General features: G+C 47.6%; 5 protein-coding genes across 7 annotated transcripts; 3 read left to right on the top strand and 2 right to left on the bottom strand.

The window, feature by feature from the left end:
* The first annotated feature begins 63,915 nt into the window (after positions 1-63,915).
* TARS3 (threonyl-tRNA synthetase 3) lies at positions 63,916-78,846 on the top strand. Of its 2 annotated transcripts, XM_081965024.1 has the most exons (19): positions 63,921-64,240; positions 64,700-64,786; positions 65,847-66,028; positions 66,895-67,018; positions 67,693-67,814; positions 68,432-68,549; positions 69,377-69,441; positions 69,659-69,737; positions 70,608-70,754; positions 71,098-71,196; positions 72,356-72,522; positions 72,703-72,865; positions 73,507-73,644; positions 73,724-73,801; positions 74,333-74,433; positions 75,229-75,333; positions 75,430-75,502; positions 76,154-76,268; positions 77,398-78,846. In XM_081965024.1, exons 1-19 carry the CDS (start codon positions 64,019-64,021, stop codon positions 77,544-77,546), a joined length of 2,334 nt encoding a protein of 777 aa, XP_081821150.1. In that variant the 5' UTR covers positions 63,921-64,018; the 3' UTR covers positions 77,547-78,846. The 2 variants fall into 2 exon arrangements, 1 of the variants encoding a protein (XP_081821150.1); XR_014176376.1 differs by lacking the exon at positions 75,430-75,502 and having other exon boundaries at positions 63,916-64,240; positions 75,229-75,381; positions 77,398-77,532.
* Positions 78,847-79,242: 396 nt separating this feature from the next.
* Positions 79,243-84,699, bottom strand: TM2D3 (TM2 domain containing 3). The gene is made up of 6 exons (XM_081965013.1): positions 84,546-84,699; positions 83,187-83,282; positions 81,667-81,824; positions 80,456-80,630; positions 80,075-80,150; positions 79,243-79,552 (listed from the first exon to the last, which is right to left on the bottom strand). Exons 1-6 carry the CDS (start codon positions 84,637-84,639, stop codon positions 79,387-79,389), a joined length of 765 nt encoding a protein of 254 aa, XP_081821139.1. The 5' UTR covers positions 84,640-84,699; the 3' UTR covers positions 79,243-79,386.
* Positions 84,700-85,235: 536 nt separating this feature from the next.
* On the top strand, positions 85,236-93,609 carry MAPDA (N6-Methyl-AMP deaminase). The gene is made up of 10 exons (XM_081965012.1): positions 85,236-85,419; positions 86,303-86,433; positions 87,199-87,259; positions 87,772-87,859; positions 88,064-88,145; positions 89,134-89,260; positions 89,375-89,455; positions 89,953-90,091; positions 91,617-91,717; positions 92,482-93,609. The coding sequence occupies exons 1-10, from the start codon at positions 85,360-85,362 to the stop codon at positions 92,680-92,682; spliced, it is 1,071 nt and encodes a 356-aa protein (XP_081821138.1). The 5' UTR covers positions 85,236-85,359; the 3' UTR covers positions 92,683-93,609.
* A 2,825-nt stretch (positions 93,610-96,434) lies between these two features.
* On the bottom strand, positions 96,435-103,693 carry LARP6 (La ribonucleoprotein 6, translational regulator). Its single transcript, XM_081965258.1, has 3 exons — positions 103,504-103,693; positions 100,095-100,284; positions 96,435-98,822 (listed from the first exon to the last, which is right to left on the bottom strand). Exons 1-3 carry the CDS (start codon positions 103,653-103,655, stop codon positions 97,761-97,763), a joined length of 1,404 nt encoding a protein of 467 aa, XP_081821384.1. The 5' UTR covers positions 103,656-103,693; the 3' UTR covers positions 96,435-97,760.
* A 912-nt stretch (positions 103,694-104,605) lies between these two features.
* On the top strand, positions 104,606-127,965 carry LRRC49 (leucine rich repeat containing 49). Of its 2 annotated transcripts, none has more exons than XM_081964699.1 (17): positions 104,606-104,725; positions 105,542-105,604; positions 106,082-106,169; positions 106,376-106,567; positions 107,006-107,096; positions 107,709-107,912; positions 108,903-108,969; positions 110,058-110,201; positions 111,379-111,440; positions 115,042-115,189; positions 116,884-116,967; positions 117,223-117,380; positions 122,618-122,846; positions 123,312-123,497; positions 125,702-125,811; positions 126,588-126,741; positions 127,190-127,965. In XM_081964699.1, the coding sequence occupies exons 1-17, from the start codon at positions 104,669-104,671 to the stop codon at positions 127,394-127,396; spliced, it is 2,244 nt and encodes a 747-aa protein (XP_081820825.1). In that variant the 5' UTR covers positions 104,606-104,668; the 3' UTR covers positions 127,397-127,965. The 2 variants fall into 2 exon arrangements, with proteins under 2 accessions (XP_081820825.1, XP_081820824.1); XM_081964698.1 differs by having other exon boundaries at positions 106,373-106,567.
* Positions 127,966-140,525: the final 12,560 nt, after the last annotated feature.

The following is a 140,525-nucleotide window of genomic DNA, read 5'->3' as shown; positions in this document are numbered from 1 at the left end:
CTTTCCCTTCCTCCCTCCCTCCTTCCTTCCTCCCCTCCCTCTGGTGCATGCATACACTTTCTTCTCATTTTACAAAATAAATAGAACCACGTTGATTCCCGATCGCCCCTTCCCCAGGCTTTGCGCCCCCCCCCCCAAAAAAAAGGAAGGGGGAAAACGGCAGCCTGGACACGACGCCCTTGGCCAAGCAAGCTTCCAATGACTTCCCCCTCCCTCCCCCCCCCGCCGGTCCCCAGACCCACCTGGGCTCCGCTGGGGTCGCCCCCCCTCTCCTCCCGGGCGCTTTGGTTCCGGCCGCGGAGCTGGCACGGACTGGGGCAGAGAGTTTCCTGGAACGGGCGAGCCTATCAACGGCCACGGGGAGGTGGGGGGAGTGAGAGGAGAGGCTGGGCAGGCATGGCAGGGAAGGCTGGCAGGAGCGGAGCCCGAGCGCTTGGCCCGCCCGTCCGCCCCCTCTGCCGGCCAGCCTCGGCCAAACTTCGCCTCCGCCGGAGCTGCCCTTGCAAACTGCGCTTCCCCTAACCAGGATGGGCAGAGGAAGCAGCCACAGTTGGCAGTTGGAAGAACTAAACCCAAACCTCCCAGTTAGTTTAGCTTCCTTTAGTCCTCCACCTTGGAGCCCCACGTTTCCGTTGTTAAGTGAGACGGTGGTCCAAAGGATTTTGCCCCCCTTTAACAGCCTTCCCTGCCACGGTTCTTAAGTGAATCTCTGCAGCTGTTAAAATGAGTAACGCGGCTGTTGAGTGAATCTCGCTCTCCCCCCCATTGAGTTCACCTGCCAGAAGGTCGCTAAAGGGGACCACGTGACCCCCGGGACGACTGTGGCCGTCATAAATATGAATCCGTCGCCAAGCGGTTTGAATTTCAACCACGGGACTGACCGCAGGGATGCAGGAACGGTCATAAATGTGAAAAATGGCCACAGGTCACTTTTTTTCGGTGCCGTTGTAACTTCGGACGGTCACTCAATGAATTTTCTGTACTTTCTTAAAGTTCCCAATGCCTTCCTGCTTCTTCAGTCTCCCCCCCCCGCTCCCCCCCTCCCCCAGGCCTTAACAACAGAAGTCTCAGAAACAAGACGCTGTTTTGCAGTTGCAAACTACAACTTCCTTTCCAAGGAAGCCTGAATAATGGTTTTCTGCCAGCCCTCCTTCCCCAACATCCCCCCCCCCAGCTCTCCAGGGTGGCTCTTAAGGCCCCAAACTCTTCCCTGCCCCATAGCCCCAACCGCCTTTCCCTTCTAGCTCTGATGATGTTCCCCAGATGGGTCAGGAAAGGTCTGCAAGAACCCCCCCCCCCCCAGCTCAGAGAGTGACAAGGGCCCCACAGTCCTCCCCTCCACACACCCTTTTAGCACTGAATACATCAACCAGCCCACAGTTTCACGCTGCCCCCAAATCCAAATTAAGAGATGGGCTCTTTTGCAAAGCCTTGGCAGCCAAAAGCCCAAAACACTGACCTGGCCCAACTCGAAAGGCCTCCTGGGCAAACCCCGTGGGGAAGAAGAGGCCAGTTGTGATTAATATAAGAGTTGCCAGGCTGTTCATCACACCGAACTCAATAGGCCTAACTTTCAAATAATCCTGCAGAGATCGTCTTGCGGCTAAATTACCCATTCCGGGAGCAAATTTAGGTCATGCTAAATTAAAGCAGACCCAGCAGCTTTTCTTCTGTTATTACAATTGCTGGAGTTTTAGTCACATACCAGGATTTTCCCCCACCCCTCCTCTTGTGAGCCCTGAGAAATAAAGGCTTGGATGGAAAGGAAAGGAAAATAATAATAATGCTTGAACACATGAAAAATGCCAAATACCACCTTTCCCCCCCATAAGAAGGCTCTACCTGGAATGTCTACCTGACTCCCTTGTTACATCCTCTAACCCTCACAGCTTCCACCTCAAGCTGTCTACCGTGGACCTCCCCCATTTCCTAAGGGGGCCGTAAAGGGGGCATGCATAAGTGCACCAGCTGCCTTCCCTCCCTGTCCTACTGTCCTCATTTATTTGTATTTGTTTCTTTCATTTATATCAGGGGTGAAATTCATTTTTTTTACTACCTGGTTCTATGGGCGTGGCAGGGGAAGGATTCTGCAAAATCCCCATTCCCTCCACACTCCAGGGGAAGTATACGGCAAAATCCCCATTATCCTCCCATTCCAAGGATACTGCAAAATCTCCATTCCCTCCCCATTCGGGGGCCAGCCAGAGGTGGTATTTGCCAATTCTCTGAACTACTCAAAACTTCCGCTACCGCTTCTCCAGAACCTGTCGGAAGCTGCTGAATTTCTCCCCTGATTTATATCCATCTTTATATTTATACCTGCTATCTTGTACATGTTTGACAAACTAATAAATACAAATACAAAGTAGGGTAATACTGCCACGTTATTAGATAGATAAAGGTAGTCCTAGACTTAAAACAGTTCATTGGGGACCCGTTTGAAGTTAGAACAGCATTGAATTTTGGCATAGCTTTATATGCAATGCCAGACCCTGTTTAATCCATAATGTGAACAAAAGCCTGCAAACTTTCTGCCTCCATTGTTTGCATCGGCCGGCTGTGTGTGAGTTGCCGGGAAGGAAAGGGCTGGGACCACAACAGGAAACCTGTGCTGGAGCTCGGGAAGTACGAGAGGCCCCTGGGTTCAAAACCTTTGCAGAATTCACTTTATTTTCCAGGAGTGTTCCGATACGAGAATGGACACTCCTGATTTAAAAACACAAGCCAGCACAGCTGGAGCTGTATATATTTCATGGTATCTTGTGCTGGCCCAACATGTTTAGCTAACGGCCTTTATTTATTTATCCGGGTCTGTTTCTGTTTCCAAAAATGATAAATTTTGGGAGAAACAACATGTTTCCATTTTGTTCTTGTTTTTATAGTCTTTGGAGGAGAGCGTTAGACGGGCCTTAAAGCAAGCGTTTTTTCAACCATGCTAACGGGGGAATTCTGAGAGTCGAAATCCACCCATTTTAAAGTTTGCAGACTGGGGGATTCTGGGAGTCAACGTTCATCTCTTAAGAGTTTGCTGGCTAGGGAATTCTGGGAATTGAAGTCCATGCATCTTAAAGCATGCCTGGCTGAGGAATTCTGGGAGCTGAAGTCGACCAACAAAACTGAGTTTGTTTTCAATGCAGGCTGATTGCTGCGTCGCACCGCACCCTCATCCGTGGTGTATTTTAATCACGGCTTGCTATACTGAATCAACCTGGACAAACTCATCAAATACTCTGAAACTAGGCTCCTTTTTACGACCTATCTTGAGCCACAAATGAGTCAGCTCTTATCTGAGCAGGATATTTGAACTCGGCTCATTTGCCCAGACCCAAAGACCTGGGAGGTTTGAATGCCATTAAGATGATTTCCAAAACTCGAATATAATGGCCCAGTATTGCGTTCTGTTCCTTCGATATTCCTGATTGGCCTCTCCTCATCCACGGTGACCTCAGCTTGCAGTAAGTCCCATCTCTCCCACCTGCTTTGGACCAGATGCCTTCAGAGCCGGTCTTAACATTTGGCTCTTCTTCTGAATTAAAGGCCTCTCTGGGGCTCAGAGTAACGTAACCGGATCGCCTTCTGTTCCACGGTATCAGGTTCCGGGGTTTAATATTTGATGCAGCCTCCTTTGCAAGAGAAGCCACCGGCAATGCCTTGAAACTCAAAGCATCCAAGAAACAATTCATGCAAGAGCGGCTCCAACTTGCAAAACTTTCTCCCCCGAAAACAAACTTTGCAGCCTCTTCCAGAATTGTTATCCCTAAAAGAAGTTCTCTTCCATTCTTCAATTGTGATTATCGGGCTTTTTTCTTTCTTTCTTTTTTAAAGATAGGTCAGCCATTTTCCTACTGCCGCGCAGGCGAAACTATGGCACGCGTGCCCAAAGTGACATGCGAAGCCATGTCGCCCAGCACGCACGCGCTTGCCTGTTTGTCTTCCGGGATTCTGGCTTGCATGTGCACGCAATGATCAGCTGTCCTTCGTGCGCACAGCAGTGCCGAAAACCAGCCTGCGCATGAGTGCTGGCCAGCTGATTGTCGGGTACACATGTGCACCAGAAGACAAACATTTGGCTTTTCCGGAGCGTGATCCCTTCGCACATGCGGCAGTGCAGAAAACCGGCCTGCGCATGCACACCGGTCAGCTGATTGTTGGGCACACATGTGTGCTATAGCCCAGAAGTTTGGCTTTTCCGGAGCGCGGCCCCGATAAGCGCGCATGCAAGCATGCAACATTTCCACTCGGTGCCAAAAAGGTTTGCCATTACTGTCCTAGTGGCTCTAAACAACGTCATTTTTTGGAATGCATTGAAAAAATCTTAGAATTCAGTTTTTTTTAAAAAAATTAACAGTTAAATGGAAATGTTTGGGGCCACTCCTAAAATGTTCCCAGGAAGAATGAGCTCCAGGGCCAGCAGGAGTGGTCTCCATACTGAGGCTGTGCTATCAAAATTAAAATCAGCAGCTCATGTTAATGAGAGATCTGCAAAAGATCTCTAGGGTGGTGGGGCAGAGACCCTCCAAGTCATCCAGCAAGAAGTTTTCTCCTTTCATCCGGGCTAAGCTACGTTAAGACTGTAATTCCATGTTTTTAAATGTTAGCAGCTCTAAGATGGGTGGACTTCAACTCCCAGAATTCTAGCAGCCACTGAGAAGGCGGCATCTACTCCAGGGATGTCCAACCTTGGCAACTTTTTAAAGGTTTGTGGACTTCAACTCCCAGAATGCTCCCATCTTTTGGGAGATGGCTGGATGGGAAATTCTGGGAGTTGAGGTCCACCCACCTTCAAGGTTGAGAAACTCCTCTCTCATGTTTTGTGTTTCCTCTAGGTGTGCTGTATTTGTCTACCCTGGTGGTTCGTGCTTTCTCAATCCCGGTTGGCCATGGATTCTGCTATACAGATTCAGCCCAATGTTGGTTTCCCGAGCCGATCGTGGTGGAACCAAACAATGGCTTAGCGGGAGGCCTTCGTTCAGCCCTTCATACTTTGCAATAGCCAAGTTCCTCCTGGAGCTGCAATTATCTTTATTCCACAAGGCAAACGCTGTATGTTCCCCCTGTAATAGTAAGGAAGGACAGGATCACTGGAGGAAGGAAATTTTTTTAAAAAAAATTTTTTTGCAGAGCCACCAGGATCTCAGCGGATCATTTGAGCTTTCTCTGGCAGGGAAGAAAATCTCGCTGAAGCTGCAGCGTGGTGTGCTACTTTTCGTCCTTGCTTTGCAGACGCAGCACAAATGTAATTTAGCGTTTAAAGCTCTGCTCCTATTAAGAACGGCTGTAATCGTCTGAGCAATTGATAAGATGGAAGCAATTTTCTGGATCCTGAACCCATTTTTTGCAGGCCAAACAGTTGAGCTTCGATGCTCAGAATCTCCACCTGGAAGGATCTTAAGGCAGGTAAAGGTAAAGGTTCCCCTCGCACGTCTGTGCTAGTCATTCCCGACTTTAGGGGGCAGTGTTCATCTCTGTTTCAAAGCCGAAGAGCCAGCACTGTCCGAAGACGTCTCCGTGGCCATGTGGCCGGCATGACTCCATGCACAGAACGCTGTTCCCTTCCCACCAAAGGTGGTTCCTATTTTTCTACTTGCATTTTTACATGCTTTTGAACTGCTAGCTTGGCAGAAGCTGGGACAAGTAACAGGAGCTCACTCCATTACGCGGCACCAGTGATTCAAACTACCGACCTTTCTGATCGGCAAGCTCAGCGTCTTAGCCACTGAGCCACCGCGTCCCTGCATCCACACAAAAGGGACATCCCATTTTCCTCCCTCCAGGAAAATTACAGGTAGCTCTCGCTGGGCCCTCTCTAACAAAATGAAATTCGGTGTAAGGTTTTGCACTTAGGGAAGAAAAACCAAATGTGCAGGTACAAACCAGGTGAAACTTGGCCCAACAGCGGTAATTGCGAGGGGGATCCTGGAGTCCTAGTGGACGATGATTTAAATACGAGCCAGCCGTGTGCTGCAGCTGTCAAAAAAGCCAATACAATCCCAAGTAGTAGCAACAGAAGGATAGAATCAAGATCACGAGACGTGGTACTACCACTTTATATTGCCTTGGTAAGACCAGACTTGGAATACTGCCTCCAATTTTGAACGATCATTAAATAAATGGTCATAAGTCAAGGAATTCCTGTACAGGATGCTCAGTGAGTTTGGGAGGGGGCATGTTATTGTTTCAAACCAGAAATGAAAAGAAGCGAAGTGACCTCAAACCAGGAATGATGGTTATAGCTATTCAAATGGATGGAAGTTCGCCTGCAATTTACAGCTTCGACTTTGTTCCCAAACAATTCAGAAATCACAGCTCAAGGACCAGCAACCTTGAAATCTAGCCCTTAAGGGGTGGGTGGGAAGGCAGAGGAGACCCTATTAAGCTTAGGTGTGTTGAATACGTTATCTCCCTGTCCTCGGTGGGGAAGGGCCGCACCCGAGCAAAGGAACATTTGCCCACAATTGTGCAATTTTTAGAAGGGTAAAGTGGCTGTTTCCTCTGGAATTTTGTCTCCACCCTCGCTGCAAAACCACCTCTGTCGTGGTGGCAATTTAGCTCCAGAAAACAGTCCAGACCCTGCTGCCTCCGGGCTGAAAGAACCAGAAGCTTCTTTTGATGGCCGTGGTCTTCCTTTGACTTCTTTTAAAGCCCTGGCAGAAGGCAAAAGGGGAAACCATGCAACCGCAACGACCAAGGAAATAATTTCCGTTGGTTTTTCAAGCCGTTTGACTTCAAATGCCAACCTTCTCGCAGCTTTTTTCAAGGGGCCTAAAAGGTTATTTGTGCATTGTTGGGTCAATTTGACACTGATCGCAGGCTTGGGGTTAAGAATGTGGGGGAAACTGAATTCTTTAGAGTTGGGCAATAATAGGATAGTCTTCCAATTTTGCATTTGATTTCATTTATTTATTTATTGCCTGTTTCTCTGTCCTGCCCAATTCACTCTTGTCCCTGCTTCTAAAGTCACTTTCCTCACAGATTCCAAAACTGAATGGCCGTGGAATTGGATTTCAGGGTGGGTAAAATCCATTTGTAACCGACGGCTTTTTTGGACAACAAGGGTGTAAGACAGGGGTGTCCAAACTTGGGAACTTTAAGACTTGTGGACTTCAACTCCCAGAATTCCCCAGCCAGCATGGCTGGCTGGGGAATTCTGGAAGTTGAAGTCCACAAGTCTTAAAGTTCCCAAGTTTGGACACCCCTGGTGTAAGAGATCAGGGACTCGTAGCAAAAAGAAACATTGAAAAAAGTGAGGATGATCAATAAATGCTCAGGTGTAAAACTAAAGCATCTGGAAAACTTTCTTTCTTTCTTTCTTCTCTTTGGCAAAGAAGTAAGATAAACAAGAAAAGAGTGCAAAAATGGAATAAATGCCATAAATAGTGAATCCATGGAAGAACAAGTAATCATATCTCAGACTCTTGGTGGTGTAGATGTAACAGAAACATCTGTCTACTTTCCATGTAAGAAGGAAGGAGAAATGTCCTGTTGGTGAGAACGGTTGATCAGTGGAAGGCTTGCTTTCAGAAGTTGTGGGAGCTTCATCACTGTAAGTTTTAAGAAAAGAATGGGCATTGGTCTGAAATGGCACAGGGTCTCCTGCCTGAGCAGAGGTTGGACTAGAAGACCTCCCTGGCCCCTTCCGGCTCATGTTATTCTGTTTCTTTTAATTCCCAGAATACAGTATTTATGCTAGCCTCACCTACGGATCAGGTTTTGGGTTTTACAGAAAAGTTCTTCACGTGGGATTCCAATCATGCCAAAAATATCAAATCCGTTTCCACATACTAATTTTTTACTGAGTTCAACGTTTTTCAGCCCTGGTGTCTGAGATATTTTATTATCCTGCTGCTCTCATCAGAAAGCCATGAAAATGGGACTCTTTCCAAATAGGCCTTCTCCAGAAACGGCCCATTCTGGACAAAGGGGCATCCAGTCTCTTCTTGAAAGCCTCCAGAGATGGAGAACCCACAAACTTCTAGAGACGAGTCATCCTCCCAAGGGTTCTGTCAGGAAATCCCCCCTTCATTCCAGCTTGGATCTCTCGTCCACGTCTTCCTAGGTTGGCTGGGCCTGGCTGCTGCTACCCCAACCCAACGGTTAGAGCCACCGAGGTGAGCTCTGCGGGCCTCCAGGCTTCCCACCTGCTTGCAGATCCTGTGCTTGGGAAAGGAAGCTCTCCCCTCTCTGCCCCCTCTTTCCTCTCCGTAGGCACTGCGGATGGGGCCAATCTGCTGAGTGGGCACAACGTGTGTTCCCTTCTAAGAACCTGCCTCTCTTTCCTGGGCCGGTGCCATAAGCACAAGCACCAGGCTTCGCTCTCTCTCTCTCCCCGAAGATCGTCAGCCTTTCTCTGTCTCCCAACCAATCTGTATTTGCTACTCGGATCTCTGGCTGATGTCAGAGAAAGGTCTGCCTTGGGCTGCACGTTCCTGCATCTTTCTGACCATTTAGGCTTTTATTAAGGGTTTCTCCTCCTTACTTACTGGCTGGTGCCATCACTCACAACCACCCAAGGTTGCTGGCAGCCAGCATTTACGTTTAGGATAGGACAGGACAGGGAATAGGAATAAGAGTAGGAATAGGAATAGGGTAGGATAGAATTGAATTCCAAATGAATAGAATAGAACAGAACAGAGGATAGGATAGAGAATAAGATAGGATAGAATAGAATAGAGTAGGAGTAAAAGTAGAAGAAGAAGCAGAAACAGAAATAGAAATATGAAGTAATAGGAAAAGAATGCAGAATAGGATAGGATAGGATAGGATAACAGAGTTGGAAGGGACCTTGGAGGTCTTCTAGTCCAACCCCCTGCCTGGACAGGAAACCCTATACCATTTCAGACAAATGACATCTTCTTAAAGACTTCCAGTGTTGGGGCATTCACAACTTCTGGAGGCAAGTTGTCCCACTGATTAATTGTCCTCACTGTCAGTGAAGCTGGACTCACTTAATGACTGTTACTCACTTAACAACTGCATTGGTTCTCTTAACAACTGTGGCAAGCAAGGTAGTGAAACCGGGCAAAACCCACTTAATAAATGTCTCACTTCAGCAACAGAAAGTTTGGGCTCAAATGTGGCCATAAGTCGAGGACTATCTGTATTAAATGTGTTTGCTGCCCATCAGGGAACTCAGATCAACTTACCACTGTTATTTTAATCTCACCCGACCTACTAACACAGACCAGTGCGCCCATCCTCAGCTTGGGGAGTGCTCATTCACACACCGGTTGGTCCTGACCCAAAGCCCCAGCACCTAACCATGACCCCCTTCACTGACTGCCCAGTTGACTCCCTCCTGCTTATGAAGTCACCTTGGGAAGAACTTAGGAGGAACTTAAGAAGAACTTAGGAGGAACTTAGGAGGAATTTATGAAGTGCCACCTTAGGGCTCTTGAAGAAGACAGGAGGAAAACAGCTTCACCTTCCTCTGCAAATTTTGAATGGTGGCCCTGCATAGTAAGGGGCAAACTTTCTTGAAGGATGAAGGAATGCTGCTGACAAAATCTGGACAAACGGCTCATTTGAAGGAGCCTGGTGCAATCTGGAAACACTCTGGGATCTGGTGGTTCTTTTCCAGCCAAAAATATGTCAGGAATGCCTTCTTGTTAAGCCAGAAGCTTCAATGGCTTGCCCTGGGTGAACACACGTGGTTGACATAAGCCTCCTTCTATCTCTGTTTGGTTTTCATTTGCACACATGACTAATTCTTATCTCTGGCCCCAGCAATTGTGTTTCCTCCTCAGACAGACTGCTGAAGGGAAGGAAGGAAGGAAGAGAGAAAGAAAGAAAGAAAGAAAAAGAGAGAGAGAAAGGAAAGAAAGGAAAGAGCCAAAGAGAGAGAAAGAAAGAAAGAAAGAAAGAAAGAAAGAGGGAGAAAGGAAAGAAAGAAAGAAAGAAAGAAAGAGAAAAAAGAAAGAAAAAGAGAGAGAGAGAAAGGAAAGAAAGAGAGAGAAAAAGAAAGGAAAGAAAGGGAAAGAAAGGAAAGAAAAAGAAAGAAAATAAATAGAGAGAAAGGAAAGAGAAAGAAAGAGAGAGAGAGAGAGAGAGAAAGGAAAGAAAGAAGAAAAGAAAGAAAAGAAAAAGAGAAGGAAAGAAAGAAAGAAAGAGGAGCACAGACTGTGAAAACCGTTCTCTCTGGTTCCAAGAGTTTGCAAACCAACACACTGTTGAATTCTGCTGCATTTTGGTGCAAAATATACAGGCTGGTTATTGTGGGGCTGGTTCTGTTTCATAAATCAAGTTCTGGGAAAGGGCTGTTGGGGGATCTACCTCTCTGTCATGCATGTTATACAAATATAAACCCACTTTTGGACTCTTGAGTTCATCTGTTTTGGCCTCCCTCCATCTCAAGCATGTTGGTTTAAGCAAAGATTTGGCAAGCCTCCCTCCCCCAGCGCCCCCCTGGCCCCCTCCCACTTTTGTGCGTGTGACTTTTCTGTTTGAAGTCTCCCCACCTCCACCCCCCAAACTGCCGGCCAGGGCTTAAGCCCCGTGGAATTTAAAATAACTTTGGAAGATCAAGGACGTGGAGGAGGGGAGCTACAGGAAGAGAAATGAATGACTCTGGATCGCTATCAATGGATTTGAAACGGCAGGCAAAGTTTTATGAGTTTTACATCTATCAGCATAGAGTTGGGGGGGGAGGGGACTTCATAGAAAATAGAAATGGCTTTTGAAAGAGAAAGCCAAACATGGAGACACCGACTACATAAATCTAGGATACTTATTTTTTCCACCACTACCCAGATCAAAAGCAGTGGTCATCAGGAATCGCTGCTTTTCATCTAGCTGGATAAACTCCTGTCTGTGTCTGACAAAGTGCCATTTTTCAATCGCCAGAGTAGTTTTGAATTTTCTGATTCTTCCATTTCATTTAAATAGGAGCCAGCCGTGGGCAGCAGCTGCCAAAAAAGCCAACCCAGTTCTAGGCGGCATCAACAGAGGGATAGAATCAAGATCACGTGAAGGGTTAATACGACTTTATAAGGCCTTGGTAAGGCCACACTTGGAATACGGCATTCAGTTTTGAATGCTCCAACACTGGAAGTTTTTAAGAAGAGATTGGATAACCATTTGTCTGAAGTGGTATAGGGCCTCCTGCCTAGGTAGGGGGTTGGACTAGAAGACCTCCAAGGTCCCTTCCAGCTCTGTTATTCTATCTATCAGGGCATAAAACCAGAGATCCAAGGCAATACGAAGAGTGAGACTCTAAAGGAGCATTTTCCTGGTAAACTCCAACTGGGAGTCGTAGATGATAGCAAAGAGAAAGACAAGGGAAAAAAGGTGGATTCATTCACAGGAGATGCTAAACCAATGCTAAATCTGAACCCAGCTTAAGAAAAGAAAGCTGGAGTGTTTATTCTGCAGGCTACACCGATCAAGATCAAACCAGTCGTCAGAAGAACTTTGAAGGTTCTCAGAACTTGTAGTCAATCACACACAACAATCATTATGAAGCCACGGATGTTAGTTTTGGGTGAATATGAGAAAGGAAATGGATAATGCAAATATTGAAGCATTTGACCTGTGCTTAAAATTTGAACAATTCAGCCAATGATTGCCAGGGGTCCTTTACTCGGGGCAGTGTCCCAAAGGTTGTAGGCCATGAGAAGATACAAGGCCCATCATGGCACTCAAATTTCAGTGGGTCCCTCAAACATCAACTCTTGTACACTTTCTCAGATATCTTAGGCCAGATATGGGGGGACAGCACAATCCCCACCCCCTTGTCCAGCAAGGGTGTCCAATCTTGATGAATTTAAGAGTTGTGGACTTCAACTCCACAGATGTCTACGGAAATCCTCAGTCAACCAGGGTTTCCCAGCCAGCCATGCTCCATCGGCACCAGTGATGGTTGCTTATGTGGACAACATGCAAAGAAGCCTGGGTGTCTGCAGAGTGATCTGCTTTGATCCACCAGCTCCTATCATGGCTTCTCTTCTTATTTGAACCAGACACAAATAGTTTGGCTTTCATCAAGCAGGGAAGGCCAGCAGGGACCTTATCACCTTATCGAAGCATCTCTCCTCCCCTTTTCATTGTCCTCCCCTCCCCAAACCCTCCTTTTCCTCCAGGACACTTCAAAGGAGAAGCCAACATGGAGACCGACCCCAGCCAAGCCCACCGATCAGATAAAATCACCCGGGCAAAGGCCAAACGTATCAGCCCCACGTTGCCTCTCTTCTCGGTCTGGCCGGGCCCAATCGGTGCTATAAATCTACATCAAGGCAGGGAGCTGTGGCTTCGGCGTTTTGTGGCGGCTATTTATAGGTCCGAGGGAGGGGAGGAGAATTGTAAAACCCAACAGAGAAGTGCACAGCCAGAGCACAGAGGCACCGTGCGTAATTGATTTCCCCGACAGGACGAGGATGCTTTGGGATGCCAAAAACTGAACATCCTTCCTCCTAAACATTGTTGAGATGACACCCAGGCCGGGCATTCCCAACAAGGTGGGAAGTGACAGGATGCAATTTCAAGGGCTTCTGCCTCACGGGGGAGTCCTCTTCCTTAAGCCCCTCCCAATGCCTGGGGCCACCACGCCTCTTCCTCCAGGAAATTCGGGGATCTCAATCAATCAGAATAGAGCTGGAAGGGACCTTGGTGGTCTTCTAGTCCAACCCAAGCAGGAGACCTTTTTGGGGCCAAGTCCCCAAAGCAAGCAAGCGCACACAGTCCCAAGATGCAATGTAAAGGCCCCTGTGCATGTGCTCCGTCCCCCCCCCCCCACTTTTGCCTTCCAGGTTGGAGCAGTCTTTCCAGGGGGAAAAGGGGCGTGGGAGGGGGCTCACACAGCACCCCTGTATGCCATTTTGGCTTTCAGGTTGGGGCAGGCGGCCTTCCGGACCCAAAATGGGGCATGGGGGAGCGCATGTGCAGGGGGGGGTGCTCACATTGCATTTTGGGGGTTTGTATGCACGGCAGAGACCCGAAAACCAGCTGGTGAGGACAATTAATCAGTGGAACTGCTTGCCTCCAGGAATTGTGGGTGCTCAATCATGGGAGGTTTTTAAGAAGAGCCTGGACAGCCACTTGTTTGGAATGGAATAGGGTCTCCTGCTTGAACAAGGGGTTGGACTAGGTGACCTCCAAGGTCCCTTCCGACTCTATTCTGATTGATCCCTCCATCTTATTCTCTTAAAAACATACAATTCTGCATCTTCCAGAACCCTGCAGAACCAAACTTCCTTCTCCGACAAGACTGGAAGCTACAAAGGCAGTCCTCAACGTACCACCGCTCGTCTACCCCCCAAAGTCACAACAGCACTGGAGAAAGTGGCTTATGACAACTGCGCATCACTTGCAACCTTCCCATATTGAAAACGTTAATAGCAATTAGATAAAAGGGTACAAACTGAAGGTTAAAAGAAAGAAGAAGAAAGGGAGAGAAAGGTCTGAGATCTTCACAGGGACTTCCTCAGAAGATGCACAGAAACTCTCAAGAGACTCAGGAGGATGACAGAAACTGCCCTTCTTCTCATGACATGTCCCAGGAGCTTTGCACGCTGTCACGGCATAGATCTGTTTTTTTTTTCTTGCAAGCCATCAGCACAAAGTTGAAATTTTTTCCCCCTGACAATCCATGTTAGGAAGGTTAGTTACAGCTGTGAGTCAAAAAAAAGAGGAGAAGGAGAAGGAGAAGGAGAAGGAGAAGAAGAAGAAGAAGAAGAAGAAGAAGAAGAAGAAGAAGAAGAAGAAGAAGAAGAAGAAGAAGAAGAGAGACTGGGGTTTGGGTGACTTCATGGACACATATCCATATGCATGCAAAATCTGGGGCAATGCTAGAGAAATTGTTCACCTCTGTCTTGTCTCTGGGATGGTTCAAATCTACCTCCCTCCAAATCAGAACTCAGCACTCAATTCAGTCTATTGACTTCAGCTTCCACTAAAATCCTCCGGTCAAGCAAAGGGCAGGAAAAGAGAAAGAAAAGTTGACTGACCAACCGAAGACCGGAAGGGACACATCCAAGCAACATTCAAAGCAGGACACCCAAGAGTCCCCACTCATCCCTTTTTGGATGCAGGTAAGTGCAAGGTGCATCCAGAGGCTTGGAGAGGGTGAAAAAGAGGTCTACTTGAAGTTTGGGAAGACCTGGTTAGACTTCCGGAGCCCAGGAGGGCAAAAACACCCACCCACCCCTGCTGTGGTCCAGGAGGCTGACTAGGCCACACCCACCATGGCCACACCCACCATGGCCACGCCCACCCAGCAGCCGGGCAGAGAACCCCTTGCTAAAAATTTTGAGGCCCACCCCAATCCTACCTTTTCTTCAGCAGAAGATGGAGATGGTTTGCTCCTGCAAGCCATTGCTCCCAGCTACACTCCACAGTTGTTGGCAAAATGAGATGCAGCTTCTACCTTCACCCACTCCCCAAAGTGGATCCTAGGTTTGCACCGATGAACTCCTGAATAATACACGGCCCTGCTTCCTCATAGGCACTGCTGCTAAAGAGGCAATGGGGCAGATGCTGGAGAAGTCACAGCTCTTGTCTTGCTCATGCAACGCCCATCTAAGCCCAAAGGACTCAAGAAAAGGAGTAAATTTAGTTCCCCATCCACTCAGCCATCCTCTCTGAGCTGCTACCATATAGGAAGAAGCCTGCTGGGTTGAACCAATGGTGGATCTGGCCCAGCATGGGTGTCCCACAGTAGCCAATTCATCTAATGCATCTAAGAAACTTCCATGTGGCCAACTCCGTGCATCTAAGAAGCTTCCATGTGGCCAATTCCATGCATCTAAGAAGCTTCCATGTGGCCAACTCCATGCATCTAAGAAGCTCCTGAACAGGACTATTCTTAGTTCTGGTCTATTTCACAGGTATGGATATTTGGTATAAATAGTAACTCTAGTTTAGCCCCTTCCGTGCATTTGTCTAGTTCTCTGTTGAAGCAACCAAAATTAAGAGACTGATACTCCCTCTGGGCAAGCAGCAATCTTGAGCTCTTAGCTTTCATTCAGGACAAAGACAAGTTGGCATGTATCTCCTCGGATTAAGTCCTCGGATATAAACCCCGCGAGCCATTCTTGCCCTGATCTTTCAGAGCTAATATCCTTTTTCTCCAGTTCTGAGTTTCTCTCCTTCCATAGGAAGAACAGGACGTTAGGGCTGTTTGTCCAGTCCTGGTACATCCCAAAATCCAGTGACATCACGGCTTTCTTAACCTGAGCACAATGGGAATATATCAGCAAGGACAATTTCCCATCCCTTGCCCTGGCTCCATACAGCAGAACAGTTCATCCGTTCTTCCAAAATCATGATTGCTGCTCCCGATTCATGAGACGACCGGAGAAATCATCAAACAAGATACTTCGCAGAGACTTTGGGCTCTGAAAAAGTCTTTGCAGAGAATTCTGCAAAGAATTCTTGACAAAGAGGACATCCGAGATAGGAGAACAGAAATGCAAATTTATTATAAACAGACTCGGCTATAAAATCGGAGGCCGCACGAATTTTTCAAATAAAGTAAATAAGAATAAATACTAAGCACCAGTTGCGACATCAGGAACTTGATCAGAGTCGATTTAGGGTTGGTGTGCATAGCAAAAACCTGCCAAACTTGTATTTCTTTTGTATTTAAAGGTGAGGAGCCACAGACTTAGGACTGCACTCCATCCATACACACACACACACACACACAGCCATACTTGGAACAAGTATTCCCATTCTGCCAGATATAATGTTGCCTTTTTCTATTTACAAAGTGATTCTTAAATTGGTGCTGAAAACAAGTCATTCATTATTCTGATTCAGAATAGAGCTGGAAGGGACTTTAGAGGTCTTCTAGCCCCCCCCCTCAATTCTAGGCAGGAAAGAACAGTCTACTGGGATGGTGGACAATGGAAGTGAAAAGATACAGGTGTCAGGTTTCCTAAAAATGCCCTAATTGATTCATGTGTATCAAGCCAAGTTTCAATAAAAAAAACTAGTCATTTATTAGGAGCACCATTAGGCAAGGTCTTTCTGCAGCTGGCCAGCTTTGTCTGAGTTATAGCTGAACTTTACCCCTGTTCCTTCCCTCCCCTCAGTCTGTGTCATGAATCACGTTCCCCAATGAGGTGCACCCCTCCCAAGCCTGCTGCAGCAATCTGAGATCCGACTTTAGCTGAAAGTATGCATGGAATGCGCTCCTCCCCTTCTCTCACTATGGCAACGTTAGGAGTTGACAACAGGTATGGAACTGCTCAGGTGAGGCGATGACTCAGCAGAGCTAACAAGGTGGCTGGGACCCAGGTGAGCTGTAAGGTTTCAGGACCCTGGAGAGCTCCAGGGGTGCCACAGAGTTGCTCCAGCACCTCCCTTTTTATAGCAGCATCTTTCCAGATGATTTGGACCAGGGCTCTCAATAGGTCCCTAAATACTGACAGTGGCTTGATTGACTGTTGTCGCTTATATAGCTGCCCGTCTCACACATATGGCCTACAACCATGATGGCGAACCTATGGCACGCGTGCCCAAAGTGGCACGCAGAGCCCTGCCGCCTGGCCTGTGCGGCGTCACCCATTTCTCTTCCAGGTCAGCTGGCCTTCGTGAATGCGTCAGTGCCAGAAACTGGAACAGCTGGTCTTCTTTTTTCTGGCATAAGCATCTCCGCTGGCCAGCTGATCATCGCGAACGCAAGCATGCCAGTAACCGGAAGACTATCTGGCTGGCGCGCATGTGTGCGTCGGAAACCAGAAGTTCATTTTCCGGTCCGTGCCTGCTCCCTGGGCAGCTTCTCTTCCGGGTTGCAGCCCAGCAGGCAAGTGGATGCTCGCACACTCCCCTTTTTGCCCATCACTGGCCTACAAGATTATGACCTTGTGAGATGGGGGAGGGGAGGGGGAAGAGCCACAAAGGCCAAATGGTGGGACAAGAGACAGATGAGACCACAGACAGAATGTGGCTATGGCAAACAACTGTGAAGGGACCCTCTCTAGTTTCTTTGACTCTATGGGTGGGGAGGGGTGTGTGAAAAAGAGAGATTCTTTCAAGCTTGCAAGATTCTGTGTATGTAAGCTTACAACAAACCAGAACTAGTTGGCCTCAATGGGCTTCTGATCTGGATTCCCTCCCTAAACGTGACCCTCCCAGATGCCACGGAGATGCTTCATGACCATGAATGGAGGGTTGGTCATGCCTGCTGAGCATCCTTGAAGAAAAACCAGTCCAGGGAGCTGCCATGAAGGCCACTCAGAAAGACCGAGCACCAGATCGGCCTGTTCCATCCGTCATGGGAGAACAATGGCCATTTGTCCGCCTGGCTCCCCTGACAGATGGGTGATGTGTCATCCCAGCCTCCTCTTGTTTTAAGAATGACTCATTTTTTTATCCCGGGCCCGTCCTCCTCCCTTTGCTCGCTCATCCCTCCTTTTCCTGAGGACTCATCAGATTCTCTGATACTGTGCTTAAAGCTAGCCTTTCCAGGATGTGCTATATTGTTCTTTGTTGTGCAACACGCGCACACAAATACACAAACACACACACACACTCACCCGCAAGTGCCTCATTTATTTCTGCATCTTTTTAAGCCGGCCTGTTTTTTTTTGTCAAAAACCAAAGCATCTATTTTTAGACAACCCCACTTAGCTGCTAGCAAAGCCGTGGGAATCACGAGTCCTGGTGGGCCTTGGCGTGTGTGTGTGTGTGTGTGTGCGTGTGCGTGTGTGTGCGTGTGTGTGCGTGTGTGTGCGTGTGTGTGTAGTTCTGGGCCACTGGGCTACTTTTGAGTCTCTCCAGAGTTGGGGGAGGAGGTGTGGAGAGAATGCAGAAAAACAGAAAGGGCTCCCCAAGGTGATCTTGCATGATTTACCCCCTGCCCCATCTGGGAGCTGGACGGTTGAGTATGCCAGCCTCTGTTGAGGGATTGGCAAGTTTCCCTTCTACGTTACGTGTGCTGCCAGAAAATGCTTCTGTGTCAGGGGCTTCTGTTGTGTTCCACACTCATTTTCTGGGCAGCGTGTTTTATTATTATTATTTTTTGAAAAGTCCCCCCCCCAACCTCTCTTACATCATTAATCTTACAGTATGTCATCTGGGTACAATCTTTGTGTCATCATATCTAACATCATCTTTAATCTATTCTTATCTTACCTTTACCTTTACATTTCCATGGTCTTTTAATTCAACCCCTCCCCTATAATTCTACATTCTTTTCCAAATGATTCAATCTTCTGTTTCTTTTTTGCCTCTGTATGGATTTTCTATCCAGTGATAAAAACATCCCCATCTCTTATCATGCTCTGATTCTTCCTTCTCTGCCAACGTTAATCTGTTCATTTCTGGGCAGGATCTTTGAGGAAATCAGAACTTGCTTCCCCTCTTCCTGGTCACATGGAGGGACGCCTGTTTTCCACCCCAGATCTCATCCTTTCTTTAAAAATCAAGTTTTCTTTTTATTTTTTTGCACCCTGGATCTCATCCTGACCTGACATCTCCTTGCAATGGTGCACTAAGCAGGAACAGCCTTGGCCGCTACAATGTGGAATGGAAGATGGACTATTGGCTCTCAGAAGTCACGAGGTGCCCCAACGGTGACCCTAGCCTACAATTCCCCCCCTCCCCACCCCACATTCCACACTAATCGAGGCCGACCCACTCCCCTGCGATGGCAAAAGAGCCAGGCTGGGTGTTTCTTTTCCCTGAAGGAAGCAGAGTAAGATTAATGGAGTGTCAACCTCAAGGAAGATGCTCTATGTTAGCAAATGCTCTGCAGTGTCAGCAAATCCGTGATTTATTGCAGCTCCCGTCTTCAGGAGTTTGGGGTTTGGGGGAAATATCCGTTTGGATATGTGGTGTGTGTGTTTGTGTGAGTGGGCATAGGGGGAAATGATACACAACCTAATGAAAATATTGGTCAACTTATGACTACAGTTGAGGCCAGAATGATTGCCATAGGTCAGGTGTTAAGTGAGTCACACCAGGGGTGAAATCCAGCAGGTTCTGACAGGTTCTGGAGAACCGGTAGAGGAAATTTTGAGTAGTTTGGAGAACTGGCAAATACCACCTCTTGCTGGCCCCAGGAGTGGGGAGGGAATGGAGATTTTGCAGCATCCTTTCCCCTGCCACACCCACCAAGCCACGCCCGCAGAACCGGTAGTAAAAAAAACGGAATTTCACCACTGGGTCACACCTGCCGGATTTTATGTCCTTTTTTGTGGCAGCTGTTAAGCGAATGCTGCAGTCGTTAAGTGAACCTATTTTCCACAATTGGGGTGTGGGTTTTTTGCTTGTGATCGTGGGATCCTGGCCATAAATGCAGAGGAAGATCCAGGAGGCGAAGAGGACTAAATCCTGGGGGAAGACATTTTCTCCAGAAGGATCTTCGCTTCCTCTTCTAATTACCCGGAGTGTCGCCTATCTCATTATTTGCAGCGACTCCTCCCTTCCCGGCAAGAGACAGGATGTCGATACTCGGGACAGCTGCACAGCTTCCTCAAAGACAACTTTTTAAAAAGCCATTTAAAAACTGGCTTTGCCCATTAAGCTCCAGGAATACGAGGCCATCCAAGACACCTGGCAGGGCAGGGCAAAGCAGGGCTGCTTGGGAGAAGAGGCCCAGCAGAGAAGGAAGAGCAAAAGGCCCCGCAGAAGGCATGGCGGAGACTCTGGCACCCACCGCTGTTGTGGCCTGCCAGTGGCCAGCAGAGCTGGCAGCAGAGTCGGATAGTGAGGAGGTTGGGGGGAAACAGGGGCCAGTCCTGGAGTCTGGGGAAGGCTCTGAGGAGGGCTCTGTGTCGGAGGCAGAGGCCAAGGCCGTCTGACAGTTATCAGCTGCCTTCAGAGTCAGACATCAGTGAGGCAGAAGAACAGCTGGAGCCTGTTCCCAGTATGCACATGCACAGAGTTGCCAGATGAAGGGAACAGCTAAAAAGCAAGGGTTGATTTGGGAGTAAGGACACAGGTGGATGGTGAATGGCCCCTCCCAGAGGAAATAAAAGAGGAGCGAAAGAGGAGTGGAGTTTGCAGGAGACAATTAGTTCACTTAATTGGTTCCTGACTCTCCAAGACTCCTTGCAAAGTTTTGCAGATCTCGGCCTGTCAGCTCTCCAAGCCAGATAAGGTCTGTGACTGTAAATCCTCCCTCGAAAGACTTTGTTGGATGGGAATGAGCAGAATTCATTAATAAAAGGGTTTTTTGTCGGGACAAGCAGTTTGCTTCATGCTCTGAACAACCGCCCTGCAAACTGGAGCAAAAATCCAGCCAGACGTGCTCGAGTCCTTCCTCTCTGCCCTCCTGCCCCGGGTTCGACTTGACTTCCACCCCGAGGCATTCCAGAAAGGCAGCTCTTCTTAGCATCTTTGCAAAGGAACAATATTCAGGAAAGCTGTTTTTGGTTACTATTGTTTGGCTGCTCTTGACTAAAGGCAAGAGGAAGGAAGTCCCTGCTCTTTGAAAAAAAAGAAACCTGGGCAAATGTCCGGCTACAGCCAGCTGCATGTCTTTGCTTTGTGGGGGAGGCTGGGTCCCCCCCCGCCCCAGCATCACCAGAGTTCTGCTTGTTCTTCTGCCCTCCCAAAGACCAGCTCCCTCCTTTCCTCGGCCCTCCAATTTCTCTTTCCAATCCACACAACTAAACCTTTTTTTGTGTGGGCAAAACAATTGCAAAGGGGACCAGTTAGGCCTGGTGGTTGAGACATCAGGCTAGAAAGAGGGAGGGTGTGAATTCTAGTCACACTATGAAAGCCGGCTGTGTGCGTTTGGGCCAATCCCCAGGAGATCGGGAGTTCTAGTCCCGCCTTAACCAGGACAGTTAGCCTGATTGGACTTTGGGCCAATCCCCAGGAGACTCTGAATTCTAGTCCCGCCTTAGCCATGAAAGTTGGATGGGTGCGTTTGGGCCAATCCCCAGGAGATCGGGAGTTCTAGTCCCGCTTTAGGAATGAAAATCCGCAGGTGTCTTTGGGAAAGTCCCTCTCTTTCTCAGCCCAACCCACCTCACAGAGTTGTTGTTGTTGTCGTGGGGAAAAGAGGAGGAGGAGGAAAGGAATATTGTGTGTATTCACTGCCTTGAGTTATTTGTAAAAACAACAACAACAATAAAGGCGGGATACAAATAAAAAATAAAAATTATCTCTTGCTTTTAGTTCTTTTGCTTTGCTCCCCAATCAGCAGTCTGTGGTGGGGCTCCCCCTCCTGGCCAGATGGTGCAGGTGCCATTCTCCCTTTATTCATGCCTCTGGGAATGGACACACACACACACACACACACACACACACACACACGAAATGGAGCAATGCTCTTTTGCCTTCTTGGTCAGAGGATGAAACTTCACACTTGGACTAACTTTCAGCCAGGTTTCCTAGTTGCTTGGGAGGAACAGATGGGCTGCTTTGCAATCCCCTTCCCCCCAAAACGCCAGGATGTACATTTTCTTTGGGTTGCCCAATGCTTCGTTGAAGCCAACGGATGCCCAACAACTTACCCATTGCAAATATATATATATATATCTTACTCTACTGAGCAGCTACCACACGGAGCCAACCAAATTTGCTTTCTCTTTGGGTTTGCATCCCCTGCTCGCTCGCTTCCTATCCGGAGCAGACCAAGCGAGAGAGTCTGAAGCGGCTTGCTGCCCCCAGGCGTACTGAGATGGCAACTCTACAACTCCCGCTTTGACTGGTCCTGCTTTGGAAAGGCTCCTCTGCAGTTGTGTGCCCGAGAGAAAGCGTGTGTTTGTTTGTGCAGCATCCGCTCTGCAATGGGGATTTCCCTGGTGGGGGAGGACGGAGCCAATCACCCCACATTCAACAATCTAGAGGGGACACCAAGGGAGAGAAACCCCTGTCGCCTTTGTGGTTCAGTTCATTGCAACCAAAACGAATACTCAGCAAGGAGGGGGGGGGGGAAGGATTTTGCAAAACTAAGAAAGGTCTATGATGCTGATGACAAAGATTCCCGTGAGAAAAAGTTTTCCCTTTGTTGAAAAGTTCTTTTTTTCTGTGGGGCGGGGGGGGGGAGTAACCTATGTTTCCTAGGGCTGTGTGAGTATTAACACACACTCACACACCTCACAGAAGTAGATAAGTTGGCTGAAAACAGACAGGATCTCTTTGTCAGCTGCTAAAAGTACAAAGAATGCTTAAGCGCATCAGCTTAAGGGGGAAAAAACAAGACAAGAACATATGACTTAATCAGAAGCTGTGCCCTGGAATAACAGAGAAAGGGGGAGGGAGGGAGGGAGGGAAGGAGAGAGAGAAGAGAGAAAGAGACACAGAGAGAAGGAGTGAGGAAGAGAGAGAGAGAGAGAGAGGGAGAGATGGCAAAGAACGTGGTTAGAATTTAAACGTAATAACCGCAAACAATGTTGGTATCCTAGCCTGCTAGAGAAAGAGGCCCATTTCAATGGTGGTCAAAGGGGGAAAAAACCACCTGCCACAGATTCAGAGACGAAGCCCACAAGCAGTGGCTTCCTCCCCCTGTGGCTCCCCTGCGCAAACAGGGAATCTTGTGCTGGAAGCATCTCCAAGTCACCTTCACAGCTTCTCCCACCCAAAACCAACCAGTAGGTCTGGAATGTTTTCCTGGCCAACTGGCAGTGTGCTAAGACACACATGGCTGTGTTTTTCAGCACTGATCTGGCACGCCTCCCGTTCTCCGGCTTTCCAAATATTTCTCCAATGCTTGTATGTGTGTGCGTGTGTGTGTATGCATGTCCTATGCGTGTGTTTCAAAAACACAAACTTTCTCTTATTTTTCTTTTCTGTGGGGAGGACCGTACAAACAAACCAGCCCTATTTTTTCCCAGCAGAGTTTGGAAACAGAACCCCAAATCCCTCCCGACAGAACTTAACTACTTACAGAGGTTTTAGCCACTCCAAACCAAGATCCGAACTCAGGCATAAAGGAGGCCTGAAACCCAACGGTTGTTGAGAAAGGCCTTCCGTTTAGTCCACCAGGGGAGAAAGCTATATATCTACATTATATTTCTTCCTGGCCTGGAATTCACTTCCTTTATTGTGCAGTTGGTCTGGTCAAGTGTGCCTACTATCTGGTTGCATAACAGGGGGCTTGAGATAAGACCCACTGCACCCACACCCCAAATTCACATCTAGACGTCTGATAGAGAGAGAGGTGGAAATTCTGAGTAGTTCAGAGAGCCTGCAAATTGGCTGGCCACGCCCCTGCCGCCTCCCAGCGGATCTTCTTTTGTTGCCCTGAAAGCAGGTTAATGGGGTGGGGAAGGAATGGGCATTTTGCAGTATCCTTCCCCCGCCACACCCACAAAGCCACACCACACTCACAAAGCCACGCCCACAGAACCAGTAGTGAGAAATTTTGAATCCCACCACTGGATGGAGATTTGGGATGTTCCTAAGAAAACGGTCGTAGTAGAGGGCATAGTGGTGGCATTCAGCCAGTTTGGCTTGGTTTAGGTGAACCGGTCGTGGCGACCTGCAGGTGGGCCACCCACCCGTCCTGGCGCTATGCTGTTCTATTTAGCCACGTTTTCTAAGCCGCACATATGCGTACAAGCCCTGCGCATGAGGGAGGCACATTGCACGGAAGGCTGCGCACGTGCGTAGAAGGAGCGCACTCATATTTTTGGTGCAGGGTGAACCGGTGGTTAAATTATGTGAAACTCATCTCTGTAGAGGAAATCTAAAGCCCGCGCATGTTCTTTCTTTCCATGCTCAGCCAAGACGTTCGTGGTGGGCTTCATGTCCACATGAAAAGGAAGAACATCTCAGAAGGGGTTGAATAGCTAATGAGACCTTCCTAACAACCATGAAGGAATCCCAGAGCTCCCTCTGCAGGTGCCACGTGGAAAGGCATGTCTGGGCCAAACCTAGGACCTCTCCCTCCAAGGTTGAAGAAGCCGTTAAGAAAAAAAATCTTGGAAGAAGACAACGGCAAGCTGCTTTGATGTCAACGCCAAGAACACGGCACAGAGGTAATGCCCGGGAAGTTGAGTTCATCTCGAGGTCTTTAGCTCTGAATATCAAATGAGTATTAACAGGAAACCAAGATAAAAGGCAGAGAAGTTTCCATCTCCTTCTTGAGATGTTCAAAAGGAAACAATGATGACGACCATTATGCGCCCCAGGTGAAGAAGTCATGGGTTGGAGCCATAAACAACACCCCAGTCAAGGAACTACCAACTCAGACAATTAAACAGTAGACAGCAGCCTGATCCACGAATGACTAAGATCACTTCCACCAACATTGACAGGGCAGGCTACTTGTCTATCAACAGAGAGCAAACCCCACTCCCTTACAGTGCTGATGGTGTTGCCTAGTGTGGTAATGAGACGTCTGCAAGAAAACAAGCAAGCTCAGAGAACACCAAGTTCCGGTTAAGATGATTTATTGCTCCTGCCTATTCACAAGAGTCTACTCAACTCATGGTCAGCACTAAATTGGTGCTAAAGATAAAGGTTCCCCTCGCACATACGTGCTAGTCATTCCCAACTCTAAGGGGCGGTGCTCATCTCTGTTTCAAAACCGAACAGCCAGCGCTGTCCGAAGACGTCTCCGTGGTCATGTGGCTGGCATGACTAAACACTGAAGGCGCACCGAACGCTGTCACCTTCCCACCAAAGGTGGTTCCTATTTTTCTACTTGCATTTTTTACATGCTTTCGAAGTGCTAGGTTGGCAGAAGCTGGGAACAAGTTAGGGGAGCTCACTCCATTATGCGGCGCTAGGGATTTGAACTGCTGAACTGCCGACCTTTCTGATGGACAAGCTCAGCGTCTTAGCCCCTGAGCCACCGCGTCCCTTTATTGGTGCTAGAGAAGAACTAATGGAATTCAAGAGACTATTTGTGGGAATATAATGACTCTAGGTCAGGGGTGTCCAAACTTGGCAACTTTAAGACTTGTGGACTTCAACTCCCAGAATTCTGGGAGTTGAAGTCCACAAGTCTTAAAGTTGCCAAGTTTGGACACCCCTGCTCTAGGTTGATGACTCGTTTGACTCTACCTCCTTTTTTCCTACAATGTAATTCGGGCTCAGTTAAAAATGCTGAAAGAAGCTGAATCCGTAGAGTCTGGATTCAGATGCAGTTACTCAACCTAGAAGCCCTCCCGTTTAATGCAAAAATGCTTCCTTTCTCCATCAAAGACTCATTTTTCCTCGATCCGACCCCTGGCTGGCCTTTGGCAACCAGTCGCGTTCCTGGCCCCTGCCTCTGCTCGTTTGTCGTTTTTGATGTAATGCTTTTTTAAACCCAGGTGATTATTTCACAGTTAGAAGAAAGGATGTTACAGTTTAGGATTTGACACACACCTTTTAATTAACGCACAGGGTGGTACCGAAGACACCCCTGGGATCTTCTAGCAGGGCCAGGATCATAGGAGACCTCCGTATTTAGAGCAGACACGAATGTGCAACGCTCCACATTCCTCTTTCTAAGCAGCATCAATGGATTGAAGGGAAAGGGCTGGGAAAACAGCTCCCGTCCCACTGAAAAAAAAAGCACTCTGTTATATTTAAACAAGCTCCGTGATTCACAGATGTGATGCGCTCATTAAATTAATACCAGGCTTCGCACTTTTAAGCTTTGTTAAAACACAGGAATTGTCTGGTTTCATACAGTTCACTGAGAGGCATGGATTAAGTACAGGCAGTGCTCAATTTACGAACACAACTCAACCCCAAATTTCTGGTGCTAAGCAAGACAGTTTTGCCCTGTTTTATGACTGCTAAGTGAATCACTGTATTTGTTAAATTGGGAAGACGGTTGTTACTTCTCTCCTGACTCTGCTTGGCAGAAGGTCACCAATGGGGATCCCATGACCATGAGATACTGCAATGGTTGTAAGTATGAGAAAACAGCCATAAGTCACATTTTCTCAGTGCCGTTGTAACTTCAAACAGTCACAAACTGTTATAAGTCGGAGACTACCTGTACTGCTTCTCGAAAGATAGCCAAACCATTGGAAGCCCACCATAAGTCCTACTATCAATCACAATAAAGCTGGAAGGGACCTTGGAGGTCTTCTAGTCCACCCTCCTGCTCAAACAGAAGACACTCCACTTATATTAGAGAGATTGTGGCTACAAGATTGGGATGGACAACACTAGCAGTGACAGGAATCCCACCACTCCTTGACTCAGTCTTCTGAATTCAACAGCATCTCTCTGCCATGTTCCCTTGTTGAAGTTGCTCCTTCTACAATGAAGATATGCACCTCATGCTTGCACCTTCTGGCTGTTTGGGGACAATGTCTTTTGAAGCCCCCACTTTTGGTGCAGGTTATTTCAGAGTGTCTGAAAGAACTTCAGGTTCAGGTCAACTGGTGTTCCTGATCTACAGCACCTTCACCTATTGAGAAGGTGTGTTGATTTGGACCACACGTTGGTTAGATTTCACACCTGACCTGACGGTTGAGCTCTGCATTCCAAAACTATGACCAATTAAAGCAGAATCCGTCTTCATTTAGAGATACTACTACTTAAACGTGTTATTCAAATCTTCAATTGAACAGAGAGAGAGCTTGTGGCCAGCTCCATCAGCAAGTACATTGCTAACTTCTATAATTATCGTGGGAATATCAGTTGGAGCCTTCTCTCCGTTGGATATTCTCAAAATACATTAAACCTTTGCTGTTAATGAATAGCTCGGCCGAAGGATGGGTGTTGAAGCAGGTTTTGGGAAGTCATTGTGCGAAATGACTTCAAATATGACCCCTCCCCAACCCCCAAAACCAATATCTCATCTCCTCCTTCACATTCAGATGGCCAAAGCGGACTTAAAAACAAGAATTTTTTTTAAAAAACCTGCATGACTTCTGGTTGTTAACCGACGTTAAATATTTCTGATGTTCCTTAAATTTCCACCCATCCATATTTCATGCGCTTCCTTGTACTCTGTCACCCTTTGAGTCTACTTCTTGGGCTTGCGTAACAGATTGGCACTGTGCCACCTTTGCCTGGCTGAAAAATGGAAGTGGCAGGTAGGAGAATTCAGGTCTGCAGGATTTTCTGCAAGAGGCAGGGAAGATAACGAAGTTTTAAAGCCATTCTTGCAAAATGAAGCAAAAACGACCTATCAGAATCAAGGGCCTTGAATAGGCTCAAGCAGGTTGGTAACAGCGGCGTGCTTCCCATTAAGTTATGTTTTCAATTTTTAATTACTCCAGGGGAAGGATACTGCAAAATCCCCATTCCCTCCCCACTCCAGGGGAAGGATACTGCAAAATCTCCATTCCCTCCCCCCTCCAGGGGAAGGATACTGCAAAATCTCCATTCCCTCCCCCCTCCAGGGGAAGGATACTGCAAAATCTCCATTCCCTCCCCCCTCCAGGGGAAGGATACTGCAAAATCCCCATTCCCTCCCCACTCCAGGGGAAGGATACGCAAAATCCCCATTCCCTCCCCACTCCAAGGGAAGGATACTGCAAAATCTCCATTCCCTCCCCCCTCCAGGGGAAGGATACTGCAAAATCTCCATTCCCTCCCCCCTCCAGGGGAAGGATACTGCAAAATCCCCATTCCCTCCCCACTCCAGGGGAAGGATACTGCAAAATCCCCATTCCCTCCCCACTCCAGGGGAAGGATACTGCAAAATCTCCATTCCCTCCCCCCTCCAGGGGAAGGATACTGCAAAATCCCCATTCCCTCCCCACTCCAGGGGAAGGATACTGCAAAATCCCCATTCCCTCCCCACTCCAGGGGAAGGATACTGCAAAATCCCCATTCCCTCCCCACTCCAAGGGAAGGATACTGCAAAATCCCCATTCCCTCCCCACTCTGGGGCGAGACAGAAGTGGTATTTGCTGGTTCTCCAAACTACTCCAACTTTCAGCTACCAGAAAGTTGGAGTAGAACCTGTCAGAACCTGCTGGATTTCACCCCTGATGCAGAGGTTGGACAACATCTGGTTCCACTTACTCAGAAACAAATTCCAGAAGCGGTTTTGACCTGAAAAGACAATTGTGGTTCCCTGAACTAATAGATTTAGTCATGATGTTTACTGCTTGGCAAGAGGTTGCCTGACAGTCCAGGAATAGCAAAAGAAGCTTCTTGAATCCTTCTGCCCCTCCAGTTATCGCTGGTGGCTATTTCTCTTGCTGCCCCCCCGCCCCCGAATCCATCCAGGCCTTTTAGAGATGAGAGAGCCAGGCTGTTCTCATTGCCTGCCTTGATGACTAATTTCAGATGTTTGTGATCGCTGAGCCAAAGTTCAGAAGAGAACATGGCGGCCTTGTAGGCATCACAACAGCTACTGGGCTTCCAGCTAGGAAAGCCAGCAGCGAGCCTGACGAGGGCAAAACACTACAGGAGATGGACTCAAGGGACGGGACTTGCTCAGCAGAAGAGAGAGATGGATGGGGTGGCTGTGTCGTTGATTTGTTCCAGCCAGTGAATCTCATCACAGTTGACAGGATGGCAAAGTTTGGGAGGCATCTCTCTTCCAAAGGACAACGATCAGGAAGAATCAACATCAACGTTTTCAGAAAAGAGGACAAGAACTGGGCGCGTGACATGGAGGAGATCATGGGGCGGGAGAAAGCAGGAGGGGACGGAAATCACAGGCCAGTCGGACGTGAGACATGTGCTACTTATCTCTCCCACCCTCATGCTGAGAAACTGCAAGAGCTGGTGGGATTCATTGCAACGGTTGATGCATTCAATGACCTCCATAGCTCTCTCCTTCCTTCCTTCCTTCCTTCCTTCCTTCCTTCCTTCCTTCCTTCCTTCCTTCCTTCCTTCCTTCTACCCATCCATCCATTCAATTTTCACGAAGTCTACCTCTGCTGGTCCCACTGAAACCATCCTAAGCACAGGGAGATGGCAGAACTATGCTCCAAAGATTCCCAGTTCAACGTGTTCCTTCCAGTCTTGGAAATAAGGCATTAAAGGGAGAACTATTCCAATAGGTTACCCAACATTCCCTTAGCCTTTTCCTTCCTTTCATGGGGGAAGAAAGCTGCAAAGTTGTCTTTCAAAGAAGTCCAGAATCAATGGTGAAAACTATGGCCCAATCTCTTTGGACTCAGCTCCTCCTGGCTTTGAAAGCCACGCCGAAAAGCAAGTTTTGTTGATGTTTCCAGTCTTCACTTGACCCATACACACATCCATACGCAACCATAAACGCCAAACAGGAGTCTAGAATTGATACATCTAAAGATCTTCCCCAAACACCTCACTGACCTTGGCTGATCTCAAAAACTAATTCAGCACAGACAGCCCTGGTACGCATTGAGTGCTGAGCACCCAGGAGGGGAAAAAAACAGTTACAGCACAGACTGGGAGGCTGAGAGAACATCTAAAAAATGGGATGGCAAACCCCCTTGGGATTGATGTCAAGAAAACTGCAAGGAGGTGGCCATGAAATTGCAGAAACTGAGCTCAAAACTAATAGCACTTAGACTTATATACTGCTTTACAGGGCTTCACAGCCCTCTCTAAGAGGTTTACAGAGTCAGCCTCTTGCCCCCCCAACAATCTGGGTCCTCATTTTACCCACCTCGGAAGGATGGAAGGCTGAATCAGCCTTGAGCCTGGTGAGATTCGATCTGCCAAACTGCTGGCAGCCGGTGATCAGCAGAAGCCGCCTGCAGTATTGCACTCTAACCACTGTGCCAATAGATAGGAAATGAGACCTTTCTCAAGAGGGTAGAGAACAAGCCCTGGAGAGATGAGCCAATAGGTGTCCTGTTTCAGGGGTGAAATTCAGCAGGTTCTGACCAGTTCTGGAGAACCGGTAGCGGAAACTTTGAGTAGTTTGGAGAACCGGCAAATGCCACCTCTGGCTGGCCCCGCCCCCATCTGTTCTCTGCCTCCCGAGTCCCAGCTGAATGGGAGGAAAGGGGGATTTTGCAATATCCTTCCCCTACCACTCCCATCAAGCCACACCCACAGAACCGGTAGTAAATAAATTTGAATTTCACCACTCCATTGAACCTGACTTTTCTGCAACACGCGACAATCTAGCCAAAGTAATTCCAGGAGAGACGGACATATGCATGCTTCCTCCACATGGTTGGTAAAAATATGATCTGTCCTTCTTCTTCGGTGGGATGTTACTTACACCGCCAGCCAGAAAAGGGACAGGGAAGGGCACGGCAAGAAAAGCAACCTTGACTTAGCTGGTGTGTCACATTTTGACACTGCCCTCGGTTCCTGATGCACAACCTGTGCAGGAGAGATTTCAGTTGGGATCCTGGTGGATTCCTGCTGAGATGAAGGACCACTTCAGGAGGACAGGATGTGGTCCTAAAGAGGCTTCGGGTAGGGTAGGGACACCCAGATCCCCAGCTGCTCAAGAAGCCAGCAGATTCCCTAGAAATGTTTGGTTGCCCAAAATACAGAAACGGAGCCAAAAAGCTAAATCTATGCACCTTAGGAAAGGATCGGAAGGTGAGCCATTTGAAAAAGCCCCAAGGTAGTTTTCATTAAAGTCTTCCATCCTGGCACATGAGATTGCAGCCCCATTTTTAATTCCTACTTTGGGACGGTTTCCCTTCCCTAGAAGCCTCGTTGAGGTATGGATGTTTTGAAGGCTCTGTTTTTTTTCCCTGGCAGGGGGAGAGAAATGGTCGGCTTTTCTGCTGGAATACCGAAAACAGCGATGCCCAGATTTCGAATTCTGGAACAGGCTTGGTGGAGGATTTCCAAAAAAGAAACAAACAAAAAAACACCACCCATCTTGGCATCCTGCAGCCTAGAAAAGGAGAGCTTAGCTTTCATTTTCTTCCTCCTGGAGTTATTCCAGCACAGAAGTTTTTTGTTGTTGTTGTTTGTTTTAATTTCCTTGGAGCAGGTAGAAAATTCCACCGCTGGAAAATTGCATATGGATCCCATGTTGTATTGCTTCTTTGTAAAAAGAAAAAAAAGGAAAAAGGATCCTATAGAACATCGATCCTCAAACTACGGCCCACGGGCTGGATTCAGCTCATCCAATGCAAAGTGTCCGGCCCGTGGAGTGGTGGGATTCAGCCCGGCCCCTCACCCCACCCCTCACCATCGGCCTTATCTTCTAGTGAGCATCCCCTGCAGCTGCCCTTCTGGTTAGTAATTTCACCGGTTGAGCTGATCACACCATGGCTGCTGAAGGTAGGGCTGAAGGGTGCAGGGGAAGGCCAGCTGACTGAGGGGTGATCTCGCCAATGCAGCTGCGCGATCCAGGGTCGGAGGGTGAGTAGGGGAGAGGCTGCTGCTGGCTTGAAAAACAGCTCTGCTGCCAGCTTGTACAATGGTGCTTAAAAAGTATTTAAAAACACTTTAAAATCCTTTAAAAACACTTTAAAAGCAGCCTTTGAGGATGTTTTTCGCAGCCATATGACCCAGGGCAGGTGGGTGAGTAGGGGAGGGACATATACAGCAAGGACAAAGGCAAAATGGACTGCTAAATTGGCCACACCCATCCAGTCACATGACCACCTAGCCACACCCACCCAGCCAGTCCAACGCCCCAACAGTCTGAAGGACCGTGAATCGGCCCCCTATTTAAAAAGTTTGAGGACCCCTGCTATAGAACAACAGAGCAGGGGTGCCCAATGATGGCCTCTTTTATAACCTAGGGACTTCAACTCCCAGAATTCCTCTGCCATGGCTGGTGGGGAATTCTGGGAGTCGAAGTCCACAAGTCATAAAGCCCCCCCCCCCCCCCGGCAATAGAGCATTCATTTCTCACATGGTTGAAAGAAACAGTGAAGATATTTATAGCTAAACTTGCAGAGATCATTCCAGTCAGTTCAGCGGTTCCTCCTTAAATCTTGACACGAGGATCAGCTTACAGCCTGCAGTTTTTTAGAGATCCACATTTTTCTGGATCTCAAAAAACGCTGCAGCTGCTGTTTCTTAGTTCAGGAACCGCAACTAAGAATTAAGACATTTTAACCGGTGCGACGTATCTCTGGGTTCATACAACTTTGTCCATCGCTGAAAGGGTTAATATAGATCCTACTAAAACCCGAATGGGATTTTTTTTTTAATTTCAACAGTTCTTTGATCTCAAATTCGTCTGCATACAAGGGACACAAGAGACTTTTGAAGAAAAGGTGTTCTTTTCCAAGGAAACCAAACTACAGAAATCTGTAAACAAAGCCACTCAAGCAGGAAGGGATTTATCCTACGTTTCCTGGTATTTCTCCAGCTAAACCCAAACATTTTGCCTGTGCGAGGAAGAGATAAAAGAGTGCAACCCCCCCCCAACAAGAAAACAAGAAATGCCATTTATTACGGGCACAAGGCAGGACCACACGTAAGAACTTTCTCTGCGATGCCAGGAAACTCCAATAACCCTCTATTCTTTTAAATAACATTTGCTCTCTTAGCCAAGTAATGTTTGAATCAGCATTCCCGGCCCACATAAAAGAGATTAAGTTGTATTTTTAGCCACCTGGTCATGAAAACCGAAATTTGATTTATTGATCTTTATACCTAAACTCCAGGGAGCGAGCAGAGAGAGAGAGAGAGAGAGAGAAAGAGAGCAGATCCATCACTTAAACAAACAAGTGGGAATAGAACCACTCCATTAAAACAAATAAATACTTCTGCTTTTATAGACCACTTAATTTTAGAGCTCCCAAACAGCTTGCGTGCATCAAAGTCTCCTTTTAAAGGACAACTGTGTTTTTTGCTTCCTTTTTTCTTTTTGACCCGCAAGGACAGTTTTATAATTTTGTCTTGTTCTCAAGCATGTTCTGCACATTTTCTCTTCCCCATAAACCTGCCAGGACGCATGAAAATAAATCCCAATTTGTTCCTTCTAATAAAACAGAGAAGCGGCGTGTCGCTTCCCATCCAGGAAAGGAGGCCTGGGAGAAAAGGACAGGAGAAGAGAATTCAAGGACTCTGCACAGCCTCTTTCGGGAACTACTAACAATATGCTACGGCATGAAGTCTGAATGAATTTTCTGCTCCGTTTCCTGAGCGAAGACCCTCCTTGCCCTGCCAGGATTTCCTGCTGGATTCCCCACATCCATTCCACCTTCTCCATCCTGGCTGTTGCAGCTTTTCGGAGTGAAAGAAGGGAGCTGTCCAGCCATGTCAGCAGGACTAACATCTGGAAAGTCAAGACTTGTGAGTCCATCAACAGTTTCCAAGAAGTAATTGAGGTTGTCAGCCCCCGTCCCTACCTCCGGCCGTTTAGCCTCAGATCTTTATCAACCTGGATGTTCTCCTGCCTAAGGCTGATGGAAGCTCTACGCCGTTGCCTCTGGAGAACATCAAACTAGACCAAACATATGGATGAGTCATGACGTTCTCCTCCAAGACGCATGCCTTATCTCCTTCCCCTTTCTCATTTTGCTCTACCCCCCTCCTTCTTTTTGTTACTAAGGGGTAGGATAGCAGTCTCAGAAGTCATGGCTCTTTGACAACTGGCTGCCTTATCCTTCAGAACCAGGATAGGAGTCAAGAAGATTGAGTTTAATGGAGGAGAAAATGCGAGGAGCGAGCTGCCAGTTTCAACGGAGCATCTTGGGTCAGAAATTACGAAGATGAGCATTATAGCAAGCCACGAAGCTCAGGTGGAGGCTGTAATGTTGTCAGGAGCAGCTGTGAGTAGGAGGAACAGGGATGGATGGATGGATGGATGGATGGATGGATGGATGGATGAATGGACACCAAGGTTAAAAATATCAGAGTGTTATGCCGGTCAAACAGATTTCTTTCAAACTGGAAATGGGATAAAACTAGGATAGAAAAAAGTTCACCTTTTCCTTTCCAGCATTGTAGGATCGTCCTCTGAGTGGTGGGGTGGCCTAGAGGTGGAGCTCTCGCCTCACAATCAGGAGGCCATGAGTTCGATCCTAGGTAGAGGCTGATATTTCTCTGGGCACAATAAGAAAACATCTACTGAATAAAACTCTGCACTGGCGACAGGGCAGGGCATCCGGCCAGTAAACACTCAGCTCCACTCAGTTGCCCACCCTGCAAGGGATTATGGGGTCATTTAAAGAAGATGATTGTAGGATCTTGTGACCCACCTTCATACTTAGGGGTAGGAAGCACCCTATGGCTTGGTTTGACTTTCCCCATAATTCAGTCTGCTCTAGGAAAGGTCATTATTTAGGGCCGTGGTGGCGAATATATGGCATGCGTGCCAAAGGTGGCACGCGGAGTCATTTGTTAGGGCACACAAGACGTGCTGGCCAGCTGACTTTGGCCTTCATTTTCGGCCATTTTTCGCCCTTCAGGGAAGCCTCCGGAGGGCGAAAAACAACCCAATGCGCAAACCGGAAGTTCGGGAACTTCAGGGAAGCCTCCTGAAGCCTCCGGAGGGCGAAAAACTGCCCTACTCAGCAACAACCCAGAGGAGTAAGGTTATATGATAGCAGAGCTCCAACATTTGAGGGGCTGCCACAAAGAAGAGGAGGACAACCTATTCTCCAAAGCACCAGAAGGCAGGACAGAAACAACGGATGGAAACTAATCAAGGAGAGAAGCAACCTGGAATTAAAGAGAAACTTCCTAACAGTGAGAAGAATTAACCAGTGGAACAGAAGTGGCCTCCAGAAGTTGTGGGTGCTTCATCACTGGAGGTTTTGAAGAAGAGACTGGACAGTCACTTTTCTGAAGTGGTAGAGGGTCTCCTGCTTGAGCAGGGGGCTGGACTAGAAGACCTCCAAGGTCCCTTCCAGCTCTATTCTGATTGATTGATTGACCTGTAAGGAAAGGTCCAAAGAAGAGAGGGTCAACCTGGTCTCCAAAGCATCAGAAAGCAGGACAAGAAGCAATGGGTGGAAACTAAGCAAGGAGAGAAGCAACCTAGAGCTAAGGAGGAACTTCCTGACAGTGAGAACAATCAATCAGTGGAAGGGTTTGTCTTCAGAGGTGGTGGAGGCTCCATCACTGGAGGCTTTGAAGAAGACATTGGGCAGCCATTTGTCTGGAATGGGAGAGGGTCTCTTGCGTGACACCCTGCCCAGATCTTCCAGGATGGCAGAAAATGGTCAAAACAGACTTGCCCAGCCATCAGCTCTTGGCTAAGAGAAGATTCCTCCAGGACCTGCAACACAAGAAAGCACCAGCTTTGCAATCTTCATGTAGCCTGGTGCTATCAAACCACCTTCTCCAGAACCTGAAATGGACCCATAACTTTAAGCAGACACATTTATTCATGGATCTGACCAATAACTTGCAGAATTAACTGCTAAGTCCCCACAGTTTGCAAAAACCAAAACTACACACCTCATTTCCATCCTTCCACCAGCGATAAAACAAATGGGGCCAGCAGCAACCTTTTGCCCTCCCTTAAATCAGGTTCAGGAGTTTAATCGGAGGCAGATGGAGCTGAAAATAAACTATCCAGGTTTATAATTCACAACAACATATTTGTCCAGGCAGTCACCAAGGAAGAAAAAAAAATCCCTCTCCCTCTTTCTAACAGCGAGATCGTATTTTTAGACTTTTAAAATGTGCCACTGAATTCTAATTAACAGCAAAGCACCGAATAACTGAAGTTAAAGCCTGCGCTTATTTAAAACCTGAAGAATTTTTAAAAAAAGAGCAAGATGGCTTTGTTTAAAACTTGAGGGTCCTTTGAAATTTATTAACTCTTCACAAAGTTTTCCTTGGGGATTTTTGGAGGAGGGACGGAGGGCAAAATTTCCCATTGAAAGAAAGTCCAAATCATTCATTGTTATCTGCTAGATAATTTGAAAGATTATATCTGGGGAGCTTAATGGATGCTCATCATTAGTTGCACAGATACCCCAAAGAGTGAAGAATTTTCCTATTCTGAGGCAGATGCACTTGGCCGGAATTAGATGGGTGGAAATGCCAGCGTGGCAGAGGAAGATTGGACCATGGGATGGACTTGTGGGTGTGGGGACAAGATCGTGAACTTTCAGCTGGGTGGAAAACCCAGGAAACTTTCAGGTTCAGGTTTCCCACAGATGTACCAACATGTCTCTCTTAATAAATTGGAACTTTGAGGAATGCTCTGCCTTGGACTCTGATTTAATTCTGGATGATATTTCGAACACTGACAAACAGACTCCAGAATTTAACTCAAACACTCTTGGCTGTCTATCGTGAAGAAGCTATTTTACGAATTTAGCAGGAGTTCTTTGAAAACCCAACATAGACTTCGACCATACAGTTATTACTGTATGTTTCAAAAAGCAAAACTCTTAACAATAGGATACCTTCCTAAAGATTTCAGCAGTCGGTCAGTAGCAGTGACTAAGAAAAGGGGGTTATTTCTATTTCACTAGTTATTATTTCTTAATTAAATTTATTGGATGTGCATTTTACCATAGGGTAACTCTGGAGCTAGGCAGCCAATAAATTGTTGATGATGATGATGATGATGATGATGATGATATAATCCCAAAACAGCTGGAGCATCATTTGAACACCATTGGCATTGACAAAATCCCCATCAGTCAATTGCAAAAGGAAGCTTAACCTGGGACAGCTTATGTCCTATGTCAAAACCTTTAACCCCATCAAACAACACTGTGTACCTATCCCAGGTTCCTCTGGAAGGCCTCAAGCGGTGAATAAAAATGCCAAATCCAGTCTAAGCATCTGGATGACTGTGCCATAATAATAATACATCTGGAACCCTGCTTGAACACCATCGGAATTGACAAAACCACCACTAGTCAATTACAAAAGGCAGCTTGATTTGCAACAACTCACATCCTGCAGTGGAACCTCTAACACCATCAAGCCAGAACATCTGCCTATCCCAGGTTCTTGGGAAGAATTAAACAGCTGGATAAAAATGCCAGATCCAGTTTAAACATCTGTCTGATTGTGCAACCAACAATAATACAATCAATTTAAAAGGGCCTGTATATTGTCCACACATTCATATTTGCTCACAACAAGACGTACAACTTCTCCTAACCACTCCCTGCAAGTAGAAAAGTAGACCTTCAAGAAAGCCATGCTGATTTTCCATGGACAGTGATTTCTTTTCCCTTCTTTCTCTCTCTAGCGGGAAACAATTCAGACCTGACTTTCTCTCCCTGCGAGCGGCGAGGATCGTCCAGAAATAGCTTTCGCACCTCGCATTGCTAGTGTGCAGGCACATCAGGAGCGCACGGCTGCCCCCCCCCTCCATTCAGTCAGGCTGCCCTGGGCGCCTGCGCGGCTCCCCACCTCGACCGACCGACCGAGATCCAGCTGCCGCTCTGCACAGATCGGACCTCAGAGGGGAGGGAGACAGAAACAACCAGATACTTACATTGAACTCACAGAAATCGAGGCTGTCGAGACTTTTGCTCCGATGGATGCGGCCCTTTATCCTTCTTAAGGAAGGCTTCCCCTGGCTGATGCTACAGTTCGAACCACTGGGGTTTTCGGAAGAGGGGGCGACCCTGGAAAGAGAGAGAGAGAGAAAAAAGGGGGGACTGCATTTTAGGCTGGTTTTCCCTTTTTTTTTTAGAAAAAAAACCCCAGAAACCTCCACGCACTGCGAGGATTGGAAAAAAGTCTCAGGGCTTTTGCATCTGAAACTGAGCCTAAATAACCAGGAAGTGGAAAACAATGAATTTATTTACGAATAAATACGTTTTCTTTCTCTTTATCCCAAGTGGGTATACCTGCCATTTGTGTGTAAATTTCTGCTGGATTTTGGAGCAGGCCCCCAAGTTATGACAGGATGAAATCACTTGCTCAGTAATGCCATGTTTCCCCGAAAATAAGACCGCGTCTTATTTTCTTTTGAACCCCCCCCCCCAAAATAAACGCTTGGCCTTATTTTTGGGGAGGTCTTATTATTTTTGAGGTGCAGGAGGAGGCGAGCGTGGTCACCTCATGGCTGCTGCTGTGTTGCAATATTTTCAGGGAAGGGCTTATTTTAGCACAAGCGCTCAAAAGCCCGATTGGTCTTATTATCCGGGGAGGTCTTATTTTCAGGGAAACAGGGCATGGACGAGAACAAAAAATATTGCCAACCTAATGCATATAGAAACAAGCAGGCTGTCTCCTTTTTGGCTTTTTTTGTGTGAAGTGTAAGAAAAATGATATGATGATGGATGGGTTTGATGCTTAGGAAAAATAATAATTAGATCGTAAACAAAGGGAAGATGTTGTAACCCTAGAGTAAGAGATTAGTTTAAATTTGCAAAGGTTGTAAAAGAAAATTGGAAGTCTTCCCCTATCCTTCCTTCTTTCCTTCCTTCCTTCCTTCCTTCCTTCCTTCCTTCCTTCCTTCCTTCCTTCCTTCTTTCCTTCCTTCCTTCCATTTACTTTGAGAACTATGCAATCCTATTATGTAGCTACCTTTCTTATACCGTATGCAAAACGCGTAGTCCACTGATTGATTCACCCAGTTAAGCTTGAGTTACTCATTCATCCATTATACATGTAATCTGTTCTACATTATTGAGTTTTATTACGTACTGATCATTGACGGCAATCAAGATTTTTCTTCTTATCCCTTGCAAAACTGTGCTGGATGCAAATCTCTTTCCTACATTATGCGGGAGGTTTTCCCCTGGCTTCCCCATCTGTAGACTGTCATCGTATAATCATTTATAGATATATGATTTAAAAGAAGTAAGTAAATGCTTCAACAATGCATCAAGGAGGGTTCAGAACCATATGGCGGGACAAGATAGAATACAGCAAGTAAGAACTTGCAACCATCGGTGAAGAGCCCATCTGTGGGAGAAGAAGTGGCAGAACCTGGGGGTGGCATCAAAAGAGGGTTCGGTCTAGAATCCCCACGTGGCCACAAGCAAACTAAATCCAGCCTTTCTTGACTTCCATTGACCCTTAAATAACTCCAAGCAGGTGCTAACCGTGTGTGTGTGTGTGTTTCCTGACAACATTACTACTGGTTCGGTGCCTGAAAATTTTTGCGTGCGCATGCTTACTTCACTCATGCGCCCACCAGTGCACATTTGCACTTTAAAAGGTCTGTGCATGAGCACACCATTAAAAAACAAATTTTTAAAAATATTTCCTCAATGAAGGTTGTTTTGCGCACGTGCAGAACAGAAAATAAAGATGGTGGCACCCAGGATAGAACCGGTCCGGTCACGTGTCTGGCCGAGTTACTACCTAGTCAGCTGAACCGGTCCGTACTGGTAGGAGCCGACCTCTGGTGCTAACCGTTAGTTGGGAAGATTCCTGCGTGGAGGCAATAAATCCGTTTCATTGGACCTTCACCTGTAGATCTGATCTTTCGTGCCCAACCCCATCCATGTTTATGAAGTTCCTCCACCAGACCCATTTTACACATCCATAAACATAAACTGCTAGTAGGAAGCCCGGATTTACAACCTCTCTGAAAGAAATTGTTGCTCCGGTCCCACCGGCCAAAGCACTTTAATGCCACCCTAGAGGGAAGTTAATAGGGTGATTGATATCCTTTTAGAGACATTGCTTGTATCCTTCATAAAGAGTCTCGTTTTATTCATGCCAACCTTCTGGCAAGGAACAAGGGGAATTTTTTTTTAAAAAGGCACCACACGAATTACAGGAGGAGGGAGGGGAGGACATAGCTTAAGCTTCACTTAAATGTTAAGCATTCAATTAAAAGAGCGAAACCCAATTCTTTCCTAGAAGTCAAGAAGTTCAGGTTGATAACAAAACTCTTGGGAAAACCCGAAGGCAAGAGTGTATGTCTTCGTTGCCCATCACTTCTTGTTACATTCCCAGGAATGGTGGAGAGAAGGTTGTATGTTACGCTATCCAAAGGTTATCGTTGTAAAAGCCACCAGGATGATGGAGAATCCAGTTTAGCAGGTATGATTTTATAGTTCTACCTTCTAGGAAGCACCAGGAGGGAAGGCAGATGCTACCATGACTGACCCTGAATGCACTCTGAGGACTAAAAATGACGGACAGCTATTTGCAAGCAAAGGGGGGGGGTCTTTCAGAGCCAACAGAGGTCAAACCAAGTCGTTCCAGTGATACATTTGTCTCTGCTGTGGCGGAAAATCATCTTAAGTCAACTTGAGAAAGCACTGGACCATAAAACCAAAGGAGAATCTTGGCATTGGCCATGTGATTGGGTGGCCATGGCTATGTGGTCCTGTGTCTGGGGGTGGTGGTGTCAAAAGACAGAAACTCACTTTAACATGTCCTGCTGGAGCAGGGGGTTGGACTAGATGACCTCCAGGTCCCTTCCAGCCCTGGAGTGCTGTGCTGTTTCAAGGCATCCTCTGAAGCTGCGTCTAGTGCCAGTTTTGTGGTCCTTCCTTCCTCTCTTTCCCTCCCTCCCTCCCTCTCTCTCTTTCTTTCTTTCGTTCTCCCTTTCCTCCCTTTCTTTCTTTCTCCCTTCCCTCCCTTTTTTCTCCCATCCCTCCCTCCCTCTTTCTTTATTTTTCTCTTTTTTCTTTCTTTCTTTCTTTCTTTCTTTCTTTCTTTCTTTCTTTCTTTCTTTCTTTCTTCCCTCTTTTTCTCCCATCCCCTCCCTCCCTTTCTTTCTTTTTCTCTTTCTTTCTCCCTTCCCTCCCGTTTTTCTCCCATCCCTCTTTCTTTCTTTCTTTCTTTTTTCTCCCTTCCCTCCCTTTTTTCTCCCATCCCTTCCTCTTTCTTTTTCTTTCTTTCTTCCCTCCCTCTTTTTTCTCCCATCCCTCTTTCTTTCTTTCTTTCTTTCTTTCTTTCTTTCTTTCTTTCTTTCTTTCTTTCTCAGCAAACCCCCCCCCCTCTATCTATCTCACAGCTGAGCCACGTGATCCTCAGAAACTTTTTTTTTTACTACCGGTTCGCAGAGCCAAGGACAATCATTCCTCCAGGTTCAGGAGGATTTCACCCGTGGTGTAATCCTGTAGACCAGTTTTTCTCAATGTTAGCAACTGGATGATGAATGAACTTCAACTCCCAGAATCCCCCAGGCACTGTAGACCTTAGGAGGGCATCCCAGGATCAAGAGACACTTGCTGTTCCTCTCTCCTGCAGGTGGTCCTCCTTTCACCAATGGTGGAATATTCCATCACGCCATCCCACCATGGGGCACCAATGACGGGGAGAACAGAAGGTGGGATAGACTGGCCACGTTTTTCAATCTGTATCTCTAAATGTTCTGCCAATGTATCCCAGACTAAAGAACCTACTATAACCCATTTTCCCCAAAGGTCATTGTTACCTCATTCGAGAGACAGAAAGTGGGAATTTCAAAGAAGTCAAGGGGAAGGAAGAAGCTATTTTGGCACCATTTGAGGGGGGGCTTCAGAAATTGTGGGCTCTTCCATCGCAGGTGCCCCCTCCCCAAACGGCTCCGTCTCTTGCACAATACAGAATTCAGAACGTGGAAGCCTCATATAGCTGAATTCTAAAATGTGTTACTTGTAATAACACTCAGAATTCAGAGGTCATCAAGCTGTTTGACCATTGTGAGGTTTAAGGGGATAATTTCTTGAAAAATTTGAAGAGGCAACTTTAATGAAGCCAAGATGATGGCTGATAGAGAATGGGGGACTTGGGATCCTTCACTCTGATTCCCCCAAGAAAAAGATGGTGGATTTTCCAACCACTCAACGGAGAAGGTTCCATCATTGCTTTTCATTATCATGAGAACCTGGTCGTGCTCCCATCAAAAAACAAAAGGGGCACCATTCTCAATGCATTCCCATGGCAGTTCCTTTCTTCAGCATGGTGGAGATTAAGGAAGAGGAGTAGGGAGGGTTATGGCCTGGGCATCTGTCTAAGTGTCTCTACTATGGTGCTTCTCAACCTTGGCCATGTGAAGCTGGGTGAACTTCAACTCCCAGAAGTCCCCAGCTCGTTGAAGTCCACACATCTTCAAGCCTGCTGGCTGAGGAATTCTGGGAGCCGAAGTTCATCCATCTTCAAGTGTCCACAGCTTTAGTGGATCCTTCATTGAGCAGAGAGGCCAATTAGATGACTTCTCAGATCCCTTGCAGCTGGTCCTGTATGTTTCTATGATTTTCTGGCCAATCACACAGCTGCCCGGAGGGATTCCTCCACTGTGGCTAGCCTCAGCGGTCAAGCAGGACGCAATATCTCCCCAGCAAGACGAGCTCCCTGAGGCCAGGAGAATTCTTATTGGATCGCTTTGCCTGTCCAACAGTCTAATTTTAGCGTTTTGCTTCCATAATCCTCTCTGTTTAATCCCTTCTATTTCCACTGTACAGTCTGCAGAGGTGTCACTTCTACAGCTTGGAGCAAAAGACAAGAGTCATCAGAGATTTGCACAAATCCTTAAAATCTTTGGAAAAACAACACACCAGAGCAGGAAACTTCCAAAAGACGTGCGGTAGATTGCTACAGCCTAAATATTGGGGGAGGCAGGTGGGAATATTGGAAAAAACGGCTAGGAAAACGGAATGTCCCATTCAGGAAAGAAAAACAGCTGGATGGAAAAATAACATCTTCCCACCTTTTCTTAGAGGCCAATCAATCAATCAGAATATAGCTGGAAGGGACCCCGGAGGTCTTCTAGTGCAGCCCTCTGATCAAGCAGGAGACCCATTTCCGACAAATGATTGTCCAATCTCTTCTTAAAAGGCTCCAGTGTTCAAGCATAAATAACCTCTGGAGGCAACTTCTGTTCCACTGGTTAATTGTCCTCACTTAGGAAGTTTCTCCTTCATTCCAGGTTGCTTCTCTCCTTGCTTAGTTTCCATCCATTGTTTCTTGCTTTGCCTTCTGGTTTTTTGGTAAATAAGTTGACCCCCTCCTCTTTGCGGCAGCCCTTCAAAAACTGGAATACTGCTATCATGTCACTCCCGAGTCCTTCTTTTCTCTAAACTAAGTAAAGGTTCCCCTCGCACAGATGTGCTAGTCGTTCCCCACTCTAGAGGGCGGTGCTCATCTCCGTTACAAAGCCAAAGAGCCAGCGCTGTCTGAAGACGTCTCTGTGTTCATGTGGCCGGCATGTCTAAATGCCGAAGGGGCACAGAACAATGTTCCCTTCCCGCCAAAGGTGGTTCCTATTTTTCTACTTGCATTTTTTATGTGCTTTCGAACTGCTAGGTTGGCAGAAGCTGGGACAAGTCACGGGAGCTCACTCCATTACACGGTGCTAGGGATTTGAACCGGCAAACTGCCGACCTTTCTGATCGACAAGCTCAGTGTCAGCCACTGAGCCACCACATCCCTCTCTAAACTAGCCATACCTAATTCCCGCAACTGTTCTTCATATGTCAAGGCCTTTAATCATCTTAGATCCTCCCTCTCTTTCCTACCGCAAAAGGGGGAAAAAAAGAACATGCAAAACTCAGAAGAAGAGTATCATTAACAAGTTCACTCCCTGTGCCAAGAATTAATACCGGTTGTTCGTTCCCCAACCATCCAAGGTCGAACCGAAGAGAGAAGCCCAAATTAAAAGACTAATTGCTTGGTAAATAAATGACTGACCTGGGAGAAGCTCAAAGTGCGTATCATAGATGACACTTATTGAAATCTCAAACCAAATGTTCCATAATGGAGGTGTAATTAATGGAAGGCATGTGCCAAGAACCTTACGTTTCACTCAGAGATGACACGCTTTCAGGGACACACACATGGCAGGAGAACGATTACACCAGCATTTCTCAACATTCGCAATGTGTCTAATTCAAGTATTGAAGTCCACACACTTGAAGGTGTGTGGACTTCAATTCTTGAATGAGACACATTGGGACTGAAATACCCATTGTGGATGGGCAGCGTGGTCTCCGAGCAAAGCCAGGTCAACTGGAGTTGCCATTCACACCCTACCTGGAGGACGGCAAGCAGGAGAACAATATTTCTAACCCAGAGCCAAGTTTCGTATCAATGGGATAGGAAATGCGGTCCAGCTTCTGCGGGAACCTGGGATGAGGTACAACCGCTTACTGAAGCCAAGGATGCAGAGGTGGAGATGGGTCTGGAAGCCAAACCCCAGTTAGGAAAGGCTGGAGAAGACAAGGTGAAGAGGAGACAGGACCATCATTTTTCATCATCTGAAAGGCTGCTGGGCAGGAGATGGCACAGATGTGCTCTCTGCTGGGGTAGAACAGCCCACCTGGCCTCTTTTCATTGTCAGTGAGTGGGGAGGGTGAGATTTAACAAAAAACACAAAGTCATCTACCACAATCACTTAAGCTGGGAGGTTGGGCTTCTAAGATTCTGTGACAAAGTCCAAAGAAATGAAGGGATCTAGTCATTCTAAGAGTAAGATGGGCTGTATCTAAATTAGATGATGATAGCTTGATAACTGGATGGATGGATGGATAGATAGAAAAGGTAGGTAGGTACGTACATACATACATACATACATACATACATACATACATACATACATACATACAGTATATACTTACATACAGTATATACTTACATACATACACATACATATCATTCCAGGAAAAATCCTTTTCCTCATTCCTACCAAATCATCATTTTTAAAAAGATTTCTACCTTACCACAAATGGTGCCTCCTGCTCGATTTAAAACAGCAGCACCCCTGGATTTTCTCTACTAGACAAGCCCTATATCCCCATCCAAGAACAAACCACAGCTTCCAATTCTGGTTTGTTAAGAAGGGAGATAGCTTATGGTTCAGATAATATGATAAATGAACCACAACAGAGGCCATCCTGGATTGTCCTCTAACCAGATAAGAGAAGCGATATGAGAAAGACTGCTCAAAAGCATATTTGGTTCATGCTACGGTTGAGAAAAATGTAAGCCTTCTCTACAGTTCTGGTGGAATGTTTTTAGCAATATTGAGTTGCATGTTCTGATAACATAACACATACACTATATTGCCAAAAGTATTCGCTCACCTGCCTTTCCTCGCATATGAACTGACTGTCAGTGACATCCCATTCCTAATCCATGGGGTTCAATATGACGTCGGTCCACCCTTGGCAGCTATAACAGCTTCAACTCTTCTGGGAAGGCTGTCCACAAGGTTCAGGGGTGTGTTGATGGGAATCTTTGACCATTCTTCCAGAAGCGAAATTTGTGAGGTCACACACTGATGTTGGATGAGTTTACGTGGCCTACCACTTCGTGGCTGAGTTGCTGTCGTTCCCAAACACTTCCACGTTCTTATAATAGAGCGGACAGTTGACTGTGGAATATTTAGGAGCGAGGAAATTTCACGACTGGATTTGTTGCACAGGTGGCGTCCTATCACAGTTCCACGCTGGACTTCACTGAGCTCCTGAGAGCGACCCATCCTTTCACCAATGTGCGTAAAAACAGTCTGCATGCCTAGGTACTTGATTTTATACCCCTGTGGCCATGGGAGTGATTGGAACACCTGATTCTGATCATTTGGATGGGTGAGCGAATACGTTTGGCAATATAGTGTATTTCTGCCATCTAGGATGCTTGCTTAGAACAAGTCCCTATTTAGGATTCACTTCAGGATTTCAGGTTAGCTGAGATCCATCTGACGATGCTAAGATAACCCAGTCTTGAACCTTCTCCTACAACAGTAAGTCCTAGAGATGCCAATATAAAACTCCTAAACAGGCCTGGCATTAGAGACTCAAATTGGACTAAAACTCCCAGGATTCCTTCATGAAAACTCAGTGTCCCTGGCAATTCTGAGAGACAGAACCCCCAAACATCTGAAAATGTTCAGTTGTGGAAGGTCCATCTAACCGACATCATTTGCTTTGGTTTTAACTTAAGAAGATGCTGAGAACTCCTTCCTTTGGGAAGTATAAAAGCTGAAACACTGGTGCTTCCTACTGTTATGGGCTACAAGAACTCACGGAGATGTATCTTTGCCTCTTGAAGACCTTTAAACTGGTGGCAATTCCATGATATGAAAACTGTCCCCCAGAATCCATTTGGAGACATTATTCCATTTATTTGGTTCTTCAATGGCTTTCTTTGGGCCACAGTTTTGACCCTGGCAGCCCACATGAGAAATGAGATTTTCCCATGCAACGTGAGAGAGAGTGACCCTCAAGACAAAACCCCATCACCCACAGATTAACAGGATTTCCAATGTCCCAGTGGAGAAGCTGTGCTTAGCTTGGAGGAAATTAGATGAACAGATGTTCCACAGGGGAGCCCAAACTGTAGCTGCCACCTTCATTCAACTGGATTCAAAAGGATTATCTGGCCCCCAAAAAAGCCTAAGTATTTTAAATCTTTGTTTTTAATTTTATTGTGTGACTTATTTTACTAGCGCTCACATTTGGAGGAACTGGGGAATAGCCAGCAAATCAAAGGGCTGATCTTCCTCCTGGGTTTTCCTATCCCAATCATATCACATTGCTCATAAAACTCAAAAACAACCATCACACGCTAAATCTTCCATCAGGAACTACATTTGTAATTTTAAAAGTCGGCCATCTCTTTTTTTAAAAAATAAAAAAAAACATTTTATTGGTGTGTTCCGAGGGCATTTTGAAGATAAATAAAGCTTTCACTGTCCATTTTTTAAAAAATCTAAGCCCTGGAGATTTTACGTTGATCAATTCTTGCTGTTCCACAAAAATGCCACTTAAATTAGTCCTAATAAACATAAGACACCATGAAGCCTCTTATCCCCTGGGCAGTATCTGTTCTACTGGTTTTGAGGATAATTGGGCTTTTAAAAGAAACAGTCGTACAGAGAAAAATGACATGAACAACCACAAGGCAGGATGAGTGAGAAAAATGACCAAACAGGCAATCATATATTGTATATATGTACATATTGTATGATAGATAGATAGATAGATAGATAGATAGATAGATAGATAGATAGATAGATAGATAAAGATAGATAGATAGATAGATAGATAGATAGATAGATAGATAGATAGATAGATAGATAGGTAGATAGATAGATACATACGATACATAGATATAGATATAGATAGATAGATAGATGGATGGATGGATATAGATAGATAGATATAGATAGATATAGATAGATGATATAGATAGATGAGAGAGAGAGAATGGAGAGAGAGAGAGAGATAAATGATAGAGAGATATAGATATAAATACAGAGATAGATGGACGGATGGATGGATGGATGGATGGATGGATAGATAGATAGAGATAGAGGGAGAGAGAGAGAGAGAGAGACTCATGTGAAATAAATCCATCAAATTTTGACCCAACAACACTAAAAACACATTTGATTCAAAAAGACATCTTGTTGAATTTAGGGAGTATTTTGAATTCTCTTTCTCACTGCAGATATAAGGACCAATTTCCGTGCCATCCTTTGATGGACTTTTTAAACACAGGTAGTAAACAGGATATAATTTAATGAAGCACACCTGACCCTTCTTAGCAACAACACATCAATTCCAGCACACCACATCAATGCAAGAACTGAGAAGGAACATTTCTCTAGTGCCTCTTTCCTAAATTCTCACCCTCCAGGAAACCACAGCACAAAGCTACAGCCTGACCTGAAAATTCCCCCAAAGATGACAAACTCCGAAAAAAAATCACCAAATTCTGAATCTATTTAATGCTCATTTTCTCCTCCCCCCCCCCATTAGCATTTAAGCCTTTTCTCAAGCACAAGAGATGAGAAGACATTGATCTGGGGCGAAATCAAGTTGTTGTCTCAATTCTCCAGCACATTTCAAGCAACAATTACAATATTTTAGCACGCCTTGCTGATCCCTTTTCATGGGAAGAACCACCCCAATTCTTCAGTTGACAAAAGGGTTGTCCAACCTTGGCAACTTGAAGACCCATGGACTTCAACTCCCAGAATTCCCCAGCCAGCCATGCTGGGAGTTGAAGTCCACAAGTCTTAAAGACCTCCCTGATCAAGACCACAGAGACGCCTTAAGGAGGGATTTCCTGAAAGATTCCTTACCTGCACAGCCCATTGATTCCCATCCTCCTGAAATCATTTAACTGGGTTGCTAGAAAGTAAAAAATAAAAATAAACAAAGCCAGGCCTGGAGGAGTGAGGAGGGGAGACTGCCAGGAAGAAGAGGAGGAGAAAGTGGCTTGCGTGTCCAAAGATAATTAGTGCAGTCCATAATTTGGGCCACATAGAAGGAGAAGGAAATACAAAGTATGATCCCGGCCTCTGAGTTGTTCATAAATAGAACCAAGGCAGGATATAAATTAATTAAATAAGAGGGGCTCCAGGGGGCTTTCTCTTTCACTCATCCTCAGTAGGAAGAAGAAAGGAGAGGTATTGTCCAATCACTAGGCCTCTGAAGAAGGAGAAAGGAAGGAAGAAGGTGCTACCAACACCTGGATTGTCAACATTTCTCTGGTTTTTAAAAAAAATCCTCCTCCGTCATCCTGGGCACCACCAAACCCACCCTGCACTGCTTGAGGGGGGGGGGGCAACCTCAGCTGCAGCCCCTTCCTGCAAAGCTCAAAGGCCCATCTAAATGAGTGGGATGTTTTCCCTTCTTTCTACAAAGAGAGAGAGAGAAGAAAGAAAAATCTGGCCCTGATCTTGCATTGGTCTGCTGGGAAAGTCTTCTGCAAAGGAGGAAGTGGGCAGAAGGACACCTGGCTTGGGCCACTGGGACCATCCTCCTCCCTCGGCTCCTTCACCTGAGACTGATTGGCCAAGAATTGGAGTGGGCCCTGCACTTCCATGCCCTTCTTTTGCAAGACAGCAAGCTAAGGTAGTTACAGCCACCCTTCCTGGGTGCCCTTGGCATTTCCACCACTCTGGGACCTCCGTCATGCCCAAGGAGCGCAGGGGCTGCCTGGTGAGGAGCTGCAAAGAGCCAACCGGCCTGCCCAGCAGCTGGACCCTGGAGGAGGAGGAGGAGGAGGAGGAGGAGGAGGAGGAGAGGAGAGTCCCCCTTGGTTCCAGCCAGGCTTTGGAAGTGAAAGGGCCCGCCTGGGCCTTCCCGGGCACCGAGCTCCGCATCCTCCCCGTCGCCCCGCGGCAGCTCCGATGCAAACCGCGCCGCCTCGGGAGATGGTCGGAGGGGTCGGCCGGGCGAGAGAGGCAGCATCGCACCGGGCCCGTAGGGGAAGAGGGGAGGGGTCCCGGTGCGGCCGTGGTAAAAGATGCTCCGCGCCTGCATCTCTGGCCCCGGAGCACCGGCTGCGGGGAGAGGGAAGGGAAGGCAGGCAAGGCGCCGGTGCATGCACCCAGCCATCCGAGCACGGGAGCCGCGGGGCCTCTCTGCAACCTCCCTCCCCTCCCCCAGCGTCCCCGGGGGCTGCGAGCGGCGAGGTGGGAGCGCGCATCGCGGCGCTGCAGGCGGGCTTTGCGGGAGAAAGGGAGGCCAGGCAAGGCGGGGAGAGCGGAGGTCAGCAGGCGGGTCCTGCCCCCCCCGCCGCCCAGACGTAGCGGGCGCCCCCCCCTTCCACCTCCTCCTGCCTGCCTCCCTCCCGGGTCGCCCGCAGCCTCCTCCTCCTCCTCTTCCTCCTGCTTGGCGGCCGGTGCTGGGCCGACTCACCAGAGCTTCCTCCTTAAGGGCATGAAGCTGCCCCGGTTGGAGGCGGTCACCCCGATGGCCATCTGCAAGACCGTCAGGTACTTCTGGTACTTCATCGTGCCGCCGCCTCCGCCTCCGCCGCCTCCTCCGCCGCCACCGCCGCCGCCGTCGCCCCCCCGGTCCCCGCTGCGTCCCCGCCGCCGCCAGAGCCGCTCCAGCCGCTGCATGCAACCATCAAGGGCTGATTTCCAGGCATCCGCCGCCCGCCCGCCCGCCCGCCCTGCGTCGCGCGCCTCCCTCCCTCCCCCGCCCCGCCCGCCCGGAGCCCCCCTCCCCCCCTCCTCCTCGCTCCGCTCCGCTCCGCCGCCGCCGATGCCGCCCTCCGCGCTCCCACCTTGCCCGCCCGGGCTGGGATTCCGCTTCCTGCTGGGGCATCCACACGTGCCCTGCGCGTGGCAGGTGGGAAGGGGACGGCCCGGATGCGCCCGGGCTGGCTGGCTCCTAGCCGGGGCTTCTGCTGGGCTTCGGGTCCTCCTCTTCTGGCCAGGGGGACCTCCGGGGTCTGCTTGCCTGCTGGGTGAGTTGGGTGGGTGGGCTTCCGGGCTCGTCTTCCACGGGGGGGGGGAAGGGGCCCTGGGCTTGGGGGTCCAGAAGGCACAGCCATCCTGGGTCTCCCCATCCTGCGTGAGGAGGGGGCTCCGGACCAAACGGTTGGGTGGGTTCTAAGCCTTGTAGGCTGTAATGCCCATCTCCAGAGAAGAACTGGGTGTTGATTCAGCCTTTGCCATCAGACCAACAATGGAGCCGTAAACAACAAGGAGGAAACCATTGGCAAGGCAAGGCGCTGTATCAACAGAGACCAAGCCCCCTCCCTCTTCTAGCACTGATGGTGTTCCCCAGTTGGGTCCTGAAACGTCTGCAAGAAAAGAACAAGCCACAGTTCGGCCTAGAGCTACAGAGATTCTCGTCCGCTGGTACCATTTTCAGAACCATGGACAGATCCGGAAATCGGGACTCTTGAAGTGTCTTCAAGTGATAAGGAATCTGGGGCTCCAATCAATAGAAGATCTTCCAGAAATGAGAACGTTGGAGGCCATCAACAAGACAACTCTCAAGGACATCCATGGACCATCTGAACAAGGCCCATCTAATGCGCATGGGAACGGAATCCTTCCAGAAACCAATCCCTATGCTCTTCTCAGTGAGAGGCTGGGTAGAACATCCAGGAGATGTATGCCATGGGTAGTTGGTTTGGGCAACTGGTTTGGGCATAGAAGCAGGTGGATAAAAACAATAGGTGATTCTAGACTTTAGATTCTTCTTTGGGTCTTCAACTCCCAGAATTCCCCACTCATCTTCAAGCTGCCAAAGTTGAAAAAGGTGGAACCCAGATATTCTTTCTGCATCTCTAGTAAGAGAAATGAGCCACAGGATGGCAGATGTGACCCTTGGCTTGCTTTTCCTTATGGCTACCTGAGCTGAACCACCTTGTCTTGCCTGGGACTGGGGGGAGCTGAAGTCACATGGGCAGAACACAATGGAGAAGACAATTTCAGAGGCTCAGACCAGGTCACGAAAACCTGAGTGTACGTCCACACTCGAAATGACTTAGCATCACCTTCCCCGGTGAGAAAACGTGAAGGGGCTTTTACGCTCTTTGAGGTCAACGCAGGATCGCAAGATGTTACTCAACTCACATTTCACACCCTTCGTTGCATCCGAACCAAAAAACAGATGTCAGAAGCAGGGGTGTTTTTTTTGTCCACCTCGGCATAATTCAGAGGCAGTGAGCTGTGATGCTCCTATATTATGAAGACTCTAATCGGTGCAGTCAGCATGGCTAATAGCCAAGGAGGACGAACGCCGTAGTGCAAGACACATCTGGCAAGACAATGCTGTCTTGCCGTGTGGACACAGCATATTTTTAATTCTCCTCTTTGCTCATCTCCATAGCTGCATACTCCCCCCAGTCCTTCAACCAAGGACCTCATCTCTCTCCCACATCTGCAGTATCCCACACCCTCATCGTTCAGGCTATTTCCCCCCAGGCTGGATTCTCCCCTTCTAAAACAGAGTCCCGGGAGAGTGACCAGAACCTGGAGTCCTTGCCCTTCGCCCCTTTCCAGCCCTGTCCTCAAAATGCTAATCTCATTAGGTAGGGCCCAGAATAGCCCCCTCTCCTTCTAGTCTGCTCATCACCCTCCACTGCCCTGAGTCTATGGGGGGTGGGGGTTGGAGAGCAGAGACTCTTGTGGGACCCAAGAACACCAAATTCAACATCAATGGGGGAGCTGGGATACCAACCAGGTCCTTGGTGGGTCATAATCATATCAGATCCTCAACAATACAAGCAAAACAGCCAGGATAAGGCGAGTGGATAAGACGACTGATCCAGCCCTAGAACAATCAATAAATATATACCGTATTTTTCGGAGTAAAAGACACACCAAGATTTTGAAGAGGTAAATTTTTTAAAAAAGCTTTTGCACTCTGCAGGCCTCCCAAACCCTCTGCACGCCTCATTTTTTGTGAAAAATGGGGCATGAAGAGAGTTTGAGAGGCTTGTAGAGTGCTCCTGGGGGCTGTGGGCGGTGGAAAAACGAGCAAAAAACAGCCCATTTTTTGCAAAAAAACAGGGCAGGCATAGGCTTTGGGAGGCTTGTAGAGTGCTCCTGGGAGCTGGGGGGGGGGGGCAAAAAACGGCCCATTTTATCACTTGCTTTTGCCCTCTCCAGCTCCCAGGAGGACTTTACAGGCCTCCCAAACCTTCTGCATGTCCACTTTTGTGAAAGGGGGGGGGGGGGTTGGGAGGCCAAAAACTCTGTATTCAGTATATATAATGCACCCAGATTTTCACCCTCTTTTTTTCGGGAAAAAGGTGCGTCTTATACTCCAAAAAATACAGTATATCAGCTGCAACAACCCAGGAATTGGAGTAGAGTTGAAAAATACTACAAGCTTCTATTATGCTACCTATACAAGAGACACTAATCTACTAACGGTCAAGGCAAATTGACGCTAGGTAGGAGTCAACAGAATTCACGAGGGGGTAGGGGTGGACTTAGGTCTCTTGTGAGGAAGTAAGGGCTGCAAACTAATGACGTGTTTGACCCCACCCTCAGGCCCAGCCTGGTCATCCCTTACAATAAAGCTCCATTATCCATCCCCGCAGCCACCCATAATAACTTCCTTGCACTTTCAATAACCTCTTGGTTTTATGCTGGGTTTTAGAAGGCCAACAAGGACAGCTCTCAACTCTGAGAGGGAGGGGGAACACAGCGCAGGTTCACCGGTTCACCACATCTAAGCAAACTCCACTATGGCTCAGACTCAGAGGTGTTGGGTAAATGCAGCCAAAAAGGGCTTGAGGAATAAGTTGTGCATCCTTCCAAAACTGATGCAGGAGGACTTCTCATCTCCTGTGTGAACACCTATCGGCTCTCCGTGAAAGCAACCCAACTTTTTAAGATTTCTGCAACTTTCCCCGCTGCGGAAAGATGCGGCCGCTTTAAGAGCTTGACTCATCGTGGGAGCTGACCTTCTGGGGGTTTTATGTTCCATGACATTTTACGTTTTATTCTGCATTTTACTGCTAGGGACCTCAAGTCTTACTAGGCAGGAATCTGCTAAACAAGGGAATCATTGTATGGATTGTTGAAATGCATTTTGATGAGCAGCACAATGGAAGCACAATTCTGGCATTTCTTCTGTTCTAAGCCACAATTTCAAAGGCGCAAGGCCTCGGGGCTCTCTCTTTCTCCATCTCACTGGCAAATGTTATTCTAGGAATCAGAATTGCTACCTCTGGAGCTGAGGTGGGAAAAAGACTCTCAGCCTTTTTTAGTTTGGATTCAGGTGAGATGTTCCTCTCTTTTCCGACCGCAAGCGCTGAGCAAAAAACAGAGAGAGCGCCGGCGTGATTTCCAAAGAAACCTTGAATGCTCCCCGGAGTTCTCGGGCGTTGTCGCCATGAAAGAAAGCATCTTTCGCAGCTGGGCTGCCATCCAACGGAGAGTTCTGATTTCTCAGGGAATCAATGGGTCTCAGGTAGACATTTGCCGGAGTCTGCAGAGAGGCATCCAAAGTGTCAAGGTGAGCCAAAAAAAACGCAGCAGGGCCAACGGCGCTGAACGAGACGGAACAAAACTACTTGGAATTTCAGGCCCCAAACAGTGGATGGAGGTTCTTAGCATTGGCAGGGAATCCCCCGTTCTGCATCAAAAGTCAGGTTCTACATTTAGGCAAGAAAAAGGAAATGCACAGGTACAGTATAGGTGGTACCTGGCTCAATAGTAGTAACTGTGAAAGGCATCTTGGAGTCCTAGTGGACAACCATTTAAATAGGAGCCAGCCATGTGCCGCAGCTGCCAAAAAAGCCCACACAGTTCTAGGCTGCATCAACAGAGGGATAGAATCAAGATCACGTGAAGAGTTAATACCACTTTATAATGCCTTGGTAAGGCCACACTTGGAATTCTGCATTCAGTTCTGGTCGCCACGATGTAAAAAAGATGTGGAGACTCATTACTCATGACTGCATTTCTATATATCAACTTGTTCCAAAATGCACAACAGAATTTCATGCTCCTTCAACTCTAGGTGAATTTCTCCTGCAGTTAGAAAAAAAAATCTGCTCCTCAATGAGAATGAGTACCTTGAAACAATGGTCCTCTGAAGCTGTTACAGGATTTAGGCTTTTTTGGGGGGGGGAGATGGTGTGAGTCACAGGACTGGGCTTTCTGTGCGCTTCTCTGTTTAGAAAAGGAGAATAAGCAGGAGGAGCATAGAACCAATGACGGACTTTGACTGCAAGAAGCAAAAAAAAAAACAAAAATTGCCGAAAGGAAGAACAAAAATAGATCTGTAGATTTCTCTCCCATCATTGCAACTGCAGGTGGGTTGAACTGGCAGCCAGCAAGGAAGCAGCAGCTCCTGCCAGTTGTTTTAATGCAATGACCGAGATTGGTTGCAATGACAAACATCCCAGTGTTTGGCTTCGTACAGCCTTGGCCTTCCAGTAAATGCACCTGACACAGCTTGTGCTCCAGATGTTCTTAAGGACCATTGCTTTTTCCATGATTGCACGTGCCAAAGATCAAAATACAAAGATGTCTAAAAAAAAATTTTCCCTTACACCAAAATTGCAGGAATTTGGGTAGATTTGGATAGGCCAGAGGCTGGCTAAAATCCTTCAGGGGCAATGCCACATGCAAAGTTTATTTTGCTACGGACTCACTTTGCTAAAACACACACACACACACACACACACACACACTGTAACCCAGGGCTCACAGCAAAAAAAGCCCCTTGCAGAGATAATGGCATCTTTTTTAAAAAAATTAAAATAAATCTGAGTTGTTGGGCATCACGGTTCTTGCAGCCTGATGTTCAGGAAAGAGCAGTAGACGATGTTTGAATGTCAACTTCTGTGCCAAGCTGTCATTAATTGAGGATGATGCTACTAGACGCCCTGACAGGATTGTTGTCGGGACTCAAAAAATAAATTTTTAAAAGCTCACAGTTATTATTATTATTTTCTTCAGTGGAATTTGCCAAGCAAGGGAAGCCACGAGGTTCTGTTTTGAGGTGAGAGAACCCAAAGCAGCAGAACCGGGATCCTTCAAGTCTTCTGGCAACTTCTCTGCCATTGTGCCTGCTCTGTAGGAGAGCACCGTGGTTTATAGCACATGTGTGTTGAGGTTAATAAACTGAGCTCCTGTAAAGCTCTCCAGAAAAAAAAGTTATTTGAGTTGCTTTTACGTGAAGGGTCAATTTCATCAGGCTGGACACACAGCAGCCTGGTGTTGGGTTTTTTTGGCAAAGGTTGATTCCTCCCAAGGTAATTGTTGAAGTGATTTACAGATCCCTAGTCCCACTTAAGATCTTTGGCAGCGTTTAAATCATCGTAAAGTCAGGACAATAAAAAAATAGTCAGTTCTGAGTGCTAACCGGCTTTGGCTTGAAGCTGGAGCATTTGGAAACGCATCGTATTTCTAAACACACGTATATCGGTCATCCAAACCTTTATGTTACTTTACAAGAATCCTGAATATTCTGCAGATGACCTAACTAACAGATGCAATCCATTTATTTTTTTAAACTTAAGCTGTTCTCGCCTCGGCTTTGCTGAACAGAGCTGATGGAGTTTGTAGTCCAAGAAACCCCAAACCCATAAATGACAGAGGGTTTATGAAGCCAGCCTAACACGGTGGGTTTAGTTTGAGGTGGAAATGGGTGTTCTCACCAAGACTTCCTGATACAGTAAAACGCACATGATTATGTCCAAAAACCCTCTTTTTATTTCAAAGGCTGTGAATTATATTCATCCACAGCCCGTAATGAGTCCAAAATAGTTTGTAAAGAGTCCTACAGCAGGCTGCCAAAGTCCTTCGGGATAAGGCTGATAAGCACCCACCTTTATCTTCTTTGAAAACGCTGCCAAAGACTAAATTAGCAGTTAGCTTGGCAAGACCACATGGAGCAAAGAATCCAAATGTATTTTCAGAAGATAAACTGACCAGCATGAACCAAGTTGCTTCCTGCACAGGCTCATGGGCCTTTGCTCCTCCTTTATGTCCTATGGGAGGGGCCAATCACCTCCAAGCCTTACTCCAGAGTTGTCCCTTCTGTTTTAACTGTTCTTGCCTTCTGGAAGCTCTGCGCATGTGCACACTGGCAACAGGGGGAGCCTGTTCCTCTGCCTCGCTTCTGTCTGACTTTGGAGGCTCCGGAGGCAGCACATAACTCCCAGATGGCCCTGGCCCCCTCTCTGCCTCCGACGCAGAGCCCTCATCCGAGCCTTCCCCAGACTCTAGGACTGGCTCATGTTCCTCCCCAACCTCCTCACTGTCCGAATCTGCCGCCAGCTCCTCTGGCTGCCGGAAGACTACAACACTGGGAATATACCAGATGGAGCCAAAGACAACAAAGAAAACACAGGTTTGAAAGAGAGGATTGATGACTTTTGGGGAGGGTGGCCCTTAGGCAAGACTTATGTGTCTGAAATACAGAATCCCCCTTGACCTATGACCACAATTGGAACTGCACTTAGGCGATGTAGTCATTAAGTGAACTGTGACTGAATTTTGATCATGCGACAGGCGCTGCCATGGTTTTAAGTCTCAGGACCAGTCATAAGTCACTGTCACAATTTCGATCAGTTGCTAAACCAACAGTTGTCAATGGAGGTCTATCTGTATTGTACATTATGATGGAATTTAGCTCCACTTGATCTGAACGAGCATCTTTTTGAGATGAAATAAATTTCAGGATATCCCAATCACCCGAATCCTATTGAGGTTTTCTATCACTTGGGAAAGCAATCCATTTATGTGGGTGGAAGTCCAACAGGTGTAGTTCAAGGAGAAGAAGGGGTGTTTTCTTCAGAGAAGGAGCAAGGTCTCCCAACTCACCTTCAAATGGTTACCGGCGAGTTGGTTAATTACGTTAATACAGTACCATCTAGTGGCCAAATCCAACCAAATTCAGAGACATGGGGATCCTGGTTGGCTGATCAACCTCTTTAGAGAAGAAGCCAATGACCAACACAAGACAATGGCAAGTAACTGAGCAACAGTAGATCTGATCTCTTGCTGGAGAAGAAGCAGAAGCAGGATCTCCATCCTTCTCAAAAGAAACCCTTAAGCATTAGGCTGGGGACCCGGAGCCGTAAGGTAGCAGATGCTTGGCCTCCTCCATCATCCAGAAGACCCCAATAAGTTATAACCATTGCTTGTCTGAAAGGATATCATGGCTGAAGGAAGAAGAGCCATCTCAGCTTCTTCTGTGATTGTGACCGGTTCCCTGCTCCAGCCGTTGCTGTTTTCGTCCCTCTCTGTCCCTTTTTCATTTCACATTTCGCATCCTATTGAACGGTGGGCCAGAAGGCATCAACGTTATCTTTCTGCATGAGCTCCATGCGTCGAAAAAGCTGTTATCAATAATAACGGGGACAATAATGCACGGGCCATTGTGTTGACTCAGCTCCCAGTGACGCATCTGTTGTGCTTTCTTGGCAAGGATGTGGAGATCGTTTGTCATTGTCTTGCATAAAGGTGTTTTTGAGTTCCTGGTGTAGATGGCAGCGGTTCGATTCCTTGGTCGTCACCCATCCAAGCTCCAACCCAGTCCAACCCTGCTTAGCTTTGGGGGAATCAACGAATGACATTTGGTTGGTGTTGTCTAGAGAGAGGATGTCTGCTGGTTGCAAGAAAAACAGAGCGATGCATAGTAGCGCGATCCCTTGGGCTGGGAATAATGGGAGTTGACTCGCTAAATCTTATTTATTTTCACCATGGTTGGTTGAATAAGCCATAATGGCTGAGGTCAGACAGAACGCTAAGCCACACATGCATGATTTAGGGTTAAAAAAAGACCGGTTTTGCACTGTCAAAATTAAACCCAGGATATTTGGTTTAAAATAGTAGTGGAACCTGGTTAATATGGCAAACAGCAAAAAAAAGGCAACCTTAAACTAGGTAAACAGATGAATTTTCAGAGACAGTTTTAATAAGTAAAAAAAGGGCCCCATTATTTGGTAAACAGAGTAGATATTATGATTAACATTTGCTTTGCGTGTTCTTTTTTCATTTGCAGTTTCTTGAGGATTTCTTGCAGATTCCTTCCTACTGATCCCAGTCTCGGCATAGTTATATTTATAGACCACATCGGTTGCTTTTAATTGGCCAGCCAGTTGACAAGAGAAACTGTTACCTTGGTTTTTCCGTACGGCGTGAATTTATGCAGGCAGCATATCTGCCCAGCTTCGGGTTATGGTTTGACATTATAAATTATACGAGTCCCTTTCCTTTCGTGCCTTTCCTGGAGGAAATTCTTCCTCTTTGTCAGGAGTCGCCAGCCAGATCCAGATGACCAATATCTCAATATCTGGAACTTTCTCTCTTGTCCTGGTGGACCATGGGAGTCTCTCCAATGACCCGTTGGGCCAGTGAAGCAATGGCTAACCCTTTTGTGGTTGGGTGCCAAGATTGTGAGGGCACACACACACCGGCACCCATAATGCAAAGCACGGCCCCACCTGCAAATGAGGGCACAATCCCCCCCCCCAACGTTCCCCCTCACTACTCACCTCCCAGCTGAGCTTAGTATTTTCTCGTGGGAGGGGGGGCAGCGGGGAAGGCCGTTTTCACCCTTCCCAGGCTCCAGGAAAGCCTCTGTTGGGCCTGTTTTTCACCCTCCCCAGGCTCCGAAGGCTTTCCTGAAGCCCTGGAGGGTGAAAATGGCCTCTCCTGGGCCCCCGGAAGCCAGAAATGAGTTGTTTCCGAACTTCTGGTTGGCCCGTTGGGCCTGTTTTTCGCCCTCCCCCGGCCCTCCAGAAGGCTGAAAGTCAACTGGCTGGCACAGGTATGCGCGCTGGGGCTGACAGCTCACGTGCTGGCAAAATATGTCTCCGTGTGCCACCTGTTTATGTGTGCCATAGATTTGCCATTACAGGGCTAGTGTTTCTCAATTGTGGCCACTTTAATGTGTGGACTTCAACTCCCAGAATTCCCCAGAGAGGACCGCCAGAGGTTCACTAGTTAAAAAGGGCATTGCCTTTGATAGCTTCCATGGCAACACAATTTCCTGAAGCAGCACTAACTCTGCTTCTGTATTCCCACCGGTCCTTCTTCAAAATGGTGTGGTGGACTCACAATTGGGAGGCTGTGAGATCGATCCTAGGTAGAGGCAGATATTTCCCTCTCTGGGCACAATGAGAATATATCTTCCGAATATAACTCCTCATTGGCAACAGTAAAGGCATCCGGCCACTAAACACTCAACTCCATTCGGTTGCCCACGACTCCACCCCACAAGGGGTTATAAGGTCGTTAAACGGAGATGATGATTCTGCAAAGCAACTTGCTGGCCCAAAGCTCATCTCTTCCCCATCTTCTCTTTTGCCTGCAAGGGATGTGGGGCAGGGATGGGGAAAAATGCCTCCTGTCTGCTGAACATTAAAATGCATTTTACAATTGTTCAAAGTGGAAAAATCGGAGGGGGGGAAAATAATAATAATCCAGCTTTTAACCTGTGTTTGGTGAAGGGATGGTTTAACGGGTCCTCCAGGAAAGAGTTTCCTTCCACATCGCTGGTTTCGCTGGGATCGTGGTTGTCCATTTCTGAAGCTCTTCTCATTTTGAGGCTCTCAGGCGTGTCCTCCAAGGAAGTCTGGGAGAAGCCACCTGGAGTGGGAGAAATTAAATTGTAATTCTGCCTCTGGAGGCCTCCGAGTTGAGCTCACAATAAGAAATAGGGTGCTTTTCCACAAGAAATGTAGAATTTTCTAAAGAAAAATAAGAATTAGGGGCAACACGATAGCAGTCTTCCAGTATTTGAAGGGCTGCCACAAAGATTATTCTCCAAAAGTACCTGAAGGCAGGTTGTTGAAAAGATTGATTTGCCACCATGGCAACCTAGCTGCAAATTGACAGCTGATAACCTCTTTGAAATATTAAGAACTGGCCAATGTATTAGAACCAGATGACTCTTGCCTTCTCTTCCAGAAAGGCTGAGAAATAAAATGGATGGATGGAGGATGGGTGGATAGATAGAAAATGCAGATAGATAGATAGATAGATAGATAGATAGATAGATAGATAGATGATAGATAGATAGATGATAGATAGATAGATAGATAGATAGATAGATAGATAGATAGATAGATATAGAGATAGATAGATGATATAGATAGAAGAGAGAGAGAGAATGGATAGACAGATAAATGATAAAGAGATATAGATAGATGATATAAATGATTGATAGAGAGAAAAAGAAAGAGAATGGATAGATAGATAAATGATAGTTAGATGACATAGATAGATAGATATGGATAGAGAGATGATAGCTAGATTTGATAGATAGATAGATAGATAGATAGATAGATAGATAGATAGATACAGACAGACAGACAGCTAAGTAGGTAGGTAGGTAGGCAGGCGCTCTCCGTGTTTCTTCCCAAGAGCCCCCCCCCCCCCAAGAGCGAGTCCCACCTGGCAGAGTGAGAGTAATTCCTAATTATAGACTGGAGGGGCGTGAGAAGGCAGCGCTGCTGATCAGCCTCCTGGCACGTTTCCAAGTGAGCGAGAGGGGCACTTACCTTGAGCGTCAAGGAGAACCGAGAGCAGCCGGTGAGGGCAGACCTCCTCTAGGACGGAGCAGAAAGCGGCCAAGGCCCCGGGACCTTTGCAGCTGAGCTTCTCCAGCAACGAGGCTGCCTGCTCCTTGCAGGAGACCACGTCCCGGTATTCCTGCCAGGAAAGGACCTCCTTGCCAACCAGAAGGGACAGCACTTTCTCTACGTCCAACTCCTTCGCAATCCTCTCCCGCTGGTTGCTTAGGATGTTGTCGAGCCAGCGATTCCAATCCCGCCTCTCCTTCTTCTCCGGGTGTGCGGAGTTATTATAAAACCAAGGCCGGGCCGGCAAACCAAACATCTTTGCTGTGCTAAAAATAAGGAGGAGGAGGAAAAAGAAGAGAGTCTTAAATCTGCCTCATCGTTGGCTGAGCTGTTTTTTCCAGCAGGCGGGCGATTCACGAGAGTTAGCCTACCGGGCGAGCAGGAGCCCCTGGCCGACCGTCTCCCGGCCCGTTTACCACCCCGTGCCAAGGGACGACACACACGCCCGGTGGAAGACCCCTAAGAGGATTACTGATGCTCATTAACCCTCTGGGAGCACCGAAAGCCATGGCCACCGGCCTCATGAGGAGACGCAACAGCGGCACTGAGTTATGGTGTGGTGTGTAAGGCCACACATTTAACAGGTTAGCAGAGTTGGAAGGGACCTTGCAGGTCATCTAGTCCAACCCCCTGCCCAAGCAGGAGTCCCTACATCTGCTTCTACCTAGGATCGAACTCACAACCTCCTGATTGCGAGTCAAGAGCTCCACCTCTAGGCCACAGCCGCCGCCAGTTTTGGGCACCACGCTATAAAAAAGGGTGCTGAGACTCTAGAAAGAGTGCAGAGAAGAACAACCAGGGTGATGAGGGGATTGGAGGCTAAAACATACAATGAACTGGTGCAGGAACTGGGCTTGGCTAGTCTAGCAAAGAGAAGGGGAGACAGGAGAGCAGTTTTCCAATAGTTGAGGGGCTGCCCCAGAGAGGAAGGGGTCAAACTATTCTCCAAGGCACCCAAAGGCCAGAGAAGGAATAATGGGTAGAAACAGACCAAGGAGAGATTCAACCTGGAAATAAGGAGGAATTTTCCGACCGGGAGAACAATCAACCCATGGGACAGAAGTTGCCTTCAGAAGTTGTGGAAGCTTCATCCATGGAGGCTTTTAAGAAGAGACTGGACTGCCATCTGTCAGGAAAGGTGTTGGGCCTCTTGCTTGGCAGGGGGGGTTGGACTAGATGACCAATAGGTTCCCTTCCAACTCTGTTAATCTGCTATTTGGGACTTTTAGGAGTGGCATCCCAGCAGAGGCACCTTTGTCTGGAATTCAAGTTTATTGCAAAGCCCCTATGATTACCTGAACAGGTGTGAAAGCACAAGAGAAGGACGCAGCCTCTGTAGATGCCTCCCAATTGCCCAGAATCCAAGCTACGTCCTTGACTTACAGTTTAGTGACTGTTCAAAATTACAGCAGCACTGAAAGATGGGACTTATGAGACGTATTTCACAGTTGTAAGACGAGGACTAGCTGTATAATTCAATTTGCAATTCAGAGCTGCTATACATTCTTTCAGAGTCTATTTATTCATTTATTTATCTATGAAGGCATTGTGTTTAGCCCATTTACAGCACGGAAAAGCGTGTTTAGCTCTCCTCCACGGCTCTTCTCTTCTTCCAAAGCCAAAGGGGAAAATTTGAAGAGGAAACTTGACATTTCTAACAATGAGCCCTCGGGAGTCCTTAACATTAAGCATGTTGTTCCTTGCCGGGTGGAATGAAGGGGCTCTCGTGAAAACAGACTTTATAAATACTACCTACTTAACGAATTAGGATTAAAGGGGAGAGAATCGCACCATTCCTGTCAGGAGTAATTATGCACCCAGCAAACACATTTGCAAAAGCTACCGTCCGGAGGTATAAAGGCCTACGAAGGAAAACAAGGTTTGTGCTATGTTTTTTTACAAAATGACACCCCTCTGTCCCCCTCAAAGAGGCTGACTTTGGTCAGATTTCCCTCCTAGGCTTCTGGTCTTTTTCACATAAAACACACTTACATACACAAACACACACAAACACACGCGTTGCAGCCTCAGCTTCCCTTCAAAAGAATGTCTGCATTCTCCTTTGCAAGGCCCTGCTGGTTTAATGCAGTGTTGGTTCTTCGGATGAGTGGACTTCAACTCCCAGAATTCATAGCTGTGGCTAGCTGGGGAATTCTGGGAGTTGAAGTCCACCCATCCGAAGAAAGCCCCCAAGGTTGACAAACTCTGTGCTTTCAATTCGGAGGGGAGTGTGTGAGAGAGAGAGGCTTTTCCTTGCAGGCCCCCTTTGTGCTTTAGGTTTTTTTAAATGGGGCTTTAATTGCTTTAATTTTTTTCCTGCTGGTGTGCGCGATTTTGCACCCTGTGGAGTTTTGCCTCATCGGGCTGTTTTCCCACGCTTACTATTCCCCCCCCCTCCCTTTTGATAATCCCCCCTCGTCTGGGAGGAGGGGGGCAGGGGGGGGGCGGAGAATCCTTCATCTCAGAAGACGAGAAACACGGGAAGGCATACAAATGAAACTCCTGAGGCCTCTCCCAGCTAAGGGAGACTTAGGAATGGGCCACCTTGTCATCATAACGTCCTTATCCGTAGTGTGATTTTTGTAATTGGGGCTTAGGTTCTTGTGCGTTGTTGTTTTGACGTCACCTATGGTTTTGTGGGGCTGCCCAGGGTCGCCGGGGGGGGGGGTTGGCATCAGAACGGGATGAATAATAAACCTGAGGCTAATGGTCATAACCTCCCCCTCCTCTTTCCTTGTCTACAACCCACACAGACAACTGCTGCTTGGAAAGGAATCCCAGAATCCCAGAGTCGGAAGGGACCTTGGAGGTCTTGTAGTCCAACCCAGGAAAACCCAGACCATTCCAGACAAATGGCTGTCCAACCTCTTCTTAAAAACCTCCAGTGTTGGAGCATTTACAACTTCTGGAGGCAAGTCGTTCCACTCATTAATTGTTCTGACTGTCAGGCAATTCCTCCACTGTTTTAGGTTAAAAGTCTGTGGAGATTCTCAGTCCTCCAGGCCCTGATCGTCCCAAAGGTGCTTTTTTCAGGAGGCAACCGGACTTTCTTGTTTTTTCTTTGGAAGACGTTTCGCTTCTCATCCAAGAAGCTTCTTCAGCTCTGACAGGATTGCTTCGTTTCCTTAGGTTGCTTCTTGCTCTCAGGGGGCTTGGAGAATAGGAAAGGAAGGAAAGAGAGAGAGGGGAAGGAGGGAAGGAAGGAGAGAGAGAAAGGAAGGAAGGAAGGAGAGAGCTAGAGAGGGAGAGAAGGAAGGAAAGAAGGAGGGAGGGAGGGAGGTGGGAGAGCCAGGAGAGCCCCCCCCCCCCCAAATTATATCCACAGGGTCACCTGAGGTCCCCAAATTTCCCACAGGAATTGTACCCCGACATGCTTCTCCTTCACATCTCTGGGAGGCAGGGAGGGAGGGAGGGAGGAGAGGGTCCAGAGTCAAGATGGCTGCCAGGGAAGCCCCTTCCATCTGGTGAGGGAGGCCCATCCAAAGGGGCGGGGCTCCAGGGACACGCCCCCTCGTGGTCTGCCGGCGCCCCGCCCACTTTCTCCGCTAAGAGATACATTGTTGCGATCCCATTGCTGCGGCTTCCTTCCTTCCTTTTTTCCTTTTGTCTTTTTCTTTCTCTTCTTCCTTCCTTCTCTCCCTTCCTTTCCTCCCTCCCTCCCTTCCTGGAGGCGGCGGCGGAGAGGAGGGGTCTCCTCTGCCTCCGCCCGGCCTGGCCCTCCTCCTTATCCGGCGGGGCGATGGCGGCCGGGGCGGCGGCGGCGGCGGAGGGTCGCCTGGCCCGGCAGGAGCGCGAGATGCGGGGCTTGGCGGCCGAGGTGGCGCGGCTGAAGGAGGCCTCTGCCTGGGCGTCCCCCGAGCGGCCGGGCCCGGAGCTGCGGGCGCTGCGGGAGGAGAACGAGAAGCTGCGCTACCGCCTCCTCCACCTCCGCCGCAGCCTGGCCGCCGAGCGGGCCCGCCAGGTGAGTGAGACCCCCGCGGCTTCCTTCGGCCCGCTCCCACCTTTCCCCGGGCTGGAGGGGGCACGGACTGCATGTCCCATCGTCCCCAGCACCCCAAGGGTATGGGCAATGCGTCTCCCACCATTCCCCGGCCTAGACAGGCACAGACTGCAGGTCCCATCGTCCCCAGCCCCTTCGGAGGAATGAGCAGTGCATCTCCCACCATTCCCCAGCCTTGATAGGCACAGACTGCAAGTCCCATCGTCCCCAACCCCTCAAGCGTATGGGTAATGTGCCTCCCGCAATCCCCCGGCCCAAAGAGGGACAGACTGCAAGTCCCATTATCCCCAGTCCCTTGGGGGAAATGGACAATGCGTCTCTCACCATTCCCCAACCTAGACAGACATAGACTGCAGGTCCCATCGTCCCCAGCCCCTCAGGGGAATGGACAATGCATCCAATTAATTTCATTTTGACCAGGACTTTCTGGAGACTGAAGACGCCCCAAGGAAGCAGGAAAGGGAGAAGACAACGGAGCCCCCAGCTACAGTTGGGGGCCCACCAGAAGTAGGTGGTCTTTCTGGGGGGGCTGCATTTTCCTGGGGTGGGGGTTCAGATTGATGAGCTTGAAGGACCCATCATCTCACATTTGTCCCTGCTGGGACAGGTGAAGTACCTCTGTCCATATATTGATTCAAAAAAGAAGCAGCCAATTTCTCTCCCATTGGTTGCCTGACCCTCCTTTTAAACATGAGGAGGGGGTCTTTCAGTGCCCCCCCCCCAATCTGTATGGTGGAGGTGGCCCAGCCCTCTCCAAGTTGGTGGGTGGTCCACATTGTGCCAATCTTCTTTAGAATACGATAGGATAGAGAATAAGAATAGAATAGAATAAGGAATTAGAATAGAATAAAGAAACAAATAAAAACAAATAAACAAATAAAACAATATAAATTGTAAAGATAGAAGCAACATGGTTATAGTCATAAGTGGGAAGAGATGGAAGGAAGGAAGAGAAGAATAATAGTAATACATTCTTGATAAATTATTGACAGTGTTGTGGGAATTAGTTGTTAAGCAGAGTGATGGCATTTGGGGAAAAACTGTCCTTGTGTCCAGTTGTTCTGGTGTGCAGTGCTCTATAGCATCATTTTGAGGGTAGGAGTTGAAACAATTTATGTCCAGGATGCGAGGGGTCTGTAGATATATTCACAGCCCTCTTTTTGACTCGTGCAGTGTACGGGTCCTCATTGGAAGGCAGGTTGGTAGCCATTGTTTTTTCTGCAGTTGTAATTATCCGTTGAAGTCTCTGTCTGTCTTGTTGGGTTGCAGAGCCAAACCAGACAGTTATGGAGGTGCAGAGGACAGACTCAAACATTCCGCTGTAGAATCAGCAGCTCCTTGGGCAGTTTGAGCTTCCTGAGTTGGCGCAGAAAGAACATTCTTTGTTGTGCTTTTTTGGTGACGTTTTTGATGTTAGGTGTCCATTTTAAGCCTTGAGATATGATAGAACCTAGAAACAAGGACAGGTCCTTGGCACCAAAGCGTGAGTGTAACACAGGTGTTCCTCTCAGATGGTACCTGGCTGCAGGTAAGTCCTGCCAGGTGCCCTTTTTAACTGTTCCTCCAGGGTCCGACCTTCATCCGGAGCAGACTAGAGCTCTACAAAGAGCTGAAAAAGAAGAGCGATGCATTTCTCCGCTCCAGAACATCTGGCCAAAGTCAGACGATCCAAATCACGCTTTCCGACGGGAAGGTGACGGGCGGACAGGCCTGGAAGACGACCCCCTACCAGGTGGCTGTCGACCTCAGGTAACCTTTGACATTTCTGAGAGTGCAGTCCGGTTCTGCTTTTGTAGCTAAAACCAGGATGGCTGAAATTATAAATCTCTCTGCTTGATTGGAAATAAACGTGACAATTTGGGTCTTTTCTATCTGTGATCTACAGCTGGCTTGAAATTTTAGGAAGACGGTGAGCAGAGGTAGGACCACAGGTGAAAAAAAGACCACAAATGAATCTTGAACACTTTAAATAAAACAAATGTATAACCTAAAACAACTGATCAGTGGAACAACTTGCCTCCAGGAGTTGTGAATGCTCCAACACTGGAAGTTTTTAAGAAGATGTTGGATAGCCATTTGTCTGAAGTGGTGTAGGATTTCCTGCCTAAGCAAGGGGTTGGACTAGAAGACCTCCAAGGCCCCTTCCAACTCTGTTATTCCATTCTATTCTCCTCTCCTGTCTTCTACTCTACTCTGCTCCTTATTCTCTTCCCTTCTACTCTACTCTACTCTACTCTACTCATGCTATCTACTCCTTATTCTATTCTATTCTATTCTATTCTATTCTAAAAAGTTACCTGGAAGAAGTGTGTCTCAACCTTGGGTGCTTGCAGAGGGGTGGACGTCAACTCCCAGAATCCTCCAGCTAGCTGGCTGGGGAATTCTGGAAGTTGTGTCCACCCCTCTGCAAGCACCCAAGGTTGAGACACACAAGCAAGGGATGGGCATTGTAACTCATTTATATTTTTACGCTTCTTGTCTTATCCCTTTCTCTGAAACTGCAGAATTAAAGGCCCAGTTTAAAAGAGATTACCTTGAGACATATCTGAAGGGGATTGTTGGGTTATGTGGACTGTGCAGAAGCTAAATCTTTGGCCTATCTCCACTGTCCGCAGCCGGGGAGTTGCTGACAATGTCATCATTGCCAGAGTGAATGGGGAATTGTGGGACCTTGACCGGCCGATGGAAGGAGATTCCACCTTGGAACTGCTGACTTTTGAGAACGAAGATGCTCAGGCGGTAAGTGGACGGTCCCCCATTTTCCCTGCAAAGCATTTGAAAGGCAGAAGCTCGGATGAAAGAGGACAAGCCGTTAAAAAGGCTGCTCCATCTTGGCTATGCGAAACGGGCTAGCTTTCCCGATGGATGTGAGGAACTTCCTTATTCTGAGAATAGATGCTGATGCTACAGGATTTGTGCTGATGTCCCATGTTTCATTTTAGCAGCCCAAGTAACAACTGGAAAATTTAAGATAACATAACATGGGAATTGATTTATATCAATAGGAATAAACTATAATATGGTATATGTTAGATAAATGGTGAATTTGTATATGTAGAGGACCTACATATGTTTATGTGGTGTAAATTTGGAGGTGATGACCATTGAAGAGCTGCATGCAATGAAATTTCATTTTTAATGAATGCCAATTATTGTATAAAGTGACAATAAAGTTATTCTATTCTTATTCTCTGTTCTTATTCTATTCTATATTCCATTCTATTCATATATTTTTATACGGTCTATTTTTCCCTCTCTGAGCATCTTGGGTTAATGTTAATCTTACATTGTTAACCGTAGTTCAATAAAAACAAAAGAATCAACTAACTTCCCTGGCAGTTGGATTTATACAAACCAGTCGCCCCAATTTTGGACTTTCATTGCTGTGGGTCCTTCCTCTCCCCTTTCTCTAGGTTTATTGGCATTCCAGTGCCCACATTCTTGGTGAAGCCATGGAAAATTATTACGGGGGATGCTTATGTTATGGACCCCCCATTGAAAACGGCTTCTATTACGACATGCATATGGAAAACAGGTACATTCTGCCAGCTAGTGGGGTGCATAAAATGTTCCATTAAAATAGAACAAAAATATTTATCATGTTTCATCCACAGTGTCCAAAGCGGCTTGCAATAATCAAGGATGCTTTGGCTAAATTTAAAAAACTATTTTTTTTTTGACCTGGGGTCGAGGGACGCGGTGGCTCAGTGGCTGAGACGCTGAGCTTGTTGACCACAAAGGTTGGCAGTTCGGCGGTTCGAATCCTTAGCACCATGTAACGGAGTGAGCTCCCATTACATGTCCCAGCTTCTGCCAACCTAGCAGCTCGAAAGCACGTAAAAATGCAAGTAGGAAAATAGGAACCACCTTTGGTGGGAAGAGAAGTGTTTCGTGCACCTTCCGCGTTGAGTCATGCCGGCCACATGACCACGGAGACGTCTTCGGACAGAACTGGCTCTTCAGCTTTGAAACGGAGATGAGCACCGCCCCCTAGAGTCAGGAACGACTAGCACGCATGTGCAAGGGGAACCTTTACCTTTACACCTGGGGTAAAGGGATGTAGGACTCACCTGTGGTGTGAAGGTGACCAGGGCTTCATTTTATTGGAGCTGCAGCTGGACCTACTGATTTAGAATTCTTATTTTTTTCCAGAGGGGTTTCCAGTACAGAGTTACTGACTCTGGAGAGCATTTGCAAAAGCATCATGAAGGAAAAGCAGCCGTTTGAAAGGCTCGAAGTCCGAAAAGAAGATTTGCTAGAAATGTTTAAAGTAAGTCCTGAAGTTCTCAAAGGGACCTTTGAGGTCTTCTAGTCCAACCCCCTGCTCGAACAGGAGACCCCATATCATTTCAGACAGATGGTTGTCCAGTCTGATTTTTGAAAACTCCCAAGGATGGGGCACCCACAACGTCTGAAGGCAACTTCTGTTCCATTGTTTGATTGCTGTCACCATTGGGAAATTTCTCCTTAGTTCTAGGTTGCTTCTCTCCTTGATTAATTCATTATTCTCTATTCGGTTTTGTGCTCCTGCAGGGATAATAAGGCAAAACCTCTCTTTTTATCAACATCCTGCTTAGTTATTTTCAACGATTTTCGGAGGACATGTATTTTAGTGTATAATTTCATTAGTGCTAGGTAAATAAATATATTATTTTTGCAATAGGACTGTTCAGATTATACCACATTTGAATCATTTCGTTCTTGTCAATAATATATAATCACACTCATTTTTCTCTTGTCGATCCCGATCGCAATTGTCTTTTATTCCCTTTTTTGTTATGTAGCTGGCCATTGACTGAATAAATGAATACAATAAAAATATCCCTTTAATAATAATTCAGAGCTTCTCCAAAAAGATTCATAGAATTTCTGGGAGCAGGAAATTATCCTGGTTCAAATTCTGGGAACTGTTAACAGAATCACATTTTTTCCTAGTTGATACCTCTAAAAATGCAGGAATTCTAGATCTCCAATTTTCCAACCAACATTGGCCAGGAGTCCTGGTGTGAAGCAGCGAAAGATAGAGAACGTGGGCTCCAAAAAAGGCTAAGTCTCAATATATTTATTTTGCCAATTTTCTTTATCTACTCTGCACAGTACAACACGTTTAAATGCCGGATCCTGAATGAGAAAATTCACACGCCGACCACAACTGTATACAGGTAACCAGATGGATTTGATTTTCTGTGCTAAAATAATAGTTTCTCTTCTCTTAACTAGAGAGGAGAAGCACGTGAGGCTAATGTTGGTTTAAGTTTAAGGAACTTAGGTTGTTGCTGTGGAAGTTTAGAAATGTTTCAGTGTAAGCACGTTTATTCGTGGTGAGCGAAGTGGCTAATAACTCAAACACAGTTAACTATTTCCATGTTCCTCTAATAGGTGTGGTCCCTTGATTGATTTATGCAGAGGCCCTCATGTGAGGCACACTGGGAAAATAAAGGCCTTAAAGATAATTAAGGTAAGAAAGATTTTCTTTAGTAGAAATGCAATGGTCAGGATAAAATTCCAGACCCAATTCAAAGCATTCGTCGTAACCAATAGAGCTGTGTTTGTCAACCTTAGGAACTTGAAGAGATGTGTAGACTTCAACTCCCGGAATTCCTCAGCCAGCCTGAGGAATATAAATATAGTGATATATAAGGTAAAAGTTCCCCTCGCACATATGTGCTGGTCGTTCCTGACTCTAGGGGGCGGTGCTCATCTCCGTTCCAAAGCTGAAGAGCTAGCACGGTCTGAAGATGTCTCCGTGGTCATGTGGCCGACATGACTCAACACCAAAGGTGCAGGGAACGCTGTTCCCTTCCCACCAAAGGGGGTTTCTATTTTTCTACTTGCATTTTTACATGCTTTCGAACTGCTCGTTTGGCAGAAGCTGGGACAAGGAACGGGAGCTCACTCCATTGCACGGTGCTAGGGATTCAAAGCACCGAACGGCCGAGCTTTCTGATCGACAAGCTCAGCATCTTAGCCACTGAGCCACTGTGTCCCTGATATATAAGTAGGGTGTATCAAAAACGAAGAGTACGTGTTGAGTTTTATCAAGAAACCCTGGGCCGCTTCTGATAACTTTTGTTCCTGGGAAGGATCCAGATGACTGTGTCTCAATCCTGGTAAATTTAAGATGCTTGGACTTCAACTCAGCTGGGTGGGGAATTCTGGGACTTGGAGTCCACACATCTTAAAGCCACCGAGGTCGGGAAACACTGGCTCGGATGATCAGGGAAGCATAATAGTGCATTTATTTCTCAGACTCTTAAATCATCTCTCCATTCCCCACTTTTTGGTGAATTTTGTTTTTTTGTTTTGTGCCATTGTTTTGCATTATTAGAATTCGTCGACCTATTGGGAGGGGAAGTCCAACATGGAAACCTTGCAACGGATCTACGGAATCTCTTTCCCAGAGGCCAGAATGATGAAGGAGTGGGAAAAATTCCAGGAGGAAGCCAAAAAACGAGATCACAGGAAAATTGGCAAGGTGGGCTTTGGACTTGGAGGGAGAAACTCAGAGTGAAGCTTCTTAGGGGGCCTGAAAACCTTTGGATTTATGATGGCCTAGAGGTCCCTGTAGGGTAGGTTGGGATCCTGTGCAAGAACATTCAGGGGGCTGCTGTGCATCTGTTGTTACATTTGAGAATTACACAACTTCACCCTGTCAAGGTTGACTGTGGTGCGTTTGGTGCTCTCTGGGCTGGCCCAACTAGGTAACATCTTCAGTGCTAGGAAGGAGTAGGCTTTGCAAGAAAAGGTCAACCCTGAGCTACGCCTATTCCTTCTCTTGGTAAGGCTGACTCTTCTTTTCACTTTGGGTGACTCTACAGGAACAAGAGCTCTTCTTTTTCCATGACCTGAGCCCTGGAAGCTGTTTCTTTCTTCCCCGTGGAGCCTTTATTTACAACACGCTCGTGGATTTCATCAAAGTAAGTGCAGCTACACAGCGGTGTTTCTAAACCTTGAGAACTTTAAGATGTGTGGACTTCAGCTCTCAGAATTCCCCAACCATTTATAGAGAGGCCATAACCTCACATTGCTTACATGAATCTCAGGGTGCCTGGGGTTTTGGAACCCAACAATGATTACGTGCAAAAATGAAGTTATGTATAAACGAGACATGCTTTTTGTTCTGACCTGGGCTTCCCAGGGGCATGAAGCAAAGTCTTTGTCCTGACAAAAACCCCTTTGATTAATCTGCTGTGAATTCTGCACATTCACATCCAGCAAAGTCTTTCGAGGGAGGATTTACAGTCACAGACCTTATCTGGCTTGGAGAGCTGACAGGCCGAGATCTGCAAAACTTGGCAAGGAGTCTCGGAGAGTCACAAACCAACTAAGCGAACTAATTGTCTCCTGCAAACTCCACTCCCCTTTCGCTCCTCTTTTATTCCCTCTGGGTGGGGCCACTCATCGTCCACCTGTGGCCTTACTCCCAAGTTCTTTAGCTGTTCCCTTCGTCTGGCAACTCTGCGCATTCACACTTGGGGAACAGGCTCCAGCTGTTCTTCTGCCTCACTGATGTCTGACTCTGAAGGCAGCTGATAACTGTCAGATGGCCCTGGCCCCCTCTCTGCCTCCGACACAGAGCCATCATCAGAGCCTTCCCCAGACTCCAGGACTGGCCCAGGTTCCTCCCCAACCTCCTCACTGTCTGAATCTTCTGACAGCTCTGCTGGCTGCTGGTGGGCCACAACACTTTTTGGTCTGATTTGGTCCTTCCCATCTGCCAAATCTAGCATAAATCACGTGAATTTTTAAGGGCCTCAGATCAAAGGCGGTCAGCATGTATTTTGTCCCATCACCTGTTCACCACCTGTGCCAGGATGGAGTCTGGAGTCCCAGGAGGAAGGGAGGGGCTGCTTTCCAGAGGGCAAAGAGGCAACCCAGCTTGGAAAGTCTGATGGGCAGGAAGACAGCTAAGACTGTCCCTCCCAAGCAGTTCACAAAGCGTATCTAATTCATTCTGCATAGTTGCTTTAGTCTGGCAAGATTCTGTCCGTAGGATCAATAAGTCAACTACTCAGCAGTATCTCCGTGTGTCGTACTTGTGTTTTGGGGGGGCTGACACCACCTTATCCTATACAGGAAGAGTATCAGAGACGGAACTTCGTGGAAGTCGTTTCACCCAATATCTACAACAGTAAACTTTGGGAAACCTCGGGCCACTGGCAGCATTACAGTGAGAACATGTTCTCTTTCGAGGCGGAAAAAGAAATCTTTGCCCTGAAGCCGATGAACTGTCCCGGACACTGGTGAGGGTCCCTGTCTCTCTTTTCTCAGCAGGTTGTGGAATTAAGCCCTTAACGTGAGGCTCCTTTGACCCCCGGGATTACATGTCGAAATCCTACAGGGAAAAACGGGGTCATGGGATCTCCATAAGTGGAGGTGAACATTGTTGCTCGATCTAGCAGACTTCTCCCCATCTCTGCCAGCCTGATGTTTGCCCATCGTCCTCGGTCTTGGAGGGAGATGCCTCTGAGACTGGCTGATTTTGGGGTACTTCACCGCAACGAGCTTTCGGGGACCCTCAGTGGTCTGACGCGAGTCCGACGCTTCCAACAAGATGACGCTCATCTCTTCTGCACGATGGAGCAGGTAGGACACCTCACTTGGGTTGTTGCACTGCAGGGAACTAAGGGAGGGAGTGTTGCGACTAAGGCTTCCCAAGAGCAGGAAGCAAACTCCTGGTCCCGACAAAACCCCCTTTTATGAATGGGCTGTGAATTCTGCTCATTCACACCCAGCAAAGTCTTTCAAGGGAGGATTTACAGTCACAGACCTTATCTGGCTTGGAGAGCTGCCAGGCTGATATCTGCAGACCTTGGCCAGGAGTCTCGGAGAATCACGAACCAATTAAGCGAACTGATTGTCTCCTGCAAACTCCACTCCCCTTTCGCTCCTCTTTTATTCCCTCTGGGAGGGGCCATTCATCGTCCACCTGTGGCCTTCCTCCCAAGTTGACCCCTCTTCTTCAGCTGTTCCCTTCATCTGGCAACTCTACACATGCGCACACTGGGAACAGGCTCCAGCTGTTCTCTCCCTCCAACACAGAGCCCTCCCCAGAGCCTTCCCCAGACTCCAGGACTGGCCCAGGTTCCTCCCCAACCCTCCTCTCTGTCCGAATCTGCTGCCAGCTCTGCTGGCCACTGGTGGGCCACAACAGGGATATTGTTTTTAGGGAAATACCAGCTCCTTTCACCTTTGAAGTTCCTGCTGATGGATGTCTTCACTTTCAGATCAAGGAGGAGATGAAAGGATGTCTGGATTTCCTGCAGTCCGTCTATGCTGTTTTTGGTTTCACCTTCCAGCTGCATCTTTCCACAAGACCCAACAACTTCCTAGGGGAGAAGGAGATCTGGGACCAGGCAGAGAAGGTGAGGGTGGCAAGGTGTGTGGAGCGGGGCAGAACACAGAGGGGATTTTAACTGCAATTCTTCTTCTTTCTGACTTCAGCAACTCCAGAACAGCTTGGATGACTTTGGGGAACCTTGGAAACTCAATCCAGGTGACGGGGCATTTTATGGGCCCAAGGTTAGTGAGAGGCTCTGGGTTCGAGCCAAAATCTTGCCCGGGAACGCAAACTCCATTCTGCACAGGTAGTCCTCAATTTATTATCAGCATTGGTACCAGAACCTCAGTCGTTAAGCAGTGAGTCACGTCTAATTTTACCACTTTTTGCACTGAGGTTAAGCTCCCTGTTGTGGTTTTTTTCTGGGTCATCAATGCCTTAGATTTTTTATTTCCTTTTAAGGTTTAAAAAGATGCATGCTCTCTTCTTTGGTGATCACAAGATATAGGTTCATAATGTCAGACAAGTTGGGCATCATACAAGATAGATAGATAGATGATAGATAGATAGATAGATAGATAGATAGATAGATAGATAGATAGATAGAATGGATAGATGGACAGATATGAGATAGATAGATGATAGATATAAATAGAGATAGATAGATAGATAGATGATAGATAGATAGATAGATAGATAGATAGATAGATAGATAGATAGATAGATAGATAGATAGATGATAGATAGATAAAGTATTATTGTGTCTTTTGCAGATCGATATTACAATCAAAGATGCTATCGGCCGGTACCACCAGTGTGCTACGATCCAGCTTGACTTCCAGCTACCCGTCCGGTTTAATTTGACTTACGTTGGGTAAGTGTCCACAACCCAAGGTTGTGACCCAGAGAAAACGGGGGAGTTTTGGAAGGAAAAGGCTGTGACCAAAGAGGCTAAAAACAGGGAGGAATGGCAAGGTGATGGAGCAAAGGTGGTAGCCACGAGGTGAGGAGGAATTAAACCAGTTCAGATGCTCAATCTGCACTCAGGCAGTTCCTGAATGTCCTTCAATCCAACTGTGTTGCCAGAAGGATTAGAGAAACATTTGGTATTTTGTATTTGAGCGTGGAGAGACTGTGGGGTCCTTGGTGCTCTCTGAGCTTAGTGGTTTCTTGCAGACGTTTCATGATCCAACTAGGCAACATCATCAGTGCTTAAAGGGTGTGTGGAGAGGAGGAGGAGGACTGCATGGTCCTTGATCCTCTCTGAGCTTGGTGGTTTTCTTGCAGACGTTTCATGACCCAACAAGGGAATGTCATCAGTGCTAGCTGAAAGAAGGAATGTTGCATTGTGCAAAGATGAAGGAGGATAGGAGCAATAGAAACATCAGTGCTTAGAGAAGGCATCTCCAATCTTGGCAACTTTAAGCCTGGCGGGCTAACTCCCAGAATTATGGGAGTTGAAATCCACCAGCCTTAAAGTTGCCAAGGTTGGGGAGCCCTGGCTCTCCAACACATTTGATGACGGCTTCCTTAAAAGCTCTCTCAGGGGCAAGGAATAACCAGAACCTTCGCCTTATTGGGCACGTTGCACGACAGAAAACGATGAAACCCAAATTAGAAGGACAGCAAAAAACGAAGTTGAAAAGTTCTCGTTTGTTTCGCTTTTCAGCAAAGACGGCAACGACAAGACGAGGCCTGTAATCATCCATCGAGCGATTCTGGGCTCTGTGGAGAGGATGGTGGCTATCCTGGCAGAAAACTACAGTGGCAAATGGTGGGCATCTGATCCTAGGAGAAAAAAGGCTCCCTGTAGGTTGTCACGGTGAGGTTTAAAAACGGTTAACCTCGGCCCGTTCCTTTTCCCGTCCAGGCCTTTTTGGCTCTCCCCTCGGCAAGTCATGCTGGTTCCTGTTGGACCTACCTGTGAGGAATATGCCCAGCAGGTGAGAGCAGAGATGATCCATAGAAAGGAAGAGCAGGGCAGGTAGAGGGCTGCGAGGAGGGAAAACGCCCCATTTTGATGCTTCAAAATGTTGTTGTGGATATTTCAATTGTGGGTGCTCCAATTTGAAAGTGTTTAAGAAGAGATTAAGGGACGCGGTGGCTCGGGCTGACGCTGAGCTTGTTGATCAGAAAGATTGGCAGTTCGGCGGTTCGAATCCCTAGCGCTGCGTAACGAAGTGAGCTCCCGTGATTTGTCCCATCTTCTACCAACCTAAAAAAAATGCAAGTAGAAAAATAGGGACCTCCTTTGGTGGGAAGGGTACAGCGTTTTGTGCGCCTTCGGCGTTGAATCATGCCAGCCACATGACCACGGAGACATCTTCGGACAGCGCTGACTCTTCGGCTTTGAAACGGACATGAGCATCGCCCCCTAGAGTTGGAAACGACTAGCACGTATGTACGAGGGGAACTTTTACGAAGAGATTGGGCAACCATTTTTGTGAAATGCTATAGGGTTTCCTACGTGAGCAGGGGTTAGACTAGAAGACCTCCAAGGTCCCTTTCAACTCCGTGGTTCTGTTGCTTTTTTAATCTCTATTCTATACCCTTATTCTGCAAGGGCTATAAAAACAGCATTTCTTCATGCTTAGGTCTGCAACGAGGCTTGTGAAGCTGGGCTTATGGCGGATGTTGACTTAGATCAGAGCTGCACGTTGAATAAGAAGATAAGAAATGCACAGCTGGCTCAGTATAACTTCATTTTTGGTACCTATGCTATTTTTTAAAAAAAATTAAACTGGCTCTCCCATGTCCCGGGTCTCCTGATTGAGCGTGGTAGAATTGTTTAATCATTGGAGGGGCTGGGAATAACCTTACAGGGTTAGGAGAAGTGATGAGAATAAATGTTATTCCCACTACATAAGAGCCTTTTTGCCAAGTTAATAGAAAAAAGAATTGCCATAAATATTTCTTCTAACCATATAGACCGGGGGTGTGGCAACTTTAAGACTTGTGGACTTCAACTCCCAGAATTCTCCAGCCAGCATAGCTTAAAGCAGGGGTGTCCAAACTTGGGAACTTTAAGACTTGTGGACTTCAACTCCCAGAATTCTCCAGCCAGCATAGCTTAAAGCAGGGGTGTCCAAACTTGGGAACTTTAAGACTTGTGGACTTCAACTCCCAGAATTCTCCAGCCAGCATAGCTTAAAGCAGGGGTGTCCAAACTTGGGAACTTCAACTCCCAGAATTCTGGGAGTTGAAGTCCACAAGTCTTAAAGTTCCCAAGTTTGGACACCCCTGGCTTAAAGTCTTAGCTTCCACAAGTCTTAAAAGTTGCCAAGTTTGGACATCCCTGATATAGGCAGTTCTCTGCTTCAGCTGGGAATTATCATCTTAAGTTATGTCAGTCGTTAAGCAAGTCATCACATGACCAGCCTAATTTTATAACTTTTGGGGCAGTGTTATGAAAGCAAATAATAGTTAAGTAAACCCATTTTTATTTTAAATAAAGGCTAGTTTCCAGCAAAAAAAATAAAATAAATACTGTTAAGTTTTGCTCCTGTGACTATCGGCCACTACAAATGGCCATCGAGGCTAAATTCACGGAGAAGTTTTGGTTTATGGCCTAGCAACCAAACTAGATCACAAATGGGGGTGGCACCTTTCTTGAAGTCTGTAATTTTGGCCACTAAGTGAGCGGTTGTTAAGTCAAGGACTTATCTATAAATGAGAACTCTAAATTTAGATTTGTACAACTTGAAATTTCCTTAAAGGTCAATTCTTTGAAATAACGCTTGATGGTGTAATCTTTTAAACGCTTACTTGGCGCTATCGGGGTTTCTAAGGAATTAACCCTCCTTTGAGGCACAGTTGCCCTAACCTTGTTTCCTTGCAGTGGTTGGAGAGAAGGAAAAAGCAGGCAACGCCATCAACGTCCGAACCCGGGACAACAAAATTCACGGAGAAGTTTCGGTTCCTTTGGCCCTCCAGAAACTACAGAAGCTGAAAGCCTCGCGTACTTTACACGCAGAGGAAGAATTCTAGTTCATCGCCAACAAAGAACCAAGAAAAATTCCAGAAAGGTGGAACTGTAACCTTGGATTTACTTGCCGTTATCCAGGGTTGTGGCGTTTCCAGTCGCCCAAGGATGGTGGGTGCCGGTTGCAAAGCTGAAACTACTTCTGGATTCTTTTGACTGTTTGCGTGCATGTTTTGTTTTTAAAAGGAAAAGAGAGCCCCAGAGATAATGGCTTGGATCTCATAGAGCAAAAGGTCTCCAAACTCAGCCACTTTTTAAGATTTGTGGACTTCCACTCCCAGGGGGGCTGGCTGGGGAATTCTGGGTGTCGAAGTCCGCAAATCTTAAAAAGTGGCTAAATTTGGAGACCCCTGTCATAGAGCATGAGAGATGCCTTTTGTGGACATTTATTTGTAAGTGTGGTTGCTGCTATTGATGGGCGAGGGAGCAGGTTATCCTCCCTTCCCACGAACAGAAATATTTCCACTCTTGAGAAGCCGCCTTTTATAGGCAACTTCATAAAATCATGTCCGTTTACCTGATGATATACGATAAGCAGAGTACAAGGTAGAATATACAGAATGAAAGGCAGAGTGATTAAGCACCAGGCTAGAAACAAGGAGACAGTGAGTTCTAATCCTTCCCTAGGCATGGAGCCAGGAGGGGGACTTAGAGCCAGCCACTTTCTCTCAGCCCTAGGAAAGCAGCAAGAGCAAACAATTTCTGAAAATCTTAGAAAACTGCTGGGTCATGTCCTGGCACATGACAGGAATCAACACTGACCCGAAGGCACCATCATATCCAGAGGCAGGGAAAGAATACTGCAAAATAATCTCCATTCCCTCCCCACTCCTGGGGCAGGCACAGGTTGTATTTGCCGGTTCTCCGAACTACTCAAAATTTCCACTATCTGTTCTCCAGAACCCTCAAGTTCAAATTCTAAATTGTTCCTACAAGGATGTTGTTGCAAAATAGGCCAACTTCCACCTTCATATCTTATTATTATTAATTTTGGAGGGATGCTATCTGTGAGGAAGCTGTTCTGTCCAAATGAGTTTATCAATTTTGCCATCTCTTTGGAGAGCTTGCAAGTACGTTCCTGATGATGCCTTACTTACACTTTGCTTTCTTGCCGGGAACGGGGTGGGGGGGAAGCAGATTTGTGTCTTCCTGGATTGGTTATCTCACTGGAGTGTTTCTAAGAAAGCCGCAGAAGATTCTCCAAAGCTGGAGCTTTTGAATTGAGGGACGGCATACGTAGAGCGCTTTGCCTCTTTGGCTGAATAAAACAAACATTTCATCCTGGTAACCGTCTCAACCAGCCTCTTTCTTTGGGAAATTACAATTTATCATATCGCACGTTCACATCACATTTCGATTTAAAAAAAAAACCTTACAAGAGATAAAAATATAAATTATTATAAATATATGTCCAGATAACATTTTTTTGCTTCATTTCTCGCACCAGGAAATCAGCAAAGCCTCTACTATGGGCTGTATTTTGGCATTGTCACTCTGCGCTCTATAATAAATAATCTTAAATAGCCAACTCCATCCTTAACACCTGTAGTAGGCACGATTATGATATAACACCAATGCTTTGTGCTAACCTAAATTTGTTCAATGCAGCAAGGAAATAGTTCTGTAGGCTTTGTTTTTTCATAAAACAAAACAAAACAAAGGTGATGCCCAAAACAGAAAGAAATCTACACCAGCCAAGCATTCCACAAGTCATTTTATTTTACCTTAAAATAAAGGCAGGCCGAGTACAGATACTGTACATTAAACAGACGTGCAAGTGATTCCAGAGAGATCCAAGTCCGAACTGTGAATTTCTCAGGGTGATCCACCCAATTGTTGCGATGCTTAGATGTAGAGTGAACCATCTGTGGGACCCACGTACCCGACTCCAATCAGGAGCACATCTATCAGTGTCCAGATCCCCAGGCCGCCAAAACTGAAGAGTTTGCCCAGCCCCTCCCGCCACTGTCCCAGGTAGAACCGGTCTGCGCCAAAGCCACCGAGCGTGATGCTGAAAGACGACACGGGAAAGGATTAGAGACTGCCCCGGGACGGTTGGTTTTTGCAGCAAAAGTGAATAAATGTTATTGCAAAAAACAAGGACTCTGCAAATCCTAAGTGGGTTGTTCTAGAACAATGCGCTGAAAGAACTCATCCTGCCAGTTTGGCGGGTTAAAAATTGAGAGAAAGTTTGCTTACTTAACACGTAGATTACAATTTCTTCCCAGCAGCCTGAATTTGAAATATAGACAGATAGATGTAACATTTTTTGCTGATAAATAAATGGGAGACTAGTATAGATCTATTTCAAGCTATTTATCTCTCATCAGCTAGCCATACCCTTACTGGGATTTGAACTTGGGCTATTTTACATGTTAGGCAGTTATATTAACCTTTAAGCCACAAGCTCTCCTCCTTTATCAGCTGAGCCAGGGGAATGATTAGGTGTTTTGTCAAAGCACCTGGTATATATATTTAAAGCACTATCCAAGTATTATCCAGAGTGTCCAGGGGTTAGTGCTTCTTATCCTACCTTAAGGCCAAGGCTGTTGACCATTTGTAGCCTCCGGTCCAGTTGCAATAGAGCATCTTGGGAAAAGTACGATTTCCTTTAAAAAAAAACAACAGATGTAAAAATCTTGAAAGTGCGATTGCAAAGATGGATGCGGACAAGAAAAACAAGGCACAGCCTTAAAATTGTTGTCACTGCAAAGTTGTCATTGCAACAAGAGAGACATTATAAGCCTGGTATTTGGGGCACAGAGGAAAAAACCATCAGCTGCTGACTTTCAGAAAAAATAAAATAAGCTCATGATTTCTTTCAGAATACAAAGCTAAAGATTTACAAGGCAGACTTCCGGGAACTGCAGGAAAAGAGGACAGGTTACCCAAGCTGGCGAGATGGCTGGCTTACCTAGACAGTGGATGTGGTCCCTCACGGTGCAATTGGCCGTGTAGCGCTCCCGAGGGCAGGAGACTGTCTTGCAGTTGGTAGGATTGGAGCAAAGGTAGTTGGAGGGTGGCAGCTGCCAGCAAAATTGGCAAGTCATGTTAATCAAGAAAGTCTTCTGAGGGTGGTTATTTTGATCCTGCAAAGGAAGCAGTGAAGGTCATCCTCCTCCTGAGTGTGATTCACAGCTAAGATCAGTGCTTCTCAATTTCATCAAGAGGTTTGGACTTCAACTCCCAGAGTCCCCCAGAGAGCATGGTTGGCTAGGGAATTCTGGAAATCAAAGTCCACATATCTTAAAAGTTGTCAAGGTTGAAAAATTGAGATTAAAGGTAATATGTTTTTGCTCACTTGCTGTTTCATCTCTTCAGCTGTCAACAGCAGACTTCAGCCCTAGCATTTAGGACATGATAACGAAGAAAAGGGAATAGGAGAGCATAAAATTATAATAGGGTTTGCGGGAATATCATCCCGAAAATACACCAGTTCAGAGTTGAAAAGAGATAACCACAGTAACAGAAAAGGAAAGGAAGAGAGGAGAGGAGAAGAGAAGGAAGAAAGGAGAGGAAGGAGGGAAGGGATAGAAAGAGAAGAGAGAATGCAGGAGGAGGAAGAGAGGAGTAGGGGAGAGGCATAAGGCAAGGGAAGGAGGTAAGGGAAAGGCGGAAGGAAGGAAGTAAAGAAGGGAGGGAGGATGAAAATAAAATAAAAAAATAGGGTGGTGATGATACAAAATAGGTGTATGGGATGGTAACCAAAGCAAGCCAGGATGTGTATTTTAACCTTACATGTAAAAACAAATATGTAAAAGTGATAAAGATAAATAAGAATAACTATGTGAACATATAACTGTAACTATATGTTAGAATAAAAACAAAACTAAAAAAATAACAGATTTCAACCCTAATAGAAATTGAAGCTATTTAATAAAAAAAAATCATTTAAATAAGTGGGATGTTTCTGCTAGTTGAGAATTCTGCAATTGTTCTTTTTCAAGTAAACCGTTCCCGTCTCCAGCAGGGAAACACTGCTTCAAATCAGAAGAGCAAAGTAATTGTTAGTGTTCAGTTTTTCTGGAATAGACTAAAATAATTACTTATTCCTACACGAAGTAAACACCAGGGACTATTTTCATGCCATGCCTGTTTGTTTATAAAGAAAGCTTTTTAACTTACAACACAATGGACTTGGGGTTTGGCTTCACATTCAAACGCAACCGATTTGCCATAGATGCAAGAATAGTTTGTTCTGCAAGTCGTGCATTCCGGAGGCAGCCGGCTACAAATCCCATTACTGGGGCATCGGGTCACATAAGTTGGAATGGAGGTGCCCTCTGCAGAAATAAAACATAGTTTTAAAAAAATGTTTCAGTATCTTCCTTACGGAACAATGGCTCAGTGGCTACGATGCTGAGCTTTTCAATCAGAAAGATCGGTAGTTTGGCGGTTCGAATCCCTAGTGCCGTCTAACGGAGTGAGCTCCCGTTACTTGTCCCAGCTTCTGCCAACCTAGCAGTTCGAAAGCAGGTAAAAAATGCAAGTAGAAAAATAGGAACCACCTTTGGTGGGAAGGGAACAGCGTTCCATGCGCCTTTGGTGTTTAGTCCTGCGGTCACATGACCATGGAGACGTCTTCGGACAGCGCTGGCTCTTCTTGGGCTTTGAAATGGAGATGAGCACTGCCCCCTAGAGTCAGGAACGACTAGCACATATGTGCGAGGGGAACCTTTACCTATCTTCCCTAAAATAACATATATGAAACTTCTTTTGAGTCCTCGGGAATTCCATTACCATTTTCTGACCACGTATTTATAACTCTTGGTTTAGCAATTCTACAAGTAGCTTACTCCTAGGAGTACTCACTCTGAGGGAGATGGGAGGTTAAGAAACATGAAATATAAACAAATAGTTAAGTGATATAGCATGGTCCTGAATTGGTTTTTCTTGGAGGTCAGTAGCTCCCCCCCCGGGGGGGGGGGGGAGAGAGATACTGGGCGAATTCTGCTTCCCTGCTATGATATGTAACCAAATTTTAGACATTTTTACAATGCTGCGGGGTAGATAAAAATAGATTTTTTTAATTCAAAAATTGAATTTTAAAAATTTAAATCTGATTTTTATCACATTTAATAAAATGCTTTTGGAGTAAAAATCTAATGATATTTTTCTATTTAAGATACATTAAGAATGTAGTTTATTCAGCATGAAATGGAGCTTAGCTATGTAGCGTGAGGAGGCTGTATATTCTGCAACATTGGGACTGTCGGTGAGTCAATAGCAGGTCAGAGGAGGAGGAGCTGCTGTGGGACAGAGGTGACAGCTGCTCTTTAAAAATTATGATTTAAACCGAGTTGATTTAAATCAACCCTTTTTACTAGTGATTTACATTGTGATTTGAATCGACTTGATTTAAATCAAATCCACCCTGCAATGCCGTGACTTTCCTCCAGAGGAAATGATGATTTTCACCTGGAAAACATCAGTGACCGACTCGCTTTAGTAGAGAAAAGCGGAGTGTGACTTTCAATATTAAAACCAGCAAAATAAACGAGCGGAGAGAAAGTAGCAGATTGGATTAAGCTGATCTCCTGAACTCTTATTACCCAGGGACATTTTTAAAAAATGTTTCGCTGGAATGTTTCAGAAAGCGAAAACTCTTCCGAAACCAAGCGATGGGATTGTAACACATGACCTACCTGGCACTTGGGATGCTGGGATGTGGGTGCTGGAAGGGAGCCCCGCCATCTTTGAGAGCGAAGCCTGTGAGTGGGAATGTTCCAAGCTCAGCGACCCTAGAAAAGCAGAGAGAGAGGACCTGAGACACAGGCAGACTAGGCCTGTGCAGGACGGTCTTTAGCTAGAATTTAGGGCAATTCAGGGTGAAATCCACTGGGACCCCACAAAAAGGAGACTTACAGGTAGTCCTTGACATACGACCACAATGGAGGCCAAAATTTCTGTTGTTAAGTGAGATATTGGTTAAGTGAGCTTTGTCCCATTGTACCACCTTTCTTGCCACCGTCGTTAAGGAAATAACTGCTGTTCTTAAGTTAATAACACCGTTGTTAATAGAATTCTTGATTGGCCAAGTGTGATTGGACACACAAGGAATTTGTCTTCGGCGCAGAAGCTCTCTGCGACCAGCAAAGTTGTTAAGTGAATCTTAACTACTCTGCTGGTCAGAAGGTCGCCAAAGAGGATCCCGTGACCCCTGGGGACACTGCAACCGTCATAAATACGAGTCGGTGGCCAAGCATCCAAATTTTGATCTGGATTCTGAGGCTGCAACGGTCGCAAGTCTGAAAAATGACCCCAAGTCCCTATTTTTAAGTGTTGTTGTAACTTCAAGTGGTCACCAAAAGGACCGTTTTAAGTTGAGGGTTCTCTGCTTGTACAGAGCTCAGCCTAAAGAGCAGCACTGGGACACTCGGCTGTCCTTGGCCCCGTGTTTACATTTTTATCCCCCCCCCCCCCCCCTTCAGTGGCTAAGACATTGGGCTTGTTGATCAGAAAGGCCGGCAGTTCGATCCTAGTACAGGTCCCCTGCGTGGGCAGGAGGTTGGGCTAGATGACCTCCAAGGTCCCTTCCCACTCTTGTTCATGCTGTTTATGCTTTCAGCCCATTCTGCACCACCCGACGACCCCTTCGCTGGTTTCCTTGAACCCAGAACCTTTTTTTCCAGTCCGGGACCCCCAAAGGCCGGGGAAGAATTGTCCCAGAGTCCTTCCTCCAGAGAAGCCCCCCCGCCCCCCCTGTGGGGCTCCAACAGCCCCTCCCCCATGGCAGAAGCCCACCTACTCAATTCAGAAGCAACTGGGGGGGATGAAAGCCTCCTTGAAACATGTGCAGAGTGCACTCCCCAGCCCACATTACGAGTCCCCCCCATATACCCCAGAGGGGCTCCTGGGACCCTCGAGCCCCCCATAAGTGCCCCCTTCTCCTGTGGCCCCTCCCCATAAGTGCCCCCCCAGGAGTCTGTCCTGATTAGCCTAATTAATGAAGGGAAAGGAGGGGAAAGAAGTCCCTCCGAGCGCCCCCCGTCCCCATTTCTCACCCCGGCCGGAGAGGACGTAGAGCTGCGAGAGGAAAACGGCGACACAACAGAGCCGCTTCAGCGCCCGCAGCGCAGCCATCCCCGCCGCCGCCATCTTGCCCTCATCCGGGGACAGGGCCCGACTCCGCCCCCCCCTCCCCTCTCCACGGAAACGGCCGAGGAAGAGGCGGAGCAGCGAGGCAAGCCGCGGCTCTGCGCCTGCGCGGGAAGAGAAGGAGAAGAGCTTCTGGGCCTGTTGGCCGTCCTTTCTTAGTCCTCGGCGATCGTTTTCGGTCGCCCCCGCCAGGGCCGGAGGGGCATCGACGTGTCCTGGCAGAAGGCGACTCAGTCAAGCCTGAACCGTCTGTTGCTGCGGTGGCGCGATAAACCAACTTGGTTAATGCAACCTGGTTTGGGAGTTTTTCCCCTTGTGCAAAAAAATTAAACCTGGCTCGGGAGTGTGCAAAAGGAGCTTGTGTACTTATGGTCCAGTGCTTCCCAAAAGGGGGTTACGGGCATTTCCCCCAGTAGGCGAGGCGCCGGGTCGTGTGAACCCAGCAGTCTCAATCCCCAGCCTTGCCCCGTTGCCCGCCGAGGCTCCCTGGCTTTGGGGGTGGGGGGCGTCCCTGCAGCCTTTCCCTTCACCCTCCAACGGCATTGCACGGCGGTTCCCATCCTCCCCAGCCAGCCGCCGAGATAAAAGAGCCTGCTGGCTGGGGAGGATGGGAGGCGGACTCTCCCCGGGGCGGCTGCTTGCAGAGAAGCGGCACCCGAGCTCCGCCCGCGAGAGGCGGGCAGCGCCCTCTGTCCCGCCCCGGGAAAGCAGCTGCGGGCGATGGCGGAGGCGGCTGCAACCAGGCGGGCGCCCCGCTTCTTCCAGCGGCTGCCCAAAGTGGTGAGAGCCGGCCGGGGGCATCCCTGGAGTTCAAGCTGCGGGTGGCGGGTCAGGAGTCTCCAGGGAAGGGGAAGGAGCTGGGGGAGACCCCAGCCGAGGCTCCCTTGCCCCCGCTGGGCTGGACAGGCAGCTGAGCCTCCAGCTGCTTGCAATGTGGGGGGCACCCAGTGGCCATCGGGAGGGTCTTCGGGTTGAGAATGGTTCAGAACCTGGCAGGTCCAAAGCCAATCTTTTAATTGAAGGACTTTTTGAATCAATATTGGCTCTTTGCTTTTACTATGAATTGCTTATGTTACTGAAAGGACCCCTGAAGGATTCGAGCATACACAGAGTGTAAACCTTCGTGCTGTGATAGACTGCTAGAAATCATTTATTAAGGACTACGCTTTGTTATTGGCTTCTGCTTATATTATTGTAGGCTGTCAGAAATGAGTTGCTTTCTAGCCTAGCAAATGGTAACCTCCATGCCTGGACGGCGTTACTGCAAATGTTATCTCACTGCTGTGTCTCAGCTTCTATTCTTGGTTTCAAAGCTAGGGACGTTCTTGAAAACATAGAAGAAATTGTTACATGGGAATATCAGGCCCCATAGATAAAGGAACCAAACTAGGGAGTTTTCCTGGCTCATAAACCCTTAAAGCGCTTTTAGATGAATGGACTGCCATTCCCAGAATTTCCCCAGCCGGCTGGGGGGTTCTGGGAGTTGCAGTCCATACATCCAAGAGTCAACAAGTTTGAGAAACACGGTGCTCAAAAGTTCACTGGGAATAGAATTAAATGCTTTTTTTTAGGGAAAAGCTCAGCCCGGGGGACTCCCGAGGGGGCAAATTCTCTTCCCAGGACGCTTCCAAGGAGACAAATCCCCTTTCTTTTTCCGTTTTAGGAGCTCCACGCCCACTTAAATGGCTCCATCAGCGCTGGAACCATTAAGAAGCTGATGGCGCAAAACCCCCACCTTCGGATCGGAGAGGAAATGGTCGTGATTGACAAGGGGGAGAAAAGGACTCTGGAAGAGTAAGTCCTGCTTCAGGGGCACCTTGGAGACCACATAGCTGGTCCTCAACTTAATGACCACATTTGGGACGAGAAGTTCCATTCCCAAGCAAGATGGTTGTTAAGTGAGTCTTGCCGTTTTTTGCCACAGTTTGTTAGTAAGTGAATCACAGAGTTATTAAGCGAATCCAGCTTCCTCCCCCCCCCCCCCCTTGATTTTGCTTCTCCGGGGCCGGCCAGGACGGTCACAAAAACGATCATAGGACACCACAATGCTGCAACAGTCATAAATGCAGATCGTCCTCGACTTACAACAGTTCGTTTAGTGACCGTTCAAAGTTACCGCGGCAAGCACTGAAAAAGGCGACTGGTGGCTGTTTTTCACCCTTAACAACCACTGCAGCATCCCCCAGCGTTCTGTGATTAAAATTCAGACGCTTGGCAACTGACTCGTACTTATGATGGTCGCAGTGTCCTGGGGTCCTGTGATCCCCTTTTGCGACCTTCTGGCAGGCAAAGTCAATGGGGAATCCGGATTCACTTAAGAACCTTGTCGCTAACTTACCAACCACAGTGATTCACATAGCAACAGTGCCAAGAAAGGTCTTAAAATGGAGCAAAAACTCACTTAACAAACTGCCTTGCTTAAGAACAGAAATATCTTGGGCTCAATTGTGGCCATAAGTCGAAGACGGCTGTATATGCTGGTTGCTGTATATTTCCCAGCTTCTACCTGTTGCTGTGGCTCTTGTTACACACCATTCTTACACACGTTTGTCCATGCAGATGTTTCCAGATGTTCCAGTTCATACACCAGATGACCAGCAGACCCGAAGATATATTAATGGTAAGCTATTTTGAACCCAGATCCCGGGGCCTTTTAAAAGGCTCCTTTGCTGTTCCATCATTTGCTTTGGTGGGGGAATGTCTATTTCGTTTTGGATATTGTGTTTATTACATTGCACCCTTTGACTATCACTAAGTTTTGTACCTGAGGATTCTTGACGAATGTATCTTTTCATGCCTTTTATGTCCACTGAGAGCATCTGCACCAAAGACAAATCACACTTGGCCAATAAATTAGTCTAGTCTACTCTAGTCTAGTCCAGTCTATTCTCTATTCTCTACTCTATATTCTATTCTCTATTCTCTATTCTATTCTGCATTCTATTCTATTCTCCTATTCTATTCTATTATGTATTCTATTCTATTCTATTATGTATTCTATTCTATTCTATTCTCTATTGTATTCTATATTCTCTATTCTATTTCTGTTATATTGGTTGGGATACTCGAAAGAGCTGGTAAAGGAGATGTGGTAGCCTTCTTCGAATCCATCCCTGGCCTATTTTTATTTAGGTAACCAAAGATGTTATTCGAGAATTTGCTGCAGATGGAGTCAAGTATCTCGAATTAAGGAGCACGCCCAGGGAGGAGAAAAGCTCAGGTAACTCCCCTCTCTGCTTCTCCAAGTCTCCTCCTCTTCCTGAGATGTCCTCTCAGCTGGTTTTGAAGGAAACCATCTCCAGATGATTGCTGAGATGGCCGGTAGCCCTATTATACCTCCAAACAAGCTGGCTAAGAAAAAAAAAAACTCCAATGTCTTCCTTGTTTGCAGCTGGAAATGATCCCTGTTTTCCTTCATTTGCAGGCATGACCAAACGGACCTACGTGGAAGCTGTCCTTGAGGGCATCAAGCAGAGTCAGGAAGAGGGACTGGATATAGATGTGAGGTACGTTAGATCCTCCATGATTCTGCGTTCTCAAGAGGCCAGCTTCATGTTGCAAAATTGCGTGTTTGGGGCTTTGAGTGAAATCCAGGATGTGTTTTTTTCAGTGACTTCGGCTAAATCGTAGCTTACCACACATAATGCCAGTTTGTAACACCCAATTCCCAGCGGAGACTGGATGGAACCCAAGAGACATTCCCCCTATTTTTTTTCCAGTGGGGAAATCCTCATATTGCTTTTCATCCCCATTTCCTTTTAAAAAAAAATCCCGTTTAACTATTTATCGTATGTCCAAAACACATTCGAAGGCCCTTAGCCTCTGAAATATTCAGAAATCAATTAAAAATTTTAAATTTAAGACTGTTGTGGCCCGCCAGCTGAGCTGGCAGCAGAGTCGGGCAGTGAGGAGGTTGGGGAGGGACGTGGGCCAGTCCTGGAGTCTGGGGAAGGCTCTGATGAGGGCTCTGTGTCGGAGGCAGAGAGGGGGCCAGGACCGTATGTCAGTTCTCAGCTGCCTTCGGAGTCAGAGATAAGTGAGGCAGACGAACAGCTGGAGCCTGTTCCCAGTATGCGCATGCACAGAGTTGCCAGACGAAGGGAACAGCTAAGGAACAAGGGTCGACTTGGGAGTAAGGCCACAGGTGGAGGATGAATGGCCCCTCCCAGAGGAAATAAAAGAGAAGCGAAAGGGGAGTGGAGTTTGCAGGAGACAATTAGTCCATTCCTGCATTCTTGCCAAGTATTGTGGCGTCTGAAAGATCTCGGCCTGGCCACTCTCCAAACCTGATCAAGGTCGGTAATGGTGAACTACCTTGAAAGACTGTGGGAGAAGAAAGACTTTGCTGGGGAGGAATTCACTGTCAATGAAATAGAAGGGGTTTATCAGGACGAGGACTCCGCTGGGGAAGCCTCGGTCAGAACAAAAACTTCCCCGCTTCCTTGGTGCTATTCCTGGCTTTCCAAGTTCCCAGGGAGTTTTTATACGTTCCAGGTTTCTGGTCTCGGTGGACAGAAGCAAGGGGGTAGCTGCTGCGAAGGAAACCGTGAAGTTGGCGGGGGATTTTTTGCTCTCCACCGATGGTGTGGTCCTTGGTCTGGACCTCAGTGGAAATCCCAAAGTAAGATTTCTCAGAAAGTAAAATCTTAAGTGATGGGTGGGGTGTTTTTTTTGATGGATCTGTCAGATCATTATTTCATGGGGCTGCACTTGCTATCCTTTTTCTATCTTAAAGGCGGGGCGGGGCCAGGACTTCTTGGAGCCTCTTCTGGAAGCCAAGAAAGCTGGTTTGAAGCTGTCGTTGCATCTCTCAGAGGTAACGCTTGGATGCTGGCCGAGCATCCTTCTGCGTTTGTGGCGAGAAGGTTCATTAAATGGGTTTGAGCACTGATCACCTTGGACCGGTCGCCCCGAGCGAGCTCTGCACTTGGTTGGCTCACATCTGTACATGGAGAGAGGTCACCAGGGCATCTTCTAGATCAGGGGTCACCAACCTTTCGGACCTCAGGGAACACTCAATGCATAATTTTAAATCCCGCGGACCACTAATATGATCTGCCTAATGACCGGCTGGGCCCCGGATCTCCAGTTGGTGACTGCTATTCTAGTTGGTGGACTACATTGAGAAGTAGAAGATCTCGAAGAAGGCAAAGGAGTAAGTCACACAGTGCCTGATGATGTTACCTAGCTGGGTCATGAAACGTCTGCAAGACGACAACCAAGCTCAGAGAGCACCAAGAACCAAAAGCCTTCTAGCACCGATGATGTTGCCTAGCTGGGTCATAAAACCTCCCCACACGTCTTTATTTCCAGATCCCAAAACAGGAGGATGAAACTCGGCTGCTTCTGGGTCTTTCTCCAGACCGAATCGGACACGGGACGTTTCTTCAAACACCAGAATTGGCCACGCAGGATCTGGTGGATCTCGTGAGGCGAAACAGGATCCCTCTAGGCAAGGAAAGACTAGGGGCGGAAGCTGGGCGATGGGTGGTGGGTTGGCTGGGTGGGGATGATGGAACTGCATTCCACTATTTCTATTGGGGATAATTACGGGGAATTATGAGGAAAACAAATTCAATGCTTAATACTACATGTAATAACTGCAGCAAGAATCATATACGCACAAAACTGGAAAAACAAAAGTACACCAACAGAAGAAAATGTGATAAAAAAAAGTATTAGAATGCGCTAAAATGGACAGATTTACAAAAGAAATAAAAAATGAAGAATCTGAGTGCTACTTAGTATGGAATTTATGGAACAAATGGCTAGAGGAAAGATGTAAAGAATAAGAAAGCATTAAAGGGGGAAAAATTTAGAAATTAGAAAACGATCATAAAACTGCATAATTAATAAGGGGAAAATGTAAGATAGATTGTATATAAAATAGTACAGAATAATAGTTATGAGAGGAATATATGTACATAGAATGATATAAGATGTATAGAACTACGTACATTGAAAGAGTAATATGTACAGAAGAAATATAAGCATAAATTACCGTATGAATAGATGAAAAATGTGTGTGTGTGTATATATATTTGGAAAAGACCCGAATACAACAAAACCAGCATACCTACACCCGTGAAAATCTACGAAAACATTTATATATATATATATGTATGTATGTATGTATGTATGTATGTATGTATGTATGTATGTATGTATGTATTAGTGTTACAACCCCTGGTATGCCTAAATATGGGAGGAAGGTCACTACTCCCTCTTTCTGTCCTTCGGCTTCATCACAGAAGACCATGCAGGCAGAAAACCATATTTTTATTTTTAATGTTGCCTTTTATATTTGTGTTATATTTGTACTGATAAATAAATAAAGGGGGACTAGTATAGATCTATTTCGAGCTAATTAGCTCTCATCAGCTAGCCATACTGGGTTCAAGTCCCAGTAAGGGTATGGCTAGCTGATGAGAGCTAATTAGCTCGAAATAGATCTATACTAGTCTCCCTTTATTTATTTATCAGTACAAATATAACATATATATATATATATATATATATATATATATATATATATATACACACACACATGCATTCATACATACATAAATACATACATACATACATACATATACATACACACACACACATGTACACATAAAAGGAGTATAATGGAGGCTTACTGATGTGGAAATGTTGCAAAGATGATATTTGTGTTTAAAAAAATGGGGGGGGGAAACCCTGTTTAATAAAAACATTTTTTTAAAAAAAGGAACTGCAATCCACTCCTTATGTTGGGCAATCTGATATTTTGTGCTAAGAAAAGCACTCTTAGGAATTGGAGGTTGCTTTGGGTAGGTGTTAAGTTTGAAATGCTGGCTGGGGAATTCTGGGAGTTGGAGTCCATCCCTCTGAAAGCTGCTGAAGTTGAGAAGCAATGAACTAAACTGGCTTTGTTTTTTTTTTACCCACCTGTTTTTGTGGATTGGCTTCATACCTTCCCTGTTTTGCCCCCCCAGAACTCTGCCTGACGTCCAACCTGAAAGCCGAGACGGTGCCCTCCGGGGCCCAGCACCATTTTGGATTCTGGTACCGCCTGGGTCATCCCGTGGTCCTCTGTGTAAGGGGCTTTGGGTTCTCCTGGGGACACAGCAGGGCCTTCTTTTTAGATGCTACGGGCCCCGCACGGCTGCCTAAACTCACCCAGTCCTTAAAAAGAACCCAGGCGTTTGCTTGAGGGCTGCTTGGTGCTCTCTGAACTTGGGGGTTTTCTTGCAGACGTTTCATGAGCCAAATTAGGTAACGCCATCGGTGCTAGGGATGACCAGTACTGACTAGCACTGATGACGTTACCTATTTTGGGTCATGGAACGTCTGCAGGGAAACAATCCAGCTCAGAGAGCACCAAGGACCCCACAGTCCTTCACTCTGCAAACCCCTTTCCCTTCTAGCACTGATGATGTTCCCTAGTTGGGTAATTAAATGTCTGGGGACAATCACCAAGCTCAGAGAGCGCTAAGGCCCCATAGTCATCGTTGTTGTCCTCCTCTCCACACCCCCTTTTAGATCTGATGATGTTCCCTAGTTGGGTCATGAAACGTCTGCAAGAAAACAACCAAGCTCAGAGAGCACCAAGGAGCCCACGGCCCTCCTCCTCCTCCTCCTCTCTGCAAACCCCCTTCCCTTCTAGCATTGATGACATTCCCTAGTTGGGTAATGAAACGTCTGCAAGAAAACCCCCAAGCTCAGAGAGTGGTAAGGACCCCTCATGCCCACCCTGAGCTACCTACAGTCTCCGCCTTTAGGAGTTTGCTTTGCTAAACCCCCTTTTCTGCACCCCCAAAAGCAGGAAGTCCCGGTTATCATAGTTTGTCTCCTTCCTAGACGGACGATAAAGGCGTGTTTGCTACGGAGTTGTCCACGGAGTACCAGCTGGTGGCCGAGACCTTCCAGTTGTCCGACGAGCAAATCTGGGCGCTCTCCTCCGAGGCCATCGACCACGTCTTTGCCTGCGGCCACACGAAGACAAAGCTGAAGGAGAGATGGCAAGCGCTGAAGCCGGTCCTGCTGCAGGAACTTCATTGAGAGCGGGGTGGGATCCATGGAGGGTTGGCTCGGCTGACTATTTTCTTGGCTTTGTCCGTTGGATCTACACAGGTGATCCTCAGCTTACAACCTCCCTTTGGCAACTGTTCAAAGTTACAACGGCACTGAACATGGGCAGGTGGTCCTCGAGTTACGACCACAATTGTGCCAACCCAAAATGTAGGTTGCTCAGTGAGACATGGGCGTACTTTTGTCCCCTTTTTACGACTTCCCTTGCCACGTCGGTTCTGTGAATCCTTGCCGTTGTTCAGTTAGCAAGTAGAAAAATAGGAACCACCTTTGGAGGGAAGGCAACGGCGTTCTGTGCACCTTCAGCATTGAGTCATGCCAGCCACATGAGCACGGAGACGTCTTTGGACAGCGCTGGCTCTTTGGCTTTGAAACGGAGATGAGCACCGCCCCCTAGAGTCGGGAATGATTAGCACAGATGTGCAAGGGGAACCTTTACCTTATATGATACAGAAAATAAATCTATGGAAAAAAATAACAATATATGGAAGAAAACAATCCCCAATTCCGGATGTCCCCTCCCTTTAAAAGTTGGGGTTTTCCTCCCAACACCTTCCCAGTTTTGCCATCCCCCACCCACCCAACCCCCCTCCCGAAGTTTTTGAAGATAAAAGCTGGCGTCCATTTAGCTCGGCCTGCTGGAGTGACCTGAGAACTGGCAAATTTAATAAAGTCTCCAAAGGTTTACAGGAGATTCTCGTCGATTTTCTGTCGTTCGTCGTTCGTTCTTTTTTTCTTTCCTTCCTTCCCCTGCTATTCAGGAAGTCCAAAGCCAGTGACGGTCGCACACTACAAAGGGCCAAAGAGAATGATAACAGGCAAGGGCCGGAAAACCAGAATCGGTAGAAAATACGGGTGGTTCTTGAGTTATGACCATAATGGAGGGCGGAACTTCTGCTGCTAAGCAACACGATCCTTAAGTGAGCCGTTATATCAACCGTACCCAATTTTATAAGCTTCCCCCCCCCCTTTCTCTCTGGAAGGCAGAGAGAAGAAGCCATCACTGACCAAATGGTTTCCCAGCCGCTCTCCAAGGATTGATGGAGTTGATCACGTTGACGTAATTAATCCACTTGTGTTCCCAGGCAGGGCCTGGTCCTGAAAAGGAGCAGCCCAAATTTTGCTACGGATCCATGGGGAATATCCGGGTAGCCTTCCAAGTTACCACCATAGTGAAGGTTTCAACCCCCCAACGTGGTTTTACCTGTCTCCTGAGTCCTATCAATGATCATTGCTCCCCGTTGTTTAATCGCTTCTCTCATGTAACCGTAGTTGTCTACAATCTCGAGGAGAAGAAAATAAATTAACTCCCTTGTGTTGGAGAAGAGCCATTTTTTAAGAACTAGTTGTTTAAATCAGAGAAATGGGATATTTTGATACTTCCTCGTTGAATAAACCTGATGGAAAGGGGACAACCCAAGCTTTGAAGAAGTCCTTCAAAGTCCTTCTTCTGCTCCTCTTTAGACCCACCCATCCTCAGGTGAGGTCAGGAAAAGCATCTCCTTTAACAATACTGGGCTCATGTCTGGATCCTTCACACCACAACTAAGTCAGAGAAAATGACGCTGCGGAGCTGGAGGGCTATGGTTAGTTACAATGTGGTGCAAAACTTGGGCTGTTGAAGATCTTTCTGTGTCCAGCCTGCTCAAGGCAGAACCCTGGGACCTAGAACAGGGGTCAGCAAACTGCGGCTCTGGAGCCGCATGTGGCCCTTTCCTCCTCCTGCTGCGGCTCTGTCACTGGTCGGCGCCACAATTTTGAGAGGAGCTTCCGGTAGGGGGGGAGGAGAGAAGCACAGTGCGCCAGGAGCAGAACTCTATGGCAAGGGGAGGGTTTTCCAGTTGTCTCCACAATTGATAGGGCTTTCGGTTATGACAGTAAGTACGCCGCCCTAGGAGGAGACTCTATGGTGGGGGAACTGAACTTCTGGTCAGCTCCAGAATTGAACGGGGGGCTTCTGGTTAGGACCTTTGTGGCTCCTGGTGTTTTCTGTGGGAAACGGGACCAAATGGCTCTTTGAGTGTTTCCCTGACCTAGAACATCCTAGAAGGAGAGCCTCTTCTAATGTAGTGTTTCTCAATCTTGGCCTCTTGGAGTTGTGTGGACATCAACACATCTTGAAGTCATGGCTGGTTGAATTCTGGCAGTTGATGTCCACCTATGGTATCTTCAAGTGGCCAAAGTTGAGAGACACTGATCGAATGTTTAGCCCAATATGGTTGCATTTTCCACTGGTGTCCAGTCCTCTAGACTTGGAACAGTCTTCTCCAATCGGGAGCTTCAGAGGTGTGAATCACCCATCTCCCATCACTCTTAACCAACATGACTGGGAATTCTGGGAGTTGAGATCCGGGAGATCTAGAGTTGAGGAAGAGTGCTCAGCTGCTTCTAGAGGTTCAAGAAATCAACCCCCAAGGAGGAGGGGGAAAGGCCAGACTTACAGGACTGGGAAAATAGAGATACGGAGGTCTATCAGAGGTGTAGTCCGGAGCAATGGCGTAAGGAGGAATGAGTGGTCTACAAGAGACAAAACAATGACAAAACCCCAAAGGTCCATGAGATGCTAACATTCCCACTCTTTTTCACCAAAATCAATCTATTCGGACAATCCTACCAGCCCAAGATCTAACAAGAAATCCCAATCCTGATTCAACCCAGCTCGCCCAAAGGATGAATTCGCCAAGATATGAAACCTGGCCACACAAATCAAGCCCTTTTCTGCATTCCCACAGCAGGTGGAACCATCAGCGAACTCAACCCATTTGCTGGACACCCACAGGGGTCTCCAACTGTGGCAACGTTTAAGACCCGTCGACTTCAACTCCCAGAATTCCCCAGCCAACCATGGGGTAAGCCCCCTCCCCAAAAAACAGATGGAACTCTAACCTGTAGCAGCAGTAAGCCATTTTCTCTCCTTGGCCGGCCCTATATGTGAATTGGCCGGCCCTATATGTGTTTGTGTATGTCCCCCCCCATTGCTAAGAGCAGTGATCTCACAATGGGTTGTACCTAGGGCTGCCTACCCATTGTGGCATGAGATGTTGGCCACCACAGGGGCTGCAGTTCATATCTCTACTGAAGCCCAACCTTTTAAAATTTCAATGATTGAAGAAACCTAAATTCTACCATTCTCCCTTGGGTGTCTCCTTCCCTTCTCTTGTGTTTTCATTCCTCTTTCTTTCCCCACCCCTTTCCCCCCTTCCCTTCCTTTTTCCTTCCCTTCCCTTTTAATTTCCTTTCTTTCCTTCCCCTTTCCCTTCCCCCTTTCCCCTTCCCTTCCCTTTTCCTTTCCTTTTCCTTTTTTCTCTTCCCTTCCTTTTCCCTTTCCTTTCCCTTTTCTTTTCCTTTCCCTTCCTTTTTTCTTCTCTTTTCCCTTCCTTTTCCCTTTCCCTTTTCCCTTTCCTTTCCCTTTTTTCTCTTGCCTTCCTTTTCCCTTCCCTTCCTTTTTCCTTTCCTTTCTTTCCTTTTCCCTTCCCTTCCTTTCTCCTTCCCTTTCTTTCCCTTCCCCTTTCTCTTCCTTTCCCCTTCCCCTTCCAGCACCAGAATCTGCGACTCTTCAGTCCACCCAGCCTGAGAGACGGTTTGAAGCGCAGGTATTGTTTTATTTCATGCCACCAAAGATGCCCTTCCCTGCCTGGCTTCTAGGCACGAGACAAACCACTGAGAACTTCACGAGTTCTTCAAAAGTCGCAGAAGAGAACAAGAGTGAAGGACGTCAACCATCACTGGTGGGATAAAGCCAACTCGGGCTTTGCCCTTGCTAAATATATTTGCACACTGATTGTTTTTCAAAACAGACATTGATAAGATAAACGCTTAAAAGGCTTGTCGGCGGCTGGCATTAAAAATAGCAGTAATAATTCAACTTTTAAGGGCAGACAAGGCGGCTTCGGACAACACCTGAGAAGCAATGGAGACACAAAAGCTTTTGTTGAAAAATGAAAGGACTATTCTCGTGCCAAGAGCTTGGGAGGATATACATAGGTCGTCCTCATCTTACGTCTGAAAATAGGACCGGAACTTATGTTGCTAAGCAATGCAGTTATTAAGTGAGTCATCATCAGGTTGAACCATGCATGACCTTATGATCGTTCTCATCGTCATTAAGCGAATCACATGGTCATTATGTAGATCTGGCTTCCCCAATGACTTGGCTTGTCGGAAGCCCCCCAATGATCCTGGGGTGCCACAAGTGCTCGTCTCAATTATGTGACCATGGGACACTGCAACAGTTGTAACTGCGAGGACTGCTCATAAGTCACTTTTCCCCCCCACACCGTCGTAACTTCAAATGGTTCCTAAATGAATGGACGTGAGTCAAGGACTGCCTGTATCCTGCAGGCAATTAACTCAGTGATTGGAGACGATGCAACATGTCCACACGGAATAAACACAGAACTTTATAATAAAGGAGAATTTCTGTAGCTCATGGTTGAAAGGAGGAATCCTTGGTGCTCTCTGAGCTTGGTGGTTTTCTTGTAGACATCTCATGACCAACTGGGTAACGTCACCAGTGTTACAAAGGAGTGGGGTTTGCAGGGAGGAGGAGGAAGAAGGAAGAGGAGGAGGACCATGGGGTCCTTTGTGCTCTCTGAGCTCTGGGTTTTTTGTAGATGTTTCATGACCCAACTAGGTAACATAATCAGTACCAATATTTGTAGCTCAGGACTGAAACTAGGGGTCCTTGATGCTCTCTGATCTTAGTTGTTTTCTTGCAGACATCTCATGACCCAACTAGGTAACATCATCAGTACCAATATTTGTAGCTCAGGACTGAAACTAGGGGTCCTTGATGCTCTCTGATCTTGGTTGTTTTCTTGCAGACATCTCATGACCCAACTAGGTAACACCATCAGGTTTAGAAGGGAGTGGGGTTTGCAGGGAGGAGGAGGAGGGAGAACAAGAGGAAGCAGACTATGGGGTCCCTGGTGCTCTCTGAGCATGGTTGTTTTCTTGCAGACATCTCATAACCCAACTAGGTAACACCACCAGGGCTACCCCAGCAACCAAACTTAAGAGAGCACCAAGGATTGCTAAAAAAAAGGGGGTTATACATTCTTGGCCATGTTGCTCCTTTCGTGACTGTTATGGAAGCCCTTCGTTCCATCCGGCCCCCTGGGCAAACGCAAGACCCCGACGGAGAGTCCAGCAGAGGCGGCTATTTTGATGCTGGGCTCTGGTCTACCCACAGGGGCCTTCTCCTGGGCCAGAGTCCGAGCCTGTCGCCGGCGTTGAACCCAGGGGCTGCTGGAAGGAGTGATGCTACTGTCCGAAGAGTAATCTGCCAACCGTTTGGGCATCTCGGGGCTGGTGCTGAGAAAGGCTCTGGCGTCCTCCGCCAGCGGGGACATCCGGGAGGTTTTGCGCAGGGAGGAAGGGCTGTTCCAGGGACTTGACCTCGGAGACACGTTGGGGCTCAGGTGGTGGTTGGGGTAGGCCGAAGGGCTCAGCCTGTTGGAGGAGCTGCTTCTCCTCGGCCTGGGAGACGCCGGGTCGCTGTCTGGATCCGAGGAGCTGTTGGCCGACAAGTCTTCGCCCACGTCTTGAAGCTCCTCGACTCTCCTGTTCATCGAGCGGCTCTTGGCCGGATCCTTGGCAGAGTTTTTCTCCGGGTTCTTCTCCTTGACGACTTTCTTCTTCGGAGGCTTCGTCCCGATGAGGATGACCTTCATGGCGGCTTTCTCCGTGATGCAGAACGACTCGTGGGCTTTGACGGCGGCGTCGACCTCTTCGAACTCGACAATGGCGCATTCTTGGGTCCCTACCGGGCTGTAGCGGCCGCTGAACCTCTTGACATCCGCCGGAAGGTCCCTCCCGGGTTTGAGAATCCGGACGGACAAGATGGCCCCGAAGTGGATGAAGGCCTTGAGGAGATGCTCCATGACCTTCTCCCGGACTTCTCCGTTCTCCTGTCCTTCATCCAGAGGGCACCGGTCTTGAGTTGGGGAGATGTCGTAGACCAGAAGCATTCGACTGGGGAGGTTTTCGCTCGGGAACACGGGAACCGGTGTGCTTCGGCGGACTTTGCGGCCATCTTCGTTCATTTCCAGAAGGTCGGAATACTTCAGAGCGTAAGCCGTGGTTCTCCAATCCCGAGTCAGCTGTTTGATCTGGAAAGAAAGAGGAGGCTATCTGAGCAAAAGACCAGAATCCTTCACAGATCCCACGGGTGGGCATCAAAGAAGAACAGGAGGCTGCAAAGAAAAGCAACCCCTTAATTACAGGTAGTCCTCGACTTACGGCCACCTTTGAGCCCAAAATTTTGGTTGCTAAGCAAGACCATCGTTAAATGAATTTTGCCCCATTTTATTACCTTCCCTGCCTCAGTTAAGTGAACTGGTGCAGGTGTCAAATTAGTAACATGGTGGTTAAGTGAATCCCCACCGACTTTGCTGATTAGAAGGTCGCAAAAAAGGATCTTGGGACACTACAACCGTCACAAATATGAAACACTTGCCAAGCGCCCAAATTTTGATCCTGTGACCATAGGGATGCCGCCAACGGTTGTGTGAAAAACAGTCACGTCATTTTTTTCAGTCCTGTCGTAACTTCGAATGGGGAGGGAAGGAACAAGCGGTAAAGTTCAGCTATATTTCAACTAAGGCTAAGATGTGGCTGACTGTCAGATTTCCCCAAAAAAATGCCCTAATTGATTCATGAGCCTCGAGTCAAATTTCAAAAGAAAACCAGTCATTTATTAGGAGCGTTTTGGCAATGCCTTTTTTGTGCTGTCAGATCTTAGCCTTATTTGAAATATAGCTGAACTTTACCCCTGTTCCTTCCCTCAGTCTGTGTCATAAATCAATTCCCCAATGAGGTGCACCCCTCTCAAGCCTGCTGCAGTAATATGAGATCCGAATCTAGCCGACAGTATGCATGGAATGCGCTGCCCTCTTTTCCTCACTATGGCAACTTTAGGAGTTGACAGCTAAACTAATGTTGTAAGTCGAGGACTGGCTGTATGACTTAATCTGTAATATCCAGTGGCAGTATCAACCTTTATTTCATAAAGTTGGCATGATAACAGGATCATACAGTAGGTCACCTTGTTCTCCTGGACCTTAATTTTCAATAAATATATTTTGGGGTCTCTATCAACCCTGGGGAAATCAGGAGAGTCGGGCAGTTCAAATCAGCATCAAGATTTGTTGCGAGCTTAAGCTCTCTGTAAGAATCTGGCCAACTTTATTTTATGAGCGGGAGACAAGAAAGGCATTGAAGTTGGGCTGGATTTCGATCTCTTGTGGCCACGCAGGGACTCGTGACTGATGACACGTTTGACCCCTCCCTCCTGCTCAGCCTGGTTATCTCCTACAGTCCCTTTCTCTCCAAACCACGTGCCGCAGAGCTGCGGATCAGGCCACGTCTCCTCCAGCGCTTGCCTTTTTGAACGAGGTGAGCAACTTCACACTGATGTACCCCATCTTGTTCCGCCGGATGTGCTTCAGGAGAAAAGCGTCTTTTTCCAGGTTGCCATCGGAGAAATAATATTCTACCTGAGCCACCAGCTTCAGGATCAGGTCGTGCTCGGGGGGCTTCCAAGCAGGGGACGAATCATCCCCGTCATTCTCACTGGGAAAGGGGAGAAAGAGAAGAAGAAAAAGAAGGAGGATAAGGATAGCCCAGGAAAGGAACAAATAATAAACAGATCAGGCCCACGTGGATCCATTCTCCGTAACAAATGTAGAAAAGATTACATAAAGTGGACTGGTAAAATAAATAAAAACGCATGTGTGGCTTTCCTTTCCAAGAATCTGTTCCTTTGCACATTCCTCAAACGTTGCTCAACGTGCTTGGGTTTTGTTTTCAGGCGTGAAAACCGTCTGCAGAATTCAGCTGGGCTTCCAGCAGTGAGCGGGAAAACAAATATCTATATATATATTTAATCCAAATAAATTTCTCTCTGGTCTCTGGGCATCCCAAACTCCCCAATATTTGGAAACAGTTGCTGTCTTTTGAACGAACGGTGCATCTTTAAAAATAAAATACAGCGTGCCTAACGTGTGGGAAGTTTGCAAAGGAACATTTTCACCTGGGAAGGAAAGGGAATTAAAGACATAAAACAACTAATGCGACCCTCCCAATCGGGGAGGATAACAGGTAATCCTCAATTTACAACGATTTCGTTTAGTGAAACTTTCAACAGCGTGGGAAAAAAAAGAGATATGACCGTTTTTCATCCCACCACTGCAGCATTCTCCATAGTTGCAGGATCAAACATTTGTCCGCTTGGCAACTAACTGGCTTGTATTTATGACAGCCGCAGGGCCCCGGGGTCATTCGGATCCCCTTCACTCGTGTGCGCTGCGCATGCATGCATGCGCAGTCCAATTAAAATTGTTTTGTGCATGTGGAGAACCGAAAAACAAGATGGCATCCCCCCCCCCCGGGGGGAACCGGTGGCAGGCCTGGGTCGCTGCTGTTTCCACCGACCCAAGCTGCCAAACCACTACCGATTCATCTGAACCGGTCCAAACTGGTAGGAGCCACTGCTTCAAAGGCAATGAGAGATGCCTGACTCACTTAACGACCGTGCTACCAGCCTTGACAACTACAGCGATTTACTTAACAACGGTGGCAAGAATGGTGCGTTAACGTGGGGCAAATTTCACACGAGAACGACCATCTCGCTTAGCCATGAAAATTTCAGAGTCGACTGTCCTCATAAATCAAGAACTACTCGTACAGAAGTTATAATCCACACACCATGCTGGCTGGGGATTATGGCTGCTGTAGTCCAAGCAATGCCCCTGGAGGCTAACGGGTCAGCACACTGCTGCTTCTCCGAGGTCAGAGAAGTAAGTTACTTCTCACACCTTGGCCTCTTTTAAGAAGGGTGGACTTCAACTCCCAGATTCCCCCAGCCCTTCTATTGTCCAAGAATGAGAAAGGCTGGGGAATTCGGGGAGGGGGCCCACAGGTTTTGGCTTCAAGGAGGGAAATGTCCATCTCCCCCTCCCCAGAAGAAAATTACAGAACAGCAGCTGACTCAGACGGACGGTTGTTGAGCCAGGGGAAAGCTTTGCCGAGAACCAGATGTGGGGCAGGGCAGCTGTGCTCCTCCCCAGCATCAGATTACAGATGTTCCCCTGCAGCCGAAGCACCTCCTGCCCGCCCCAGTGCCAAGTCAGCAGGAGAGCCCCTTCCCGGCATGGTTCCCCCCCCTTCCTAGGACTGGTGGGTGGACGGGGGTGGGGTGGGGACGGGACCCTCCTTCCCGGCTGCCTGTCCAGCATCTGGCCCAGGAGGGAGAGGAGGGGGCCAGAAGGGTTGTTGCAACATCCGGCCGAATTTGCAACAGGCGAGCAACGCGGCTCTCGGTCCGGCCCAGCCTTGGCACAGGATGCCCACGTGGGCTTGGCTTGGGGATATAAGAGGGGAGAGCCTTGTGAGTGGGAGGAAAGCCCCCCTCGCCTATTCTTCTCCCCTCCCTGCACTCAGGCAGAAAATATGCTCTCCTTTCCCAGCTTTTAAACAAACAAAAAGATATTAAAATGTCAGAAACAGGATTTTTCCAGCAGGATTGCAGGCAGAAGAGTCGGCTGAAATGAAAATCTTTTCTCCTCCTTGCAAAGGGGGAGCAAAGAATCAATCAGCTCTTCCTTGTTGTTGTTGTTTTCTGCCAATGACATGGAGATGCCCAGCGCTCCATCTTCCTGGGCTACTCCTCCCCTGGAGAAAATACACACCACCACCCCCGGCCCATAATCCTAGAAATGGCCGGGCTGGAAAGAAAGATGCCAAGGCAGACATCCTTCTTTCTGGGGGGGCCTGTTGGTTTCCTAAGAGCAGGGAAGCGCCGGTGTTTTTCAGTCCAGATCTCAGCTGCTCCGGCCGGTGCTTCCCATGGTGAATGCCATTTTGGTGCCCAGTGATGCCCACATCCAGTAGAAGCTTGGACAATTCCAATAGGAGTATATATAGAGAGACAGACAGATAGATAAACACAGACATACAGACAAACAGATAAGATGATATAGATATTTAGATACTGGCATAGATAGATGATAGATAGGTTAGAAGATATATAGAGATATTGGTATAGATGGATGGATGGATGGATGGATAGATAGAAGATAGATAGATAGAAGATAGATAGATAGATAGATAGATAGATAGATAGATAGATAGATAGATAGATTACCTAGCTCACCAGGATGAAGCTGGAGATGCCAGCAGCTGGGAAGCCTCCTTGGGGGGGGGGGGGGAAGAAGGTGGTTTGACAACAAACTAGTTTAATCCAACTCTGTCTGTTGGGTCTCTTGCTCTGGACCCCTAGCTAAGGCAGCTCCCTCTGATGGAGATCCCATCCCTCTTCCCATCCGGAAAGGATCGCCCTGCAGAGCTGGGAAAAAACCCAGACGTAGTGCCAGGAGGGAGTCCAAAGCAGGTCGGAAAGGGGACCACAAGGTGAGCAACCAGACCCGGATCTTTTGATTGGCAGGAGGTCCCTTGGGACTTTCTCCACCAGCAGAGAGGAGGGTCGTGTCCAGCCTGCCCAACTCAGAACGACCCTCATCCGGCAGCCCCTCCCCACGCACGCATGTATCCCCTTTTTCCCCTGGCAGCCCCGCAGCCCATGCTCGATCCTGGCTTTCGCGGCTGCATCTCCCCCTTCCCTTTTTGCAGTAGGGGAGCTCTAGGGGACCCCCTCCCCATATTCCAAGGCTGCCCTGGCGGAGCAAGAGGGGATCCCCTCCTCCCGGGATTCCCCCCCCCACGCCCCTCCATCGCTGGGCATCCTCGGGAGCCAAACGAGAGGAAGGCGCTAGTCCCTGGGATGCCCCTTACCTGGATTTGCCCCCTCCAAAGCAGCCGCCGCTCCGCCCGGAGTCGTCTTCGCTGCAGCTGCCGCCGCCCGGCGGGCTCGGCCAGCGCGGCTCCTCGTCCTCCGCTTCGGCTACCCGGATCTGCACCGCGGGCTCCGGCTCCGGCCCCGCCATCCTCCTCCAGCCCGGCCTTGGCGCAGCGGCTCGCTCCTCGCCTCCAGCCAGCCTGCCTGCCTGCCTGCCTGTCTCCGCCGCGCTCCGCCTCCGATGCTGGGCAGGGCTTGGGGCGGCGGGGCAAGCGGAGACCTTCCCTCTGCACGGGGGAACGCCGCGCATCAGCCCTGCCCGCCGGGCGCAAGGAGGGAGGTGGTCCCCGCTTTGCGTCCTTTGGAGCCAGCGGCGTCCAGCCTTGGCTTGCAGGGGGTGTGGACAGACTCTCAACCCGTGCCTAGCAATTCTTGGGAATGCAACTTTGCACAAAGGAAATTTGGGCCGGCTGTGTGTCTTCTGCAGCGAGCGGAGTTTAGGATTGCTTAGCGGCTCGTGGGAACCCAGGCAAACTAACTGAGATTTAGCTGTCAATGCTTCGTACCAGCAAACTCTCCATCCGTGCTTGGCATTTCTTGCGAAATGGGCTTGGCAACAAGGGAAACCTGTGGGTTCAAACCCAGCTTTTGCGTGTTGCGGGACCTCATAAAGAAACGGGGGCTTCGTTAGGCAAGGATGCTAAGCTAACCATGGTCTGCCCATCGTGGCTTCTGCAGGCAATTTGACCCTACAAGTAGCAAAGTAGGAGCAGGTTATTCTCCCGTTTGACAAACCTCATTCGCGGCCCCCATTGCTCTCCCACTCGAACTGCAGCCTGTCCCCCCACCCCACCCCGAGACTCGAGCCAAGGCGTTCTCTCTCGCCTCTCCCCAATTGCAACGGCTACGTCCGGTTCATTTAGGACGGCTTGTGAGGGGAGGAAGTTCGTTTTTCCCCTCACAAACCATCCAAGGGGAACCCGAAGTGTCTATGTAATGCCTCGAGCCCGCATCCCCTTTGGGCTCCCCGACCTGGCGGCTCTTGGAAAGCGTACCCGGAAGCGGGCGTTGCCATGGCAACTGCTGGGGCGGCTTCCGGGCGGAGCGCGCGAGCGGCGGCGGCCACTTCCGCGCTTTGTTGCGGCGGGCAGGACGGTTGCCATGGTGCCCAGCAAATGCAGGCCCGCCGGGGTGGGGAGGCCGGGCCACAACGTCTCGGTAAGCGAGGGGCCCCCGTGAAGGCCGGGGACTACAGGTCCCATGGAGCGCAGCCGGGGGCGTGCAGCATGGGGGCTGTAGTCCTTCCTCTGCTTGGGAAGGCCATTGTGAGTGTAGCTCCCCTCTCCCCCCCTTCCTCCTCCTCCAACCGGTCTTTTTTTTAAATTAATCCAAAAATAATTTTGCTTTTCATTTTTTTAAAAAAATCCAGAAATAATTTCGCCTTGCATTTTAACATTTTTTTTAAATTTTTTAAATTTCATTTAAATCACCTTTTGTTTTCATGCTTTTTTATTGTCATTTTAAATTATTCTTATTTTGGCTTTTTTAAAAAAAAACTTTAATCAATTTTTAACCTGTTTAAAATTTAATCATTTTCTTCTAATGGTTTATTGTTTTTTTTTAGTTATTTTTTACCTTCATTGTTTTTAGCCATTTTTCATGTTAACTATATTTTTCCCCCCATTTTCATTTTAGGTTTTAAGTTTGATTTGATTTTTCGATTTGATTATAGTGCTTGGGAATAGATTTCTGCTCTCTCTTGTTCATTTCATCCTATTGCTTTGTGCTTCCAACCCCCTCAGTATCTCCCAGGTGAGAGAGACAGCTGTATACCCAATAGGTTTCTTAGAAAAATGTGGGGTTTTCCAAAGGCCACCAGAATGAAATGCCCCCTATTTTATGCATGCATTATTTTAGCAACCCTTTTCCCACCCCATTTACCTAAAACAAGGCTAAGATAAAGTGCTCTTCTGCCTATTCCTCTTTTCAATGTAAGATCCTTGGAGGTGCTTAATTCTCCTTTCTTGTTCGCAGGCCAACAATTACGGAGTTCAGCTAGTTCTCCAAAGTACGTCGTCGGCAGAAAGAAACAGAGCTGTGAGACTTGCATTTTTTAAAATAAACATTTAGAGAACCCCCCCCCCCCCCTGAGTTTCCGACTGTAGTTATGTAGTGAATTTGGTGTTTTGTGATGTCTTCTGATGTGGGTGCGTAGATGTGCCGTCTCATGCTCTTTTTATGATCACGCTTCTTGCATGTTTTGTGTTGTGGTGAGCACAGTTTACACCTCCCGAACACATTCATTCCCGTGTTGGAATTAATAAAACTTATCTTAAATAAAGAAGCAGTAATAAGGTTCAATCAATGAGTGGGAATGGTTTTGCAAAAACCCCTGGAAAACGTAGTCCTACTAGGCTTCACGTGACACAATTTGAGAAATGTCACCATAACTGGCCACTCCTTTTAAAATCTTGTGTGTTCCATCATTTCAGTGTTTCTTGGGAGAATCCTTTTTAGTTTTGGTTTTCATAAGGTGCATAATGCATTTCCCATTTCTGACATTTCCTACTGCAGCTGGAGTTGAGATTGCACAAAGAACAGCCTTATCTCCACAATCGGTTCTTGCAGCACGACCTTGAGAAAAACCATCCTGGAAAACTAGGTATTTTGGGGGAAAGCCGCTGTCAAAATCAAGATTGCTAACAATTCAACAGCATATAAGATTGCAAAATAGTAAACGGATAGTGAAATAGTCACCCCTGATATTTTCAGAGGCTCTTATGCCCAGGAGTCTGAAAGGCTCCAAAATTTGATATTAATCTTTTGACAAATAATTCTCTCCCTCCCCTCCCCCCCTCCTTCTAGCAGATGGAAGATTAAGTCCTTTGTCCCGGAGTAAAAAAGCCTGCCTCCCCATCGCAGCGAATTTTGTCGATGTCCCCAGTCTGGAAATGAAATACGGCCAGGGTTCTCTGGCAGTCTGTGGAGACGGCTCTTTTCCAAACCCTTTGAAGTACCGCGTTCAACAGGGCTGCCATAATGTCAGTGCAAATGGCCCAGGTAATTCTGCAGATCGGCAGGGCTGATGCAATTATGGTCCAAACCAGTCAGGGAATTCTGGGAATCGAAGTCCACACCCATTGGGAAGTTCCCAAGTTGAGGAAACTCTGCTCTAAACTGTCACTTAAATCTTCGCCCTTGCCTGCTTCCTAGGGCTGAAAGAAAGTGACTGGCCCAAGGTCGCCCAGTTGGCTTTGTGCTTAAGGAAGGACTAGAGCTCATGGTCCCCCAGTTTCTGGGAGAACAGGGCCTTGGGCAGGGGGTGGACTAGAAGGCCTCCAAGGTCCCTTGCAGCTCTACCATTCTAGCCTGATGCCTTTAACAAGGTTTTGTGACAAAGCCAGTATGTCCCATCGGAGACTGCAAGGGCTGCTTGGCTTTAAGACTGGTCCGAATGTTGTTAGTTGAAGAAAAGTCTTCATTTTCCCTCCTTGTTAGATAGTAATATTTATGGGATCACAGGATTTCCTTTGGTGTTCCGCTCGGCAGAAGAGAAAATCCAGCTTTCGGACCGGATGACCCTTGAGAGGTAAAAATAAGGATGGGGGGAGGGGGAACTGCTCTTGTTGCAGGTGTTTGCAGCTGGACATTGGCTTCAAGCATCTGCAGCCTTTGTGCCCCTGGGAGGGAGAATCCCTGTTTCCCAGCTTCGGAATTCTACCAGTAATTAGCAAAAGCTTGCCATTTATATTTTGCTTTAATAGCTGGCTTTAGGGATCTAGGAGGACTTTCACTTTAGCAGGTTTGCTAAATCTTGTTTTCCTTTTCCAGTCTTCCCTTTTTTTCCCTCCCCCTTTTCTTCCTTAGCTTTTACAGTTTTTTAAAACATTGGGTACTGTTTCAAATCTTGAAAATCTAGGAATGGGGGTAATGCTTTGTTTTGTTGGAGCCTCCCTTTTGTTTCAGGTTGTTGTTTCCTTCCGTTGTCTAACCTTCGGAAGCCTTAAGCTATGCAGATTTCAACTCCCAAAATTCCCCCAAAAGCTTTTCTGGCTGGGGAATTCTGGGAGTTGAAGTCCACGCAGCTTAAAGCTTGCCAAGGTTGAGAAACACCGGCCTAGGGTCACAGGTTGGAGAGCGACCCCTGGGGCACTAGCTACCCTTTCCCTTCTTAGAGCTGTATCTGGAACTCCCTTCTCAGGCAGAAGCTGACCGTTTGCCCCATCATCAACGGGGAGGAGCACCTTCGCCTCCTGAGCTTCCAGCACAACTTCATCACTCGAATCCAGAACATTTCCAACTTGCAGCGCCTGATTTTCTTAGACTTGTACGACAACCAGATCGAGGAAATCAGCGGCCTTTCGACCCTGAGGTGCCTCCGGGTCCTCTCGCTGGGAAATAACAGGTAAAGAAATTGGGGAAGCCGGGTTTTTACGGCAGGTTTTATTTTGTGTGCTGAGTTCAGCCGCTTTGGGTAGAATTCTGGTTTGGCTGCAGATATCCAGTCTAGATTAACCAGAACTTGCTTCGTTTCCGAGCTCAGACGAGATGTTTAGTTACGTTGTTGGTCTGAGCTCCGAATTGCTTGGTGGTTTATTTATTTATTTACTTATTTGTTTGTTTGTCAACAAGTACAAGGAAACAAGTATGAAAACACATGAAAAAAATGGCACCAATAAATGGATAAAAAATAAGCCAAACATAGCCATGAACACATAAAAAGAGTAGATATGAATGGGGGCAGTAGGACAGGGACGGTAGGCACGCTGGTGCGCTTATGCGCACGCCCCCTTGGGGACCTCTTAAGAAATGCGTAAGTTCCACCAGCTTAAGGTAAAAGGTTTGGGGGGGTCAGAGAAACTCACAACAGGGTCGGGTAGGGTGTTCCACACATTTACTACTCTTGCTGAAATCGTTTTTCCTGCAATCAAGATTAGAACGGATGACATTTAGTTTGTCTCTATGGATAGCCCTGGTGTTACTGCGGCTGAAGTCAAAGTAGTCATTAACAGGTAGGACGTTATGGCAGATTACCTTGTGCGCTTTGGATGGTGCTTATCTCCCAGAGCACTGAAGATGTCTCCCCGAATGGGGACGAAGCGATTGCAACCAAGCTGCCAAGCAATTCGGAGCTCAAACCAATAACGTAACTACCTGACCTGAGCTACTAATATTCAAATGGTTAGAGATGCTTCCGTTTGGTGAGAGTGCGTTTTCAAGAGGCAACTGGACTTGGTTTTTCCTTGAAGATGTTTCAGCTTCTCATCCAAGAAGCTTCCCCAGCTCTAAAAGAATTCCTGTCACCTGGCACAAGATCCTTTAGCTCTTCTCAGATCGATGCCATAATGGATTTCCCTTTTTTCTCCCCTTCCATCCGCTTCAAATGCCGCTGCAGAATAAGGAGAATTTCCAACCTGGATAATCTTGTAAACCTTGATGTCTTGGATCTTCATGGCAATCAGGTAGGACTCACCAATGCTTTGGCAGTTGGGTTGGGAAGTCACTGTCAGTTGGCAGTTAGTAGGAACTACTTCTTCCGACAGCCTGATGAGTAAAGAGAAGAGAGCGTCCCAGGATTGGGTGTGAAGGAGATACTAGAGAGAGTCTCAGCCTCAGCTGTTTGTCAGGCCTAGAAGCCATCTTTCACATTGGCCTTCAGGCCTGCCCCGTTCAATGCTGTGGGAAAATGGGAGCGGGGATTACATGGAATATGGGAGATATTGTCTAAATAACATTCCTTTCTCGGAGAGTCAAGGACATCTTGGCTCTGCACCTTGAGGGGTGTGACTGGGAGGCATCTCCAGTTGGGACGGTGCCTGATTGGGCCATGTGAGGGATATGTGGGTGCTGGGCAGGGGTTTGGACTTTCCTTTGGGTGGAGATGTGCCGATATGACATCGCTAATAAAATGGAACTTTGAGGAACCTCAAGCCTCAGAGTCTTCTTTCATGGGGGGGGGGGTGTTACTTGGAACCCTGACACTGTTCCTGGTTTCACCTTCTCTACTGTGTAGGAGGAGCGGTGTATTATTCTGCGGCAGCCCAAAATCAGGAGGAATCTGGTGGCACCCTCTCTGATAAATTATTAATTCTAGTACAGGGCTCTCCAAACTTGGCAGGTTAAGATGTGTGGACTTCAACTCCCAGAATTCCCCAGCCAGCATCACTGAATTCTGGAAATTGAAGTCCACAAGCCTTAAAGCTGACAGGTTTGGAGAGCCCTGTTCTAATAAAAGGCACACGGTTTGCTCAGACGCTTAACTGATGGCAGATTTAAACTGGGATGAACTGGGGAGAAGCCGGAAACCAACCAACCTTTAGGTTAGGTGATTTACTGTCCTTTATAGGCTAATCAGAGACATTAAGGGAATAAGCGCATAGACATGCTCTAATTAAATAATGGACTCTGGACAATTTCATTTCTACAACATCCCTTTGGGTCATTGAAATCTCAGATTTCAGAAGGCAAATTGTTCTTTTAATGGTGGCGATGGGAGGGAAATGAGCGGGTCAAATAGTGACTCTTCCTCCCCCCTTCCCCACCAACTCAGATTTCTGTCATGGAAAACCTCAGTCACTTAAAAGATCTCCGAATGTTGAACCTTGCCCGAAATTGCTTGACCCACGCCGAAAACCTCAGTGGGCTGGATTCGTTGCTGGAACTCAACCTGCGCTACAACAAGATCAGATTGGTGGTAAGCGCTCGCTCAGCTGGATCCGACTCGTTCCTTAAAGGGGTTTTCCTTAACACCAGGGGGAAGAAAATGCCCCTTGGCTCCAAAACAGCCTGATCTGTAGTCCCAAAAGGCAATCGGACTCTCTGGTTTTTCTCTGAAAAAGTTTCCGAGAAGTTCTCCAGCTTTGACTGGGTGGTGAGGAATGGAAAGATTTATATTCCTTGCAGACAGCCTGTCGTTTCAATCCTTTTCGATAGAGTCCTGGAGGCCACCTGGAGGTTTATCTGTGTCCTTGGGCTCAGAGCTGAGGAAGCTTCTTGGATGAGAAGCAAAACGTCTTTAAAGAAAAGCCAGGAAGTCCAGCGGCCTCTTGAAAAAAAGGGATATGACCCTGGATGACAGAGAATCTCCATAGATATTGAGCTTGGTCTGTAGTTTGCAAGACGTTTCTGCTCCCAGCCCTGGAGGTTTTTACGAAGAGATCAGACAACCGCTTGTCTCAAATATTGTAGGGTTTCCTGCTTGAGCAGGGGGTGGACTAGGAGACCTCCAAGGACCCCCCCCTCCTCACAACACAGTTTTTTAAGTCTTTCCCTTTGCAAAGTCAGAAACAGTCCATTTCTTCTTCCCCTCCCTGACTCTGTTCCCTAACAAAGGGAAACAGCCGCTGCATGCATGACTTAGCAGTTTGATGCAGGAAGAGCCACATGGCTCTCCAGCCCTGTTCTATTTTGCCTGCTGTTCATTGCGGCACATTTCCCCTCCCTTCCTCCTTGCGCACCACTGTGCTTCTCCCCCCCCCCTTTTCAAATGCTGAGACAGCACCAGAGAGAGAGAGAGAGAGAGAGAGAGAGAGAGAGAGAGAGAGAGAGAGAGAGAAGCCAGCCGGCCGGCTTTCAGGCAGACAGAGAGCAGCTGCAGTGTCTGGCATCCCGTCCTGCCTCCCCACCCCTCTCTTCTCCGCCGCCTTCACCCTGTCGCAAGCCGCACAGCAGGGGTTTTTTTCCCCCCCTTCCCAAAGAGGGCTCTGCCTTCATTCCGACCTGCGCCACGGAAGTCTCCTCCCATCAGGGCTGCGGGAAGGGGGCAGGGCAAGAAGGGAAGGGGTGGGGGCGTGATTGCCTCCTCGGGAGTGCTGCCTCCCCAGCCCGCTTCACCTCTGACGCCGCCTCTTCTTGCTCCCGTCTCCCTTTAGAAAGATGTGGACACCCTGCCCAGCCTGCAGCGTCTTTTCCTCAGCTTCAACAACATCTCTTGGTAAGCCGAAGCCGCTCAAGATCCTTTCGTCCTCTGGGGATCTGTTCCAAATCTTTCCCAGGGGGGCTTTTGATCTCACTGGTTCAGTGTATGTGTGAACGGGTAACGTGTCCCAAAGGTGCTTCCCCCCCCCCAAAAGGAGCTGGACTTTTTAAAACAAAAGTCCAGTTGCCTTGGGGAAAAAAGCACCTTTTTTTTTGTTAAGAAAAAAAGTCCAGTTGCTTTGGGGAAAAAAGCAACTTTGGGACAAGTAGGACCTGGATGAGGGTGAATCTCCACAGACCAGGTGGAACTTGGTAAAGAGCGTGAAACAAGCGTGTTTTCCGCTTTTTAAAGCGACAGACGGGAAGTTCTCTGCTTCTCTTTCACCGGCTCATGTTGGTTGGGAGTTTTTGTTCTTCAAAGGGGAGATGGAGAAAAGATAGGATCCGAGTGGATCCCAAGAGAAAGCCCGCTCCCCCATTCTTTGGATTCCAGGTGCCCCTTGTATAAAAGGGGGCCAAGAGGGGACCTAGGCTAGGCAGCTCATCCTCCTTCCTATAGGTTGGAAACAAGGCGGGAGTTTCCCCTGAACTGGAGTTCCTGGGTTCCAGCTGTGCAGACTTGCAGCCTTCGTCTTTGTTAGCTAATGTGCCTGCTGTTCCCGGGGCGACCCCTTTTCTTTCCGCCCTTGTCAAGTAGGCTGCCATCCCTTGAAGTGGGAAGGGTGCCAGTTCTTCCCTCTTTTTTGTGCAGTGACTTATTTGTGTGGGCGTGTAAATGTAATTCTGTTCTGCAACACCTCTTGATGATTGCAAGTTTCCTTCCCGGCGTGGCAGACTTTAATATGCTTTGCTCAGCCTCCGTTAAATCTTCCGGTCTCTTTTCATAATCATCAGGTGCTCAGCCAGGCCCTTCTATCATCTGTGTGTGTGTGTAGTGCGTGTTGGGGTGGGGGTGGGGGCAACAGGCGGAAGAGTTGATTCTCACCCTCTCGAAAGCAGTTGGGAGGGGCTGTGTGCACCTTCCTCTCTGCAGATACACAACACGGAGCTTGCAACGATGACCCACGCCCACTTGACATTGCCTCCCCCTGGGATTATTTTGGGACCTTAATGTTCTTGAGATTTAGCAGTGCTAAGAAGCAAACCCAAGAATGGAAGAGAAATTGACGATCATCTAGGTCAACCGCCGTCTGGTGCAGGAATTCCTTCTTACAGCATCCCTGAACAGATAAGACACCCAGCTTCTGTTTAAAGCGTTGTTCCTCCATCCCAGGAACTTGAAGAGGTGTGGACTTCAACTCCCAGAATTTCCCAGCCAATACAGAATGCTCTGGGAGTTGAAGTCCGCACCTCTTAAAGTCTCTGGGGTAGAGGACCACTGCTTTCAAGTCTTCCAACACAGAAGCCATCACCCCCTCAGGCGGCCTGTTCCATTATTGCATTGCAGAAAAATGGAAAAGAAAATTTAAGTTCAGGATACGATATACTCCCTGCTTTAAACCCGGAAGTCTCACTTTGACGTGAATATACAGCAGGTTTCCTGCCTAGGCAGGGGGTTGGACTAGAAGACCTCCAAGGTCCCTTCCAACTCTGCTATTGTATTATATTGTATTGTGTGCTATCTATCTATCTATCTATCTATCTATCTATCTATCTATCTATCTATCTATCTATCATCTATCTAATCAATCTTTCACTATATCTCATCTATCTATCTATCTCTATATCTATCTATCTATCTATATCTATCTATCTATCTATCTATCTATCTATCTATCTATCTATCTATCTATCTATACATCCATCCATCCATCCATCCATCCATCCATCCATCTATCTATCTATCTATCTATCTATCAGCAGAGATGTGCAGATTTCATGCCATTCACTCAAAGCAAGGTTAACTTTGTCTTTTGTGGATGTTTTAAGTGGCAAAAATGCATGTATTGGGAAAAGCATGTCCTGGGCCATTCTCTGGGTGCTAAAACATAGCCACATGGAGAAAAAAGGCCAGCTGCTTTAGAAATGGAAAGTTGAGAAAAAAGGGAAATTAAATGAAGCCGAACTCGATTCTCTGGCTCATCTCTGCTCTCCTGCGTTGTACCTTAGAGAGCTTTCCAAGGTCCTGCAGCCCCACCGCACAGCCCTCTCGGCCACTCTCTGAGGCTGGGGGCTCCTACTCCGGTGTCGGACTTGACCTAAGGAATTTGGGGAATGCACTGATGGAGGTGGGACTCTTGTGGACCTGGAAAGCTCCTTGGCATAGGTTGCCTCCGTAGCTGCATCCTGGCACTTGGCCATGATGCAGATTTACCAGGGAAAGGGGGGGGGGGGGGTTTGCTGACTTGGGAAACGAGCAGTCGCTTCCTTGCAACCCTGATTCCAGGCCCTGTTAGGGGGTCTCAAGGGTGGCCCAGGAGAGAAGGTGGTTTGAAGGTGGCCTCCCGCTTCATTCTAGCCTACTTTAGCCTGGAAATCATGCTTAGGTCAGCCCTATTGGGATTACTTGGTTTTTGCCAAGGGAGAGATGTACTTCTTTGAATGAGTGGGTGATGGATGTTTGTCAGCCTTGCGAGGTAATCCAGAAAACAAGCATATCCAGAAGACTTCAACTCCCAGAATTCCCCAGCTAGTTTGGATGATTGGGTGGGTGGGTGGGTGCCTTTCTGTCTGCTTGCCTGTCTGGATGATTGGATGGATGGATAGGATGGATTGATGGGTTGCTTGCTGCCTGGATGATTGGATAATTGGATGGATGATGGGATAGATGGTTGGGTGGCTGCCTGCCTGCCTGATGATTGGATAATTGGATTGATCATTAAATGGATGGATGGGTGGCTTCCTGCCTGCCTGACTGCCAGACACACAGCCTGCCTGCCTGCCTTCCTGGATCTTTGGGTGATTTGATGGAGGTTTGGTTGGGTGGGTTGGTGGGTGGTTGGGTTGGTGACTGCCTTTCAGTTAGTCTGCCTGCCTGGATGATTGGGTGGATGATAAGATGGATGGATGGATAGGTGAGTGGCTGGCTGGCTGGATGGATGCTTGCCTGCCTTCCTGCCTACCTGCCTTCCTATTGGATACACAGATCTATCCTATTTTAGCTCTGGATTTCAGCTCTCACAATTCCCCGGATACATCCAGAATTCTCCAGCTAGTAGGTGCAGACTCCAACTCCTAGAGTTCCCCAGATAGCAGGGTGTGGATTTCAGCTCTCAGATTTCACTTCTCTTCCAGCCAGCATGGAAGTTGAAGTCTACACGTTTTACAAAAGTTGCCAAAAGTTCCTTAAAGCCCTCCTGCATTTCCCCCCGACGACCTCCTTGCTTCAGCGTCCGCCTCCTTAGCCCCATTCTTTTAGCAGAATGTCTTGCCCAGAGATCCCATTATCTCAAATATTGCACCAGGCATGTTCAACAGGGTGAAGTAAATAGGTAAATGAAGAACCCAGGTAAACGCCGAGTAATATTGACAACTGTTATCAAAATGCACCTTTGTGTAACACGGGAGGTTTGATTGCTGTGGGATTCTTTTTAAGACAAGGCAGGCCAAGCAGCTGCAGCTGTCTCCGAGGTTGGGGGCTTCCATTCAGTGACCCTCATTTTTTTTCTTTTTTTCAGCGTGGAAGACATCCTGTGCCTGGCGGACTCGGCGTCCATTTCAGAGCTCACCCTAGATGGCAACCCCATAGCGCAGGAGGCATGGTACAAGCCGACCGTTCTCCACCATATGATGCAGCTCCGACAGCTGGATATGAAAAAAATCACAGTAAGAACACAGGGAACCCTCGGGAAGCGTTTCCAGCAGCTAAGCACCTCTTGAGGTCTCCATTCCTCAAAAAGAAAACCAGGATAAAAATTCTCTCCTGTTGTTTTTTTTTCTTCTTCAAAATTTCAATGCAGTCCTTAACAAGCAAACTGGTGACGTTACCCAGCTTGGTCACGAAACGTCTGCAAGGAAACCACCCAGCTCAGATAGCAACAAGGAACTCACAGTTCTTAACTTGGCAGATTTACGTGTTGAATTTTAAATGAAACGAAACACTTTGACAGCCATAAAGGTTGCCGGGGGGGGGGGGGGGGGGAATGCCAAACCACCTTTGAATCTGGGGAGGCAAGCCGTTGCTGAGATTTTAGGGCGGACAAATGATTTTCTCTAAGGCCCAATAAAGTCATAATGAAGCTGCAGCATGAAGACCTGACTTGGCCGCCACAGGTTCAGCTTTTCCATAAGCGAGATGGTTTGTTTTTTTTAAAATAAGATCTTTCGTTTTTTAAAGTCTGGCTATTAATCCCTACAGCACTTTTCAGAGCAACGAGCTTAGTACAGCTTTCCTCCATCTCCCACAACTTGGTAGACTTCAACTCCCAGAATTCCCCAGCCTGCTTGCCTAGATTTTATTTCATTTTTCGACGCTTCTGACTTTGAAACTCCTTCTGAGTTTACCTGGAATGGGATGGGTCCAACCGAGATGTGGTGCATGATGCCCGTTAGGGGGCGCCACTGACCCATTAGAAGAGTTGATCCCTGCTTTCTGCTTACAAGGATTTGCAGGGGGGGGGGAGAGAAAGGCTTGGGAGGGAGGCGTCCCCGGCTTCTCCTGATCTTCAGTCTGTAGATCCATATCCCAAAGACCTTGCGGATCAAAGAGAGGAAGGGGAACAGAGAAAGTGGGCGGAAAGACTTCAGCCATACCAATACATATTTGGAATTAGGCTGCAATTATTCCTGCTTAGGATCCTTCAGATTCAGCCTTCCAGCCAGCTGAGGCCACAAGCCTCTTATTTAGAAGCAAATCTGGCATGAGCCATTCCGGATGGTTGCAGTTATTTTTTTCAAAAACCTTCTAAAAGGTAACCGGTGTAGGACTGAAAGAGGGACGTGGTGGCTCAGTGGCTAAGATGCCGAGCTTGTCAATCAGAACGATCAGCAGTTCAGTGGTTCGAATCCCTAGTGCTGCGTAACGGAGTGAACTCCTGTTATTTGTCCCAGCTTCTGCCAACCAAGTAGTTCGAAAGCATGTAAAACTTAGAAGTAGAAAAATAGGGACCACCTTCGGTGGGAAGGGAACAGCGTTCTGTGCGCCTTTGGCGTTGAGTCATGCCAGCCACATGACCACGGAGACGTCTTCGGACAGCGCTGGCTCTTCGGTTTTGAAACGGAGATGAGCACTGCCCCCTAGAGTCAGGAATGACTAGCACGTATGTGTGATTGGCATAAGCTGGGACAAGTAATGGGAGTTCACTCCATTAACGGCGCTAGGGATTCGAACTGCTGAACTGCCGATCATCTGATTGACAAGCTCAGTGTCTTAGCCACTGAGCCGCCGTGTCCCTGCTAGGGAGTCATACTCTTGATATAAAAAAAAAGAGACATCAATTAGTGATTTTAATGGACTCTGTCTTATTTTGGGAGCCTTGGGGAAAACTGAGTGCTTGTCTTTTATTTGTGTTTGACTCCAGGAAGAAGAGCGGCGCTTGGCCTCCATTGCCCTAAGAAAAGAGGAAGAGAAGAGGCGTGAAAGTCACAGACAGACTTTGTTAAAGGTATCGTTACGATGATGCAAGCTAACAAGCCTCGATTCCTGGTTATCTCCCAGCCCAGGGCCTTTTATTTCGTACGGTGGTAGAGACCCGTTATGCTCGCCCACCACGCTCTCCTTACCGCCCGTGTTCTAGACTTCAACCTGGCAGGGGAGATAACCACGATCGTCCCGGACTCTTTAAGTGGGTGTTTTTGTAAACCGGGCAGCAACTTATCCCGGGCCAAAGCTTCGATCTGGACTCCATCCCTTTTTCCAGGAGAAGAAGCGCTTAACCATCTGCAATATCGCCCATCACTGGGAAGTGCAGCAGAACCGCCTCGTCCGGAAGCTTTCGAACCCGGAGCATCTCCAAGGCGAGGAGCCCTGTCAGAACAACAGGAATGCGGCTTGCGAATTTCCCGAGGAGGAAGGCAGGTAGGCGACATTGCCGACTTCGGTCCAGGACGAGGCCTTGAAAATCAAAGGTCTCCTTCCTCCAACAGCCACTGTAGTCTCATGCTGGGCAGCTTTCCACGCCTCTGAAAGGGGTCAAGCTTCTTGAGTAACACTCACCTAACCTCTAGCAGGGTAGTCCTCGACTTACGACCACAGCAGGTATCCCTCGACTTACAACATTTCATTTAGTGACCAACTGAAGTGGCAACGGCACTCAAAAAAGGGACTTACGACCCTTTTTCACACTTATGACGGTTGCAGCATCCCCATGGTCACATCAAAATTCAGACTCCTTGGCAACTGTTTCATATTTATGACGGTTGCAGCATCCCAGGGTCACACGATCCCCTTTGGCGACCGTCTGACGAGTGCGAGTCCACGGGGAAGTCAGATTCACTTAACCGTGTGACTCACTTAACAACTGCAGTGATTCACTCGACAACCGTGGCGTGGAAGGTCGCCAAATGGGGCAAAACCCATTTAACTCATATCTCGCTTAGCGACATAAATTTTGGGCTCCGTTGTGGTTGTAAATCGGGGATTACGTGTAGTTTTGAAATTCTTAGTTCTTTTTCCCCATCTGTATTTAAATCCTGGTTTCCTCCCCTGCTTTCCTCCTCTCTCCTCTCCCCCAACCTGGCCACATTGCACAAAAATATACAACCGGTTGTGCGCTCTCTCTCTCTCCAACAAACAAGCGTTTCCTGCCAGATCCGACGGCGTGAAGCTGCTAATTCTTTGCGCATGAACGGCTCCCGTCAACACGGCCCCTCGGAACAGTCCCCCCCCCTCTCCCCGGTTGGTCCATCTCTCTCTCTCTCTCTCTCTCTCTCTCTCCCTCTGGCACCTGTGTTATTTTAAGGAGAAACTCTTCCTTAGCTCCGACTCGCTGGTGATTCATACGATAATTTCTGGAATTATCGGCTGTGCGTGTGTGTTTCTCACTGCTTTTAGCCGCTTTGCCAAAGCCAATAATCATAATTTATTCAAGTTTATTCTTTAAAAAACACACACATGCACACACCAGACAGGGAGTTTTTAAAAAACTCCTCCGCAGTAAAGGCATCAATACTTCTTTCAGGACTTAAAAGTGGAAGCTACGTGTTTGTGTGTTTGTGTGTGAGTAGGAAGGGCCAGCACAGCTGTCCTGCGTGACCTTAACACTGTTTTAAGAGAAGGAACCTCGAAAGAACGCAAGAGTCCAGGCAGACCGCGTTTCCCATCCTTGTCCACTTGAAGACATGGGGACTTCATCTCCCAGAATTCCTCAGCTGGCCAGGGAATTCTGGGGAGTGAAGTCCACATGTCTTCCACTGGACAAAGTTGGGCAAAAGGGCTTTAAGAAAAGGCCACTGTCAGGGTTCCAAATAGCATCCGAAAGTCAATCAGAGTCCGAGGCAAAGGATTGCTCAAAGTTCCAATTGATTAAGAGAGCCATGTTGGCACATCTGGGAAAATCCGAATCTGAAAGCTTCCGGGTTTTCCCCACCCAGCTGAAAGTTCAAGATCCTGCCCCCACCCCCACAAGTCCATCACATGGTTCAACCTCCCACTGCCACGAAGACAGAAGACAGAGAAAAAGATGACCTTGGCTTTCTAGAAAGAATTTTGTTATGGCTACATATCACCCAACTCCGTATAATCCCCCCCTCCCATTTTCCCACCATAGAAAGTAAACAGTAGAAAGTGGGGCAAAACGTCCCAAAAGTAAAGATGGCTTGCAGGCCTGACAGCCATCTCCAGGGGGGTAGACCAGGGGTTGGGAACCTTGGCCCTGTTATGACTTGTGGACTTCAACTCCCAGAAGGCTGGCTCGGGAATTCTGGGAGTTGAAGTCCCTAAGTCCTAAAAGAAAGGGCCATGGTTCTCTACCCGTGGAGTAGACCATGTAGGACATCGAGGGGGACCCCAACATCTTGAATGGCATCCAGAAGACACCTTCCCTGACTCTGAATGTTGGTTCCTTCCAGGTTCCATTCATATCTCTGCCCCCCTTAAGGGTTAAGAAAGCAGCTTCCATTTGTCCCTCTGCTGTCTCCAGCGTTATAACAAAACCAGGCAAGCAGAGAAAAAGTAGACCTGCCAATCCCTACAAAATCCATTTCTTCAACCTAGAGTGCCTCCTGAGTGGCTTCCATGAACATCAGGCCTCCCACCCACCTGGAGAACTTCTGGCATTTCCTCCTCCTCCTCCTCCTTCCAGTTAAAGGAACATTTTCCGGACAGTGTTCTTTTTTCTTTTCTTTTACCCAATTGGGGAAAACCTCCGAAGCAAGTTTATTCTTAGTAGTTTCTCCATCAAGAATGCCATTATTATTATTATTATTATTATTCTTTTTTCAGTCCCGTCTCTCTCTCTCTTTTTTTCCTGCCTCGTAAAATATGAAGTGTCAAGCGAGTTTTCCACATTCCTTCTGGAAACCGTAATTCACTTTTCGCACAGAGGGAAGAACGTTGGAAGAATTAACTGTCTTCATTCCTCTCGGAGGAAAGCGGGCGTGCACGCACGCAGGAAGCAGCACGGCCTCGAAGAAAGCCCAGCGTCCTCTCTCCCACTTTGATAGACTCTATCCCAGACAGGGAAACTCAGGCCTCTCCGGCTCCTCCTGCATTTCGGAGGGGCGTTACTCAAGAAACTGTCCTCGAGCGAGAGGGCAGGCAAAGCTCCCCCCCCCCGCCTCTCCCCGGTTCAACCAGGGCGCAGTCAGCAGTTTCTGCAGACTCCAGATATTGGAGCTTCTGTTAGGTTTCTATAAATCAAAATGGCAGGAGCCAAATGCTTTTCTTTGCCTTAACACGAGGCAGGAGAAGACAAGACGTAGCTGTTGCCTTTAGGAGGGGAGCCCACGGTGGGCCAATCGCGGCTTTCTCTGCCATCCCTGGTTGGCTGCCTGGAGGAACGCGACGGCTCCAGCCAGTCCCGAAGGCTGAGAACTGGACACAGGCCACCAGCGGATACTTACGCCCTAAACCTCCATAAAGCACTCATCCCAAGAGTGGCACAGTGGTTGGAGTGCAGAACTGCAGGCTACTTCTGCTGCCTGCCGGCTGCCTGCACTTTGGCAGATCAAATCTCACCAGGCTCAAGACTGACTCGCCCTTCCGTCCTTCTGAGGTGTGTAAAATGAGGACCCCAGATTGTTGGGGGGGGGGGCAAGAGGCTGACGCCATAAAGTGCCTTACAGAGGGCTGTAAAAGCACTATGAAGTGGTATATAAATCTAAGGGCTATTGCGAAGGACGGAAGGGAGGAAGGAAGGAAGGACGGGAGGAAGGAAGGAAGGACGGAAGGAGGAAGGAAGGAAGGAAGGAAGGAAGGAAGGAAGGAAGGAAGGAAGGAAGGAAGGAAGGAAGGAAGGAAGATGAATGGTGGTGCAGTGGTTAGGGTGCAGTACTGCAGGCTGCTTCTGCTGGCTGCCGGCTGACTGCAATTTGGCAGTTCAAATCTCACCAGGCTCAAGGTTGACTCATCCTTCCATCCTTCCGAGGTGGGTAAAATGAAGTCCCAGATTGTTGGGGGCCATAGGCTGACTCTGTAAACCGCTTAGAGAGGACTGTGAAGCCCTGTAAAGCGGTATATAAGTCTAAGTTCCTTCCTTCCTTCCTATTAGAATGCAATATTGCAGGCTAACTCTGCCCACTGCCAGCAGTTGGGCTCACCGGAACTTTGGAAATGATCTGTTTCCGGGCTTCTGGGGGGCCTCTGGGGAGGGAGGCCATTTCCTGGAGCATGGGGAGGGCAAAAACCCCCCTCCCCCCAGCCCTCCGGAAGGCAAGAAATCAGCTGGCTGGGGTGCGCATGCCTGCTGGAGCTGACAGCTCACGTGCTGGCAGATACGGCTTAGCTTGCCACTTGTGGGACGCATGCCATAAGTTTGCCATCACGGCTTTAGGGGCCCAGAGAGCCCACGATTCCAGCAAAGGTCAGGTGTTGCAAGGAAAAAGTCTCCAATAAAGAACGGGCCGTCAGTCAATGGATTTCCCGTTCATTTCTTTCATTTGCGAGGAAATTAGACGCCCAACCGCCCTCTTGCTCCTGTATGGTGCCAGGCACGGTGTGGGAAGCACCGGAGAGCCACACGCAGGGCCTGGAAATACAGGCAGCTCCATCGGTTTTCGATTATTCCTGGCTTAGCGAAGGTGTTTGAGCCTCCGTCTCTGCTTTGAGACATCTGCACGGTGGGATTTAAAGGGGAACCCACGGAAGACGCGCCGAATGTGCCCAGGCGATATTGCCAGAAATAGAGTCCAATCAGGGGGGGCTGCTGCTTCTTTTTATTTTTTGTAAGTGGTTTTGGCAGAAAGGTGGGTTAGAGTCCTCCATAAATGACTTGGGGAAGGGGCTGAGAAATGAAAGGGAACCGAGGGGCACGTTGCACTTTCTGGCATCTCTGATACCGAAAAATGAGATAAAACATGTTGGGCTGAACAAGGGAGGAATTCAAACACCGGGCAGGGAGCCCAGAAGCCTCCTTCAAGCCGGCGATTCCCAAAGCATCTCAGGGTTGTGAGGCTGTGAATGTGAGATAAAGGAGCGGCCCCCAACACACAGTTATGGCACGGGGAGTCCTCGACTTACGACCACACTTGCGCCCTGGGTTTCTGCTGCTAAGCGAGACGTTTGCTCGGAGAGTTTTGCTCCATTTTACGACCTTCCTTGCCGCCGCTGTTAAGTGAATCACTGCAGTTGTTAAGTGAGTAACACGGTCCTTAAGTGAACCTGGCTTCCCTCTTGACTCTGTTTAGCAGAAGGGTCACACGAGGGGAATCGTGTGACCCCGGGACACTGCGACCGTCATAAATATGAACTCGTTGTCAAAGGCCCTAGTTTTGGTCACGTGACCATGGGAGGCAGCGACAGTCACCTGAGAAATGATCGCGACTCCCTTTTTCCCAGCCCATTGTAACTTTGAAGGGTCACTAAACAAACTCTTGTAAATTGAGGACTGCCTGGATATTCCTAGTCCTGGATAGGGATTTTCAGCCTGGACCTGGGAATGTGGATGGCACGAGGGCCTCTCTTCCCATCCTCTTCCTCTCCCTTCCCCTCTGCTTCCCTATAACAATTCTTCTCCCTCTCTCTCCCTCCCTCTCTTTCCCGCTCTCTCCCCCTCCCTCTTTCCCTCCCCCTCTTTCCCTCCCCCCTCCCCCTCTCTCTTTCCCTCCCCCTCTTTCCCCCTCCCTCTCCCTCTCCCTCCCTCCCCCCTCTCTCTCCAGGTCCCTGGAGACCATTTTGGGCAAAGCAATGCCTGGTCTGGAGTCCCACCTGGTTGAGATAGACGGTGACACGCTCTGCCTGTACGGTTCTGGAGCTCTGGACTCCCTGGATCGGAATTGGAGCCTTCAGACAGCGGGAAACATCGTGACCATCGCTTTCATTTTCATCGACTTCGACGAAATCATCCCAGCGCTCCCGAAACTCAAGATCAAGTTCCCCAATTTCGTGGCAAGTTGCGCCTCTTCCCCCCTTTGAAGGACTGAGGCTGGTCTCAGAAAGGCTCTGGGATCGCTTCGCATAGAGGGAGAGTCAGAATGATCAAGTAGATCCTTCAAGTACACTTGAAGGGAAGTCCTGGGTGCTCTCTGAGCTCGGTAGCTTTCTTGCAGGCGTTTCATGACCCAGCTAGGGAACATCATCAGAGCTAGAAGGGAGAAGAGTTTGTGGAGAGGAGGAGGAGTGGAAGAGGAGGAGGAGGAGGGAGGAGGAGAAGAACTACAGAGGTCCTTGGTACTCTCTGAGCTCGGTGGCTTTCTTGCAGACGTTTCATGACCCAGCTAGGGAACATCATCAGAGCTAGAAGGGAGAGGAGTTTGCACAGAGGAGAAGGACTGCGGGGCCCATTGGTGCTCTCTGTGCTTGGTTGCCACATCCTCATCTTCCTCCCGTCTTCCTCCGCTTGCCTCTTTCCAGCACTTGAGGTTCAAGGAGACCAACCTAAGTATGTTGCAGCAGTTCAATGCTTTAGCTCAGCTGTGGAGGCTCGAGCAGTTGACGGTCGAGACTCAGGGAAACCCCGTGGTCGGCTTCACCTTGTGGAAATTCTACGTCCTGTTCCGGCTGAACCATTTTAACCTGCAAAAGATCAACGGGTCGGAGGTAAGGAAGCGAACCTTCCCTCCACTCCGCCTGTTTGCCCTTCAAGGCCACACACTTTTTTTCTGGCTGAAGGAAGATTTCAGGTGGATGTCGTCAGCCACCATAAACCATGGCTAAGACTAACTGTCATTCACTTTAAGCCAGGCAATGTTAATCTTGGACGCTAATATATTTCCTGTACAAGTTAGATGGGCTTGCCGGAATACCATCCCGAAAATGCACCAGCTGAGAGTTGAAAAGAGATAACCGCAACAACAGAAAAGGAAAGGAGGAGAGGAGAAGAGAGGAAAGGGGAGAGAAGGAAGAAAGAGGAAAGGAGAGGAGGAAGAAAGAAGAAAGGAGAGGAAGGAGGGAAGGGATAGAAAGAGAAGGAGAGAGGGTAGGAGGGGGAAGAGGGAGAGAGGAGCAGGGGAGAGGAAAGGGAAGAAGGAAAGGGAAAGGAGAGGAGGAAGGAAGAAAGTAGAGAAGGGAGGGCAAAAAGAAAGGAAAAATAGAGTGGTGATAATACAAAATAGGTATAAGCAAAGCAACCCAGAATGTAAATCTTAACCTTTTATATGGAGAAACAAATATGTAAAAGTGATAAAGATAAATAAGAATAATAACGATGTGAATGTAATACCTGTAACTGAATGTAAGAGAATAAAAATATTTTTTTTAAAAAAAGTTAGAGGGGTTTAGGTCAGAGGTTTCCCAGCCTTGGGCCCTTTAAGACTTGACTTGTGGAGTCCAACTCCCGCTGGGGAATTCTGGGAGTTGAAGTCCACAAGTCTTAAAGGGCCCAAGGTTGGGAGACCCTCTGCTTCAGATGATCCTGAAACTCTTTGCCAACCATTCCATAGGCGTTTCTGGTGCCAAAAAACCCCAAAAACGTATTCACGCTGTACAGCAATTTAAGAGAGATTTCTGAGAATTTCTTTCTGAGCTTCTTCGCGTCACGACCGACTCTGACGAGTTTTCACACTCTACTTGCCCTGCTGACATGGGCAAATTCCTCGTCAGGCGTGCGTGTCCGTGTGTGTCCGTGTGCCTTTGCCAAGTCAGCCAATAAATGTGTCGAGCGAAAAATTCCAACAGGAAAAAACATGAGAAAATTGGAATGGGGAGTAAAGCAAAAGTGCAGCCAGGAAATGAGGGGAGGGAAAACTCCACTGCTTGCTGGCTTTATTTCATCCTATTTATTTGTTTGTTTGTTTGTTTATTGATTTAGCACCGAACTTCTGTCTTTTGCAAGGATCTGGGTGGGGTATTTTATTTTATTTTTTAATAAAGGCCGATTCTGGAGACGCAGCAAATTTTAACAAGGTTTGCAATCAATTACAAACTTGGGTTTCCGTCCGATCGCTCGTTAAACGTAGGAAATATATTTAGCACTGCTAAATATTCGCAAAGCTTTACTTTTCAGTTGTTTTCTTGGCCTTGGTCCACCGTGGAGCAGAGGGTTGAAGGAAGCCAAGATCCTAAACTCCCCTGGAACCTCCCAGAAGGAGAAAAGAAGGAACACTTATTTTCTCACCAAGGGGGAAACTGTTCCGTTGAAGTCCTCCAGGATCGTATATAAAACAACGGTGCCATTATATTCCGAATGCTAAATGCTAAAACATTCTTGATGTTTTTCTTAGCCCCACATAAATTGTTTTTTGGGAACTTGTTGGATTGTTCTTATACCCCTGAGACTGTGTGTATGGGTATATATTTATTTTCTCTCCCTCTACTCCTCCTCCTTTCTCTCTCTCTCTCTCTTTCTCTCTCCTCCCCTCTCTTTCTCTCTCCTCTCTCTCCTCCCTCTCTCTTTCTCTTTCTCTTTCTCTCCTCTCTTTCTTTTTCTCTTTCTCTCTCCCTCTTTCTCTCTCTCCTCTCTCTCTCTCCTCTCTCTTGGAAGAGATTTGGAAGGATCCCTGGAGGTCATCTAGCCCAACCCCCTGCTCAAGCAGGAAACCCTATATACCATTCCAGACAAGTGGCTGCCCAGTTTCTTCTTAAAAGCCTCCAGTGATGGAGCCCCCACAGAGGCCAGCCCTTCCACCCATTACTTGTTAATTCTGCTGATTAATTGCCTCGGTTGCCCTGTCTCTCACACAGGAGCTGTTGGGCCTCCCAAAGTCCCCGTTTGAATTTATCCATATTTTGGGGGTTGAGGCTGCTTTGCTTTGGTCCCCCTTTGACTTCTCTCTTTTTAATTTTTTCCTCTTCCTCCTCTGCAGGTAACTCAGAACGACATGATAATGGCTGAAAGACTCTTTGGGATCTTGGTCTACGTGGCATCTTCCAATGTGCCCTATTACCGCCTGATCTCACTGCTGGGAGACTGCAGGTAAACAAGTGAGGATAAGCAGAGGGGCAGGGAGGGAGAGAGGGAGGAAAGAGAAAAGGGAGAGAGGGAAGGAGGAAAGAAGGGAGAGAGGGAAGGAGGAAAGAAGAGAGGGAGATAAGGAAGGAAGAAGGAAAGAAGGGAGGGAGGAAAGATAAAAGAAGGGAGAGGGAAGGAGGAAAGAAGGGAGGGAGAAAGGGAAGAAGGGAGGGAGGAAAGATAAAAGATGGGAGAGAGGGAAGGAGGGGGGGAGGATAAAAGAAGGGAGAGATGGATGGAAGAAAGGGGGGGGGGAGAAAGAAAGGATAAAAGGAGGGAGGGAGGGACTTGGAGAGGTCGCTAAACAAATTTTTGTCAGCCGAGAACTGCTGCTGTCTGCATTCAGGGCCTCTGGATAGGCAGTGCAGCTGCTCTCCTCTGTCCAACCTGAACAAAAGGCTAGGAAAGGTTTGTTATTAGCTGGTTCTTCCTTTTCATTTCCCACTCCTATTTGAGCTCTCTTTCCCCCCCCCCCCCTGGTTCTAGGTGTCGCCCCCTCCTCAGATTCTTTCACAAACCGTGTTTCTCCAACACGCGTGACAGGTGCTGCCTCTCCTAACCAATTGCTCTTCTGAAATCCTGGCACGGAAGAGAAAGGAGGCCACACAGGCAGGGGAGGAATGAATCCGATTCCCATAAGCCAATGAAAGGGTCTCCATCCGCGATCGAACTCGCCAGGATTTGATAGACTCGTAAATCTGTTCCCCCTCCCCTCCCCCTCCCCTCCCGCCTGTCCCCAGGAAGAAGCAGCTTTGCTTCCTTTTGGAGGCCAAAGGAAAGAAATTCGGGACGGCCAGTGACAACGGCAACAGCCGGCGGAAGCCTGAAGGAGAAAACAGCACCCGATCGGTTCTGACCTACGTTTCGGGGCTTTTACAGACGGAAAAGCAGGAGGTGAGAGCTCTGGAGAGAATTTGGGCTACAGAGGAAAGGCTCCTTGACCCGGGTTCTTTCGTCGAGTCGAAAGCGTTTCTCAGCTTTATAATCAGCTTCTTACATAATTTCCTTTGCCCAAAAGGGCCCTTCTGATTTCCTCTTATGAAACAATTCACTTTAAGCTCCAGCAGGAAAATTCACGATGCCTGAGCATTAGCTCATTCCCTTCCCTTCCCTCCCTCCCTCCCTCCCTAAAAATCACCTGGATTCTCCTGTGAGAGAGGCTATCTTACCATTTTGATAACTCCGATTCTCTGGAGACCACCACGCCGGCTGCCCTTCCTCCCGCCTTCCCTCTTCTCCCTCTTTGGGGTTGTTGGGGTTGTTGTGTTAAAATACCGTTGGCGTTCCCAGCAAGGATTTCCTTGCCCCACCCGTGGCCCTCAACCCCCCTTCTCCCCTGCAGGAGCTGAAGGAGAAGAAGTCCTTCTGCCAGAGCTACGTCCAGCAGCTGGTGAAGGAGGCCACCGATGTCCACATGAAATACGAGTCCCTGCAGAAGCTCTGGCCACAGATGTTCGTTGAGCTGGTCCGGGACGCCGTGATGGAGATGCACCACAAGGGCTCCCACCGGAGGCACTGCCTGCAGCGCCTGGCCGAGGAAAAACTCTGACCCTCCCCAGGTTCCCTTCCCCTCTCAGTATTCCAGGGTTTTTCTTGTCCCCCACAAAGCCCCCTCCCCCCCGGAGGGGTCTCTATCGTTGCCATCCTTCCGAGACACTTCTGAACGCCTTGCCTTGAAAAAGCCTAATTTTCCTAGCAAAACACTCTCTTTTCCTACTTTTACTTGAGATGGCTGTTATTTTTTTATTTTTTTTCTCCTTTCCTATGTTCTAATGTACATGAGCACTGAGATAGGCACACCACCCAATTTATTATTATTATTATTATTATTATTATTATTATTATTATTATTATTATTATTATTTGCTGAGGCCAAAGGACCCTCACTTTCTTGCACTCCCCCCCCCCCCCCACTTGTTGCTGGTTTTATAACTCTTTGCATGTTCAGGCACTCTTTGGAAAGAAAGGAGACCCAGGGCTTCCTCCTTCGGTCCTGAACGGCTTCTTCTTTTCCTGCTGCTGCGGCTGCTGCGGGTGGCGGCGATAGCAGCAGAAAGGTTGCAGGTGAAAAACACGGGAGTTTGAGGATTGGCAGTTAATAAATTATTCTGTTGACGATTCCCAAAGGAACTCTTCTTTCAAGAGCAAATAGCGCAGGAATAAAAGGCAGAGCGCCGGTGAAATATTTAGAAAGGGCGAAAGTATCCGGAGGCTGAAAGTGGGTTTATGGCAAAACCTGAAAGCATAAAACAAACCTGAGTGAATAAAAAGGTTTTCAACTCGTGCCAAAAAGACATCAAAATCGGGATCGTTGTACCCCAAATTCTTCTGTCCTGTTTAGCAACTTGCCTTCTTCTGAAATCGGGTGATGATGGATGTTTGGGCAGTCGAGTGCTCCCTAAAGAGATGTTGGTGCAAATATTAGCCCGTTTTCTCCAGTGTGTCAGATGAGTTGGAAGGGACCTTGTAGGTCATCTAGTCCAACCCCCCCCTGCCCAAGTAAGAGGCCCAACACCTTTCCCGACAGATGGCAGTCCAGTCTCTTCTTGAAAGCCTCCAGGGATGAAGCTCCCACAACTTCTGAAGGCAACTTCTGTCCCATGGGTTGATTGTTCACTATCTCACTCTCAGAAAATTCCTCCTTATTTCCAGGTTGAATCTCTCCTTGGTCAGTTTCCATCCATTATTCCTTCTCTGGCCTTCAGGTGCCTTGGAGAATAGCTTGATCCCCTTCCTCCTCCCTGTCGCAGCCCCTCAGATATTGGAAGATGCTCTCCTGTCTCCCCTGGTCCTTCTCTTCCCTAGACTAGCCAGGCCCGGTTCCTGCAACCGTTTTTCATGTTTTAGTCTCCATTCCCCTCATCATCCTGGTTGATCTCCTCCCTCCTTCTGGTTTTGTTCAAACCTGTGTACTTCATTTTTTTTTAATGGCAGGGAGGTTTTTTTCCAGCTCGGTCATGGGGCTGTGTTCCATTATGGAGGTTAATCCTCTGACATGCCTTGGGCAAAGCAGAATCCTTATGACCGAAATAGACTGGAGGACCCAATTAATCCCTGATTTAAGCAGGTTAAGAGTTCCTGGGATGATTTTGTCATCCCTGGCAGGTTTCCCTACACAATTTGCCAAGAAATTAATGCAGGTCCTTGAATGGTAAACACGAGAGGTGTTTGCATTGGCTGCTGGTCCCTTCTGGAAACAAAACTGCCAGGACTATGAACTTTCTGCTTGAACTGTAAGGTGGCATTTTTCAGGTTGGGTTCCTGAGGAGCTCTTCTTTTTCTCCTGGCTCTCCTTGACCACGAAGAGGAACAGGTAAGATGTTTGTAGAGATGCTGGCAGCTCCTTTCTTGGTCTCCTGGTTTCCTTTTAGGATCATCTTCATTCCAAGTTCCGGCCAGTTAAAGCGCTATCTACTGTCTCATCCTAAAGAAGCCACAGGACCCTGATCGTAATTCAAGGTCCTCCTGAGAACCAGGGAAGAAGAAGACAACCCAAAAGAGGGCTTCTTTACGAGACAAGACTAGGATGTTTGAGATTCATTCACTTTTAGAATCAATTTGACGGAAGGGCAACACGTTTGAAGTGTATGAAATGAAGGATGGAATGGAGAAAAGTGGACCTTTTTTGACCAAGGTCATCTGGTCAAACTGATTGGAGATGTAGAACATAGAGAAAGAAGCGGTCCTTCAGAATTAACCAGTGGGATTCGTTCAAACAAGATGTGAGGGCCACTAACTTGCAGGTCCTCTCAAGGGCTAGATCTCCACCCCCCGATTGCAAACCTCTTGAGATACTTTGGTTGGTCATGGTGTGGAGCAAATTCCTGGACGAAAGTAGACCTTGGCTTGATCCAGCAAGGCTGTTCTTACAAGGTATAACGCAGGTTCCTCAGTTATGGCTTTTACTGTGTTCTATGACCAAAGCCCCTTGTAGTTTTTAAACCATGGTTTAAGACTTAGCAACTCTTAAGAGAAAAGGCAAAGGTTCCCCTCGCACACATGTGCTAGTCGTTCCCGACTCTAGGGGGCAGTGCTCATCTCCATTTCAAAGCCAAAGAGCCAGCGCTGTCCGAAGACGTCTCCGTGGTCATGTGGCTGGCATGACTCAACGCTGAAGGTGCACGAAAGGCTGTTACCTTCCCACCAAAGGTGGTCCCTATTTTTCTACTTGCATTTTTTAACCTGCTTTCGAACTTCTAGGTTGGCAGAAGCCGGGACAAGTAACAGGAACTCACTCCGTTACACGGCACTAGGGATTCGAAGCGCCAAACTGCCAACCTTTCTAATCGACAAGCTCGGCATCTTAGCCACTGAGCCACCGCGTCCCTCTACTCTTAAGATAGTTGCAGCTTATTCAACGAACCAGAATTAGGTGATGTTGGAAGATAAAAAAAAAGTTAAAATGGCATATATGCAGTGCTGCTTCTTTTTAACCTGTATCAAAGCCCCCTAGGCATGGAGACCCTGCCAGACTGAAGACATTTCAAAAATTTAAAAAGTCCCTGGAGGGAGTTTCTTGGTGACTTCATGTCCCACTCTCTTCTACTTCTGTAAGGTTAACTCTTTGACCATAACATTTATAATTTTTGCAAATCCCTGTTCAGAATAATTCTTGATTTCGGAGCCCGGCTGGTTTGGCAAAGCCGCTGTTTGTGTGAGCCACAATTTCACCGCTGACAACATTTTGAATTGCCTCGAAATTGAATCCTGTCTGGGCTTTCTTTCCGTAAAGTTTGTGCCACCAACCTCCCGTGTGAACCCTCTCGCATTTCTCCCGCTAGTGCTGGCTCAACAGCTGTGCCCTTGGAAGTGATAGTAGGTCAGGGTTGATGTCAATCATTCTCCTTTCTGATTCTCTGCTGGATGCCCACACCAGATCCTTCCGCAGTTTCATATTTCAGTTCTTGTGGTTTTGTGTGTAGACCAGTCTGAAATTCATTTTTTTTTACTACTGGTTCTGTGGGCGTGGCTTGGTGGGCATGGTGTGGCTTGGTGGGCGTGGCAGGGGAAAGGATACTGCAAAATCTCCATTCCCTCCCCACTCTGGCACCAGCCAGAGGTGGTATTTGCCTGTTCTCTGAACTACTCAAAATTTCCGCTACTGGTTCTCCAGAACCTGTCAGAACCTGCTGGATTTCACCCCTGGTCTGAGCTCTGCCGGCAGGGAGATGGGAATTGTAGTCCAAGCTATTTGGCAGAGAACCCCCCAAGTCCATGGGTCCTGAACAGATACGGAATAAAAATCTCTTCCGGAATCATTGGAAAAGGGGAGTCAAGCTGCCTAAATTTTCATATCTTCTACCTACGCAGGGATCAGAATAGAAAGACAAAAGTCTGCCTTCCTTTGTAGATTTTTCAGGTTGCGCCTTTAACACTTACACACACAGGGGGGGAGGATAGCCCAGAATGACATCTGGTTTCCATCGCCTTAAAATCTACCGCTAGACAAATGGTTGTGAAGTTAATTCAAAATACAGGGGTGAAGAAAACGGGTGGTGGTTGCATTTCTTTGCATCTGCTCTCTTCGTCTAGACGTTTTATTTTGAGTATCGCAGATCTTAATGGCATTAGCATAATTTGCAGGTGCTGAAACCTTCCTGGTGGTGCCTTCTGGGCCCTGAGATTTAGCCTTACACCTGCGTAGCCTGTAGAAAGCCTCTCAAGGCTTGAGGAATCTGTGGAATCCTGGAAGTCAAGGACTCCATCCTGACCTTCACAAGTTGGGCCACTGGGCCTGCAATGCTCGATTCAGCAGCCTGTATACTAAAATACGGACGAGGAGAATATCTATGGAGGTCCTCAGACATCCAGGTTATGGTTGTCCCAAAATGCTTTCTTTCAAAGGCCAGCTGGACTTTCTTGTTTTGCTTGAAAATGTCTCACTTCTCATCCAAGAAGCTTCTTCAGTTCTGGTGGAGGATGGAAGGATTAATATTCCTTGCAGTCATCTGGTCGTTGGTCCTCTTTCTGAGAGTCCTTCTAATAGTGGGAGAGTATGAACAAGATTTCCAGGAAAAATCACAGACTACAGGATTCAGATGACTCTTAAGAGTGTTAAGGACCAGATGCAAAGGGATATAAATCTTTCCCTTCTCCACCATTACATCTGAACTGAAGAAGCTTCTTGGGCTGGGGAGCAAAACCTCTTCAAGCCCAACCAGAAAGCCCAGTTGCCTTTGGAAAGAAAGCACCTTTTGGGACAGGTCAAATCCTCTCGGCTGTGGTTTTTATTCACCTTCTGAAAAGCGGATGTCAAACCAATGGAAGAAATGCTTTGAGAGAGACGTGGCTGAGATGCTTTGTAAAATCATTCTTGGAGCGTTGAGTTGAGACAACTTTTTGGTTTGTTTTGAAGGACGGTTGAGGCATCCAGGGGTGTGAGTGTGAGAAAGGGACACACACACACACACACACACACCCCAGCCTTCCAAAGAGCAGCACTCTCTTCATCTTAGCAAGGAGAAATTGCATTCTTTCACCTCGACCGAAAGTTGCCAGGAGGGCCAGCAAAAGATGGACTGGAATTTTTGGGAGATGAAACCTCAGCTCACTGTCCCCCCTGCCCCCCCGTGACTTTTTCATTCTCTGTCCATTTGGCTCTCTGGAAAATCATCACGAGGACGAATAAATCATCTTGGCATTTTTTCTAATGGTCATTTCTCCTTTTTTCTCCTATGGCCATGATAGTGAACCTATGGCCCAAAGTGGCACACGAAGCCATGTCGCACGGCATGCACGGCCTTGTCTTATTGTCTTCCAGGTTTCTGGTGCGCATGCATAGATCAGCTGTCCTGAAAACTGCTGTGCGCATATGTGGCGGCCAGCTGATTGTCGGCTGTGCATGCATGCCAGGACCCGGAAGTTCGGCTTTTCCAGAGCGCGATCCCTTTGCATGCATGGCAGTGCCAAAAAACGGCCTGCGCATGGGTGCCAGCCAGCTAATCGCCGTGTGCGCATGCATGCTAGAACCCAGAAGTTTGGATTTCTTTGCAGTGTGGCACCGATGAGTGCGCATGTGCAGACGCGATGTTTCCGTGCGACTCGGTACCAAAAACGTTTGCCATTACTGTCGTATGGAAACCTTTTCCTTAGCAATCCTCCCCTCTGCGAAGGAAGGAAGGGAGGAGATCCTTGTGCAAAACTTCAGTCTGTAGGTCAGGAGAGCTTTAAAGAAGCACTGTTTTATTTAGGGATGGTGCAATCCTTAGTCCGTATTCTGTATGTTCGCCATATATCACGTTGTTTTATTTATTTTTTTGCCCCTACGTGTAGTCCTCAACTTAAGACTGGTCGCTGAATGACCGCTGGAAGTTACCACGAGACTCCCCAGAACTACTTGGAATCCTAGTGGACAACCACTTTTTAAAAAAGATGTAGAAAAGATGTGGAGACTCTGGAAAGAGTGCAGAGAAGAGCAAGAAAGAGGATTAGGGGACTGGAGACTAAAACATATGAAGAACGGTTGCAGGAACTGGGGATGTCTAGTTTAATGAAAAGAAGCAATGGGTGGAAACTAATCCAGGAGAGAAGCAACTTAGAACTGAGGAGAAATTTCCTGACAGTGAGAACAATTAATCAGTGGAACAACAAACCAGTCGCTCAGCTTACGAGTACCAGCGACCAGAATTCCGGGCTCAATGACAGTCGTAATCCGAGGAGTACCGTATTTTCTGACTCGCGTCATTGTTCCGAGCTCCTCGGTCCTTAAAAATTCCTTGGAGTTATTCTCACAACCAGCATGGAAATAATCTTGGTTTTTCCCCATCCGTGGCTGAAGTCGACATCTGGCTGCGTCAAAGGGACGATCAGTCGGAGGGTTCCTATTCGGAGCCGTTGGGAAGTTTAAAGAGAGGCTGCCAAATATTAAGAATTTGCTGCTTCTTTTTTCCCCCCTTCCCCCTGATAGTTTTTACTGCTGCTTTTAAGAACGGCGTTCAGCTTTTTTTAGAACCATGAAGCGATGGAAGAGAAAATTAACCTTTGCAGCTGAGTCAGAAACCTTTTCTTTTTCAACTGGAAGGAGAGCAAAAAACTGCTTGCTCCCTCGTTTCTGAACTCTCTCCTTCTGAAGGTCTGCTTGCTGTCAGATTCTCCAGGGCTGAATTGACCTGAAGCGTGGGCCTCCTCGTTCCTCTCTTCCCGGTCTCTTCCCACCTCTCTTTCCAGCCCAATAGACCTCCGATGGGAATCTGCCTCTTTTACCTTTCTCTTTCGAGGATGGAATGTGGCATAAATCAACGCCAGGCCGAGCTGAGAACGCTGGAACATCTGGCTCACCTTGGCCACAAAGCAAGGTCTCCCCTGCCAGGAAGCAGATCCCTGGCTGTCCATTCCAGGCGTTTGCTCAGAGAGGGTGAGCAAAGTTTAAGACGCAACGCGGAGAAGGGATGGCGCGTTCCCACCAGAAATCACCCAGGTGTTACGATCATCCTCGGACGACTCCTTCAGGGGCTCCCTGACCGTTGATGGGAGTTGAGACGTGTAGCTGGTCAGCCAGATGCTCAAGAAGACTTCAAGATGGCCGTAGAACTGTGATGGCGAACCTAAGGCACATGCCAGAGATGGCACGCAGAGCCCTCTGGGTGGGCATATGCGCCATCACCAGCTGGTCTTCACAGGTGTTAAAGCGCCCAGAAAACAATCAAAAATGGGCCAAAAATGCCCCCAAAACAGCCTAAAAAATGGCCTAAAATGGCTCGAAGAACGGCCTGAAACCGGCCAGAAAACTGGTCTGAAAATGACCCAAAACATGGCCCCCAAAGCAGCCAAAAACCAGGAATGCGTGTGCCGGCCAGTTGGTCTTCAGATTTTCCGGCGCTCTGGTGCCCACGCATGGACACATGTTCCAGTTTGGGCACTCAGTGCCGAAAAGGTTGACCCTCACTGTTCTAGGACCTCAGCAATTTAAGATCTGTGGCCTTCAACTCTCAGGATTCTGGGAGTTGAAGTCCACAAGCCTTATCCCTGTTGTAGGAGCCCCTTGGAATCCCCCATCTAGTTTCTTCTCGGGGTACTGAACTATGGTTTCCATCATCCCCGGTCAATTAGATTAGCTGAGGGCAACGACCGTTGTGGAACAATGCTTTGAAGGACAAGCATGGTTGATTGAGAGTTGCCAACCCAAGGTTGACCTTTGATGCCTTCAAGCATCAAGAGAGAGATTGAACTGTTGAACTTCTATTGTGGAAACATGGACTCCCAGCTGGGCCTGGCAGCGTTCAGGCCAACCCAGGGTCTCCTGTTTTGTGTTACTATTGTGTGAATCCCCTGGCCACCCAGTGGTTGAACGATGGCCCAAGGGCGGAAATAAACATGACAAGGAAAAGTAGCTGCCATGGAAAACAGCCCCTGGTGTACTTCTCTCTCTTCCCTCTCCCTGCTGTCTTGTAGAAATCAGTGTGTGGGTGTCCTTTTCTTATCTTAATGGCCATCCAATGAAATAAAAGGGACAAGGAGATTTAGGAAGATCTGAAGGAAGAGTTATTCCACAGAAAAGAATGAAATTGTGGAAGTTCAGCGTACTCCCAAAAAAATCCAGAGGGAGCCATGGGTTGAGATGTCTGTAAAATTTATTTAAGATGCAACTATTTTGTGTCAATAGATCTCTTCTCTCCTCTCCTTTCCTCATTTCATGTCTTCCTCCCTCCATCTCCTCTCTCCTCCTCCTTTCCACTCTCCTCTCCCCTTTCCTCTGCTTATTTCATTTCTCCCTCCCTCCCTCTCCTCTCTTCTCCTTTCCCCAATTCCCTCTTCCCCTTTTCTCCTCCTCCTCCTTTCCCCTCTCCTCTCATTTCATTTCTCCCTCCCTCCCTCCCTCCCTCCCTCCCTCCCTCTCCTCTCTCCTCCTTTCCCCAATTCCCACTCCCCTTCCCCTTTTCTCCTCCTCCTCCTTTCCCCAATTCATCACTCTTTCCATGTGGTTTGGCCTGAAGCTGTGTCCAAAATACTTTAGCACTCATTAACAAGGAGGCTTAAGAATTTGTCTATATTTCCATCCAAAGACAGGGTTGCCCTTAAAATAGTAGGGGTGGGGAAAATCAGATCTTCATTCCTTTTAAATCCCCCCCCCCCATGTGTGTCTGTGCGGAAGGGGTAGCTGATCTCGAAGCAAACACCCCCCCCAAAAAAGCTTAATTGTCTGGCCCAGCCTCAATTCTCTTTCCCTCTTCTCCAAAACGGAGGACGTCCCGAAACTTCTGTTTTTTTGGCTGGGGGCTCTTTGGATGCGATGGAAAAGGCCAAGAGGAACACGGATGAGAACATGGAACATGAATGAGGAACAGGGATGGTGACAAGATGCTGGATTCCAGCACAGCTGCCCAAATATGGAACTTGTCAATCTGCACGGAGTCAGACCCGTTGTGTCGAGCTAGTTAATTTCTATTGATTCCCTGCCATGTCCGACTTAAGCTCTGGCACCCCAGCTGCCAAATGATGTAAATTGCATCACTTATTAAACTTAAGTGTTTGAAGCATCACAGTTTCCCAAGTGAAGACTTTCCGTCTTCCTGTCCTTCTTTCCTCACCTCTTCAATTTTAAAAAACTTGGCTTTGGTCTTCAAACTCAATCGCAGGAGGTCATCTAGGGAAGGGGTCTCCAATCCTTCGGACCTCAGGGACCACTAATTTTAAATCTTGTGGACCACTAATATGATCTGCCTAATGATTGGCTGGGTGGGCGTGCCTACGTGGTCATGTGACTGGGTGTGCATGGCCAACTTGATGTCACTCATGTCGAGGGGCACCTCTCCGGCCTCTCCTCACCCCCCCAACCACTCCTCACCTGTCCACCAGGGCTCCTTAGGGCCCCAACAGGAAGCGGTTGCTGGAGCTATAGAGCTCTCTATCTCTCTATCTCTATCTCTCTATCTCTCTATCTCTCTATCTCTCTATCTCTCTATCTCTCTATCTCTATCTCTATCTCTATCTATCTATCTATCTATCTATATCTATATCTATATCTATATCTATATCTATATCTATATCTATATCTATATCTATATCTATATCTATATCTATATCATATATATATATTCAGTCTATAAGTCTATTCATTTGGAATCACTTTTCTAAATTTAGCTTTCTTCTACGCGGATGGGTCTGTGTGGGGGCATTTGCAATTCATTTGCCTGCATTTCTACGTGTTTCATCTTGCCCAAGGAAACCAAAAGACCGACATAAATAAGAGACTCGGGGACGTCCACATCTGGCTGAAAGTTCTCTGTGGCAGGAGCTGATTGATGATCGCACATTTTCTCTCGGGCACGCCTGGCGTGCACAAATCCACTTCGATGTTGAGGGTTTGTCTCTTTTTCTGTGTTGAGTTAAATCGTGGTTAAGCAGTGTGAGGGTATCCTAGGGCTGGGAGGGACATTGGAGGTCTTCTAGTCCAACCCACTGCTCAAGCAGGAGACTGTGTTGCATCCCAGGCAAATGGCTGTCCAACATTTTCTTGAAAACGATCAATGACGGAGCACCCAGAACTCTAGAGCAAGGGCTTTCTTTGTCCCCCAGCATCCTTCCGGAAGAACAACTACTACTACTAGGTACTACTACTACGCCTTCTCCTCCTTCTCCTCCTTCTCCTTCTTCCATCACCATCACCACCATCATTACCAACTTTAATGTATAAACCTGTGGTGTTTGTTGAACACAATGCTGAGGAAGGAAAGGTCTCTTCCCGAAGGAGATTTGCACCTCTATCCGTTGGCACTTCTATTCCGTTTTTTTTTCCTTTTAAAACAAGTTCACAACTGTATGGTTCCATATGGTTTTTTCCATGGCAATGGTTCCAATGGCAAGATAGTCCTCAATTTATGACCGGTTGCTTAAGCCATGGTAGCACATGGGAGCCTTGGTGCCACAGTAGTTTGAATGCAATACTGTAGGCTAATTCGGCCCACTGCCAGTAGTTTGATCCTGACCGGCTCAAGGTTGACTCAACTTTCCATGCTTCCGAAGTCAATCAAACAAGGATCCGGATTGTTGGGGGCAACAGGCCGACTCTATAAACCACTTAGAGAGGGCTGGAAAGGACTGAAGTGGTATTCTAAGTCTAAGTGCTACTGCTGTTTTCCTTCCTTCCTTCCTTCCTTCCTTCCTTCCTTCCTTCCTTCCTTCCATCCATCCATCCATCCATCCATCCATGGTGGTGCAATGGTTAGAGTGTAATATTGCAGCCTAGCCCTGCCCACTGCCAGGAATTCGATCCTGACTGGCTCAAGGTTGACTCAGCCTTCCATCCTTCCAAGGTGGGTAAAATGAGGACCCAGTTTGTTGGGGGGCAAGAGGCTGACTCTGAAAACCGCTTGGAGAGGGCTGTAAAAGCACTGTGATGTAAGTCTAAGTGCTATTGCTATCAACAAAGCTCCAAAGTTTTGACTTTAGCCTTCCCTAAACAACTCCCATTCATTCATTCTGGCGTATCCAGACAACAAGGAATGTGTGAACTATCAATCTGTGCCTTTCTCCTTGTTCCCAAACCACCTTGGTAACTACATTCAGTGGCTTGACCTTCTCAAAAGAATGGCGAAGACACCATCCAGTGTTTTTCATCCCTGGTCAGTGGCCACCTTCCTCCAGCAGTTATCTCCCTCGCCAGCCACAAAGGTCATCTCTAAGACTATCACCAGGGGGATGGAAAGAGGGAAGTTAAAATATGCCACGATTGGCAGCAGTTCTGTCAAGAATTCCGGCCTTGTTTTGGTTGGACTTCCTCTGCCAACTTTAGCAAAGCGCTCTCCTGGGTACACCAGTCACAGAGCATTTATCAAGCCCAGAACAACGAAGGCCTAATTTATACCATTTGGTGGGTTTGCTTCAGCATTCAGTCAAGCTTTCCTTTAATTAAAAACGTTTTTTTTTTGCAAGGTGCTTTTCCAAAAAAAACTAAGGCAATGGAACTACTTGTACTCCTTAATCAATCTTTGGAACGTGTTCAGGGCATGAGAAATAACTCTCCGGCTGAGGGGGGGGGGAAGAGCTCAAGGTTGATGAGAAGATCTGAAGGTTCAGGATGGGGTGGAACTCTTCAAAGTTCTTCCTCCACCTTGCTTTGAAGGAGCGTTTCATTGTCTAAGAAACTCCACGGTCCTCAGAACTTGAAACTGGCAAACCTGTACACTCCTAGACCAGGGGTCCACAAACTTGGCAACTTTAAGACTTGTGGACTTAAATTCCCAGAATTCTCCAGCCAGCATAACTGACTCCCCTGTCATCCCTTCCTCTGCAATCTCTCCACTTAGGTCAGAGGTCTCCAAACTTGGTATCTTTAAGACTTGTGGACTTCAACTCCCAGAATTCTCCAGCCAGCTAGACTAACTGGACTCAGAAGTGCCAAGAGAAAGAAGGAAGGAAGGAAGGAAGGAAGGAAGGAAGGAAGGAAGGAAGGAAGGAAGGAAGGAAGGAAGGAAGGAAGGCAGGCAGGCAGGCAGGCAGGCAGGCTGGGGGCTGGAGAATTCTGGGAGCTGAAGTCCACAAGTCTTAAACTGGCCAAATTTGAAGACCTCTGCCCTAGACTAAGTATTGTAACAGTGGGGAAAATGAAATAAGCCTCTTTTTCTCCTATCTCCAGGAAAACGTAGATCTCCTCTAAGATAATTAAATTGCTTTTTCTGATCCAACATCATTCTTTGTAGTGACCTCCTGGTGGTTTTATGGAATGGGCAACCTATATGGAATCATCTTCCTGGATGATTATTTTTTGGACATCCTAAACCAGCCAACAGCCCTGATGTTTCTGGATGGTTCTGATCCAAATACCAAAAAGATTGAGAAGGACAAGAAGCTTGCCATTGAAAAGGTCAGGAATGACTCTCCTAAGAGGTATGAATCTGGAACACCACCTGAAGAAATATCTGTTGCCCTTGGAGAATCTTCTTATTATGGAAAAAGGTAAAGGTTCCCCTCACACATCTGTGCTAGTCGTTCCCGACTCTAGGAGGCGGTACTCATCTCTGTTTCAAAGCCGAAGAGCCAGCGCTGTCCAAAGATGTCTCCGTGGTCATGTGGCTGGCATGACTCAACGCCGAAGACCCACGGAGCGCTGTTCCCTTCCCACCAAAGGTGGTCCCTATTTTTCTACTTGCATTTTTAGAACTGCTAGGTTGGCACTGCTAGGTTGGCAGAAGCTGGGACAAGTAACGGGAGCTCACTCCGTTACGCGGCGCTTAGGATTCGAACCTCCAAACTGCCGACCTTTCTGATCGACAAGCTCAGCCTCTGAGCCACTGAGCCACCGCGTCCCCTTCTTATTACTTACCGTGATTCTAAGATAACACTTTGTACAAAGAAAGGAAACCGAGGGAGACATTAAATGAGCAATACGAGAATCGATGTTTTCACACTATGTAGAATGAACTTAGGAGTTTTTTTTATCACAGCTTGTCACAGAAGCATGGCCTTCTGTAGAGATCTTTATTTGAAATATGTATATACCAGCGGCCTGTAGTCTGTCTCCAGACAGCATATGGCATGCTCGAATACAATGAAATGCGATTTAGCAACTTGAAAAACCATTTTCATAGCAGCGGCCATAATTACTTTGACTGAACCCCCCCATGGGCTCTGAGACGCCAAGCTAGGGGGGGGAAATACCCCACAAATCTTCCTAGTTGTCATAGCGTTTGCTGTCTTAATGTTGAGAGGCAGGAAAATTGCATTGAAAGGCAAGTTCTCCT

The sequence above is a fragment of the Natrix helvetica genome (assembly GCF_964273705.1).
Source record: "Natrix helvetica genome assembly, chromosome: 12".
Classification (NCBI taxonomy): domain Eukaryota; kingdom Metazoa; phylum Chordata; class Lepidosauria; order Squamata; family Natricidae; genus Natrix; species Natrix helvetica.
Note: the sequence above shows the minus strand (reverse complement) of the source record. Positions and strands in the feature narration are given on the sequence as shown.

Excerpts from the sequence above, each read along its gene's own strand:
- TARS3 (XM_081965024.1), top strand. The coding sequence starts at position 64,019 with ATGGCGGCCGGGGCGGCGGCGGCGGCGGAGGGTCGCCTGGCCCGGCAG. Across the intron at positions 70,755-71,097 it reads ATCACAGGAAAATTGGCAAG|GAACAAGAGCTCTTCTTTTT; the intron begins GTGGGCTTTGGA and ends GTGACTCTACAG. Across the intron at positions 72,523-72,702 it reads ATGAACTGTCCCGGACACTG|CCTGATGTTTGCCCATCGTC; the intron begins GTGAGGGTCCCT and ends CATCTCTGCCAG.
- TM2D3 (XM_081965013.1), bottom strand. The coding sequence starts at position 84,639 with ATGGCGGCGGCGGGGATGGCTGCGCTGCGGGCGCTGAAGCGGCTCTGT. Across the intron at positions 80,631-81,666 it reads AACCCCAAGTCCATTGTGTT|GATCAAAATAACCACCCTCA; the intron begins GTAAGTTAAAAA and ends CTTCCTTTGCAG. Across the intron at positions 80,151-80,455 it reads GGACCACATCCACTGTCTAG|GAAATCGTACTTTTCCCAAG; the intron begins GTAAGCCAGCCA and ends TTTTTTTTAAAG.
- MAPDA (XM_081965012.1), top strand. The coding sequence starts at position 85,360 with ATGGCGGAGGCGGCTGCAACCAGGCGGGCGCCCCGCTTCTTCCAGCGG. Across the intron at positions 89,261-89,374 it reads ACCTCAGTGGAAATCCCAAA|GCGGGGCGGGGCCAGGACTT; the intron begins GTAAGATTTCTC and ends TCTATCTTAAAG. Across the intron at positions 91,718-92,481 it reads GTCATCCCGTGGTCCTCTGT|ACGGACGATAAAGGCGTGTT; the intron begins GTAAGGGGCTTT and ends TCTCCTTCCTAG.
- LARP6 (XM_081965258.1), bottom strand. The coding sequence starts at position 103,655 with ATGGCGGGGCCGGAGCCGGAGCCCGCGGTGCAGATCCGGGTAGCCGAA. Across the intron at positions 100,285-103,503 it reads TTTGGAGGGGGCAAATCCAG|TGAGAATGACGGGGATGATT; the intron begins GTAAGGGGCATC and ends CCCCTTTCCCAG. Across the intron at positions 98,823-100,094 it reads TGCTCACCTCGTTCAAAAAG|ATCAAACAGCTGACTCGGGA; the intron begins GCAAGCGCTGGA and ends CTTTCTTTCCAG.
- LRRC49 (XM_081964698.1), top strand. The coding sequence starts at position 104,669 with ATGGTGCCCAGCAAATGCAGGCCCGCCGGGGTGGGGAGGCCGGGCCAC. Across the intron at positions 107,913-108,902 it reads CTCTCGCTGGGAAATAACAG|AATAAGGAGAATTTCCAACC; the intron begins GTAAAGAAATTG and ends ATGCCGCTGCAG. Across the intron at positions 126,742-127,189 it reads TACAGACGGAAAAGCAGGAG|GAGCTGAAGGAGAAGAAGTC; the intron begins GTGAGAGCTCTG and ends TCTCCCCTGCAG.